The sequence below is a fragment of the Biomphalaria glabrata genome, chromosome 9 (assembly GCF_947242115.1).
Source record: "Biomphalaria glabrata chromosome 9, xgBioGlab47.1, whole genome shotgun sequence".
Lineage (NCBI taxonomy): Eukaryota > Metazoa > Mollusca > Gastropoda > Planorbidae > Biomphalaria > Biomphalaria glabrata.
The window spans coordinates 39723810-39867988 of record NC_074719.1 but is presented as its reverse complement, the minus strand read 5'-3'; the positions used below and the strand labels follow the sequence as shown (position 1 = coordinate 39867988).

General features: G+C 36.9%; 5 protein-coding genes and 4 non-coding genes across 15 annotated transcripts; 2 read left to right on the top strand and 7 right to left on the bottom strand.

The window, feature by feature from the left end:
• Nucleotides 1-9220: 9220 nt before the first annotated feature.
• Nucleotides 9221-25475, bottom strand: LOC106054153 (uncharacterized). Of its 3 annotated transcripts, none has more exons than XM_013209908.2 (6): nucleotides 25314-25475; nucleotides 20085-20144; nucleotides 19191-19254; nucleotides 17642-17811; nucleotides 14880-15116; nucleotides 9221-14013 (listed from the first exon to the last, which is right to left on the bottom strand). In XM_013209908.2, exons 3-6 carry the CDS (start codon nucleotides 19245-19247, stop codon nucleotides 13068-13070), a joined length of 1410 nt encoding a protein of 469 aa, XP_013065362.2. In that variant the 5' UTR covers nucleotides 19248-19254; nucleotides 20085-20144; nucleotides 25314-25475; the 3' UTR covers nucleotides 9221-13067. The 3 variants fall into 3 exon arrangements, with proteins under 3 accessions (XP_013065362.2, XP_013065364.2, XP_013065363.2); XM_013209910.2 differs by having other exon boundaries at nucleotides 17642-17806; nucleotides 25314-25454; XM_013209909.2 differs by lacking the exon at nucleotides 20085-20144 and having other exon boundaries at nucleotides 25314-25439.
• Nucleotides 25476-25481: 6 nt separating this feature from the next.
• On the top strand, nucleotides 25482-42345 carry LOC106054156 (dermatopontin-like). 2 transcript variants are annotated; one of them, XM_056041971.1, is made up of 4 exons: nucleotides 25500-25612; nucleotides 35582-35671; nucleotides 39367-39630; nucleotides 41582-42345. In XM_056041971.1, exons 3-4 carry the CDS (start codon nucleotides 39402-39404, stop codon nucleotides 41872-41874), a joined length of 522 nt encoding a protein of 173 aa, XP_055897946.1. In that variant the 5' UTR covers nucleotides 25500-25612; nucleotides 35582-35671; nucleotides 39367-39401; the 3' UTR covers nucleotides 41875-42345. The 2 variants fall into 2 exon arrangements, with proteins under 2 accessions (XP_055897945.1, XP_055897946.1); XM_056041970.1 differs by lacking the exon at nucleotides 35582-35671 and having other exon boundaries at nucleotides 25482-25612.
• Nucleotides 29679-29749, bottom strand: Trnag-gcc (transfer RNA glycine (anticodon GCC)). The gene has a single exon. It is a non-coding gene; the product is annotated as a tRNA-Gly (tRNA).
• Trnag-gcc (transfer RNA glycine (anticodon GCC)) lies at nucleotides 33274-33344 on the bottom strand. Its single transcript has one exon. It is a non-coding gene; the product is annotated as a tRNA-Gly (tRNA).
• Trnag-gcc (transfer RNA glycine (anticodon GCC)) lies at nucleotides 33920-33990 on the bottom strand. The gene has a single exon. It is a non-coding gene; the product is annotated as a tRNA-Gly (tRNA).
• Nucleotides 42346-42849: 504 nt separating the features above from the next.
• On the bottom strand, nucleotides 42850-42920 carry Trnag-gcc (transfer RNA glycine (anticodon GCC)). The gene has a single exon. It is a non-coding gene; the product is annotated as a tRNA-Gly (tRNA).
• Nucleotides 42921-76047: 33127 nt separating this feature from the next.
• Nucleotides 76048-131857, top strand: LOC106064799 (dermatopontin-like). Of its 3 annotated transcripts, XM_056042404.1 has the most exons (6): nucleotides 76054-76169; nucleotides 85457-85595; nucleotides 85890-86017; nucleotides 87095-87233; nucleotides 95732-95883; nucleotides 105283-105340. In XM_056042404.1, the coding sequence occupies exons 1-5, from the start codon at nucleotides 76118-76120 to the stop codon at nucleotides 95874-95876; spliced, it is 603 nt and encodes a 200-aa protein (XP_055898379.1). In that variant the 5' UTR covers nucleotides 76054-76117; the 3' UTR covers nucleotides 95877-95883; nucleotides 105283-105340. The 3 variants fall into 3 exon arrangements, with proteins under 3 accessions (XP_055898380.1, XP_055898379.1, XP_055898378.1); XM_056042405.1 differs by lacking the exons at nucleotides 87095-87233; nucleotides 95732-95883; nucleotides 105283-105340 and adding exons at nucleotides 129857-130109; nucleotides 131173-131857 and having other exon boundaries at nucleotides 76048-76169; XM_056042403.1 differs by lacking the exon at nucleotides 105283-105340 and having other exon boundaries at nucleotides 95732-96084.
• Nucleotides 109738-116816, bottom strand: LOC129928344 (galactose-3-O-sulfotransferase 2-like). Of its 2 annotated transcripts, none has more exons than XM_056042400.1 (3): nucleotides 116701-116816; nucleotides 116257-116297; nucleotides 109738-112029 (listed from the first exon to the last, which is right to left on the bottom strand). In XM_056042400.1, the coding sequence occupies exons 2-3, from the start codon at nucleotides 116283-116285 to the stop codon at nucleotides 110865-110867; spliced, it is 1194 nt and encodes a 397-aa protein (XP_055898375.1). In that variant the 5' UTR covers nucleotides 116286-116297; nucleotides 116701-116816; the 3' UTR covers nucleotides 109738-110864. The 2 variants fall into 2 exon arrangements, with proteins under 2 accessions (XP_055898375.1, XP_055898376.1); XM_056042401.1 differs by lacking the exon at nucleotides 116701-116816 and adding an exon at nucleotides 116398-116647.
• LOC106054157 (dermatopontin-like) lies at nucleotides 121653-125417 on the bottom strand. Its single transcript, XM_056042406.1, has 3 exons — nucleotides 125314-125417; nucleotides 124447-124709; nucleotides 121653-122144 (listed from the first exon to the last, which is right to left on the bottom strand). The coding sequence occupies exons 2-3, from the start codon at nucleotides 124673-124675 to the stop codon at nucleotides 121852-121854; spliced, it is 522 nt and encodes a 173-aa protein (XP_055898381.1). The 5' UTR covers nucleotides 124676-124709; nucleotides 125314-125417; the 3' UTR covers nucleotides 121653-121851.
• Nucleotides 131858-144179: the final 12322 nt, after the last annotated feature.

Here is a 144179-nt window from a genome sequence, read left to right as displayed (position 1 = left end):
ATCTAACTAAATCTACCAATAATGTACAAGTCCTTTCTCTTATTCAATCTCTAACAGAATTAATTACCAATAATTAATTGACTAATTGAGTTTTTTTGTTTATGAATTCATGTTTTATTAGGTACACTAAATAATTGTTTAAAGTATTAACTTTATCAGAGAATGCGTGAGGGAGAAACAGCGTTAACAATTATTATTTAAAAGGAACTAAACCTAACAAATTTAGCCATATCTGTGAATACTGAAGCATTGGTTTCCCTTGCTGCTATTAGACAAAATAATGAGTTACCAGTAATTAATTGTCTAATGTCTTGTCTATGTCAATGAATAATTGTACGAAGTTTCAGCTTGATCCCAGAATAGGTGTGGGAGAAATAGCGTGTAGACACTTTGTACCAGACAGTAAGAGGGAGTGGATATAAAGCTTTGTAAAAAGATCCCCAGCTAAATAGTCTCATAGAATAAGGGAAATAGCTTCTACATTATTGATATTTATAACTGTAAGTGCTGAGTTTTTTTGTTTTTATTTTACCCTTTGATAAGCTTTGTTTCTTAAAAAGTTTTTTCTTTTCTTTATTTTTTGCTTGTTCGCACACGTTATTTCTCCCACACCCAATTTTGGGTCAAGCAGAAATTTTGCACAATTGTTTCTTTTCCTGACATAACAAGAATTCATTTAAAAAAATTGGTTAATTAACTATTAGTAATTAATTATTTTGTGTATGGTATCTCATGCAAGGGAAAGAAATCGTTCTAGACAGATGTGATGGTATAAGTTGAATTAGTCCCCCTGAGGACTCTAGCCCTGAATGAGGATTTCTTTTAAGCATAAAAAAAATAACGATCATTTAAAGTTAAACATTCACCAAAAATTACCACTTCTTACCCCCCTCCCCCTTCCCTTTTGTTTTTTCACAATTAGTCCAGACAAGTGATAGAATCATAGCTTAAGCTATACATAAAAACAATTAATAAAAATATTTCTGTCGCACAGATCTATATGTCTAATTCAAAGATGCTGCCTGGTCGTGCGGTTTGTGCGCTGGACTGTCGTTCGGATTTATCTACGGTCGAGGGTTCAAACCCTGCCCGCTCCCATCCCCTGTCGTCCTGCGGGAGGTTTGGACTAGGAAGTAAATTATCTTCAACTCTGAAGGAACATCCGAAACATGTAAAACAAACAAACAATTACATGACTGATCCAAACAAATGGACCTCATTCACCAATCGTAAACAAACAATATCTAGATACATGATTCTATATATCTTCTATACAAATTATGTAATCCATAAAGTATGTCACGTGATACGTATTTTTCATTGTTTTATCAATATTATAACGTGGCTAAATGCTTTTGTTTTTACGATTGGTGAATGAGGTCCATTGATACAATTACACTTAATATAAGCTTTTATTATTCATTTAAAAAAAAATAAATTTTCTTGTTTTTTTGGATGTGATTATCATGTGGGGATGGCCTGGGCATTGGCTTGTTTCGTAAACGAAATCGACCAAACAGCTTCTTTAATACATTTAGATCTAAAGCGTTGCCTCTATGCATTTCTTTTTTTTTCTTTTTTTTTTTGTTATAAATGTTATATTTTCAAAATGTTATTGTCAAGATCTTAGTGACTGTAGGCTTGCAACGTCGTAAATTCGCCTTGTATATATGGATTTTAGCCAAGTTTTTGTTAAATGAAGATTCGGATATTCTCTTTATTTTTCTTAATTTGGTATTGTCTGTTTTATAAAGCAACGACAGAACACACTCTTGTATAGCTCTCTGAAATTTCTATTTAAAGCCACGTAAATGAGAAAGTTGGCAGCACTGTTGATGCTAAGAACAATGATAGCCATCCAATGAAAGATAATCCCGAGTACATTGCCTAGTCTTTGAGAGTTTAATATCATGTCCGAGATAAAATTGAAGGAGCCAGTAATAGAATAAACAACGCAGACAGACAAAAGAATTTTGGTGGTTCTTTTAGATTTAACCTCCTTTATTTTGCCAAATGTCCAATTTTTCTTATTATTCCTTTTGAAGTGAGACATTGTCATTTGTCCATTACTGTCTTGACTTTCTTCAGCTGAACGTACTTCGCAGCTTTCGCCTTTTATTTGGTTATTATTATTGTGACTGAAACGTTTGTTACTGTTTTGAATGTGGTCACGTGTCCTTGGCGTCTGCTGCATCAGTGATTGTGAAAGCTTCGCACGCTTTTTATCATGAATTTGTATTTTTATTGAAATTAAAATGCAGCCAAGGATGACGAACCCGACACACACGGGGCCACAGAATGTAGTGTAGATTTCGGATATTAGAGTGAACACTTCGGAGTCATGGGTGAATGTGTCTGACTTTAGGATGTATCCCACGGATACGTTGTAGGTGATGTCAAAAGAGTAGGTGTACGTCGTCATCGGGAGGTAGAAGAAGTACGCGGGCAGCCCTAGCGGGAACATCAGCGTTACCGCGGCCTTGACCCTGGCAGACGTGATGACGCTGGAGAAGTGAAGCGGGAAAAAGACCGCGGTGAAACGCTCGACGATGATTAGCGGCGGCAGGATCATGGAGGCCACTTTACCGACAGTCTCCAGCAGTACGAAAAGATGGAATGTGACGTAGAGCAACATGGCGACGTCCTCGGCGTAGAAATAACCATACTGAGCATAAACGTCGAGATATATTTTCAGGGAGATGTTATTGATTCCAAGGAGGTAAGTAGAGTCTGCTACAGCAAGGGCGAAGGTCAAAATGTTGGAACTTTTCTGAAGTCCACTTTTATACAGAATTAGAATGCTGACGGAGTTTCCGAAGAGCCCCAAAATGGACACGATGGGCAACAATACCAGGTAGGTTAGGAATTTCAGCAGAGCGTAGATTGGGTCGCGATTCTCGCTTTCTGGATCCCCGAAGAAGCTGACATCTGCCCAAGTCTTAAGCGACTGGTTATGACTCACGAATTGGTAAAACATTTCTTCTGGAGGATAAACATAAAACACAAATAAGTACTTAATTTTTAAAAATCTTCAAAATACATGTTATGGCTATAAATCTTTATGTTTTGTTGTTTTACCGGGGACACACACCTCTGTTATTATCATCTTAAGAAAATAAATCCCAAACACTTACTAGACACTTCGCCCACTCTTATTAAAACCTTATCCTCTTTGAATGTCCCTTCCTAATCCACCTTAGGCAGACCCTACTACCACCACTACAGCTCAACATAACCAACACTTTGTACCGCAGTGATGAGCTACTGAAAAGAACAGCTCACTATTTTCCTTGGCACTGTCTGCAAAAGAGCTCACCACGGTGTGGTGTCGCTTGGGGAAATTTTTTTTTCTTATATCAGCATTTCAGCAGAGCGTGATAAAGTTGCCTACTAACCTTTCGAACCGGGGGATTTTGGGATCTAGAGTTCGAATCCAGGTGACGAATGGATTTCGAAATTCGTGTTTTTCAGGACACCGCAGAGTTCACCAAATGGACTCATTCACCAATCGTAAACAAACAATGAGTCACGTGCTTCTCTTTCTCTTCTAAACCAATGGACCTCATTCACCAATCGTAAACAAACAACATTTAGCCACGTGGTGCTCTATCTCTTCTATATAATTTACGATCTCATGTTTAATTCATGATGGTTGTCACGTGACAGTTTTTTTCCGTTGTTTTATCAATAAGATCACGTGACTAAATGTTGTTTGTTTACGATTGGTGAATGAGGTCCATTGCGATCTAATTTTTATCAACAATAGTAATCACGTGACAACTTCTTTCGTTGTTTTATCAATAGTATCACTTGACCGTTGTTTTAGTGAATGAGGTCCATTGGGCAACTGACATTAGCTAGGGAAAGCAAAAGTCGTTTTGCTGGCCAACATGACATCCTCGATAATCGCGGGCTGTTGAAACAAAATAAGATTTACATCATCCGCCCCACTTATAGCAAGGTGTAAGAATGAGGGTACTACTTCATTTTGTACAGCATTACTTTTCTAATTTCAATCCACATTTTCTTGGTGTTCCCATGTGATCTTTCTTCAATTTTATTTTTGTTTTAATGTTTATAATAAATTATTATAATTATTTCAGGGAAAAAAATTCTATACTACTGTGATCATACGCCATAGCGGTGCACAAGTGATCAGTAAGTGATCAGTAAAAAGGATACTAAATAAAATACAATAATATTGAAACGCATAGCGTATACATGTAAAATAAAGTAAAGTTCCCTTTTCAGACCTTGTGGTCTACAGGGCAGATGACCCCCGATTCGGAAGCCAAGCGCTTTACCACTCAGCCACCGCACCTCCTATCGTATGCATTTAGTCAAAAGCCAAAACACATTCTATTTTTATCGCTATTTAAAAAAGAAAAAAAAAAGTAGTTTAATCATAGGCAGAGCACATAAAAGATGTTGCTAAATACTTTGATATAAATATTTTCATTGGCAAATGGTTGGAAGTGGAGTTTCGTAATTGAAAGATTGTAGCATAAATTTACGACTCATCTATAACTTTTTAATTAAAACCATATGTATTTGTATATTTTAAATTAAAATTATCAAATAAAATTCCATTCTGACATTGTGTAAAAAAATTTTAAAACATCAAAGCTTGACGAAATACTAGAACTTTTTCTGTTCACAAAAATATGATCTATAAATGTATGTATGTATATATATATATAGAAAACATCAACAACAACATATCCTTACAGTAGGGCTTGTTGCTCAATACGGAATTTTAAATAAACTTCTTTAAGTTAAGTGGGTCTACAGTCATTAAGCAATTATCTCTGAAAGATATTTTAAAAGTCTATTTGTTAATCAAGAAAATTCGTTTTTTTTTAAATGTTATGTAATTATGTCGACGATTTTGTTTGACTTGATATAAGAACAGTGATTTCATTTCAACTTTCATGTCATTAAAACACATTTTGAGTGTTTACAAACACTGTGTAATCGCAAATCAATTGCGAGCAATCAAATCTCTGGTTGTTATAAAACCTGGCTTTTATTGATTGTGAAGGATTTTCAATTGGTGACACGTGACACAATTCAGCAGTGCTTCTGATTTAACACTTTGCTCTCTCTCTCTCCTTTTCTTTTTCTCTTTCTGTGTGTGTAAAATTTAGAAAAATCTATTCATATTTCTGGTTGAAATTACTCGAGCAATCATATAATTATTTTTGTATTTTATAGTTAAAGGCCTAAAATGTATTCAGCTCAAAACATCAAAGTGTGCTTAGAAATGTTTACATCTAAAATGTTTACCTCCATTATAACCAGGAATACTAAAAGATTTCTTTTCTCAGGATCGCTAAATTACTTATTTATAGCAAAGCAAAAAAAAAAAAAACGCGGTTTTGAAAAAGTATGACTATTTATTGCCAAGTGAAAAAGAAAATTATTCTCATCAAGTGTCATTTTTTTTAAAATTAACCTTATTGTATATTGTCTGGCAAAAAACGGAAGAACGTCTCTATATTATTAAGAGACGAAAGCTGAGCTGGTTTGGTCATATTGTAAGACGTGACTAAATATCAGAACTCATTACTTCAAGGTACTGTGGAGAAAGCAGGAGGAAAGAGTTGTCCAAATAACAAAACTGGATGGATTACGTAAAAGAATGGACTGGCGTCTATCTCTTGACCGGGAAAAGTGGAGGGATTTGGTTACACCACACACCTCGAAGCACCAAGCACGTTTTTACAAGCAACGGCACAAATCCAAGCAGTCATTCAGGAGAAGTGGTTTAAGTCCTGGGAGGAATCCGACAGAGAACGTAGTGTCTGGCAGCACATGCGTCACCCAGATCGCGACGATCCGTGGTGGCGGTTAAGGAGGTCAGAGCAGACAATTATTGCGCAGTGTAGGACGGAACACTGTCCTATTGGGGCATATTTTGCCCGGTTCCTCCCGATGGCGTCACCGTGGAGAGAGCTTGGAAACAGTGTCGTACGTCTTGTACGAGTGTCCCCAGCTCCGAGGGCTAAGTGGGGACGTGTCTGAGCAGTCTGTCGACTTGTATGGTAGCTGCTAGGCATTACGCCGAACGGCCCAATTTCTTGCCAGAGCACTACGGAAGGATTGAGTCCTTCCTGTTCTGATTTTTCAATAGGAGTTCATCTAAGTTTACGCGAATTGTCGCAGCATCCTTATGATGAAAATCAAGGGACAGATGAGACGACTTGATAGTGTAATAGACCTAAAATTAAATGACTCGCCAAATATAACGGACATTGAACGCAGCACGAAAGCTGACGTGTTTGGAACAGGGTTAACATGGAATTGTTGGGGCGAGGTGGCTGAGTTGTTAGGCGCTTGGCTTCCGAACCTGTTGTCCTGGAATCGAATCTCGGTGAACATTGGGATTTGAATTTCGGTATTTTTAGGGCACACCTGAGTCCACCCAACTCTAATGGTACCTGGGTACCTGGCTTCAGTTGGGGAAAGTAAGGGCGGTTGGTCGTTGTGCTGGCCACATGCCACCCTGCTTGTTAACCGTTGGTCAAAGAAACAGATGACGTTATCATTATCTGCACTATGGATTGCAAGGTCTGAAAGGGGAACTAAACTTGACTTTACTTAACATGGAAACATAGAATAAATCAACAGTTACCTTACCTTCATAAGATTAATGTCATAGCTAGGGAAAGAAGACAAAAAGCTTGATCTCCTTATTATGTGTTAAACAGTGTTGAACATAGATGCTGTTCTTCTGTCGTGTAATACGAGTTACTGGACATCTTGTTTTGTTTATTGTTAATTAAAGAACTCAAGCCTATCTCAAAAGAGATCCTGTAATACAACTAGACAAGAGCACCCAGACATAACAGCAACCATTTCATTGTATTTTCGTTTAACGGAAGCTTTGATCTTTTAAACCATTTGCACACATTCGTTCTGTGAAGTCAGTTGTTTCAGATTCCGCTGTCAACAACATTTAGCACAAGGTGAAGATGTAATGATGTCGATATAATACATAGGAAGAGGTAAATGATCAGTTTAGGTTTGTCAAATGTTTTACATGTTTCGGATGTTCCTTCAGAGTTAAAGATAATCTACTTCCTAGTCCAAACCTACCGTAGGGCGACGGGGGATGGCAATGGACAGGGTATGAACCCGGGACGATAGAGTCGACAGAACGACAGTCCAGCGCGTATTTCACACGACCAGGCAGCCGTCGTGGTTTAAATACCAATCATTGTGTATCCCGTTCATCCGAACACCATTTATCCCGAACATCTAATATCCGGACTTTCTTTTTTAGCGGCCCCCGAAAGGGAAAAGACGCTATTAGTTTTGTGTGAAATGTCTGTCAGTCTGTCCCGTTTAGATCTCGTAAACTAGAAAAGATAGTGAAAATCTGACATCACAATATTTTAGACCATTCAAAGTTCTGATGCAACGGCTACTTTTTTTTATGAAAGCGAAAAATCTAATTTTTTAAATCACTTATGCAATCCGTTTTTTAAAGAGAAAAAGCTAATTAGTTAGACCTAATTTAAAACGAATAGTAATCTTGTAAACTGCATATTTTATTTTGTTTTAGACAATCGCGGAGTGAACACAAATAAGAGATTGAGCCTTTTTCAAAACAATTACAGCAATTATAAGACTCTAATGGGTACCTGACATTAGTTGGGGAAAAGTAAAGGCGGTTGGTCGTTGTGCTGGCTAATTGACACCCTCGCTAACCGTAGGCCACAAAAACAGATGAACCTTATATCATCTGCACTATAGATCACAAGGTCCGAAAGGAGAACTAGTTAGGCCAGGTTCACATCTAACTTTGCATTCACTTTAATAAGAGATTGAGCCTTTTTCAAAACAATTACAGCAATTATAAGACTCTAATGGGTACCCGACATTAGTTGGGGAAAAGTAAAGGCGGTTGGTCGTTGTGCTGGCTAATTGACACCCTCGTTAACCGTAGGCCACAAAAACAGATGAACCTTACATCATCTGCCCTATAGATCACAAGGTCCGAAAGGGGAACTAGTTAGGCCAGGTTCACATCTAACTTTGCATTCACTTTAATAAGAGATTGAGCCTTTTTCAAAACAATTACAGCAATTATAAGACTCTAATGGGTACCCGACATTAGTTGGGGAAAAGTAAAGGCGGTTGGTCGTTGTGCTGGCTAATTGACACCCTCGTTAACCGTAGGCCACAAAAACAGATGAACCTTACATCATCTGCCCTATAGATCACAAGGTCCGAAAGGGGAACTAGTTAGGCTAGGTTCACATCTAACTTTGCATTCACTTTCACTTATCCTTTAATCTTCTGGACGGTTGGGGCACTACACAAGATCTGTCAACCCTCTTCCTCCATTCTTATCTCTCATTTGTCTTTGATATAATTTCATTCGGATGTTCTTTCTGAAAATATTGAAGCCTGCCTGGGTGGACCACTTCGGGGGCCGATTTTGAGTTTGTGTTTCCACACAAACTGTCTTTGTAACCTTGTTTTTAAAGTGGTGTTGCCGATGTGCATGGAAAGATCAGCAATGGTAACTCTTTGTTCCCCTTTGTATTCTACTAAACTACGCTTACGTACGGCGCAATACTCCCATTTTATTTTCTTGATATCGTTAGTGAAACTAACCGTTTATAATATTCCTCATTCGGTCATCCGTACAAACCACGTTCTTAGTTTATCCGGTTAATAGCCGTTCTACTTACTGTATTATTTTATGTACGTTCGTGTTTCGTGTTTAACAATAAAGTGGAAAAAAAATACTTAGACAAAAAAAAAAAGCTTGCATTAAATATTATTTCTATGAAATGTGTGAAATACTTATTGAAGAACGTACGCGTTGCACAGCTAGGAATTCGCCATCATTTGGGAGCCCGTGGGCTTAACCTCTTTAAGGGCCCATGCATTTTGATTTTCGGCATCATGACATGAGATAATGGCGTAATATGTAATATTTAATGTAGAAAAAATTAATAATTTCGAACACTCATTCGGGGTCCCCCTCAAGTGGGGGCCGGGGAAATTTTCAAATTCTCTCTCCCCCCCCCCCCCATCATAGCTACGCCACTGAACGTGCGTATTTAATGTAATAACGCAATATAATTCCCTGCAACAAAATCAAGTCCATTACATAGTTTCTCACTCAAAACATAACATTGCATAGGCCATAGACACAGATTACAAGAGCACTCAAGGAAATGAATCAAAGTTAGAACTCTGAAAAGGTTGTGCATGGTTGTAAACCATAATATTTAATCAGGACTCGGAGTTGGCAACAAAACTGACATTGACATTATTCATTATATAATACAAAAAGTAACTTCATGGATTTAGTTACAGTCATGACGAGAAGGATGTGTGACAAAGCAATCGGCTTCCGAATCGGGTGTCCCGGGTTCGAATCCTGGGAATTTTAATTTCTGGATCTTTGGGCGCCTCTGTGTCCACCCAGCTCAAACGGATACCTGACATTAGTTGGGGAAAAGTAGGCTCGTTAACTGTGGGCTACAGAAACAGATGACCTTTACATCATCTGCCCTATAGACAGTATGTTTTGATAGGGAAACTTTGCATAGCAAAGTTGCACTTGTGACAGGTTACAGTTACTACAAGTTACAGTTACTACAAGTTCCAGTTACTACATTATAGTCACAGTTTCCATTAAAGTGCAAACAGGCAATCGTTAATATTGTATGTAAAGTTAATAAAAAGAAAATAATTGTATGTAATATTGTTATGAAAATTATATACTGTAGCGGTTGTCATTCATGTGTTTACATGTGCTTGTAACTCGTCCGTAAGAATCTGTTCACGAAATGTTAGAGGTGTGTAGTCATTCAGTGTATTACAGCCATACTAAGCAGACATGGTCTTCCACTCTATTATTATGCTCATTACAAATATATAGTATGCAATTATAATATGTAAAATTAATTTGATTTACAACAGAAATAATATCTTCCGATAAAAAATCTTGTATCAGAAAGTAAATATATTTGTATCTTCACTACGTCAACGCATTATCAATCCCAGGGGACAAATATGTTTCATACAACCATGCAATACTTAAGATGAACATAATTACATAACATCAAACAAATATAGTCATTAGAATATAGCCGTTACAATCATAACAGTAAAATAGATACTAGTGCGCTAATTGTTTAGGTCTAAACAATCTAATTTTCTAAACAAATAGTCAAATTGAAAGACTGGTGTCACTTATGTATAATATAATTGTTGATCTCCCTCCCCATTCCTCTCTCCACACACACACACACATACACAGGGGCGGACTGGCTATATGGGCAAACGGGCAAATGCCCGGTGGGCCGGTACAAAATGGGCCGGTCTGGTCGCGACCTAAGAAAAAAAAATCAATGCAAAAAAAAAGTCACAGCAGCAAGACACAAAGGCCCGAACACGTTTATTCTTATTACAATTAATTTTGTTTGAAATTCAACAATAATATAACAAAGAAATACACTTTACGCTGTACGTATTATCATTTGCAAAACGTTAGACCGTACTTTCTGCAATGCACGAGCGGCATGGACTGCTTTGATGTCTTCGAGGTTGTGTTTGGCCTAATCATTTTGCTGGTCGGCATAGGCCTTTGATGGCACTCCCATTTTGTTTTTTGCTCCTTTCCTCCCCCGTCTTTTAATGGTTCCAATGAAATTTAACCAAAAAGAGGGACGAGAGAGGTTAAGTTAGAAAACATTGATATAAGGCGCGACAATTAGCTCTCTAACAATACTTCATAGAAATTAACTTTAACACATACACACAGCCGCGAAATTGCAAACCACCCAACTTATTCACAGCTCAATATGGGTATAAAGCTCTACTTTCTGCGATTTGAAAAGAAAAAGTAAGTTTCTTTTTGTTTATTTTTAATAACATAGATCTAAAAATACTACACTTAAGGCTTAAAAAAATATTATTTAATTAAAAAATAGATCTAAATCAATTTTTATACTATTATAATAAATCGCAAACTTATGCTTAGTATGAAGTCATTAATGATGAAAATTATTACAATAATTTATATAGCGCTGTCACATCCGATATTTAGTGAAAGGAGATTTATATTTTAAATAATGGGTCATGGTATATTCATGTACAAATCGCGTTTTTGAGAATGTAATAGGAGGAAGCAAGAGCTTTTCAAATTAAGTAAGTGCCTCTCTAACCGTTCTGCTTTCTCTTATCTTTTAATGGAATGGGTTGCCTGAGTCAGCCAGGAAAACTAATGATTTAGCATATTTTAAGTCACAGATCAACATGCATGACTAGATTGACACATGAAATGCGTAAGACGTAACAATCTTATTTTTGAAAGAAACGTCTGTAATCTATAATACCAAAAAGCTTCAAACCCATTAGGCTGCTATAGTATTGTTTATAGTTTTCAGACTACATACATGTATAAATAGAATACATTATGTAATCCTACGAATGCATACATCCATGTTTCGATGCGTTATCAAACTTTATATATTTTGTAGAGAATTAGGTATTAACCTAAAATGTAACACATGGGCGTAGCCGGGATGGAAGGGTCCTCAAACCATCACTTGCCTCAGACCTCATTGAAAGGGAAACTTTACTTACTGCCCAGTGCAGAAAACTATAGTTTGCAAACTTCATGAGCGTAGCCAAAAGGGGTTTTGTGGTTTCCCTTCCCCCTCCAATACAAAAACTAAAGAATTTTACCATTTTCTACCAGTCGCTGGGCTCCAGTGAATAGCAGATTTGGTTTTTGAATTTTTTAAGCGGAAGAGTAGCAGGCTAATTGCACAGTAGATACCTCAGAATATGCATTTTTAAAGCTTAAAATAACGGAAATAATGCTTGGTTCCGGGGCTTCGCCCCGGATCCCACAGAGGAGAGCTCTCAGCGCTCCCCCGGACTCCCTAGCTGCCCTTTGGCGGTGTGTACTGTCATTCCACTGATGATAGGAAGAGAGTATTCGAGGGTAGAAAAAAATTTTTGAAAGAATTTTAGATCAGAATGTAATGAAGATTAATTACATATACACACACACAAATATATATATATATATATATATATAAATTTCGGAGTGGGGTAAAACTCCCCCTCCCCCCAGAAAATATATGACATGCCATTTGTGGGCCGGTTTATATGGTAATGCCCGGGCCGATTTTGATACCCAGTCCGCCCCTGCACATACACATATACTTACTTACATACATACATACATACATACATACATACATACATACATACATACATACCTGGGGCGGACTGGGTGTCAAAATCATCCAGGGGATTTCTATAAAATCAGGCACACAAATTCTGTATCATGTGATGGACATCCATTTCTAGGTGTACCGATCCTCAAAATCATTGTTACGTTTGATAATATATCGATATGCATTCATACAGTGAATTCTATATCTTTATAAGCAATATAGCGTCTTTTTGAAATCAGCAATTATGTAGGCCCTAAAAGGAAGAAGCCTACTAGTAGCACTGTCTACATTCTACATTTTATTTTCGGAGAATGTGTTAGAATAAAATAGTATTACACTGTAATGTTTGTGAAAGATTTTTAGTTTAAACATGACGCTCAGAGGGCCTTTTATACAAATAATAATAAGAATATAATTAGAATATTATAAAACCTTTAACAATTTGATATGTGCCATAGTGGCTTCGATCAGGCCATTTCGGTGGCCCTACCGGCCCACTGGGCATTTGCCCAGATGCCCATATAGCCAGTACGCCCCTGATACATACATACATACAAACATGTATATGTGGCTGAACGGTAAAGCGCTTGGCTTCCGAACCGTGGTCCCGGGCTCGAATCCTAATGAAGACTTGGATTTTTAATTTCGGGATCTATGTGCACCATTGAGTCCACCCAGCTCTAATGGGTACTTGACACTAGTTGGGGAAAAGTAAAGGCGGTTGGTCGTAGTTCTGGCCACATGAAACCCTCGTTAACCGTAGGCCACAGAGATGGATCAACTGCTCTATAGATCGCAAGGTCTGAAAGATGATTATTTTTTTAATGTAATTTTCGGAAGCTTCACTCAGTTCTAGAATTGTAATCCTTGCTTCGATAAACTATACAACGTTCGTCGTACTAATGGGATTACTGCGTCCTTAAATCTTAGCGATGAAGTGTCCAGTATACTCCCAGAGGCCGAATAAAATCGTTGATGGTGGACCAAGGCCAGGCTCTCATTGACCAACACGTCTGTGGCCGATGGTCGATGTACTATGGTGGTATGAACGTCAGGGAACAAGACCATCTCTGGTCTAACTATTGACTTCTGCCTGGCATCGCCGAACGTCTGATTCATACGTACTAGATTTGTGAAGACGGTAAGAGAACACCTTTGAAACATCGTTTCGTCTCTATCGCTGATGAAATAGTGTTGTTTGATTTCTGAGAACTCTTCCCTGGTTGGCATTTCTTGGAAAAATGTGCTTTCTACTATATATGTCCCTATTTGTTCGTGGCTTGTAGAACAATTGTTTTTTAGATCGTAATCTTGATTTATTTCATGGATTAGGTCTCCCCAGGTGTCGTGATGATTGGGAATAATAAACTCATCAGTGTCTTGGATCACAACATACTTTGATATTCCCTTGTTACGATAGACGCAGTCATTGATAGCCAATACCTGACCATTATAATGTATTTCTGATGCTGGAAGCGGCCATTGAATGACGGTCATTAGCCCCCTCTTCTGGTAATGTCTTAGTACGATGTCTGTTGCGCTTGAAATGCTCATGTTATAGACGAAGAAATGCTCAGCTCCGAGAACTCTGTTGAACTCAACATTCTGAATGATTTGTCGGTAATTAGTGAAGTTGAACAACGCAGCGTAACAGACTGTGAAGTTTCTCTGTGAGGGCAAGGAATAGAGGACCTCAAGGCTATTCGTAGGTAAAGTGTTTTCGCTGGTGAAGGTCAGGGACACGAAATTAGGTTTACTTGTGGGATTTATTTCACACTCAAAGCTGACAACTCGAAGTCTGGAAAAACAAAGAAAAAAAATACTTTTCGTTAAAAATGACAGAACCACATGTTTTATTGAGCGTTTATTTTTCTCATAATAATGAATATAAAAGTTGAAAAAAATGGATTATTGATTTACCCCGCCCATTCTCTTCAACCCCCCACCCGAAAAAAAATCCATGTTAAGCGAATGTATAAATCTACTGGACTTCATACATTCTAATGCTAGTCATTTAGATCTAGATTTAGATCTAGGCTCCTGAACATTAATTTATTAAACTCTTTAATGTATAGGACCTACATGCGAAAATATCTGACGACGTATAGTTCGTTCCAGAAACCAAAGTATTTTCTATTTATGGTTTGAAAAATTATAACCGTCAAACCAGAGTTTTCCCCAGCGTGGCCAGTGAGCTAGTAATTCTTTTCCAACGATATACAATAACTATCAAATTTCTAGGAAATCGTCGATAATCGCGTCCTCCCGACCAGCCAGAAGGTTCAACGATCCACCCCGAAAGTGTGAGTTGAATAGAGTTATTGTAACATACAGAGCTACATTCCAGCATAAATTAATGTAAATATCTGCGTAATGGTTGGATGCATGATGAGAGGTGTAAACCGCTTGGTGGCCTATCAATGGGGATCGAGTTCAACACCCAACTCGCGCAGGGTTTACTGAGAACCCGAAGAAAGCAAGGACACCTTCTCCCAGAAGCCCCCTCCCCTCCGGAGAGCCACATAAGAGATTGGATCATTAAGCCCTGCGCTCGCTATAATCATGAAAGATGCGCTCCACAGAAGCAGTTTGGAAAAACCAAGAACAACTCATCTGTCAACACTATTTTAAGACCAACATCACGTCTTCAGAAATGACTTGCACCTGTTTCCATGGTAATCCACTAAGAGTTGCCGAGTGCCGTATATCCTGTAAGTCTCGTTGGCCTCTATTAGGTAACACATGACTGGATCATTCAACTCAGTGTCCTGCAGGCCGAATATTCGGACTAGATTTTTGTTGCTGATCTTGTCGTAAAAGGCTGAGAAGAGCCACAGGTCGTGAATATTTAGTCGCTGAAAACGTACATCCCCAGGCGGTTTGACTAGGTCATCGGATGACCTGAATTCAAGGAATACAAGAAATAAGATCAATAAGACTTGACTAAACGCTAACAGCACATAATAAATATGAAATCTTTTTTTTTGAAGTAACGTCTATATTATACAATATAATATAATATAAATAAAGCAATGTGTACGGATAAATACGTGCTTATTTTGCAACGTCTAATATCATTTTAAAAATATAAAGTTATCGTAAAGTTAGATTCTACCATCTCCCTATTTACCACTCTTTCTTCCCTTCTCTCTCACTCTCTCAATCTGATTTTTCTTAATCTCAGTCTCTTTTTAGAAAGCTTTAACTTATATCAACTCACTCTGTCTGTCTGGTACAAATCTAGTACATAGTATTTCTCCCACTTCCCATTCTCGGATCAAGTTGAAACTTTTCGCAATTATTCATTGACCATGACAAAACATGAATCAGTAAAAAACAAGGTTACAAAGACAGTTTGTGTGGAAACACAAACTCAAAATCGGCCCCCGAAGTGGTCCACCCAGACAGGCTTCAATATTTTCAGAAAGAACATCCAAATGAAATTATATCAAAGACAAATGAGAGATAAGAATGGAGAAAGAAGGTTGACAGACCTTGTGTAGTGCCCCAACGGTCCAGCAGATCAAAGGGTAGGTGCAAGTGAATGCAAAGTTAGATGTGAACCTGGCCTATCTAGTTCCCCTTTCAGACCTTGTGGTCTATAGGGCAGATGATGTAAAGTTCATCTGTTTTTGTGGCCTACGGTTAACGAGGGTGTCATGTAGCCAGCACAACTACCAACCGCCTTTACTTTCCCCAACCAATGTCAGGTACCCATTAGAGCTGGGTGGACTCAGGGGCGCCCAAGGATTCCAAAGTTGAAAATCCCAGTCTTCACCAGGATTCGAAACCGGGACCCCCGGTTCGGAAGCCAAGCGCGTTACCGCTCAGCTACCGCGCCTCTTCTGGACTAACTGAAGTCTTATAATTATTTTGAAAAGGCTCAATCTCTTCTCTTATTCGAATGCTCAAAGAGAATAAGTGTGGTTGCATTTTTTAAAAAGTTCACGAAAATGAAATTTAGAAGATTATTATTCGTTTTAATTCAGGTCAAACTTATAATGCATACTAATTAGCTTTTTCTCTTTAAAAAACTGCTTGCATAACTGATTTTAAAAATTAGATTTTTCGCTTTCAGAAAAAAAAAACAGTTGCCGTTGCATCAGAACTTTGAATGGTCTAAAATATTGTGATGTCGGATTTTCAATATCTTTTCTAGTTTACGAGATCTAAACGGGACAGACGGACAGACATTTCGCACAAAACTAATAGCGTCTTTTCCCTTTCGAGGGCCGCTAAAAATATTAACCAATTAGTTGATCAATTAGCCGTAATTAATTTTGTTTTATTTAGAGACGGAACAGCTTACTAAGCTACCAATAATGTACAACTTATTTCCCTTATTCGATATAAATAAAATTAATTACCAATAATTAATTGACTATTTGAGTATTTTGGTTAATGATTCATGTTTTGTTAGGTACAATTTTTTTTAGTGATACCACGTCTGTTCCAGACATTTTTAGACAGTCTGCCATAGGATGCACTAGCTAGCTAGGGATCTATCGAGCAGTCATCCTCCCTACATTGCTCTATGCCTCAGAAACGTGGACAGTGTACAGAAAACATGCAAAGAAACTGAATCACTTCCACATGACATGTCTAAGGAAAATACTGAATGTCAAATGGCAAGACAAAATACCAGATACTGAAGTCCTTCGAAGAGTGGGTCTGCAAACGACACTAGCTCCAGATGGAATAACCTGCCCAGTGTGCAGCCGAACATTCCGGGCTCTCATGGGTCTCACCAGCCACATGAAGAGGCATAAAACCCCAGTGCAAAGCCCTCAGCCCCCTGGATGACAAAGTGGTCATCGTCGAACCACGATGGACGAACTATATAGGTACAAAAAATAGTTGTTTAAGGTATCAACTTGATCAGAGAATGTTTGAGGGAGAAATAGCGTTGACAATTGTATTAATTAATAGTCTAATTGTTTTTTTTACTTTTCTTTTATTAACAAAATTTAATAAAATACTCTGAAAGACACAAAGATAAAGGCACATTCCTCGTCCCATATGCTAGGACAAATTTGTACAAATACTCCTTCTTCCCTAGTGCTATTAGAACATGGAATGGGTTGCCTGAGCTAGCCAGGAAAACCAGTGACTTGGCAGAATTTAAGTCATTGGTTAATATGCATGACTAAATGCATGACGCGTAGGACGTAATCATCTTCTTTTTTGAAGTAACGTCTGTATTATATAAGATAAGCTTTGTACAAAGTATTGTAAAAATATGTTTTTCTGTTTTGTCTGTCATTTCTTCTCTCTCTCTCTCTCTCTCTGTTTCTTTCTCTCTTTCTCCCTCTTTCTCTCTTTACTTTTCTCTCTCACCCTCTTACTCTCTCTCTATTTCTCTCTTACTCTCTCTCTCTCTCTTTCTCTTTCCTTGTTTCTCTCTCGTTGTTTGCTGTTATACTTACCGATGTATTGTCCTGCTAAGGTTCACCAGAACCTGATGACTTTGCTCAGAAACAACAACTTTCCCTATCTCTGGCCAAAACTGTCGTGAAACCATCGAACCGAAGGACGAAAAGTTGTACAACGTGAGTGCCAATGTTCCTAGCAAGAAGCTCACGGCAATGCACCTAGACTATCAAAATAGGGATAAAACTATAATCAATTGTATGCCACCAATTAATATGGCTATCTTTATTCACGAGACAGCTGGGGGTCACTCACAAAGGCCGCGGGATACACATTTGATACCAAAAGAAAAACCGCTGCCGAGGATAGAGGCAGACGGCGAAAAGAAAATCTTACTCGACCACAGGCGAACAATGGTTTTGCTTACCATGAATGTGGCGAAATATGTGGGTCACAGCTGGGGCTGCGTATCCACGGGAAATATTGCATTCTTCATGAATCTTCTGGATGGGGATGGAATAAGTTACTTGGAGACCCAGTCCAGAAAATCCGCTACACCGTTCCACAAATGGGACCGACATCAGTGTCCTGTTAGCTGGAGTGGCGGTCCCTGCTCGGAACAGTGGTGGTTAGAGTACATGAATATGACGCAAACTCTCAATGGTTACTGAGGCCCTCAGCCACTTATAACGAGTGGAAACCAGGAACGAGGCGCTGTGTATAGTGTGTTAGGCACTTAGTTTATGTTATTAGTTAGAGACGCACCATAGAAGACGTATATTGAACGGGACTAGTGACGCTTGGGATATTTTGGGTTAGAGACTGGAAAATCAGTTAGCGATAGGATTCTCTTGGGTACAGACGTGTTTTATTTGACAGAGACTTTGACTGTGGCCTTTTTCTTTGATTAAACATTATATTCATTGTTCATCAGTGTTGGCCACATCTTTTCACTAGTTAAAATGTTGTTAGTCTACTGCACTGGAATACACCCGAACAAGAAACTCAAACACTTGCTGAGTAATTTGTCATATAGTTGAAAGCACTACAGATTAAACATCCATCACATGTGCTGTATTTATTTATTCCGAGCATGCTACAATCGATCACTTCTTAATCACCACAGTTTTCCCAGCCGTAAAAATGCGAAAAAAAAAAACAAAAAAAGAAGAAGAAAAAAACGTAAAAGTTTCTAACCAGTTTAAATTCGAATATTTTTTTTATCTCTTTTGGGAGGCCCCTTTCTTGTGGACGACACAGGGCTGTAATCCCCGCCTGCCCTCGCTTCAATCCGGCCGTGAGTTCATGATTAGCAGACAAAAGAAACTAACTAGATAGCGAACAGGCAATCGAATTATTTACGTATGCCATAAATCAGATAACATTTAAAGTAAAGTATTTAACTCTTTCTCTCCTAACTGACGATGCCAACGTTGATTCCATCAGAATGTGGTAAATAGTTACGGAGAGAAAGAGTTAATGAACTCATTTTTATACTATTCCAAAAGTTGATAGCTGACAACATTTTTGTAAATAGAAAATAATGTTTTAATGTAAAGAAGTCATTGCTAATTAATGTGAATATTTAATGATCAACGTACAAACCTTCTTAAATTGTTTCAACACTAAACCAATCTGAGTTTTTCTTTTTCCAGGCTTCATTTCTTATCTAAGAAACAGAAACACGTATTTTAATTAATATGAGCGGTACAGATTAAAGATAACAAGCTTCTTGCTAGATCTATGCAAATATTTATTTGACTTTTATAATTGTTAATAGTGGCTAAGGAATTTGATTTTTTATTTAGATTTCCATTCTTTCCGGCGTCCACATGAGCGAGTCCTGAGTTAATAAGGGTTTCTGTGTGTAAACTTCAGTCCATACCTCCTCACGTCGTGCTTTCTGTGCAGCGAAGGTATCTATAACATCGTCTAGATATTCTAGATCAATACTTTCAAGCAGTTTTCACTTCACGTGAATAGCAAGATTACATGGCAGTGGCGTGATATTTAATATTTAATGTGAAATAAAATAGGACATTCATATCGCCCCCTTCCCCCCCCCCCCAATCAATTGTTGCCAGGAAGGACTTTCGAATTGTACCCCTTTCCACCACCCTATCTACGTCACTGCGGCGTGAGGCGGGGGGGGGGGGGTGCCGGCAGGTAACATTCGAGCCTGGGATTGTCGAGATGACAGTCCAAAGCGAATACCACACGACCAGGCAGCCATCCTACAACAACAAAAAAAAAAAAAACTACAAGTAGGTTATTTCAGATGCATAGGTCTATTAAAGCCTCGGCTTTTATCTCATTATCTGCGAGATTAACCCTAGTAGTTCCAAGGCTAAAGCAGGCTAAATCAAATACATGTAGGTCTGGCGCATATATATAGGCCTATATATATATATATATATCTTATTTATCTTACATGATACAGACGTTACTTCAAAAAAGAAGATGATTACGTCCTACGCGTCATTCATATAGTCTACTTACTTCATTCACGTTTTCTTCTTCTAGATATATTCCGATTGATGCCATATAACGTGTCCTGGCCTATAAGATAAGATAAAACAAAAAAAAATGTATTCATAGCTTTTAATGGCGCTGATAGTGTTTACACAGATCTTACTATGGCATTGAATAGACAGTTTTTGCTTGAACTGCGTCATCTCTGTAACACACAGCGTCGTTTTACGCTATTTAAAACTACTCGTCACATAGGGCTAGGTCTGGAGATCTGCCCACGGGCCATATCGCTAATCTTTCCACACCGGTGTCAGAGAAAAAAATGTGTTTGTGTCTGGTGTATTTGTTTTGCGATTGATGGATACAGGATGACACGTTGAGAGCGGGGATACTCAAAAGCATAAAAAGCTAACTTTTTAGATAACCTATAGGGTTAGGTCTACTGTCAAGAAAATACTATTTGAGATCTCTTCCATGTAAACCAGGGGTGGGCAAATTACGGCCCGCGGGCCACAGGTGTACCCACAGTATATACAGATTAAAAAGCAAATATATTAAAAATAATATCTATATAACTTATTGAAACTGTCTCATTATAAAAAGTTTCAAGTAAACGAAGATTATGCTAATTGGTTAACTTCAATTCACTCAATACAAGACAATCTCTGATCAGTATTTATTCAATGCTATGAAGAACTGTGTTGAATGTTGGGTATGCTTGAAACAAGTTGGCAAGTGTAACAACTGATGGAACTCGATCTTTGATAGGGAAAAATAGTTTGTTTTTTGTTTTAATATACAAAATATATCCCAACCATAAACTCTTAACAGGAAAGTTTGCTCAAAGCTGCATAAAATTTCAATTTATCATCGGCAGTAATATAGTAATAATGAACTTTACGAGAGCTAGGGGTGTTAATCATAGGTATTTCCTATTTATTAACAAAATGATCCAATGTATCCGCTATCTTAGCATGGGCAAGGCAAATGAGAACAATAAAAAATCTCAGTCACAAGGATAAAAACTAGTAAGCTAGTTCTACAGTTCTGGAACATTATGCACGAGTGTAAAGAGTAAAATACTGCACATTAAGTGCAACTGTATATTAGTCAGAATATTTTAATGTAAAATGAAAACAGCAATTTGAAAAAAAAATCTGTAATTTGTTTCAAAAATTGCTAACTCTTCTTGTAATTCCTTAACGTGGAGTGTGGAAAAAAAAAACGTGAATATAATACATTGTAAATATGAATTAAAGACATTCTATACAGTTAGCTAGAGTATCTCTCTAAGTTGTATATACATATGCGGCCCGCCATTCCCAATCTTTTTTAAATGCGGCCCTCGATACAAAAAGGTTGCCCACTCCTGATGTAAACATTAGTTCCATAGTATGTGGACAACCACTGGGAATATATCATTCTTGAGATAAGAGCTTTAACGCTAATTTAAGGCATTGCAAGAAATAGACTTGCATTGCCAAATGAAATTATCGCACAGATAGTCTACACTATAAAATACAGATTTAATAGGCGTATCAGCCTTTTTTAAATTTAACCAGAGGTGGTGATCATGGGCGTTTACTGTGGGTTCACCAAATAAAAAGAATAGACGTCTTAAGTTAGTGTATTCACTACCTTATATTCTTCTCCCAAGTGATGGTGGGACAGCCTTGAACCTGTCATTCATTCTATGTAATTCAAAAGACAGAGGAATGGAGAAATATGTTCGACAAATCACGTGTGGTGCCCAACATTTCAACAGTCTAAGGGATAGGTCAACGCTTCTTCTCCCCCCACAACTATCTTATAAATTACAGACGCTTCTTATAAAGAGACGATTATTATTTCCTACGCTGCGAAGTCATCTGTTTTCCTGACTGATTCAGGCAACCTTTCCATGTTCTCGTGGCATCAGGGAAAAAGGAGCACTTTAACAAATTAGTCTTAGCATGCGGGATAAAATAATTGCTTTTATCTTGGTGTCTTTGTGGGTATTTTATTAAGTTTTATTTTTGTATTTGTTAATTATTGTACAGGGTTTTATGTAACTGCAACTCTACCTTGTAATCTTCTGTCTTGAATTGTCTCTAAATTTAGTGATTTTTAGCGGCCCCCGAAAGGGGAAAAGACGCTATTAGTTTTGTGCGAAATGTCTGTCCGTCTGACCGTCTGTCCGTCCGTCCCGTTTAGATCTCGTAAACTAGAAAAGATATTGAAAATCCGACATCACAATATTTTAGACCATTCAAAGTTCTGATGCAACGGCTACTTTTTTTTTTTCTGAAAGCGAAAAATCTAATTTTTAAAATCAGTTAAGCAAGCAGAAAGAAAGAAGGGTTTCTCAACCTTCGGCGAAAAAAAACAAAAAAAAAAAACATGCCACGTTGAGGCCTTTCTCTTGCAAGCTTGGGGTCTGGGGGAGCGCTGTAAGCCTCCCCAGTGGGGTTCGGGGCAAAGTCCTGACGCTAAAAGCGTTTTCTTGCATTCTTCAATGTAGAAACGCATTCGCCTGACATCTACAGCTCATTATTTATCAATGAAGTTCGGGGCGAAGCCCCGATGCCAAAAGCGTTTTCTTGCATTCTTCACTGAAGAAACGCATTCTCCTGACCTAAAGCTCATTATTCATCCTATTAAAATAGGATCTTTGGAATAATGTTTTACTTGAAAAATATTCTAATATGAATTCATTGGCAAATAAAACAAATTTTATTTGCAAATAAAACCGATTTGTTCCTTGAAAATAATAATAATAATAATAATCTTTATTGTCCGTACGGAAATTTGTCTTACAATTTGTGCATTACACCAAACAAAAAACATTATAACTATAAGAAACCAAAGTGTACATTCACACCAGACTAACTCATAATTTACATGTGACAAAGTTTATATCAGATTGTTCTTATTTAATGATTTGATTGCCAGGGGAACAAAAGAGTGTTTGTGTCTGTTTGCCTTTGCCATCGTTGTCTTGTATCTCTTTTGTGATGGTAAAATATAAGATATCTCACATATTTAGATTAAGGCTATGAGGATCGCCGGCGAAAAAAAAACAATTATTCGATAAAAAATATTTTAAAAGAAATGCTCATTTGTAAGTGATACATTTTGTTCAAAAGGCATGTTTGTAACTTTGTTTTGCTACAGAACTAGAATTTAAAACTCTAAACAAAAAAGTGGGAGGAGAAATTAAATGGACCAATGAGATTCTACTCTAATTTTTTTGTGTGCATTTTTAGGATTCGAGAATAAATTGTGAGTTATAGTCCCAAATTTATTTAACTAGAGAAATATCAGTTTGAGTAAAGGTTGGAAAAAGGCGAATAGGAAAAGAATATTTGGGTTTAGAAGTTATCTCAATCGTTACTCTTATTCTGAAAAATTTCATATGAATTCTAGCTTTTCCAAAGCAAAGTCTTTCTTAAAATGATTATGATAAATTCATGTGACATTACATAAACTCTGTCGCCATATTTGACTATTCTGTTTTAAAACGACATGTTTTCGTCTGGAAAGGGGAGAGGGTGGTAGAGTGAAAACGTTAACCCTAGCGCCTTTATAATTTATGCTAACGATTGCATTTAGCATTAAAGAATAGGGGGTGGGGCGACTCGATATAAGAATTTAATTTATAGCATATTAGTGACAGATTTTTTTTTTTATTTTGTAATTTTTAAACTATTATACAAAAAGAAAATGTATTGGTTTGTCCGATGGGGGGAAGGGGATTGCATGTATCGCCCCTCCCACCTGGTGCAACCCTTTTTCATTTTATATTTACTAATCATAAATTTTGAGATTAAGGTGTAGTGCGACATAATATACAAATGGGTTCACATATCAATACGTAGCTTAAATTATATAGATATTCAACTAATTTTGTTCACAAACTATGATTTCTCCATAAAATTAGGACCGCCCCCAACTCAGAGTGGGGAGGGCAGTACATGCAATCGCCCCCCCCCCTTACCCCACCGAATCGGCAAAGTTACCAGAAGGGGAGCGACATAATATAAAATGTATTATGTTAATTAAACTAACTTTGTTCACAAACTATGATTTTCCATAAAAGTAGGACCGCCCCCCCCCCAACTCAAAAGTGTTTAGGTGGGAAGGGCAGTAGACGTATTCGCCCCCCCCCCCCCCCCCCATTCGGCCAACAGGGGAACGACATAATATAAAGATCGGTTAAATATCAAGAACAAGTTTTAATCATATACTTATATATATTTAATTGATTCTGTTAGCAAGCAGTGATTTCTACAAATAAATTGGACCGCCCCCCCCCACTCGAAAGTTTATATATACCCTGCTCGCTCTTATCCCCCGTCGTCCTGCGGGAGGTTTGGACTAGGAAGTAAATTATCTTCAACTCTGAAGGAACATCCGAAACATGTCAAACATTTTACAAAACAACATTTTTTTAACGAATGGAGAGTAACTCGAATGTAAACTAATATGATTAGTCTAAGTGTCATTTAGGGTTTTTGATCAAAATTTATAACATTCAGATTCCCTAATTTTTTTATTTTTTTTTTGCAAATAGATACAAACATCATAAGTAATAAGGCCAGAGACTTGGTTACAGCAGCGATAGGACTCCACGATGGCCAGCTTAAGATAGGAAAAAAAAAACGCAAGCTAAAAATCTATGGCCATATTTCAAGGTCTTCGGGGCTCGCTAAGACCTTCCTTCAGGGAACAGTATCAGGAAAAAGAAGAAGAGACAGACAGAGAAAGCGATGAAAGACAATTTAAAAGAATGGACGGGCCTGCCATTGAAAGAGGCTCTAAGGCAAAAAGGCAGAGAGGAATGGAGAAAGATGGTCGACAGATCTTGCTTGTTTCCCCAACGGTACAACAGACTAATGGATAGGTAAAGGCAAACGGTTAGACGAACAGTGCATTAGACATTACTAAAGGGCATAGGCGTTCAACGAGATGGGTTCAGAACACTGTGACAGCATTAGTGTTGATCCAATACTGATCGATAGAGATCTAGCAGCTTGACTTTTTTTTTTAACGTGTTTCCGAAGTTCCTTCAGAATTGAAGATTATTTCATCCTTCATGGAACAGCACCAGGAAAAAGAAAAAGAGGAAGACAGAAAAAAGCGATGGAAAGACAATATGAAAGAATGGACGGGCCTGCCATTGAAGGAGATTCTAACTAAGGCAAGCAGGGAGCAGCAATCTTAGCTTAGTATTTATAACTGATAACATACGAAAAAAAAAAAAAATAGACAACTCACCATGTTTTAAAGGCTGGTTAATATACATTATTAGTTTGATCTATCCGTGCATCCAGCTTCTACCTAATTGTTATTGTCATTTCACCGACATTTTTGACTCGTGTGTATGGCCGGCGGAACACAGCGAGACACTGTGCAAATAAAACCTGTTTCTTTTTTTTTACGTGCGTCCTCTGCGGCCCTGTGCTACCTTCAGTGTCGTCGTGTTCAGCTCTAAAAGATAGGTACTTATCTCGAGGGCTTATCTAGTGTCTTATGATCATGTACAATTAAAATGGACCCCGCCCCGGGGTTACTATGTGAGTAGTGTAGTTCTGGTAGTGTTTTTTTTTTTTAAATAGTATTTTTTAAAAATATATATTAAGGTGGTAATGACTCATAATAATACTAGGTTTTTTTTTTTTTTTTTTTTTTTTTTTCCTACAAATTGTGTCCTTTTTTGTATTTAAAAAAATATATATATAAAGATGGTGATGACTCAGAATAATATTATGTAATATTTTTTTTTACAAATTGTGTCCTTTTTTGTATTTTTAAAAAAATATATATTAAGATGGTGATGACTCAGAATAATATTATGTAATTTTTTTTTTTTACAAATTGTGTCCTTTTTTGTATTTTTTAAAAAATAAATTTAGGGCCTAAACATTTGCGCAACTAGATAATTTCTAAGAAAAAAAAACACTATTTATATGACCTTTAAACGGCATTTACACTGTTTTGATTGTTACATATATAGTATTGAACAAAGACGCAGTCGGCGAAAAGAAAATCTTAATCGACCACCGGCAGACAATGGTTATGCTTGCCCTGGATGTGTGGCAAAGTATGTAGATCACAGCTGGTGCTGCGTAGCCACGGGAAATACTGCACTACTCATTGATCTTTGGACTCGAAGACAAGCCTTATAATTATTATTGAACAAAGAAACATCGAAATAGTTAACTTTTTTTTGGGATGATCCTTCAAAGTTGAAGATAATCTACTTCGTAGTCCAAACCTGACGGGGAATGGCAGCGGGCAGGGTATGAACCCGGGACCATCGAGACAACCGAACGCGTGCATACCACAGGACCAGGCAACCATCCAATATGAAAAGTTCTATACGTCTCTCACGTGAAGGAGCCGCGGTGGCTGAGTGGTAAAGCGCGAACCGAGGGTCGTGGTTTCGAATCCTTGTGAAAACTGGGATCTTTTTTATTTCAATATCTCTAGGGCGCCTCTGAGTCCACCCAGCTCTAATGGGTACCTGATAGAAGTTGGGGGAAAAGTAAAGACGTTAGGACGTTGTGCTGGCCACATGACACCCTTGTTAACTGTGGGCCACAGAAACAGATGACCTTTACATCATCTGCCCTATAGACCACACGGTCTGAAAGGGGAAATTTACTTTTTACTTACATCCTAGCCAAACCTCCCTCAGGGAAGGCAGATATCTGGATTCGAACCCGGGACCGTCATGACGACACTCCAGTTTTGCACATTACACGACCAAGCAGCCATCCTACAAACAAACATCTAACAAACTGCTACTGTGCACAAACATTCCAGAACTGGCAATATGTACTCTTGCTTGACTTGCATTTGTAGATCGTTGCTTTTAAAGGAAAAAAAAAACAACAGCATTAAAACATACGATTGAATAAGTTCAGTAACCTTTCAAAACTGGTTAGGGCCCCTTTTTTCTTCTTCGCCACGTTGAAACCAGTTTTTCACATTTCATAAACACACACATATGTATGTGCAGTGTAGTTAGCATCTTTATGACACCATTCATAAACTGTCTACATTCATTGTCATGGGTGACTACCCCTTCGTGTAGTAGGCCTAATCCATGAGGTTCTTTTATTTTTTTACTGTTGTCAGTTGGCCAATACATCTCTTTCTGTCTCTCTCCCCTTCTCTGTCTGTCTGTCTGTCTGTCTGTCTCTCTCTCTCTATATATATATATAGTGGGTACCGTCACCTTTTTCAATCTGGAGTATGAAATATTACTTTTCTTGAATTTTAACGTTTATAATTAATTTATAAGTAGTTAATCCCCAATCCATCACTGAGTACCGGCACCTACTTTATATATATGTATATATATATATATATATATATATATATATATATATATATATATATATATATATATATATATATATATATATATATATGTATATATATATCATGGGAGTAGCCAGGATTTTTTTCGGGAAGGGTTTTGGGGGGCGGGGGGAATTCCCCCTCCCGACCCCCCCCCCCGCGGAAAATAATTATATATATATATATATATATATATATATATATATATATATGTGCGTGTGTGTGTGTGTACATAATTAATCTTTATTACATTCTGACCCTTTCGGAAGACGTTTATTGTTTATTGCAGACTCCCCGCCCTTGCTAGCAAGGGGGACTGGGGGAGTTCGCAGCGCTCCCCCAGCGCGGGGCGAAGCCCCGCCGCCGGGCACTATTTCTGGTATTGAAAGCCAACAAAATACATATTCTGAGGTATCTACAGTGCATTATCTTGCTATTAAAAAATTTTATTTCAAAAACCTAATGTGCTATTCTTACTGACTTAGACCCTCTCGCGCCGTTCGGCCATTTTCCGGCAAGCTGTTTCCGCAACTCTTATTTTGCGTAATTCATTTTGTGTGAGAACATGTCCCTCAAAACCTCATGCGACGCTCTGTCACAACCTTACTAAGGATTCGACTCCCAGTTCGGCATATGATTTCTTTGATTTAGACCCGATCTCTATGACTGACTCCTAAAATCTGTCTTAGCCATCTTTGTTGAGATACATTTAATAATTTTCAATTTCGGCAGAAGACTGTTCACACTTTATTAATGGAGCCCAAGCCACTGGTAGAAATTTGTAACCTTTCTTGACTACGCTCTTGGAATTACATGTCTGTATTTCGCTTTAGATTTTATATCGAAAAGGAAAGTTTTTTCGTCAAATCATCTGTTGAGGGGTTTTAAACTAAGAAATCTCTGGAGTTTTTTTGTTTTGTTTTTAATTCAAAACCCCATTTAGCTACGATCATAGAATTTGGTGACTATAGTTTGCTTTAAAATAATATTGAAGAAAGAGGTTTTCAACTCTAAACGCTCTGTAGGGGAATTTTAAACTCAAAACCATCTGGAGGGGTTTTAAACTTTAAAGAAAAAGCCATCTGGAGGAGGGGGATTTACACTCAAAACCCCTTTGGCTACGCTCAGATTTTACAGTGTGTAATTTCCTTTTTTTTTTATATTGAAGAGGTACTTTTTAGCTACAAACCCCAACTGGAAAAGGGGGGGGGGGTTGAAACTCAAAACCCCTTTGGCTACGCTCATAGAATTTTGAGTGTGTAATTTGCTTTTTTTTATTTTGAAGATGGGGTTTATCGTAAATTTTGGAGGGGGTTTTAAAATCAAAATCTTCCTCAACTGTGCTGTTGGAATTTGGGGATTGTTGTTTGCATTTTTTTTGTTTTGTTTTATAGAAGAGGGGGATTTAACTGCAAAAACCTCTGGTAGGGGGTTTAAAATTCAAAACCCCCTGTAGGGGGTTTTAAACTCAAAGGCCCCTGGTAGAGGGATTTGTATCTCAAAACCCCCTGATAGGGGTTTTTTAAATCTCAAAACCCACTGTTAGGGGGATTTAAACTCAAAACCCCCTGGTAGAGGGTTTTTAACTCAAAACTGCCTCGGCTGTACTGTGGTAAGTGATGATTTAGTATTAAAATTTCACCTAAAATAAACAAAATGAAAGCAAAAATCAGTCACTTAATTCTGTCCCCCCCCCTGCCCCCCCCCCCCCCCCCGGGGGGGGATTTAATTTCGGGGGGGGGGGTTGAACCCCAAGAACCCCCCCCCTGGCTACGCCCATGATATATATATATATCGCCCTAATTATGTGTCTCTATAGTATATGTACAGACCCACACGGTCACACACCTAGGTTGTTTTTTTTCGTAGTAAAAAAAAAACAAGTAAAATAAAGAAAAAAAACTGTAAAAAATATCTTTCAATAATCTAGGAGTTAATTACGATTAATCATCATTCATTAATAGACTAATTGTGTCAGGGCGCGAATGCGTGCAATGTCATTTTGAACTATAATTATATATTCTTTCATTGGTTGAATGGTTACATCACAAGGTCTTGGCGGTATATTGTTGACAAGATTTCCGTCAGCTTTGAAAATAACAAAGACGGAAGTCGTCTGGAATTCCAAGGACGCGAGAGAAGCTTGGAGAGTTTAAAAAAAAAAAGGCGGGAAAAGGGATGGTAAGAGGGATTTAACCGTTAAGATGCGTGTGGTAGTTTTTTTCTTTTTTTGGAGCGGCTTGACTCTGTCTAATAAAGTAATAAAAAATTTCGTGCATCGACCGGGAATCGAACCCGGGTCACCCGCGTGGCAGGCGAGTATTCTACCACTAGACCACCGATGCTTACAGTTTGTATCAATTTATGCCTATAATTTATTTGCCGCATAAATATTGTCGGTCTTCAATACCTAGCGGTCAGATCATCATTAACTTATTAGGCGTTGACCTGTTAATCTAAATACTTTATTTTAAGGGGGTGGGAAGGGTCAGAGGTACACACCTAACCTGTCAACATGAGTCCCTGTCATTAGCAATGAAGAGAATCTCTTTCATTGACATTCCCCCTCCTCCCCCCCCTTTTTTCTTTGATGTTGTATTCCTTTCTCAGTAGGCCTACTGTTCCCAGCAGGGATGTTTTTGTGAGCCAATTTGACCTCGTGAAATGGCCATACAGTTTTAGCTTGCGTTTTTAGACGTTGGTTAGCAGGTCATTCTTAGGGCTAAATGGACATTGTGTATGACTATGGATAGCCTAAATCTTCATTTTCTTACACTGTTCACGGTACAATTAAAGTATCTTTTTATAATAATTAATTATAACTTTTGGACAGAGTCATTGGTGATGAAGTCACTAATCTAATCTGCAATTTTACTGTGATCAGTCTTTAAAACCATAAAAAAAAGAGGAACTACCTCAATTCCAAGTCATGGCTCAAGCCGACATACTGAACACTCTAGTGAGGTACTTATGACTATAGCAGATTGTACAGTTATGTATGTTTTTTTTTTTTAAACTTACTTTAAAGCGGCGACCTATAAAGGGGACTAATTAAGCGTATACCAATACTTCAGTCAAGCACAATTTCTTTTCTTTGTACGAGATACCAAACAAACAGAATTGATATAAGCTTGGTAAAAAACACTACATGCCGCGAGGGTTGTGGCCGCCTGCGTGCGAAATTAAAAATGACGCCCCCCCCCCTCCCCTTTTCTTCTATAGAAACAAAAAATCATTAAGACAGAGCTGGACACTGTACTTAAAGCGCTCTTTGATTGAAATCCATTTTTGTACCATTTCTTTTTCTTGTCCTATTCGTATCGTTGTCGTATCCCCATTCCCTCTAAGATGTTTTATTTTCATTTTTAACTTTTCATTTTTTTTAAAAGAATGTAATCAAAAAGAAAAGAAACTTAGTTTTAATTACAACACAATTTTCTTTTTTTTTAATTTATATTTTTTAACACTATGTATAGAATCCAAATTTAGGTAATGACATTTCACTAAAATGAGTCAGTTTCACAGACCTATATACAATAGGTCTATGGTCAGTTTTTTTTTTCTTCCCGAAATAGTGTTGCCTACAAAAATTTTAAGCGTTGTAAGTTTCTTAATGGAGATAGAAATTGAAGATGCGGCAGGTTTTTGCTCAAGTCGGCAAGTGGTTTGATTCCGCGCGGGACTCGGCTCAAAGCGTATTCTAACTTTTTACTTTTATTTTAAAAAAGGGCTAATATTGATGTGTTTTCTTTCAGAACGCACTATTCATCCTAATAAAAAGAAAGTCGAGGGCCATATTAAATATAATAATAAAGAGACAGCCCTAGCCAAAAGTATTATGCAAGGAACATTCTAGGTAGGCATACATATTGCGTACGTACGTCTGTAATGGGCGTGATCTTTTAAACAATATTCTTCGTGTTAAGTAAGACGTCTCTGTCGCAGACGTTTATTTCACACAAAAGTTGTCACTATAATGAAGTGTAATAGAATGAAGAAATTCGACCATTCTGAGACAAAAAAATCCAGAAGAATCACACTAGCGGAGACGTTTTAAAATGTTTCCTTCAAAACGTTTTAACCCATATTGTTGCCTACGCCCCCTCGCAAAAAGCGGTTTACAATTAACAAGGTCTTATTAAAATATAAAACGACGTCTCCTTCTTAAGATATTTATATTTTTAAACATTTAATTTTACTAATATTCAGATACATTACACTGAAAATAAAACAATTTTTCTTTCGCAACCCCTCTCCTTGTTTTTAGTTGTTCGTCACTACAAACAACTAGTACAAGTGAACCCATGTAGGCGTTTTACATTTTCAATAAATAAACTTTAAATAGCTTGAACAAACTTCTTGTGTGAACTGTCATTACAATATTCACAAGTTTAATTTGAGATAAAGATCTGATATTAATGAAATAAACTGATGTTTAAACGAAATCATCACAAAACAACGTCTTTCACATTTGCATTACGCATTACGCTTATTTCATACTCAATGTATAACCAACAATCTCTACTTGCCGTTGTCAAGGAAACACACACACTCTATAAACCCCTTTTTGTAAGGAAGTTTCGCCCCTCCTCCCCTCGGGGGACCCAATAATGCAAAACAATAATAGTAACAATAATCGAATACGAAATAGTTCACAATTTTTACAAATAAAACACTAAAAAGAAATTTTAATACCGTTATATATAATTAAATATTTAGTAGTTCTAATGTTCAATATTTATTAAACAGATTCCGTTTTTAACTGATTTTACTACGAAAGGAAGAGAATTAAAAATCTATTTTAAACTAGAACACAAATGAACTTAATTATGTAAGTCTACATCTACACTATTCGGCCAAAAATATTCTACTCTGAACTAACAGCCTTTTCCAATAAAAGTGACAATGTTTTAAAATTGACTTTCTAATTACAAGATCTACTTACTGGGCGGGCTATTCGACTCGAAACAAATATTACAAACTACCCGCGAAACTCTAAGGCAATGAAAGAGTCGGCGCCTATGAAAAAAAAAATCAAGTGTTCACATAATTGTATTGTCAGAACTGCCATTATGTAAATGAAACTTAATTTTACATGCGTGTTTAGCTCGTCCCATCACTTTTTAATTGTCAACGCTAGGAGAATGGATTTCTGAAGCCGGGAATCTGGAGGAGCTTACTGCCTCTCACAATCTCAAAAAATATTTTTTTTCTTGTGTAGAAATCACTGGAACATTGTGTTTAAACACTTGTTTTTTTTAGATCCGAAAAACAACAACAACAACAATCGACACTTTGTTTCATTACATTCCAAACATAGTCCAAACATAGTCCAAACATAGTCCAAACATAGTCCAAACACAGTCCAAACACAGTCCAAACATAGTCCAAACATAGTCCAAACATAGTCCAAACACAGTCCAAACATAGTCCAAACATAGTCCAAACATATTTGTAAAGTGTTAGGCGCTTCCGCGGTGTCTAATGCAAATAAAACCAAAATGGAGGTAACACTCAACTGAATATGTAATCCAATAACACCGGCGAAAGGACGATGATAGTTAGTCGACACTGGCGCTGAATGTCGAACAAGTTTAATAACAATGCAGGGAGCCGTCAGATGTCAGCTAACTCTAGCCCTTGTTTAAACTGCTACTTGGTTCTACGTTGTCCTGTAGGTAAGTCTGTTGACGTCGACTTCTATTTCGTTCTGTCTCTAAGACCCTATCCTTGTTTTACAAATCACCTCATTTATAGCAGAAAAATGATCATCCTGGATGAGGTTCTATGTAGATTCTAACAAATCTCACTCGTGAGAGGAAAATTGTTTCTTCACTTTGGGGTATACAGATGACATAAAAAAATAATATGCATCGACCGGGAATCGAACCCGGGTCACCCGCGTGGCAGGCGAGTATTCTACCACTAGACCACCGATGCCTACAAACGATAATGGAGAAGCTAAATCTTTAAAACAAAATATTTATGTCTATAAATTATAAAATGTTTGTCAAATGACGGCGGATGGGAGCGGACAGCGTTTGAATCCGGGGCCATCGATAATTTTCCGCTTAACATTCTCAGTACAAACACCTGGCGGTCAAATCATGACTAACTTATTAGGCGTTGACCTTTTTATGTAAATAATAATTCATTTTAGGGGGGGGGGGGAGTCATCTGTCGTCATAACTAGAATCTCTTTCAATGACATGAACACCCCCCCCCCCCATTATTTGATGTTGTCTTTCTTTCTATGTAGACCTACTAGTTTTTTTTGCGAGCCATGTTGACCTCGTGATATGGCCATTTAGTTTGCGTTTTTAAAACATTGGTTAGCGGTTCATTATTGAGGCTCAATGCCATGGGCATTGTGTATAACTATGCATACATGTTAAGTTTCTTACATTGTAATGGTACGATTAAAGAAGATTGACTGTGTCGTGGGCGATAAAGTCACTAAGCTAATCATCAAACTTACTTTGAACATTAAAAAAAATAAATAAATAACAAAAAATTGCATCGACCGGGAATCGAACCCGGGTCACCCGCGTGGCAGGCGAGTATTTTACCACTAGACCACCGATGCTTACAGACCTTCTCGGTAAGTTAAATATTGAATTACTTTTTTAAATTTATACCTGTCATTAATTCACCGCTTAATTTTTGTCAGTCTTCAGACACCTGGTGGTCATTAGCTTATTAGTTTTTTTTTTAAGGGGTGGGGGTAGTTAGGGTCAGGGCTACTACACATCTCATATGTCGAACCGAGTCCCTGTCATTATCCTTGAATGGAATCTCTCGCAATGACATGACCTACTATTCTTTGATGTCTTCCCATGGCTTTCTCTGTCAGCCTCATCTTTTCCCTGGTAGGTCTATTGTTCCCTGCAAGGAGGTTTTGTGAGGAATGCCGATCTCGTGATACCTCGTTGACTATGGATACATCTAAATTTTTTTTCAACTGTTATATGGTACAGTTAAAGTAGCTTATAACTTTGGACTGAGTCGTTGGTGATGAAGTCACTTATCCAATCTGCAATTTTACCGTAATCGGTGTGTAAAAGTTGTTTTTTTGTCTTATGTTGTTTGTTTGAGGATTAGTTCTTGGGGCATTTTTTTTTTTACAAATGTAGGAACAAATATTTTTTTTTCAAATAGTAATTTAAAGACTTAAAGTAATTTGCTTTACAGATTTCTACGGTATATGTAGGCCTATTGTCCGTGCGGGATGGAAGTGCCAAATAGTAAAGCGTTTGGTTTCTGAAACAAGTTTGAATCCCGGTGAATATTTTAAAGCTCCTGATTTCTAGGTCGCCCCTGAGTACACCCAACTATTATGGATACCTGACATTACTAAAGCGGTCGGCTGTTGTGCTGGCCACAAGACAACCCTCGTTAACGGTCGGCCATAGAAACAGATGAGCTTAACAGCATCTGCCCCAATAGATGGACAGGCCTGAAAGTGTTATCTTTACTTTCTTCTACTTGTTGTCAGGAGACTTATTGCAGCAAATGGTTTAACATTGAGACATCTGGAGATCTCTTACAAAAGACGCCGGAAACACATTTGAGATCCAAAGGGAAGGCAGACTGTGAAAAGATAACTTTACCCTTAAAACGCGTGTGGTAATTTAGCTTTTAAACTCTAAACATCAGAATTGTAATTCCATTTTGTATGCACTCATTGTAAAACAGCCCAGCACTTAAGGGTCAAGTTGACAACAAACGTTGGCTTAGCGTCGGGTGTAGCAATATATCTAGTCCTAGATCACAGTTAAGTTAAAAAGTAAAGTTCCCATTTCAGACTTTGTGATCTATGGGGCAGATGATGTAAAGATAATCTGTTTCTGTGTCCAACGGTTAACGAGGCTGTCATGTGACCAGCAAAACGACCAAAGTACTTTAATTTTTCCCCAACTATTGTCAGGTACCCATTAGAATTGCGGGGAATCAGAGGTGCCCTAAAGATCCCGAAAGTAACAATCCCAGGATTTGAATCGCTTTACCACTCAGCCACAACTGCAATACTGCACTTTTCATTTTATTTTCGTACTTGATGATTGTATCACACTTGTGCCGATAATTTAATGAGTTGTTTGTACAGAAAAATACATGTTTTTATACAAATGGGCAGCAGTAATGTTAAATTAATCCATTTTTGTGCTCTATACCAACAGCTTGTAGCAAGTGAGAAAATGAATAAGAAAAGGGGGGAGGGGAAATGGCAGATTTCGTCAGTCTGATCTACGTTTCACTTTATTATTGAGGTTAGTACTAAAGTACACTCCTACTTTGCCCACCATTATGTCATTTTCCCGTTGTTATAAAATGCAACTAGGTGTAAAACTTTTTAAATATAATGACACAAACAAAGGAAAAATGACAGACAGAAAGCATGGATACAACGTACTTCGCCTTGCTTTTTTATGTGAATTTTTAATTTGAATTTTAGTTTTATAAATCTTTACTCCAATCTACCTACACTTTAAATGTTTGATATATTTCAATGTGTGAGGCTGACATAATAATATGCTGATCCTCTCAGACCAAAATTTTATAAAAATTTCCTCCTATTAGTTTGCATTTTTGTCATTGGGTCAAACGCAGTACTATCGCACATGAAAGGGTAACCAGCTTAAGCGAGTTTTTCTAGAAATTTGACAGTTATGCATATCTTTGGGGGAAAAAAGCCCTACCTGATTGGCCACACTGTGATACTGGTTTGACCGTTACACTTTTTCAAAATAAAATAATCTTACAATTAAATTTGAATTACGTCTTTTAAACAAACAACCATCCACCACTTCTTATGCAGGAATAACCGCACTCGACTCACATTTTTGTTTCTATTTTGTATAGGGTACAGTAACAAAAATTGTCGAATAAGGTCATTTTGGGCACCGTAGAAATGATAAGCCGTACTGTTAATAAGAACTTAATTGTGTAAAATTCATTGGAGAACAATTTTGCAATAATGAAGCAGTACAGAAAAAAAAATAGAATGAAACATTATAGACTACTTGAGTTTAATAAAGGTGGAATTTTTTAAAATGTTAATTGTTACATAGTGAATGCTATTAAAAAAACGCATCAAAATAAATAAATATCAATCCTCCTGCGGTTCAGATGTTTAGAACAAAGAAAGAAACAAAGAACTAGAACAAAGAAAGAAACGAAGAACTAGAACAAAGATGCAGATGTAAAGGTCCTGTATGGCCGAAGTTGCCTTGTGTCCATCACAACAGCCAAACGCCTTTATTCCACCCACTTGTTGCTAGGGACGCGCTAAGCATCCTGAAGTTCAAAGTTCCGGTATTCGCAAGGATTCGAATTCTTGATCTCTTCAATTGGAAGCAAAGATCTTGAACACTTTGCCACTATACCCGTGAAATAGAAGAAAAAACTACAACAAGAGACCAAGAGCTGGTTATAACAACAAAGGCATTAGTAGTAAAAAAATAGGAAATTGAAGACAATGTAATTAAATGTACATTTAGCTGCTAGAGTGCTATTCAATTAGAATAGAATTTACGGACTTTGGCTACTTCCTGGATACGACAACCTGTTGACTTGTATTTTTATAAAAGTATAAATGTATAGAGCAGACTGTTAGTCGTGATAAAGGTACTTCATTCTTAGCCACCGTGAGTTTCTTTGTTCTATTTCTTTGTTTATTTCTTTGTTTTGGTTATTTGTATATTTCTTTGTTTATTTCTTTGTTTTAGTTATTTGTTTTGTTGTTTTTGTTTTATTGTTTTGTTCTTTTCTTTATTTTATTTCTTTGTTTTTTTCTTTGTTTATTTCTTTATTTCTTTGTTCTATTTCTTTGAGTGATTTTCAAATGTACAAGAACAATACAAACAAATTCGATTCAAAACCATAACTCCGCTGTAGTCTTTCATCATCAGTTTAAATTGTGTCATGGGATACGAGCCAGAGGTAAAAGGGAGTTAAAAATGTACATCTGATTGGATCTTCTATAGATATACAGGTCGTTTCATACAGCCAGACGGAGGCAAGCTTCCACAAGCTTCCAAAAGCCTAGAGTTCCAAGAGTCTTAGACTCAACTCTAGGAACTAGCTTCAAATACCTATCCAGACGATTATCAACATCTCTTGAAAGTAATGCGTCATTGGATATCGTGCTTACCAGATAGGTAAAGCTGCGTGGCGTCCATTGACTGCGATCTTCGGGGCTGAGTAAACTTTATCGGATGATTTCTGAAACATGACTTCTGTATTTTCAGAGGTTTGTTGTTAAACAAAGAATTGGCAGCGAGCGCATAATCGTTGCCGGCAAGCTGGCGCTCACATTCAGTGTGACAGACGTCGATGGCGGAAATGGAATGGTTTTGTCTACTGTAGAGGCGCACTTTAGGTGACTGCTAGTGAACGCACTATTCTGACGACATCAATTCAAAACGACACTATATCTTATCTTATATAATACAGACGTTACTTCGAAAAAGAAGACTAAAGATTAGATATAGATAAACAGACAGTTGAGACTAAGCTTTTATAGAAGTAACACTGGACTGAAACTATCCTGCTCCCGTTAGGGATAAAACCTTCAAATTCTATATACACCTTTTGATTTACTTTAATATAAGTGTCGTGATCTGTGCGTTTGTGTTACTACGAACTCAGAAGTAATACTACGCGTACAGAAACACGCAACCTATCTTCTGAGCCAGGGCCGGCCCTAGCTATTGCTGGGTCCTATGCGAAATGGATTGCGCGGGGCTTAGTCTGGGTATTATTTTAGAAAATACTTTCGTCTTTGCAATAAATTTTTATTAAATGAATGCTCACAATGCTGTTTTTATTTATTGGCACCCCAAAAATGACAATACTGTCCATTTTTCATGAGATTTTAATAATTTCATGAGATTTTAAGACTTTTTCGTACATTTTGCATTTTAGGAGATTTCCTTAAAATCAGAAGGCCGTGGAAACCCTGTTATTTTATAAAAGTTATAATGGTTTAATTTATAATTTACACTTACAATTAGCGCTGGGCCCATGAAGGCGCGGGGCCCACTGTGACCGCATAGGTTGCAGTGGCTTAAGACCGGCCCTGTTCTGAGCAGTACAAATTCTACAGACCCAGATTAATCACCTTCTACGCTACGCTGGATGTTTCAAATGATGTAAATCACTGCTAGTGCTCCGTAGCCACGCGAATCATTGCACTCCTCTTCCGCAGAAGACTTAACTCTTTTACTCCGTAATTATGTACCACATTCTGGTGGAATCAACGTTGGTATCGTTAGTTAGGAGAGAAAGAGTTAAGACAAGCCTGATAAGTACAGCAGCTAATCGCATTATCACATACCTACAGACTATTAATTGCTTTCCAGTAGCACGACTTCTATGTTTCTAGCTTGTCATTTCCATGCTGAGTTGAAAGAAGATTTATATATTTTTTTTTTGTAAGCGTAGCAAATCATTTGATGAATGTCAGGGGTTCATTTCTTAGCTTAGGCTCCTTAGGGGTATGAATACTCAATTCCAATTAATTAATACTTGCAACACGAATACTTGTTACACAAATAAGAACAATCAATACTTATTATACTTCAACTCTAACTCCAGGTTTCAATGAATACCAACAACTCTTTAATATCAACTAAAGCACACAATTATATAACTCTCAAGAAAGAATACAAACACCAGTCCAGGAAGTAAACGTCCAACCTTCCAGGACCGGGAGCAAGACCTCACTAACTTAACACACTCTCTCTTGCATTCAACGAAGACTTAACCCTTCAGTTCACAACACGTGCAAGACTGTTCACATTCACAACGTGGGAATACATATACAAGGGGATATAACTATCATATCAAAATATCAAACTAACATTCACTCTCACCATACCTCTATGTTTCTAGCTTGTCATTTCCATGCTGAGTTGTAGAAAATTCCTTTGTTTGAAATAATGTATAGCTTTTATATTTTCAGTTCCCCGGAATCATTTTTGCTAGACGCAAATCAAAATGGCTTCAGTTCTGGTCAAACTTGTCACCTTGGTTGCCATGGTGATGGTCAGTGAGAGTGGGCCGACCTTCCCTTGGGTCAACGAGTATGACGGACAGATGGATTTCAAATGTCCTGACAAGCAGATCATAATGTATCTGTCCAGTATCCATGACGACCAGCGAGAAGATAGAATTTGGGAAATGTTATGTCGCACTGCTGAGTTTGGAGACTATTGCGTCCAGTCAGGTAATTCTAATGGAGTGCTTTAAACAAAAGTTGGCAATCAAACGATTGAGTTGACATGTTTCAAACATTTAGACTTCTTACAATCTTTATATATAATACTCTTCTTCCCTCAAGAGTTTGGACGAGAAGAAGAAGTAAAGCAAAGATCACTCTCTTATTTCTGCAATTTTATTTTTTTTTTTGAGTTTTCAAAAGATTGTAATAATTTCCGGACATTTCCATGACTTTTTCGTATATGTTGTTATAAGATAAAATGGTTTAATTTAATAATTTACACCCAGAATTAGCGCGGGTCCTTTGAAAGTGCGGGGCTGTCATGTATCAGTTTTAGAACCCCTGTAATATTTGGTGACTAGTAGTCACTGAACTATTCCGTGCTAACTGCACGAGATTTTTCTCCTGGTTGGGGAATGACCACGAGGTGGAGATCTCAGTTGATCTTGGACTCTTATAGAGAGAGGAGCGTTGCTATCTCCTCGAGTAGAAAGTATAAGTAGAAAGTGATTATTATATAAGTTATTTCCTTGGATATGTATAATGTGTGATGGCTGAACTCGACAATATCTTTTGTGATCTATATTTTATATGTAATAAAATTCATGTCTGCTACAAGAGCGTTTATTAATAATTCGGAATGTTTGCGGTTGGAGAGTTCAGTGTGTTCTCACGCACCTGCAAATCTAGTGCGTGTGAGAAAGTATTTAATTAAAGAACGTAATAGTAATACCAGAAGAGGTATCTACAACACTCAGAGACATTCGCGTCATCACGCCTATAACAAGAACCAGGCTGTGACAGTGGCATACTGGGGTCACATAGGGGCCAAAGGCCGGCCCTGCAAAATAACGGCGTATGCTACGCCGTGGGTCGACTAGTAGGTCAATAAAAAGGCTCCATTCATCTCGTACCTTCGTGGAAACATGTGCGAACAGGGATCTCGAAAACAGCCCTAAAGATTTTCCTAGAAATTTACAGAAGGAAAATCAAACAAATGGCTAGGAACTAGAGTTTACTAGACAATCTATTTCTCCAACAGACTATTAGTCCTAGGGTATTTCCTCATGAAGACCCTATTTACTTAAGAGCTAAATAAATAAATTATTATTCAGGAACATTTTGCTGACTGTCTTCTAAGTCTAGATCTGAAGGGCTATCATTAAAAAAAAAATAATTTTAGATTAGTACATCAGCTTAACAAGGATTTTTTTCTAAAAGGGGGGGGGGCGGTAAAATGTTTTAATTTTTTGAAATATCTAATAGTCGTTATTTATCAATTGCAAAATAATCCGTCTATTATAAGTTGTATAAAGGAGGTATTGGTCAGACAGCAAATATAAACATGTCAACATTTCCCACGCCTTTCCTCAAGGGACCGTTTAAAAAATGGCAAGTTCCGTGGGGTTAGTGGGTGTGATTCAATGAAGGAAGATCGCCGTCATCCCCGGGGTGCTCGGCCTTTAACCACGTTTATAAAACATTCCTGGACACGGATATAAAAAAAGGCTGTAACATTTTTGCTATACATGTGATATGCTTATTTATATCAGAGAAAAATCTGGTTTGACAGATCAAAATTTAATCATCTTGAAATTAAAGTCATCTGGCGATCTATATCTTGAACATAATTGAGTGGAAATGGACACATATTTTCAGTAAAGAGTTAAGGAAAGAGACGTCCAGGAATATTTTGGCCACTGTCTACAGTAGAAATCAGAAGAGATCAATATATCTTTAAAACTAGATCCAGAATTCAAAATCTATCTATGTTTCAAACTCTCGATCTATATCACCAGTTTTCTATAATATATCTTTAACTAGATCCAGTATTTTAATCTAGATTAATATTTCTCCGTCTTTCCCCCCTCTTTCCACTTTCTCTCTCTCACTCTTTCTCAATTTTTTTGTTGAAAATCGCTCAATTTTTATATATATATATATTTAATTTCATCAGATTATGTGAATAACTTTGATCAGACCTTTAACTACACATGTCCAGGGAACAAAGTTCTGACAGGCATCTCCAGTTATCATTACGACAGCTACGAGGACCGACGCTTCCGTTTTACCTGCTGCAGAGCCTCTAAAAGATGGTTGTCCGAATGTTACACGACCGACTTCGTGAACGAGTGGGACCTGAAGCTGACCCTTTTTGTTCCAGAAGGCCAGGCCATTAAGTCCATATATTCCATAAACGATGATACCAGAAGTGATCGTCGCTTTAAATTTGTGCTGTGCAACTTGTAATATGGTTTTAAAATTGAGACGCCACATCTGGACATCGCTTTAGTTTTGCTAGCTTTGACTATGAATATATCGTTTGGCGGAAGTGACATCCAGTCTCATCGGTGTATAACATTAACATAAGCATTTAAGAGAAATAATTTTCTCGATTATATTACACACATAGACATAAATCTATATAGACTGGAAAAAGGAAATAACTTCATGTAACTTGAAAACACGTATATCTATTATTGTCGGATTTCCGAATTCTGAAAAGTTGCATGATCTTCAGTCTTAGAGATTAAACAAGACTACACTGCTGTATAATAAAGTACACACAATTGCAAGTCACAAATTTTCGTTTCATAAAACTCTTTTATCGGCCAGTTTCTATTTATTTATGTCTATGATTACACATGAAAATATATTTTATTTTAGACAAATATTGAAATGGAAAAAAAAAGGACAAAAAAACAACAATGATAATTAAAGGCTTTTTTTCTTTGTATTTTAGCATAAAAGAAATATTACTATTTGGCTTTGCATGTTAAGGTAAAAAAATAAGGGTTGCCCCAGCTGCGGCCTACTTATTTTGCCACATCCCAAGCAGTCATAACCGGCGGTGGTCGCTTTAGATTCTCTTTTCGGTGTCTACGTTTGTCCTCGGCAGTGGATTTCGGTCCCAAATAGCCTTTATAAGTGGATCATTAGCTGTCTGGTTCTGAAGCCTCCTGCTGCTGGCTACATGACTCACTTGTTAACAGTCAACCAGAGAAACAGATTACGTAAATAACTTTGAACAGACCTCTAACTACACATGTCCATGAAACAAAGTTCTGACAGGCACCTCTAGTTACTATTACGACAGCTACGAGGACCGACGCTTCCTTTTTACCTTGTTGCAGAGCCTATAAAAGATGGTTGTCCGAATGCTCTATCTGCAAGGTCAAAAAGGGAACCTTTTTTTTTTTATTTTAGAATTATAAAAAAAAAATTTGCATCGACCGGGAATGGAACCCGGGTCACCCGCGTGGCAGGCGAGTATTCTACCACTAGACCACCGATGCTTATTGTGCTAATATTCAAGATAAAACTTAGAGATTTTTTGTATACTTTCAATTAATTTACCACTTAATTTTGTCGGTCATCAAATACCTTGCGTTCCGATTAGGATATTGACCCGTTGACCTGATCACAAGTGTAATTAAAATCTTCCTCACTTTTTTTTATTGGAGGAGGCCGGGAAGGGGTGTCTGACTTGGGTTGTAGAATCACATAACTTTTTGTCATAGGCGTACCAGTTCCGAAAGTTCAAAATTGTAGGCCTATTTATTTTATTTTTTAATGATACAAGAATTTACGGCCAAAAAGTATGTGTACGTTAAGATAAGATAAGATAAGATAATGTTATTGATCCAATCAAAGGGAAATTCGGTTTGACTACAATTGACAACATCAGCGTAACTACTGTACAATAACAGTAGGCCTATAGATGAAAAATTCGAACAACATTCACAAACGAAACACATACACATTCATTACCAGCGCATTATGAATTAGACTTCTATGTACTTCTCGATGACAGATGACGACAGCTGATCTTGTAACACTCTGACCGATAGTGTGATAAAGGAGTTTTAAAATCTTTCTGTTTTAGTTCTAATGGAAAGGAGACGACCACTTCGTTCAGATCTTATGTAACAGTGGTTTAATGGGTGCAGGTTGTCTTTAAGAATCGAAAGTGTTTTGGAAAGATATCTCTCATGAAAAGCTCTTCAAGAGATGGTAGCTGTGTTCGAGTGATATGCTATGCTTTTTTAATTAGTCTATTTTGACTAAGTCTTTGTGCCAGTGAAGTATTACCATACCAGCAAGTGATGGCAAATTTAATTAGACTGCTGATGGTTGCTGTATAAAAAAGTTTAATAATTGTTTTGTCGATGTTAAATTTTCTTAGCTCTCTGAGATAGAAGAGTCGCTGGTGACTTTTGTGTACAGGATTTGACAATGTTTACTCCATTTCAGTTTGTTGTTAATAGTTGTTCCTAGATATTTATATTCTTGTACTTGTTCTATGGTTTGATTGTTTATCTGAATTTCTGCAATATGGTCTTTATGCTTCCTAAAGTTAATAATCATTTCTTTAGTTTTCTGAACATTTAAATTAGAAAGTTATCTATACACCATTGGTAAATGGTGTAATTGTTGAATGGTACATATTTTCGTCATCTGCACTAAAGCAAATGATTGTTGTGTCGTCAGTAAATTTTATGATGGGAGTGTCAGCTGATACGCTCTAAATGTCATTTGTGTATAAGGTATACAATACTGGTGACAGCACGCACCCCTGCGGCGCTTCAGAGCTAAGCTCTCTCGTGCCTAACACAGGCCCGTTCATTTTACATATTGTGGGCGTTTGATAAGAAAGTTTAGAATCCAAGCTTGTGTGTTTTTGCTAACGTTCAATTCAAATAGTTTTGTATCATGCGATGTGGTTGGATGGTGTTGAATGCGGATGAAAAATCTCCGAATAATACTCTGGCGTAGTGTCTCTGAGTATCAAGATGATGGTTTTAGACAATTCAGCATGAATAGTTTTGCATCTTCTGTACTTCTTGACGGTTTGTAAAGGAGGGGGGGGGGGGTGTAACAATGCGGGTCGTTCCAACTGAAATCAGAGAACATAACGCTGGGGCGCCCTTAGCAGTGCGGGGAACCCTGGGCGAATGTCATATGCGGGGCCCTGAGCCGTAAGGGTAGACAATATATAGATATATCGTACCATGTCACGCTAACGGGCCTCCGACGCTGTAAGCCTTATTTTGTTACAACACATTCTACCGTATCTTCTGGCCTTTATCTACATAATCTGGAACTCCTTTCCACCCTAACGTCTGGATCTGATACGTCCCCAAAACACTACGTAGCCTAAAATGCATCTGCTCTTTGTGGCGAACATCAAGTGTGCAGTCAAGCCTAAAGGGAAAGAATGCCATCAGGTACATAAGCTAATTTAGATGAATCTGAGGCTCTGGTCGTGAGCCTCGACGTTCTGAATTCGTCGAAGACGTTCTTTCATGTTTGGGTCGAATTTGTCAAGCATGTCAACCATTCTCAACAAAGTATAAAAAAAACCTGACCGTTGCATAAAGTGTTTATAATCTCCTATGAAATGCGTTTTTTTTTTACTTTGTTTTTTTTTGTGGTTGTTGATGTTGTTGTATTTTGGCAAGGTACTGTACTATTGGTAGAATTCTTGCTAAGACTGCGCGCGAATGCATTTTTCCTTTTCTATTTTGTTCTAGCAATTAGTTATCCATAGCGCTACCATTGGGTGCGGTGGCCGAGTGGTTAAGCGCTTGAAGTCCTGGGTTCAAATCTAGATTCAGACTGGTTTGAAAGGTTAACTTCTCAGAGTTTAATCCATTCACGCTAACACATAATTATAAGTATGGATGGCTGCCCGGTCGTGCGGTATGCGAGGCGGACTGTTGTTCGGTCGTCTCAATCGTCCCGGGTTCATATCCTGCCCTCTGCTATCCCCCGTCGTCCTGCAGGAGGTTTGGACTAGGAAGTAGATTATCTTCAACTCCGAAGGAACATCCGAAACATTTTTAAAAAATTTTAGATTTTAATGCACAAAAACCACGTGCTGCTGAACTTAATGGCCAAGATGTTTCCAGTCGCAGCAGCTTTCGTTTGCTAGTATAGTACATCAAATGGTAAAATACAACCTAGGTCACAGCTAGGTCACAGTAACAAACAAGGAAACCTTCTCACACACACCCTCGTCCATTTGTTTCTAAGGCGGACTAAAGTAACAGTTTACTGTATACGTACCAATTCATTTTACACTGTAATGCGACATAACAGTTCTATATGACTTTTTATCTAAGAAATAAGCGATTTTGATTTGTTGATTCCGGTTACGTGTTGTTTTTTTATGCCAAGGTAAACTGTTCAACAGTGCTAGCCACCTTAGAATAGACAGATCATAAGAGGCTGTCTTTACCGAAAGTAAAGGTATTTAGAAACCTAAAATGTCATGTTAAAAGCTTACATCAGGGTCTAGAGTAGATATATCTAAATTAATTACATGATTGATTCTTAATAATTGATACTTTACTAGTCGACCCACGGCATAGCATACGCCTCTATTTTGCAGGGCCGGTCTTAGACCAGTGAGACCTTAGTGACCGCAGTGGGACCCGCACTTTCATAGGACCCGCGCTAATTCTAGGTGTAAATTATTTAATTATCTTGATTTAACAGGAGCTCCTGGAAATCTCCTGAAATTGCAAAATATACGAAAAAGTCATAGAAATCTCCTGAAACTATTAAAATCTTTTGAAAACTCATATAAATCTGCTGAAATATATAGACAAAAATTGTTATTTTGTGTGTTATTCAATATGGAAAACTCCAACCCAACGCGCGATTTAAAAAAAACGGCATTATGCAATACCCGTAATTGTAGAATCTGGTTTATAAAGCTTCTCGCACCTCAAACTAATGAAGAATTACTTGAGGTCAACAATTCTCGTAGATAGATTGAAACATTTTATAAATTTTTCTATTGAGCGTGATCTAGGTAGGAAACAGAAATTTTATGATATAGGCCTACTGTTTGACTTCTCTACACGCAAGGGTCGTAAAGTAATTCCGTACGTAGTAAAGAATGAATAAAATGTAAAGACGAATTTATTTTCTAATACAAACTCTTAATTGTCACTTATTATCCGTATTCCTACCCAAACGTGGCCCCGCGAAATCCGTTTCGCATAGGGCCCCACAATTGTTAAGTCTGGTCCTGCTATTTAGTGAAGGGTGAATACAGAGTACAAAGCTTGTTCTCCCCCCACCTCTTTTTTTACGTGGGATAATTCTATTCCGACTTACAGAAATAAAAGAGTGATCTTTCCATGATTTTTTAAAATTTTACTTGATCTCTATTGTTTAAACTATTAAACTGTGAATAGTTTAGTTTGCGATTTTCTCGCTGGACTGTCGTTCGGACTTATCGATGGTCCCATGCTCGATCCGATCACCCGTCGTCCTGAGGGAGGTTTGGAGTTGGAAGTAAATCCCCTTCAGCTCTGCAGGAACATTCGAAACATATAAAACAAACAAACAGAATTTAAAAAAGGTGGGATTTAAACGTATATCATTTATCCCTCTAAGAGATTTTTCTCAATCGTGAATTTTCAACAAGAAACAGGAATGTACGTATTTAATGTATTTACCTTCATCTGCCATGTAGACATTATAGGTGGACCTTCTAAGAACAATTTTTTTAACTTACTATTATAACTAAACGTAATGTATTTCATTGTATTCTGACTGCATAAAATATTTCGATTCTCACTAAGATATGAGCATTGGAGTGTACATATATAGTCACCAAAATAACTATAATAACATTTTTTTTGTTTCTTTGTCGCTCCAAAGGATCATGTTTAAAAACATTAATTTTAAATGTTATATTTTTAATAAATGAAATATATTCCATTGCATCGTAGCTACATCATATTCTCTTCCGATTCTCACAGCCAGACAGTATCGGCTTGGCCTACGGATTAAAAGAATATGTAGTTCCCAGCATACACTTTGTCTAGATTAAGCCCTTGTCTGTTTCTTTGTTGCTCCATTGGAACATGTGGAGAAATTCGCTTCTGTACTTGGAGTTAAGTTTGAAGTAGACTAGAAAGTTTGTCGTACAGCAGATGGTGCAGAAGGTATACGATACTTCCCAAAAGACAGTGTCCAGATTTTTGTTCACCCCCATTTTCATTCCTGGAAGGATGTGATGGAGAGCGATGGCCAGAAATCTGGGAACGTTGCACGCGCTAAGAATGATGGCCATGAAAAGAACAACTTTAGCCATTCGCCTTTCCTTGGCGGAAAGAAGAGCCCCAGCGTCTTCTGAAGATGCCCCGCCTTTGTTTTCTTGCAACGTACTCCTAGGTTTGTTTTGGTATCTGACGGGATCCATGTGTTGGCGTATCTTGGAGGAAGCTTTAAGGGAATAGATCATCCACACTGTACATATTAAAAGTATGACTTGTGACAACACGGAAAGGCTGATGCCAGCGATCATGTCAGAGAGTATCTCCCATTCAGCAGCGGAGTCACTGTAGAGCACTGTCAGCACATATTTCTCGGACATGGTGCCATTCCTTGCCACAGTGGTCCCTGGTGATATGCTGACCCATTGTATGTTGGCGAAGATGAAGATGGGCAGGTGGACGCAGACGTGGAAGATACTTATCCCCAAGATGATCATCAAGCAACGAGCCTTCGTAAACTTCTGGCGAACAGTGAAAGGGGACACTACGCAGAAACACCTTTCCAATGAGATCACCGTGGTTATCCAGCAAGAGATAAGATACGCCACATAGCGAGACCAGCTAAAGACGTAGGCTCCAAAGAGCCAAGGGTCAACTGGACTTTCAGGGTAGACGATCTTAACCAGGTAAGAGCAGCAAGATGCGAGTTGCATGAGGGTCACGGCAAAGTCTGTTAACGACAAGGCGAAGAGACCTATGCTCATACTATCCTTCAACCCAAGCTTGAAAAAAATTATCACGTTCACGCAGTTGGTCACCACCCCAGCCACTGACACAAGTCCGTGGACTGTGATGGTCAGTGAGATGTACAAATAGTCCATGGTCTCATCAGATATATACCAACTGCTGGTTTCCTTGACCTGGTCGCTTTCTTCCCCATTGCTCATGATCGTGAAGTTATCAGACAGAGTCATTTTAAAACTGAGAAACTTGATAACTTTAAACAAATATGAATATAGATTCAGAGCAATAAGACAATATATAGAGAATAGTTTTACTTTTGCCTTGACCAAGAAGGCCGTAAAAACAGTTTTTAAGGATTAATATGTTAGTCTAGAGCGCAAGTTAATAGATTATTACCCCCTCGTTCATTATGGTAGGAAAAATGTGTAGAAATGCTCCTTCTTTCCGAGTGCTATTAGAACATGGAATGGGTTGCCTGAGCCAACCAGGAAAACCGATGACGTGGCAGAATTAAGGTCATTGGTTAACATACATGACTATATGCATGAAGCGTAGGAAGTAATCATCTTTTTTGAAGTAACGTCTGTATCTTATAAGATAAGATAAAATAAGATCTTTAGCTTAAGCACCAAAATCAACATATCTGTTTTTACATGTTAAAAAGATGAAGGCGAAAACATGGCGCCTTGAAAACCAATTTCTTCTGGTAGATTGGGCACTTGAGCCTCGTCAAGACAAAGGGAAATTATTACGATTTAATACACTCTCTGCCTTGCGGCATCAGGAGTCATCCTTGAGGAAGCATCAGAAGGTGCGCCCCTTAGACTTCAGCTCTCCTTAGTACACACGCTGCAACTGCGTTGATGCAAAAAAAGCAATTCGTAGATGGACAGCAAAACTCAAGACAGAAACCATAAACCATGATTTCTTTGTTCAAGGCTGATAATCCATCCTGGAAAGACATTATCTGGACGTGGCCATCGTCACTTGAGACAAAATAAAATTGAATACTAAAGAATTACTTTATTTCTCAAACTTATCCTTGCACCTTTTTTAACTTTACAGTAATTCCTCTAGAGCTTTTTCTATTCTGCAATAAATAATTCAATCTAATCTATGTCTACTTCTATATAGTAAAAGGGAAAGAATCCAGACTAAAAAGACTTCCAATTCAACCGAAAAGTACTAAAATACGGGTGAATTTGCATTTCAGTTAAAAGAAAAAAAAACAATCTTTACAATACTAAATAAAAAATTCTGAACTTAAAATTCTGAATATGAAATATCTAATATGAAATATTATATTACATTCGAAAATTCAAATTCCGGTGATCATATTTTTGTCTCAAATTCTGAATATCAGATTCTGATTGGCATATTTCAAAATCAGAGCAGCAATGTATATCATCTGTATTTGTTTTTTTTTAATTACCTTGAAAAGCTTGATATATATTAGTTCTTAAAATCTATCCCTAAAAACAAAAACAAAAAAAAAAAAACAACCTTACATACAGAAACAAAGTCCTGTTTGAGCTTGGACGACTGTTCAAAGGTTGTTACTACATAATTAGCGTGATGCTAGTGTGAACACACCAAGACGACATAACACTTGACACCTTAAATTAAGTCAGTGGAGTCTGGCAACTGTTAATTATCAGTAAATTTGTGTGTGGAAACATCTCAGCCATGTAGATCTTTCAAAATTAGCACTGATGTGAATTATTAACATTCGGTCTTATTAATTACCGTAACCCTAACAGGCCTGGAGAGTGAATTAATATCTATTCAATATTCTATTCAATATTCTGATTTAACCCTGCCACTTAGTCTTATTTGTGAAACTTTTTTTTTTATGTGTCATACTTCCCTTGCGCTCAGTTATATAATTTCAAATGGAAATTATCATTTGTTGAAGTTAATTATACTATTTTAATTGCACCCTTCCTTCCTTTGTAGTGACTGAAAAAGAAATATAATGGTCTACAGTTACAGATGAAGGAAATCAATCACTATATAACTAATACCTTTTCTAGTTATAAACAAGTAACAATTAGTTTTAGAAAAATGTGTAATTTGAAGGGGAAACTCCGATGGTTTTTCAAATTTGAGTTTTGACATACATGAATTCTGAGTAAAAAGTTTTAATTGTAAACATTTTACATTTTTTTTATTCAAATGCTTAGAAAAATTTAGATTTAATATATTAGAAATAAATTCTTGATATCTGCAAGCGAATCTAGATCTAACCAATCGTATCACTTCATTCTTACAATGGCTGTACGCTCAGTGACAGTCTAGTCATAGCTATAAATGGTACAGTTCTATATGTATATACTAGCAATATGACCCGCGGTCTGCGGGCCTTAGTTTGGATATTACTGATGTACTCTACTGGATTGAATTTAGATCTATGTCAAACTTTATATATATATATATATATAAAACAAACTGGTTAGTGCAAGACTTGCCTAGGCCACGTGAAATTAGGTGCTAGATGACCCTTCCACTGTTTGTGAATCGCGTGATCTGATAATTGTGGTATTGCTGTTCATTATTAGTGTTATAATTTACATTACCAAATTCATTATGACAACTTTTAATTTTTTTCATCTTTATTATTATGTATACTATTATAATTTGTAATTCTGACTGCCTCTATGTGCCAAAACTAATAAAAATCTCCTAAAAAAAATAATAAAAAATAGCTAAAATAGAAAATTGGGGTGTCACTCAATATGGAAAACGTCATTCCTACTCGCGATAAAAAAAAAACGGCATTATTCAATACCCATAACTCTGGCATCTAGTAAAAACAGAATTCTCAAACTAATCAAGAATTACATGTAATCAACAATTCATAAGATAGATTTAAACATTTGGTAATTCTTGCTGTTGAGCGTGATCTATGTAGGAAACAAAATTTTGATTCTGTAGTGTATGACTTCGCTATTCGCAAGGTTCGTTAAGTATAGTTAATTTGATCGTGATTTTGTAAAGACGAATTTATTTTCTAAAACAAAATCTTAATTTTCACTTTTTATCCTTATCCCTACCCAGACAGGGCCCCGCGCAATTCATTTCGCATAGGGCACCGCAATTGTCACATAGAAACCCGGTGAAAATATGACCGTTTTGGATGCGCAGAAAAATTACGTCCGAAAAACATCAATTACTAAGTTATTATTGAAAATAAAATAAATTGAAAAGCATATATAACAAATTGTTAAAAACCATCGGATTTTTTCTTTAATAATCTGATGACTATTCTTAAAAGCGATTATTTTACCCTGGATAGGTAATGGATGATAGATTTAAGAAAAAGAACATTTTCATACCACCCCATTTATCACTCCGCACGAAAAAAAAATCCTGGTTTCAGTGAATGTATAAATACACTGAGTGTATATATAAATCCAGACCACCGACTATATATATATATTATATCTAGACTAGACATGGAGATCTTTTAACACAACAAAAATTTAAAACTTTAAAAAAACAAGGCGTTGTTGTGTAAAGTAGGTTAAGAAGTAAATTTTTTTTCTACCCTAACCTATGTAACATATAATTTAATGTTTAGTTCTAGATCTAGTAATTGAACATCGAAAAAAAGAGCTCTCTCGTCTCATAATTATTATTTTGCAATTTTTAGATACATAATCAAGAAAGATCTAGGTAATCAATCTATTTAAATGTACATAAGATGACCAAAATCAATAGATGTGAATTATTTCGATCTAGGAATTCTGTAGTATTATCTTAATGGAAACAAATCGGAAATGGCTTTATTTCATGAATTTGCGTGAATATATAGTTCTGTGATTAATACATAACACTCTATATATATATATAGGTCTGTGAGTCGATAAATCCCGGATAAGAATACGTTTCCGTTTTCCAGTCTAGATATTAGATATATAGGTCTGTGATCCAGACCGAATAGACGGTGTGCACAATGTTCCTGGACGTCTAATTATTTTTTCTTTTCATTTCGTCAATATGAGCTTTTCAAAAAAAAATATTTTTTTATTTTAACACACAGGTATTCATATTGAAAGGTGGTTGACGTAACAGAGGTGCCCCTAGGAAACGCTTTAATTAAAGACCAACTTAGGCACCAACTTGCTTTAAATGACATAGAAGAAAACAAGACAGCTGGTGATCACAAAAGCAGGAGATACACAAAAACACTGCCGAGGACAGACGAGAATGGCGAAAAGAAAATTTAATAGACCACTGGCGGAAAATGGTTTGTCTGCGTTGGATATGACAAAATATATAGGTCGAAGCTTGGGCTGCGTAGCAATGGAAAACTCTGCATTTCTCGTTGTCTTTCGGACTCGAAGACATGCCTTGTTTTATTGTATTTATAGCTTTTAATATGCGTGATTAGTTTAGCATAGATAATATAGGTAGTTTTGATTTGTTTTGGCTTTTGTTTTAATGTTTTAATAATTGTCATTTTATCTGGGTGAATAGAAATGTTCCAATTTGATTACCATTTTTGAAATTTTTCTAATTCTATTTGTCAAATTTTTAGTATCTCGTGTTGTTTTTTTGTCTTAAGTGTATTATGGAATAATCTGCAATTATTCTAACTTTTGTTCATGAACTGATGCAATTACGTTGGTCTTTTTCGTAAATTAGAAAAAGTAGTGGGCCTAAGGCTGTTCCTGAAGTCCACTTTAGTTTATTGCTATTGGGGTTGATTTGGAGTCATTTATTATTACAGATATGGTGTAACAAGAAATGACTTGATGAGTTCGTTTTTATATCTTTTGTAAGGAGAGAATGAGCCAGCGTAAGACAGACAGGTAAAGGCAAATAAAAGTGTGAGATCGAAGATTGCTTTATTTTATTACATTTGGGTGCACTCGGAGACTTTCTAAATAACCCAAAGTTTAAAATCTCAATCATCACCGGGATTGGAACCTAAAATTCCTCGGTTAGGAAGCCGAACGCTTTAACCTTTACTGAACCTTGCCTCGGTTTGGAAGCCGAACGCTTTAACCCTTACTGAACCTTGCCTCGGTTTGGAAGCCTAACGCTTTAACCCTTACTGAACCTTGCCTCGGTTTGGAAGCCTAACGCTTTAACCCTTACTGAACCTTGCCTCGGTTTGGAAGCCTAACGCTTTAACCCTTACTGAACCTTGCCTCGGTTTGGAAGCCGAACGCTTTAACCCTTACTGAACCTTGCCTCGGTTTGGAAGCCTAACGCTTTAACCCTTACTGAACCTTGCCTCAGTTTGGAAGCCAAACGCTTTAACCCTAACTTTATCTTGCATAATAGAGCCTATCGTTCATGAAAGAAATTGAATTTAGATCATAGAGTGAGTTTCGATGATAAATTTTAGCACTAGATCAAAATATTCTTTATAATAGTTTATACCTATTAATTACTAACTATATGTTACCCCCATTCTTTTCTTTTTTTTTTTACATTGGCCTTTCTCTTTGCCTTGTCGCGCTGTCTTTGTCCTTATCTCTCACCATTTCCCCCCCCCCCCTCTCTCTCTTTCATACTATTCTCTCTTTTTCCATGTCTTCCCAACCCTCTTTCTATCCTTCTCTAGTCCAACTTTTATCTATACAGGCCGTTCTCTGTCTCCCTAGCTCTCCTTCTCTGTGTACCCCCGCCTTTCTAGCTCCTTTCTAGCTATAGTTTTCTAGCTCCTTTCTGGCTCCTTTCTGGCTAGTTTTCTAGCTCCTTTCTGGCTCCTTTCTAGCTAGTTTTCTAGCCCCTTTCTTATCTAGTTTTCTAGCTAGTTTTCTAATTAATTTTCTAGCTCCTTTCTAGCTCCTTTCTCTCACTTTCTCTCTACATTTATTCATTTCTCGTTCTATAATCGTATTCTACATCAATTATGTCTAAAAGTGCAAGGTAGGGCAATTTGGTTGCTTTTATAGCGTGACTACTAAACGATTACTGCCCTTTATCTGAAATACGATTTTGCGCAGTATGGACATTTCATAATTTCATATGTAACATTTGAAAACCAAAATCTATACTATTACATTTGTTACAAATACAGGTTAAAAGAGAAAAAAAAGGACAGTGTCGATATACATATAACATAGATATCATCAATTTTTTCAATTTTTAACAGAGTAGCCGAAGAATGGTCAGACATTGTCTAGATCTAGATCTATTAAAAGATCCTATTACAGACGCTACCTCAAAAATGAAGATGATTACATTCCCACGCGAGTCCTTAAGTCAATCTAGTCTACAGTTGTTGAAGAATGTAGAAGACTGAAAGCTGAGCTGAAAGCTGAGCAGGTTTGTCAGACATGACTCACTGTCAAAAGTCATCCTTCAAGGTACAGTGGAGGAGCATGAAAATGGGCTGTCCGATGAAAAGCTGTATGGACAATGTAAAATAATAATAACAATAATGCAACAATAATAATAATAATCAACATAGGGAAGGGGTGGGCAAATTACGGTCGACGGGCCATATGCGGCCCGCCGAGGTGCTTTATGCGGCCCGCCGACACCTACAGAAATCAGATGTGCCCACAGTATATAGATATAAAAATGCAAATATTAAAAAAAAATATCTATATAAATCATTGAAACTGTCTCATTATAAAAAGTTTTATAAAAAGTAAACGAAGATTATGCTTATTGGCTATACATCAATACACTCAATTTAAGACACAATGTCTTGAGTGTTGGGTAGGCTTGAAACAAGATGGCAAATGTAACAACTGATGGAGCTCGATTTTTGACTGAGAACCATAAACTTGAAACAGGAAAGTTTGCACAAAGCTGCATATAATTCATTCCTTAGCTGTACTACACACAATGAATCAAAACTTACTAACGCTAGGGGAGTTAACCACGGGTAGCTCTGATTTATGAAAAAATAATCCAATATAACGCTAGATTAGATTGGCAAGGCAAAGGAGAAGAATATAAAACCTCAAGGGTGAAATTGCTCTGTTACTTGAAGGACATTGACTGTGACTTTTTATTACCAATATTTCTAATGAAGAGTGGAAGACAAAATTTCAAGTTTTTTATAACATTGCTATTGCAATTGATTGCTTGCATATGAAATGCAAATGCATGATAAATCTTTACAAACAAGGCTTTCTCTTTTCTACAGGCAAGCAAAAAAAAAAAAGTTTTTTTGTCATTTTCCTTTGTTGAAAGGTGAAATGATTAACACTTATTAAGAGAAGCCGATTCAGCTCCAGAGGACATAACTCAAACCCCCCGGAGCTTAATGGGTGCCAGAAGCTGTATTTCCACACTTAAAAAACCTTTGCTGCTGTTCACACTATTTGGGTACACATGCATCAGTTCTTCTTTTTCGTTCTCATTTTACATGTTGAAGGGTTCAGATCAGTAATCCTATATCTGAGATGAACCGCGTAGTGGTTCCCAGATCAGGTAGTTCTCCGAATAGTCTTTGGAGAGTCTTGTTCGGGTCCCTTGATTTAGTATGCACTATTGAAGGACATGGTCAGCATTCTCTGGTGATGCTCCACAAGGGAAGGCTTCGCTCCTCCCGACATTTAACTTCCGGAACATAAATTGTCTCATTCAGTGAGCAAGCATTTTTTGTGGAAACTAAACAAGTATAATCACTGGTCAATGTTGACTGACTGTAATTTGACAGACATCACACACAGGGGTAACAACTAGTAAGATAGTTTCACAGTTAAGAAACATTATCCGAGTGTAAGAAGTAAAATACTGCACATTAAGTACAACTGTAGGTATATATTTGTGGGGATATTGTGATATAAAAAGACAACAGCAATTTTAAAAAATCGTAATACAGTGTATATATGAATTAAAAGACATTCTACACAGCAAGCTTATCTTTCTAAGATATATATATATATATATATATATATATATATATGCGGCCCGCTATTACCAAACTTTTTCAATGCGGCCCTCGATAAAAAAATGTTGCCCACCCCTGACCTAGGGGATAATAACAACTGACCTCACAGATACCTTCAAGGCCCTTAACATTCCTAGGAACATCCTCGTTGCCTCTCAGAGAGCGGTACTGCTGCAGACCTGCAACATCACCGGAAAATTCCTCTGTGGAAACTTTTAATGTTATTACACTGAATTTTGTTTCTCTTTAGCGAAACTCGACCCTGGCAGCGCCAGAGAATGACTACTCGTTCGTTTCTAACATAATAATAATAATAATCTTTAATGTCCGTAAGGAAATTTGTCTTATAATTTGTGCACCACACCAAAAAAACACATTGTAAATAAAAAAGAAACCAAAGTGTACATTCACACCAGACTCACTCATAATTTAAATGTGCAAGTTTATATCAGATAGTTTCTATTTAATGATTTGATTGCCAGGGGAACAAAAGAGATTTTGTGTCTGTTTGTCTTTGCTATCAATGGTTACATATGACCTGATATTTTGCGTTAACAAACCCCCTGGTCAGCGTTGAGATTTTTATATGGCTACTCGGACCAAAAAGAAAAAGGTTAGGCAGCATCGTTACGGAGAAATTATAAGCAAACCGTCTCTCTCTTCACAGTGTATCATTCAATACACCGATATCCTGAAAAGTGAAAAGGTACTAGCATAATATTTAGAGATCCTTGTAAACCAACAAAAGTACTTCCTGCCAGTTTTATTATTTGGCATTTAGTTCAACGATTAGTATTACAACAGCTCTCCAAGGAAATGAGATAAATTATCTGGTCTTAGCCACATTATAAGCGTCACACAGACCTCAGTTTCGACTACAACTAAATGTTCAGTGTGCTGTTTCATTTACGACTTTGACAGAGTTAGTAAAATCCAAAGCTTAGCAAAATGTTCTCTGTCTTGATTTCTTTGGTTTCTTTATTCATTGTCGGTGGTAAGTTACAGTTTTGAAATTATTTGATGATAAACATTTGAGTTCTACAATGTGATGGAGTGCAGTGGCGTCACTTGTGTCGGTGTCACCTACCTAGTGACGCCACTGAGTCTGTATGGTGATGAACATACATGCTCGAACTTTTTTTAAAAGTTCCGGCTGTTTGGAACGCCCGCGCTCCCGCTTTGCAACTGGACACAGAGTATGAAGGGGTTTCAGAGAAGAAGGCAAGTGGAGGAAATATATTTCAAACATATAAAGGAAACTTTCGCATGAGTTTTGCGGGACATGTCCTCCTAACAAAATGAATTACGCATACTAAGAGTTGCGATGACGTGGAGGACTATACTAGGAAAGCGCCAACAGGGACATCCTCATATAACTTGGTGCCACACTTTTGTAGATGACCTCATAGCACACTAGGCGTTGCCAGTGACAGATCTTTGTGGAGACAGCTTGTCGTTCAGCCAAACGGCGCGGGAGGATCTAAGTCTAAGTAAGTAAAGGACATTGTCATTGTTATTTAATGAACAACTTCATCCTGTTTTTAAGTGCTTTTAATGGTATGTGTGTTAGGGTGAGTAATTATGTGTTTATACGTACGTGTGCCACTGTGCCAGCGAAGTGCTTAGGAAAATAGAAGTTCTTATACTTATCTATTGTTAGTTTTACTTCAAAAGATATGAAGGGATCCGATATTGCTTGTATGGGAGAAATTACGAGAACAAACCTTTTACCAGACAGACAAAGTGAATTAATATAAGATTTGTAAAAAAGAAGGAAAAAAGAACCTGGAAACGTACCTCCAGTATAAGATTATATAGGAAGCAAGCTTTGTATAATAACAGTATAGTTTTATGATTTTATGCTGGACTGTTAGTGCACGTTTTAATAAACAGACCAGTAAAGTAAGACACGCAATACAGTTTTCAAACCTTTATAACGTACTGTACAAGAGTAGGCCTCTCAAAAGAAACCACCAAAAATAGAAGTACTTAAAATAAGCAACAAACAAATTGGAGACGTAGAACCGGATTCTCAGACCAAAGAACAAGTAGATAGTTTAATAAACCTTGAGAGTGTAGTCAGTGTATCAGGTGGAACAGATGAAGGCATTAAACGTCGTATATATCTAGCGCGTCAGACATTTACACAGCTAAAACCTGCCTGTAAATCTCCCCACATCTCTAACATAAGAATCTTTGACTCTAATGTCAAGGCTGTCCTACTGTATGGTTCTGAAACACGGAGAACAACTGAAGCAGCAACAAGAAAAAGTACAGACCTTCATCTACAGATATCTGAGAAATATCTGAAAAATATACTGGTACGACAAAATAGAAAACACCAAACTGTGGGAGATGTTAAAAACTGTGTATGGTTATATTCACGGTAGCGCTCAATTTAGATTTTGACTGTACATCGGGTGTTGAAAGGTGGGCGGGCAGTGGCTATCACAAAAGGATGAGAACCCGGTCAACTGGTTCATGTGAATGGGTGTAGGGGTGCTAGAGATTTTAAAGTTAGTTGATGACGGAACAAACAACAATAGCGCAGTGGCGTACGGGACACTGCCCCATAGGTGCGTATTTTGCCCGGTTCCGGCCAAATTTTAATGCCCGTTGCCGACACTGTGGGGAATCAAAAGAGACGGTGGCGCACGTCTTGCAAAAGTGTCCGCAGCTCCACGAGCTGCGGGAAGACACATCCAGTGGTTTAATATGTTTGTATGGAAGCTATGAGGCACTAGGCCAAACAACAGAGTTCCTTACCAGGGCACTACGGGAGACCTAGGTCTCCCTGCCTTGTTACCAATTGTAGTTCATCTCTCAGATGACGAAGATCAAAAGAGTTAGTCAAAGTTGGAGATAGAATTATTCAGAGTGGGAAATATTGTCCTATCGGAGATCGCTAGTTTAAAATGTGCAATTTAATTAACTATTTTGTTTTAGATTGGTATGATGATCCATACAAATTATGTTGTAAATATTTTCAACAGCTATCAACGACATTCACAACAAACCAGAGCAACAAGTGACTTGTGACAGACGCCCCTGATTTGAGGAATAAGTGTCAAACCATTTGATCTATATTTGATCTATATTTGATATATATTTGATCTATATTTGATCGATCTATATTTGATCGATCTATATGTCACAGATTCCTTATTATATTCTTATTATTATTATTATACTTATAACTCGATAGAATCTACCTTAGGTCTCGATATGTCTAGGTGTACCTGGTTCAGTTCTAGTTTACAAAATAAAACAATGAAACCACTAGATCAGCGGTTCTCAACCTTTTAAGCTCGGCTACCCCTTTTTACAATCTCCCACTCTGCCGCGACCCCCCCCCCCCAGACACACACACCAATAGAAGAATAGACAATAACAATCCTTATTATTGATGGTCTTAGGCGACCCCTGGCAAATCGTCAATCGACCCCCAAGGGGGTCGCGATCCACAGGTTGAGAACCCCTGCACTAAATCAAAAACACAAACTTTAATCAGCTTTACTGCATATCACACACGTAGTCTGTCTGTCTGACAAACAAAACACACTTCCGGTCATTCGCGCAGATTGTAAAAATAGATTATACATACATACACACATTCATCCGTGACACTATATTTAATCGATCTATATTTGATCTATATTTGATCAACATTACTTTCATTTCTCTATTGCTCCACAGAGTGCCTCCACATTTCGAAGAGGAGCGATACGTGCTTAAATATAGAGCAGTGCTTAGAGGTTCTCAAAGGATTCGACACGGTGGATTTTCTGAACATTGTGTCTTTGACTAAAGAGGAAAAGTACACTCAACTTTGTCAGTACGTAGTAGACTTAAATATTTAGAGTCAAATAACCGGTTGCTCTAATCCTGTGTTTAGTTACTATATCTTATTTTTTTTTGTCTACTCCGTCTGAAGTGTTCCCATGATTCCCTGAAACATTGTTTCATTAGCTATTAAGAGAAAAAAAAATCGCTCTTTAAGTTGTATAAAGAAGGTATGGTCTTTAATGCTTTTCTTGTTACTCTTTCTGGCAACTTTAAAGTATTTTATTACGTGACAATACACTGTGTAATTTTTCCATCGTTGAAGTAGATCTTATGTTTACCTACAGATCTTTTGTGACTTTACAAGTCTGTTATGATCATTATAAAGACGATTGCAAGGATCCAGTGTATTCGACTAAAGTGAGGCATTATATCCAAGCTTTGGAGTACTTGTGTTCGGGTGAAGGAAACGAAGGTAAATATGGGGTTTAAACCGAGATCAATCGTTATAGAAAGCCTTAACACAGGCCTGTACAACATGACAACGAACTATTGGTCTCAACAGCCTACTAATCGCAACGTCGCGGGTCAGTGCTGAGGCCAAATAAAACGATTGGTCTCGCCTGAACATCATAATAGAAGTGTTCAATGTCAAAGGTTTGAAACTGCTCTTTGTTTTGTTTGTAAAATGTTTGAGAAGTGTCGGATGTTCCTTCAGAGTTGAAAATAATCTACCTCCTGTCACGGTGTTCAAATTTATATCTGCTCTCGTCTCTTGTTCTTGTGTTTGTTAATTTGGCTCTCTAGGGGTTTCACTTATACGAACAAATATTACTTGATTCTTAAATTCTTCAATACTTAATTACAATTACTTAATACTTGCTTAGTTACTCAAATAAGAACAGTTACCAATAGATACACATCAACTCCAACTCTAGATTTCCAAGAATATAACAATGATATTTTAATATTCAATATAGATCAATAATGCACAATAAATATTAATAAACAAACACCAGTCCAGGAAGAGACTATCCAACCTTCCTGGACCGGGAGCAAGACCTTACTGACTAACACATTCTCTCGCACATTCAACGAAGACTTAATCACTCAGTTCACAACACGTGCAACACTTCGCATTCATAACAAGGGATATAACAACCATATCAAAATATCAAACTATCATTCATTCTCGCCATACCTCCCCCTGACACCTCCTACTTCAAACCTTCCGCAGAACGACGTGGGATGGAAACGGGCAGGGTATGAACCCGGGGATCATCGAGGGAAGCAGTGTTCTGGAGAAAAGCTCCAGTAATAACTGAATTAAGTTTTGTATTGTTGAGCGTGTATATCAGGAGCGGTGGCCTAGCGGTAAAGCGTATGGCTTCCGAACCGGGGTACCGAGTTAGAATCCTTGTGAAAACGGGTTTTTCATTTCGGGAATTTTGGGCGCCTCTGAGTCAACCCAGCTCTAATGGGTACCTGACATTAATTGGGAAAAGTAAAGGTGGTTGGTAATTGTGATGGCCACATGACACCCTTGTTTACCGTGGGCTACAGAAATGGATGACCTATAGATCGCAAGGTTGGAAAGGGGAAGAAAAGGAGCATTTTTAAAAAGGATCCAGGAGGTGAATGTCACAATCTGAGAAATTGAAACTTAAAATTTGGCCTCCTTCAGTCGTAGAACGACTCTGGTTCATCTCGAACACTTTTCATATGGCTGTGGAGCCCTATTTTGGAGAGACACTCCGGTCCACATACATTGCAGGTCAAGGTGGCTTTCGCTTTGGTGGTAGAGGAGCCGTCCATTTTCCGTGTGGCACGCTTTTCTTCAAGAGTTGAGGCCCATGTTTTCTCGCTGTCCATAGCTTTCTTGGTCACCGTCTCTCTCCAACTAGTACAGTCTAAGGCTATGTCTTCCCAATGGTCAGTATCAATGAAATCAGTGAAAATCAGTGAACATCGATAATGACTAATGACATTGATATACATATATAGACATATATATTTGTATCCGAAGCTTTTTAAAAACATATTTTTTATTCTTTCATTGTTTTTAACATTTACATATTTATTTATCCCTGGCATTTATTATTTTCACCCTGTCTTTAAAATTCACATTTCCCACCTCGTCATTAAACCTAGTAAATTTGTTTTGTTTTGTAATAGAATAGTTAAAGCTACTTAATAACAGTAACCTTTGAACTTTGACCTGTTTGACAGCCATGACAGCGATGTCCATCTCTCCATGTTCCACTGAAGAAATTGTTCAACTCTTAACGTTAGAAGCCATTTCAGTCTGTATAAGAAACTATTTCGAGGGAGAGCTGTTAATGGCAATAAATGGACCAATGGACTTGTGCTTGTATTGATATTATCCTTTTTTTTTATATAAAATGTCGTTTTTTGTTTTGTACTGAAAGCATTCTTCCTGTACTAGTTGTTTTTATATTTACTGTTGTTTTTTTTATTACGTAAACAATTTTACCATTTAGACCTTGCGAACTATTGGGCATATCACGTTGAGGTCATCTGTTTCTTTGGCCAACTGTTAACGTGCAGGGTGTCATGTGGCAAGCATAACGATCAACCGCCTTTACTTTCTCCAACTTAAGTAAGGCACCCGTTAGATTAACTCATGAGAATGGGGCCCCTAAAAATCCCAAAATTTAAATTCCCAACAATAATACAATTTGGCGGAAGAGAACAATAATCTTTGCGTAAACTTTTTCAGTTTTTGTAAAATCAAAATACTAAATGCTGAGTATATCAAAAGTTATGTTTGTACATTTACATAACAGTTTATGAAGTATGTCCACTTTAGTCGAACATTAACATTTCAAATAGGAAATATTATTTTAACACGTCGATATTGGTGCTAGACGTTTTATGATAGATGTGCATTAGTTAATAATTTAAATAAGAGTATTCGTTTGAAATTATTTATTGTAGGTGAAGTGGCTAACATGACGGGTAGCTTGGTCGAGAAGCTAAGTAGCTTGGCTACCTACGAAGAGGGCTCGAGGCTCGACACCCGCCTCGAGCAGAGTTGTGTTTACCAGATAACCCCTCCACCCCCCACGGAAGACCTTCTCCCAGTCACCCCCTCAACTCCCCCCCCCCACTGGTACCAAAAATGAGATGGACCATGCTATACGCATGAAAGTAGCGCTATATAAAAGATATAATTTATTTTAATATTTGTTAGTTTATGTAATTAGCCTTTTAGTACATCGCGTGATTAATACGTATAAGGTGTTAAAGCTCCACCACGTAAGACCTTCTCCCAGTCACCTTCCCCCCCCCCCCAACTGGTCCACAAATGAGATGGACTATGCTATACGCATGAAAGTAGCGCTATATAAAAGCTATAATTTATTTATTGATAGTTACCAAATAAAGATTTTAATATTTGTTAGTTTATGTAATTAGCCGTATAGTGATTAATACGTATAAGCTGTTAAAGCTCCTATTGTACCATTAACTTTGTTTTTATTTACAGCCTTCTAAGAACTTCAACAAACTGCAACATGGATGCTGTAAGAGGCAACTGCGTCTCCAATTTCGCAGGCGTCATGGGAAAACTCTGGGATATGAATTTCAACTCTGTCTCCGAACTGCTGGGTGGCTGTGACCGTAACTCCTAGCAAGCCAGTAAGTCTGCAGAAAGGATGTGAAAATGACATATTTAATAGATGTCTGAGTCTCGACTCAGAAGTGATAGCTTTTGGCAACGTTTGTTTCTTACACATTGTTTTTAATGCAGATCTTCATTGACTCCTTGACATATTTTCATTTAGATCTTCATTTGTTAAATGAAGGTTTAATGTAATCCATTGAAGTCAAAATCTTTCAAAATCAACAATAAATTTTGTTTTAAAAAATAGAAAAGGCTGGTGTTTTAACTACAGAAGAGAATATATATCTATATATCTATATCTCTCTTTGGAGGCGCGGTGGCTGAGCGGTAAAACTCTTGGCTTCTGAACCTGGTGAAGACTGGGATTTTTATTTTGGGATCATTGGGCGCCTCTGAGTCCACCCAGCTCTAATGGGTACCTGATATTAGTCGTGGAAAAGTAAAGGCGTAGGCCACAGAACCAGATGACCTTGACATCATCTGCCCTATAGACCACAAGGTCTGAAAGGGTAACTTTAATATCTCTCTCTCTCTCTCTCTCTGTATATATATATATATATATATATATATATATATATATATATATATATATATATATATATATATATATATATATATATATATATATATATATATATATATATATATATATATATATATATATATATATATATATATATATATATATATATATATATATATATATATATATATATACTAGACATATGTTACCCACGACCCGTGGGTCTTTATTTGTGCATTAATTTCGATATAGTCACTGAGAGTGTTTTGTAAACAATTAAACGAAATAATAATGTAATAAGTAAAGCGAATGTGTCAATGTAAAAATAGTGTGAATGAAGCTATCAAATTAAAATAGCTAATAGGCTTAAATCCATTTTTTTCAAATTAAAACATTTGCTTGTAGGCCTACATATATTTGACTAAAATTTGAGATGAATAGACTTAATTTTGTATGTTCATGTGTTAAAGTATAAAGTAGATCTTCAGGTCATCATCATCATCATCAAACTCCATTAGAGTAAGGGCTTGAGAGACCTAAATCCTCTCTTGTAAAAGCCCTGGACAGAAACCCTGCTGTCTTGCGTAGTGCGTAAATGTCGCCATACAGGTCGAGAATTTTGCATTTCCCAGACCTGTCGAGACGGAGATCAGCAAGTCTGGGGCAATCAAACAGAATATGAGGCACGGTTTCCTCTTCTTCCCCGCAGCGGGGGCACCGTGAATCAAAATTTGGCCATAGCCGCGAGAAATATGAGCCAACAGGACAGTGGCCTGTCCTGCACTGTGCTATAATAGCTTGCTCAGGCCTGGACAGCCTCCACCACGGGGAAGTGCGGTCAGGGCGCCTCATGCGCTCCCAGACTCCAAGGGCTTTTTGGGACTTGTCCCAGCACTCAAACCACTTTTCCATTTCTGTTTTTTGTATTATAGCCAGGGCTTGATGAAAGCTTACAGCCTGATCAGTGGGTGGAATTTGCCCTCCCTGGTGGGCCAAAGAGTCTGCGATTGTGTTGCCAGTCACACCTATGTGACTCGGTACCCACTGCATTATTACAGGGGTGCCATAGCGTTGTTTGATGTTATGTGAAGCAATGATGACAGTGTTGATATTGGGGGGCCATGGTCCGGGGCTTTGCAAAGCCTGTAGTACAGATTTTGAGTCAGTGACCACAACAATCTGTGTTGCCCTCAAATGTCCCTCGCCGAGTTGTGAGTCAATGACTTTTAAGGCTTCACAGACTGCCATGGTCTCCGCATCAAAACTGCAAACACTACCACATGGTCCAAAGATTTTGACTGTGTAAGAGCCAAGAAAGTCAATGTAGGCTCCATAGCCTGCTCTTCCAGAATCTATTGATGCCGACCCATCAGTGTATGCAAAAATAGCACTGGGCTTGAAGGTGTTAATGGTCTCCAGAGCTAGGATTTGAAGGTCGTTAGATGAACGGCTTTGCTTAGTGGCATTAGGGTCTACTAATTTCAAGCGTATGTCTGGGGTTGTTGGGCGACACCAAGGGGGAAGGGGATGAAAGCGTTGAATGTTTTGTCGGTTGGTGGAGAGGCCAGCTTCATCAGATAGTCTAGTGGCATGATGCATAAAAGACTGCATCTGGATACGTCTTCTGCATCTCCAACCATCCACTAGTTTTCTAGCTGGGAGGTATTCATCGAGCCTTTTATACCGCTCATAGGAGGTCAGTACTGACCTTTCCCTCCTAAGGGTTAGTGGACCTATATTAGCCATTATTTCAGCCGCATTTATTGAACTTGTCCTAAAGGTTCCACAGACAAATCTTAGTGCTTGGGACTGTATTTTATCAAGTTGTTCAAGAGCAGTCCTAGAGCCACAAATTTGCACAGGTAGGCTATAGTCTATCTGTGATCGGACTGCTCCTAAATACAGGGATCGGAGCATGTCTGCTCGGGCTCCCCACTTCGTGGATGCCAGCTTCCGCACAATGCAAAGTTTCCCTGAGGCCTTTCTTACAACATCCTGGATGTGCTCACATATTTTTAGTTTGCGATCTAAAGTTACACCAAGGTACTTGGGTAGCTTTTCCATGCTGAGAGCCACTCCGTTGAGGGAGAGCTGGAAAGGTTGCCCGAGAATGCCAGTCCCGAGCGTGAACAGAGAATAGACCGTCTTGGAGGTGTTTATTTCTAGCCTCCATTTTTGTGTGTATGAGCAGAGCGTATTGAGGTCTTCTTGTAGCACTTTTTGTATAGAGGTTGCGCTCCTTCCGGATTTCCAAAGTACAATATCATCAGCATATAGCAGCTTTTGGCATTTTAGCTGAGCCGATAGGTCATTTATGAAGACCGTAAAAAGGGCGCATGACAGGACGGAGGCCTGGGGGAGGCCGTGCTCGAGGGTCATTTCCCCTGAGACTTCTCCGTACATCCTTGTTCTTATTGTACGCTCTTGTAGGAAGTCTCTAATTCAGTAATATATCCGTCCCCGCACCCCCACGGCTCTTATCTTATGAAGCAAACCAGGCCGCCATACTTTATCATATGCCTGTTTTAAGTCAATGAAGACTGCGTATGTGCTTTCGGTCTTTTGGAATCCATCTGCTACGCTCTGCACAAAGATGTTGACTTGGTCTATAGCGGACATTCCAGCCCTGAAACCAGCCTGTTCTGGAGCTATAAGACGGGCACTCTCAAGGTACCAAACCAGACGCTCATTTACCATTTTTTCAGCCATCTTTCCCACACAAGATGTGAGTGAGATGGGCCTGTAGCCCTCAGCAGTGGAAGCATCTTTTCCCTTTTTTGGTATAGGAATAATGGTGGCACGTTTCCAGGGTCATCTGCCCAGGTTCTATTTACAAATGCCAAGAGCACGGCCCTTCCTTTCCCCCCTACATGCTTAAGCATTTCGGGGGTATACCATCCGGCCCGGGAGCCTTTTTAAGCTGGCATTTCCTTATGGCAGCATTAAGCTCGCATATCGAGAATGGGGAGTTCATCGTTCCCTCAGCACTTTCGGTCTGTGGTTCCTTTCGGTCTTTTTTTTCATCAGCTTTGCGAGCTTTATCAATGGCTTTGGACATTGGGGACTTCTTGGCAGCCTTGTTGATCTTAGCAAAATATTTGTTCAACAAGGTGGCAATTTTCTTTTTCGATGAAATGGTTACCCCACTCGGTGAAGATAATGGGGTTGCTGTTTTCGTACGCCCAGCATTTTCGAGATTTCTCAGAAGACTCCAAGCCTTAGAGCTATCCCTTAGGTTTAACCTTGCACAGGTGTTGGTCCAACGTTCTCGTTTTTCCCTGTTAACAGACGTTTTGACTAGTAGGCTGAGTCTGTTGTATTTCTGCCTGAGTGTTGGATTGTTTGGGTTCTTTTGGACCTTTTTGTATGCCCTTCTCCGAGCCATAACAAGTTTGTTGATTTCAGCCGTCCAAAAGTTTTTGAATTTTTTACAAGGGTAAGTTCGGGGAATAAACTTTTTAGCCATGCCCAGGATAGCTGTTGTTATTTGACGGTACACAAGGTCGACAGAGCTAGACTCTACATGGATTTTTTCAAGGGCATTGTCGACAGCTGTCTCGTATCCTTTCCAATTAGCATTACTATACATTACTTTCGTGGTTCTCTAGTGGTCTTGGTGTTCATTTTAGAAAGAGTGGCAGTCAGTAATATTGGAAAGTGGTCACTACCAATATCGCCTAGTACTTGATAAGTTATGACAGATTCCAAATTAGCAGAGACTAAAGAAAGATCTGGTCGTGATAGTGAACCATTGCTAGCATGCAGAAGAGTAGGAGGAGAGTGTTTATTTTGCAAAAGAAAAAGGTTAGTAGAATTGCACAGGTCATGAACTTTTTTACCAGACTGATCAGTGTCATCATAGCCCCAGGAAGGTGAATGGGCATTAAGATCTCCAGCTATGATAGTGTCTACAGTTATTGTTTCTCTGACATCTAAAGCCAGTTCTTGTTTTGGTGGATTATAAACATTGATGCACTTGAAGCGTCTATTATTTTTCCAAATTTCTAATACCAAAGTGTCTGTCATCCCCTGACTCAAGTCTGTGGACACTTTCTTGGCAACCAGAGCATTAGCCACCAATGTAACCATACCTCGGCTATCCCCACAGGAGCAGCGGAAAACAGAGTACCCGGGTATTGAGACACTTCTTTTTTCACCTATCAGACATTCTTGTAGTAAGGCAACATCCACACACTCTTTGTGGAGAAGGTTAGTTATTTCAAGTGTCTTTGGAATAAGTCCTCGGACGTTACATTGAAGGACTTTGAAAGTTTTAGCATCAGATTTGGAAATTTGATGATCATGTTGCTTTATCTTTCCAGCTAAATTAGTGTGGGGGATACTTATTTTCCCAGTATGAGGTGCTGGTGTTGGGTTAATTTTTTCTGAGACTTTTGTTTTTTTAATTGTAGTGTTTGTTTGGGGGAAAAAGGATGTTATCAAGGTTTGTGTGTTGGGAAGAACGGTAGCTCTTTTTTCACAACGTGGCCCATTCTCCCTATGTACCAACGTTGCGAGGCGATTAGTAGCACATTTTTCGATGCCAGGCCTAATGCCCTTTACCTGGCCAGCGGAGCCTGTTAGGGTCTGCTCAGACCCGCTTTTCTTTGTAAATCTACTCGACATTGTTGTATGGGTTCCTCCAGGGGGAGGAGATTTGGGTTGCCCCTTAGAGCGAGCAGTGAAGAACAGTCCAGACATGAACATTGAACTATGAATCGATGGAAAGATCAGTTAATTCAACCACTCGCTTTTATGGGCAGGGTTTAATCCACGAAAGTGGAGTGAGGCAGGAGACCTTTTTTAAAGCCACCAGTTTAGGGCCCGCAAATTTTGATGGCTTGACCCTCCACTAGTCTCCAGGGCGGCGGCTGATCAGTTCAGCATTAGCTAAAGCCCAGACAAACACAAATCCCTACACCAGACGAGCGTGCAGGGGTTATGTCGATCAGATCCTAGCATTACCCAGACCTCACCAGCAGAACTCTGCACCAGGAGAGCATGAGAGCCTGCTAGGGAAGTTGGGGCTCCCTCAACGTTAGCCTTTTTCAGACCACCCTGAGAGCAAAGGGTGGACTTACTCCAGTTACCAGGGGACACAACGAGGAGGTCGGCGGGCACTGTCTCCCGACCTTCAGGTAGACATAGATCTAAATCTACACTAATCTAGAGTTAAAAATTGGCTTTTATAGAGTTTATTCTGTGTTGCGCATGCGTGACGTTTTTTCATGAATGAATACACGGCTACGCAACTTTAGCGAACAGCGAACGAATGTATTAAAATGGCTTTAAAAAAACAAATTTGAATGTTAAATTGATTAAAATATCAAATGAATGGACAATAATTAGTATGTTTATGTGTTAAAGCACAAAACTATCTTTGCGAAAACAAGTTTTATCATCTTAGAGTTCAATAAGAGTTTTATACCTAGACCTAGGAATAGACTCAGTAGAGAGATGTGTTAATGTGTAACCAATTGGTAATGTCTAATGAAAGAATGTTAGCCAGAAAATCTGTAGTCACAGATATCAGGAAGTTATTTATGTAAAAAATGCTTTTGAAACACAAAATTGAAGGTTAATTTTATTATATAATGAAATCAATGGATCTTCTTTTGTATTTTCGTGTGTCAAAGTAAAAAACTATCTGCGCAAAGTGTATTTCTTAAAATTAGATCTAGGTCTAAATCCTCTCGATCTTTTCTCATGTCAACATTGTTAACCATGGCCTAGATCCATAAAAATACTATAGCTGTAATAGAGTCGGACAACTTTTTTTTTTTTTTGAGGGTCTTAAGTTTGTTTTAGGGCTACAATACATACACTACGGTCTAAGTTAGTACCCAAGGAACATTCCTGCCTAGTTTTATCAAGATTGGTCAAGCGGTTTTGATGTCTATAAGTAACATACATACATAGGCCTACATACATACATACATACATACATACATACATACATACACCTCACATTCTACTTTATAATATATACTAGACATATGTTACCCGCGACCCTCGGGTCTTTATTTGCGCATTACTTTCGATATAGTCACTGAGAGTGTTTTGTAAACAATTAAACGAAATAATAGAGTAATAAGTAAAGTCTATGTGTCAATGTAAAAATGCTGTGAATGAAGCTATCAAATCAAAATAGCTAATAGGCTTAAATCTATTTTTTTTTCAAATTAAAACATTTGCTTGTAGGCCTACATATATTTGATAAAAATTTGAGATGAATAGACTAAATTTTGTATGTTCATGTGTATAAAGTATAAAGTAGATATTGAGGTAGACATAGATCTAAATCTACACTAATCTAGAGTTAAAAATTGGCTTTTATAGAGTTCATTCTGTGCTGAGCATGCGTGAACTTTTTTTCATGAATGAATATAGGCCTATCTCAACACGGCTACGCAGCTTTAACGAACAGCGAAAGAATGTATTTAAAATGCTTTAGAAAAACAAATTTGAATGTTAATTTGATTAAAATATGAAATGAATGAACAATAATTAGTATGTTTATGTGTTAAAGCATAAAACTATCTTTGCGAAAAGAAGTTTTATCATCTTAGAGTTCAATAAGAGTTTTAGACCTAGGCCTAGGAATAGACTCAGTAGAGAGATGTGTTAATGTGTAACCATTTAGTAATAGTAATGTCTAATGAAAGAATGTTCGCCAGGAAATCTGTAGTCACAGATATCAGGTACTAATTTATGTAAAAAATGCTTTTGAATAATCTAGTGGATTGGATTTAGATGTATGTTAAACGTAGCTAATGATCCTTTCACGTTATTTCTCTTTCGCTACGAAAATAAAATTAGTTTTGCGAAAATGGGTTTACCCGAAGTCGATACATTCTTATCTATTAAAAACGATAGCTTTGTTAAATGAATGGGACTATAAAGTGAACAATTAAACGAAATAATATTTAGTACGCGATTCATGAATGAATATAGATCTAGGCCTATCTCAATTCGGCTTCGCAGCTTTCGTAATAGAATGTAGCTTTAGAAAACCAAATTTGAAGGTTTATTTGATCAAAATATGAAGTGAATGGACTTTAATTAATATGTTTATGTGTGAAAGTATAAAACTATCTGTGCGAAGAGACGTTTTATCATCTTAGTGTTGAATTAGAGTTTTAGATCTAGGGATGGGATTATAAAGTAAACAATTAAACGAATTAATATTTAGTACGCGATTCATTACGGTATTGTCTAATGAAAGAATGTTCGTCAGGAAACCTGTAGTCACAGATATCAGGAACTAATTTATGTAAAAAATGCTTTTGAAACACAAAATTGAAGGTTAATTTTATTATATAATGAAATCAATGGATCTTCTTTTGTATTTTCATATGTCAAAGTAAAAAACTATCTGCGCAAAGTGTATTTCTTAAAATTAGATCTAGGTCTAAATCCTTTCTATCTTTTCTCATGTCAACATTGTAGACATGGCCTAGATCCATAAAATACTATAGCTTTGATAGAGTCGGACAACTTTATTTTTTTTTCAGGGTCTTAAGTTTGTTTTAGGGCTACAATACATACACTACGGTCTAAGTTAGTACCCAAGGAACATTCCTGCCTAGTTTTATCAAGATTGGTCAAGCGGTTTTGATATCTTTAAGTAACATACATACATACATACATACATACATACATACATACATACATACATACATACATACATACATACATACATACATACATACATACATACATACATACATACACCACACATTCTACTTTATAATATAGATATATATATATATTGTTACAAATGACAGTGATAGGTAGAGGTCAACGTATGACCCCGGCGAGATAACACAGCAGCGGTTGTTCTCTGAAATGTACATGTATCAACAAAGACAGGATGTGACGTGTCATGACGTGTTATTCCAGAAGGTACTAGCAATGTACAGTGACAGATAGAGGTCACAACTTGTGACCCCGGCAAGATGACACTGCAGCCGATGTTTTCTGGAATCTACATGTATAAACAAAGACAGGATGTGACGTTTCCTCACGTGTTATTCTAGAGGATACTAGCCGTGTTTGTGCAACTTTGGACAAGCGATTAGGGACTTTATATAAGCCAGAGAGTTAATGTGAAAGTCAGTCGTATGGAGTCGTGATTGAGCCGTTACAGTCGATACAGACGATGTAAGACGTGTGAGGCTCTGAGGAAGAGAAATGTGTACGACTCGATGCAAGTTAACTAGGGTAGAGTTAACTGGAGTGGACTACTGTCGTTAAAGTCTATACAGCGAACTACAGTGGACTTTAGCCGTACAGTCGATACAGTCGATGTAAGACGTGTGCGGCTCTGATGTGATAGACTTGAGTACGACTTGGTTCAGCTTTGGGAGACCTGGAGCGACACTGGGAAGTGTGTCGTTGGTCTGTTCTGTGGAATACGGCTCGATGCAAGTTGAGAAGAGATGAATCGCAACGAAGTGAAGAGATGAATTGCAACGAATTATAGCTAACTGTAAACTGACAGATATTGTACAGTCTTCTACGCTACATGTTACAGTAATGAATTGTTAGAGGTAATAGTCATTAAAGTTATATGAAACTGAAAGTTTAGTCGTCAAGTTCTTTGCTGTGTTTTTATTTGTGTGCCAACTAATACATCTAGCCAGAAGATTCAGAAATACGTAACAATTGGTGTCAGAAGTGGGATCTTTCTGGCTAGAATGTGTTCCATCAAACTTCTTATTGAACTTGACTTGAAAGAACTTAGACAAGAGCTTCGAGAAAGAGGTCTACAGCTTAACGGAAATAAGGAAACGCTAACAGCACGTCTCAGACAAGCCCTGTTGGAGGAAGATGAGAATCCGGACACTTGCCAATTTGAAATCAAACCTGATATGACGGAGCTCCTGAGAACTTTGCAATACAAAATGAACTCGGTGAACGAGAGCATTAAAGAGATAGAATCAGAAATCAAAACCCGATGTTCTTCATTATATATATATAATGATGACGTCACCATTTGATTGTAAATTAGCGAGACCAACCAATAAATATTTAGAGCTTGACTTAACGAAAAAAACGAACAATTAAAAATCCGACATCATGATATTTTAGACTATTCAAAATTCTGATGCAAAAGCTACTTTTTTCTTTTCTAAAAACGAAACATTTAATTTGTAAAATCATCCTTTAGCGGTTTTTCATAAAAATGCAATATTTTTACAACTATTCACTACTAATAGTAACAAACACTGGAGGCTATTAAGTAAGAGAGATAACCATTTAACATATCTTTAACACATTTATGAAGTTACAAATTCGGAACAATTGATATTGATAAATAAACTATAGTGACGTAGTGTCAAAGAATATAAGTGTAATATTAGTCAATTATACGATTTCAAACAATCATTTGACATAATTTATTTTTTATAAAACAATATCCGGAACAACTTTATAGTTAATGAAATATATGTCAGTATAGAGATTTTTTATATTGCATTTATGTGCTATTTATATTAAAAAACCGGAACAATACATGTGTTTTGTGCAACGTTTAAGCATGGAAATAAAATTTCATGTAAGTTAGAAAAGCAAACAAATATTCGTTGGGATTGATTTGTTTTTCACAAGACATCCGGAACAATTCATTATAGATACTTAAATCAGATTTTTAATAGACTTAAATGTTATTTTTTAAAAATCTAACAGTGACGGACAGACCGACTAATAGATAAAACGCACAAAAATAAGCTATTTTTATTCTGTTGGGGGCACTAAACAAAAAATAAAACAAATCTTATTTTAAAAAAAAAATTTAAGGAATTTCTTTTCCACTACATCCTGTTGCGACGTTACGCTACTGCACAAACGTCGCTGCATAAAAAGTCCATTTTAAAAAATGTACGTGATATTTACATACAAAGTGCATTATTAGCCTTTATAAACAAACATTATTGTTTTCTTTTAATTTTATCAGCTAGTTGACCAGAAAAAAAACACCTTTAACTGATATTTATATTTGTTGTAAACATTTCGTGTACATTTTATATATATTTGATTTGGTGATACTGAAAATACACAAAAATTGTTCCTCTTTGTTAGCATATTGTAACATTGCCTCCCTTACATTTACGTAATTGTTTTACAATTGGTGTATTTTATGAAAAAATAGTTTGCATAATTAATTTTATAAATTAAACGGTTAGCTTTTAGAAAACCAAAAGTAGCCGTTGCACCTAAACTTTCCAAGCAGCATTGAATGGTGAAATACTATTTTTCATATCTCTTCTAGTTTTCTAGATCTGAGTGTGACAGACGGACAGACGGACTTTTGCACAAACCTGATAGCGGCTTTTTACCCTTACGGGGGCCGCTAAAAATGAAGAACACAAGGCAATTTTCTTTGTTATCAGAATGATGTCTCTTTGTTTAGCCAGTTAATTAAAAAGAACACTTATCCTGTTTAAAACACCTGTTACACATTCTCGGCCAGGGTTGGGCAAATTACGAACCGCGGGCCACATGCGGCCGGCCATAGTGTTTTATGTAACCCGCAGACACCTGCAGAAATCATGTGTAGCGAAATATTATACATATACAAAATGCAATATACTTTTTAAAAAAATAATATTAAATATGTAGATCAATTAATGAAACTTCTGATTCTAATCACTTATGATAAAGAGGTTAAAGAAACATTGTCTGTACATGTTATGCCATAATAGTATAAAGTAAACGAAGATAATTCTTATGGCAATATTTTCGATACTCAAAGGCACAAACTCAGGCCAGTATTTATTCAATGCTACGAAGAACTGTGTTGAAAGTGTTTGGTTGCATGGGACAGATAGCAAGTGTAACAACTAATGGAGCCCATGCTTGAAGTGATAAAAGTGTGTTTTTTTTTATAAAAAAAAGAACAAATATCCCAACCATAAACTCTTAACGTGACAGTTTGCGCAAACCTGCATTAAATATTGAACATATAATCAGCCCAGCTATCATACTGCTCATACCTATCAGAGCTAGGGGCCTTAACACCAGGCAGTTGCAAGAAACAAATCATACCTATGTTCAGTACTACAGTAGTATCCACTGGCTTAGCATAGGCAAGGTAGAGAAAAGAATATGGAATCTTAAGAAATAAATTGTTGTGTTCTTGGATATTGACTGCGTTTTTTTTTTACTAATACTTCAAATGAAAAGTGGAAGAGAGACTTCATGTTTTTCATTGAATTTATTACAATGGATTGCTGGCACAAGAAATTATGTGCATGTTTCATCTTTTCAAACAAAGCGTTTTCATTTCTTCATGCAAAAATTTGGAACCACCTTTTAATAAACTCAGTTCAGAATTTAGTGCGGAAGCTGACTCAGCTCCAGAGGACATACTTCGAGGCTATTTATGACCTAAAAGAGAAGTTCCAGTCAGTTCTTCCTTGGTATTTTATGGGTGCCAAAAGCTGTATTTGTACACGTAAAAATAACTTTAATAATTAACTTTCACATTATTTAGGTCCATATATATATATATATACGGTTTCCAATCCTTTTATAAATGCGGCCCTCGATAGAAAGAGGTTGCCCACCCCTGTTCTAGGCCTAACTCATATAACATTATGATTGGGTGTACTCGATTTCATTTCAGCACTGTCTCAATAAACTTCAGTTTAAAAAAAAATCCTTTGAAAACAAAGCTACACAATGCATGCTATACAATTCCGAAAAGAAATTACTTTAAAAAAATAAACTGGGACCCCACATTCAAACATTTGAGATCTACTTCTCCCTCAATGTACAGATTTTCAATGCTATTGTTTCATTAATTATATGTTTGCTTGAGCTAATTGTATACGTGTCAGTTGGTGCTTGCGTCAGACGTGAAAAGAACGTTCCAAAACCAGTCCCTTGAAGACGTTGTGTTTTCAGAACAGAAAATGCTTCACCCTCTGCTTCTGTGTTGTCTTGGTTCACTCCTGGCTGTTTCAGGTAATTCCTTTGTATGACACTCGCTTTTGAATATACAATTTCTTTAATATTATTGTAGCTATGTTTCTGCACCGGTGTTTACAAATCTCATCAGTAATGTACTTAAAACTAGGCTGAGACATGACTTTCTTAAAAGATAAGCTTCCTTTTATTCTAACTGAGAAGGAGAGATCATCAGATTCTGTTATTCCTGAGCAAGAGAAAAAAGCGCCCTGCGCTCCTACCAGTAAATATTATGTTAGGAGGCTGTCACAGTGGACCTGGTGCTGCAGTGGGATTTTTTTATATTTAAGTCTTTGAATCATCTGTTATGACAATAGAAATGTATTGGTAAAAGATAAAAGTTAAAATTATGTAAAACTTTTGTAACAGCCAAAAAGCTTGCTGAAGAAGTCACTCAATTTTATCACAGCATATATTATTAGTTATTTCTTTCATGCCATTTATTCATTTCTTGTTCTATTCTGTCTGTCCCTAATCGTATTCTACATCAATTATGTCTAACAGTGCAAGGTAGGTCAATTTCGTTGCTTTTATAGCGTGACTACTAAACGATTACTGCCCTTTATCTGCAACACGATTTTGCGCAGTATGGACATTTCATAATTTCATATGTAACATTTGAAAACCAAAATCTAAACTCTGACATTTGTTACAAATACAGGTTAAACGAAAAAAAGACATACACACCGTGCATGTAGCATAGATGTTATCAAATTTTTCAATTTTTAACAGAGTAGTCGAAGAATGGTCACACATCGTATACATCTAGATCTGTTAAAAAATCCTATTACAGACGCTACTTCAAAAATGAAGACTATTACATTACCAAGCGTGTCCTTAAGTCAATCTAGTCTACAGTTGTTGAAGAATGTAGAAGACTGAAAGCTGAGCAGGTTTGTCAGACAGGACTCACTGTTAAAAGTCATCTTTAAAGGTACAGTGGAGGAGCATGAAAAAAAGGGTTGTCCGATGAAAAGATGTGTGGACAATGTAAAATAATAATAATAATAATAATAATAATAATAATCATAATAATAATAATACAATAATAATAATAATCAACCGAGGGGATAATATCAACTGACCTCACAAACACCTTCAAGGCCCTTAACATTCATAGGAACATCCTCGTTGCCTCTCAGAGGGCAGTACTGCTGCAGACCTGCGACATCACCAGAAAATTCCTCAGTAAAAACTTTTAGTGGGACTACACTAAATTTTGTTTCTCTCTAGCGAAACTCGACCCTGGCAGCGCCAGAGAATGACTACTCGTTCGTTTCTAACATAATAATAATAATAATCTTTAATGTCCGTAAGGAAATTTGTCTTATAATTTGTGCACCACACCAAACAACACATTCACACCAGACTCACTCATAATTTACAGGTGCAAGTTTATATATATTTTGAGCGGCCCTCGTAAGGGGAAACAGCCGCTATTAGGTTTGTGCAAAATGTCCATCTGTCCGTCTGTCCGTCTGTCCGTCTGTCACACTCAGATCTCAAAAACTAGAAGAGATATGAAAAATATTATTTCATCATTAAATGCGTCTTGAAAAGTTTAGGTGCAACGGCTACTTTTGGTTTTCTTAAAGTAAACCGTTTAATTTATAAAATTAATTATGCAATCGATTTTTTCATAAAAATACACTAATTCTAAAACAATTACGTAAATGTAAGGGAGGCAATGTTACAATATGCTAACAAAGATGGACTATTTTTGTGTATATTCAGTATCACTAAGTCAAATATATTTTAAAAATGTACAGGAAATGTTTACAACAAATATAAATAATAGTTAAAAATGTTTTTTTCTGGTCAACTAGCTGCTAAAATTAAAGAAAACATTTCTATTTTTTTATTAAGGCTAATAATGCACTTTGAATGTAAATATCACGCACACTTTTTTAAATGGACTTTTTATGCAGCGATTTTCATGCAGTAGCGTAACGTCGCAACATGAACAAGTGCTAAACCCATTCCTTAATTTTTAAAAAAAAATCAGATTTTATTTATTTTTTGTTTACTGCCCCCATCCGAATAAAAGAAGATTATTTTTGTGCGTTTTGTCTGTTGGTCGGTCTGTCCGTCACGATTAGATAAAAAAAAAACTAGAACTCTAAAAGCTATTAAAAATCTGATTTACCCTTTAATGTTCCTCCCGTAACATCTCAATAATTTTAAGTATCTAAAATTGATTGTTCCGGTTTTTTTGTGTGCAAAACTAATCAACGCCAACAAATGTTTGTTTGCTCTACTAAGTTATATTACATTCAATTTCCATGCTTGCAAAAACACAATATCAATAATATGTTGTTCCGTTTTTTATGTAAATAGCATATTAATGCTAAATCAAAATCTCTATACTGACTTATATTTCATTAAGTGTAAAAATGTTCCGGATATTTTTTTATAAAACATGAATTATGCCTAATGATAGTTTGAAATCGCATAATTTACTAATATTACACTTATATTATTTGACAATGCGTCACTATAATTTGGTTATCAATATTAAATTGTTCCGTATTTTCATCTTTAAACAAATTTAAAAAATATCGACAATAGGTTGTTCAGGGCTTTTAAAAAAAGTAATTTACTAGAAATGATTACTGAAAATTACTTTTTAGACATTAAATTTTCTTGCTAAAACATAACAAAGAAGTTTTGTAATCGATAAAGAAAGTTCCGGATTTTGTTTCTTACAAATCGTCGCCAGAAATTTCCGAATTTATTTAAAAATCTACTAACGCCAAATAATTGTTTGAACTCCCTCTTCTAATTAATAAACAAATAATCTTCTCATTTACGAAATAATTTTTTTTTTTCGGATTTTTATGAAAAATATTTAAACTCACTACTCTTTTACAGTACATTTAACTTTCTACCTAAAACATAAAAAAATCTAATTGTCGTTAATATTATGTTCCGATTTTTAAGGAAAACAGAACCCAAACACCAAATTAAGGTATGAAAATCTCTCCACATGGCTGTAGTACATCTAATTTTTATACGAGATTATCCAAAAAATTTAATTAACGGTATTACATTTATCTGAAATTCTCTTTTTCTTTTACTATTTATACAAACATCCGGAACAAACTATTATATAAACTTTTCAATTGTGTTCATACCTATAAATTATTGCGATGTTTTGAAACGTAAAATAAAGGTTAATCAATTTTTAATAACTTTTAGTTGTTGTTTTTTTATATCAAGATGACGGACAGACCGACTGACAGACAAAACGCAAAAACAATGCGGCTTTGATCCTCTTTAAATAAATTCTATTAGAACTCAGTGCACCAATTTCTATGAACCCTCGTTAAATATCTCGTGTAAATAAAGACATTTTTTTATGGTACTGGTACTAGCCTATTGTGAGGTAATGGAATTTTTTTTTCTTTGACGTCATATGAATGGACTCTTTAAATGTAATGCTAAAAGAACGCACTCTGTGCGCCAATATCTATTAACCCTCGAAAAATTGCTCGTATTGATGAAAATATATTTTAGTCTAACTAAGCCGTGTGACATAGTGTTTTTTTTTCCTTTGACGTCATATGGAATGAATTCTTTAAATGAAATGCTAAAAGAACGCACTCGGTTTACCAATGTCTATGAACACTCGATAAATGGCTCGTATTGATGAAGGTGATTTTTATTCTAATTAGGCCGTGTGACGTAGTGATTTTTTTTTCCTTTGACGTCATATGGAACGAATTCTTTAAAAGAAATGCTTAAAGAACGCACTTGGTGCACCAAAGTCTATGAACACTCGATAAATGGCTCGTATTGATGAAGGTGATTTTTATTCTAGCTAGGCCGTGTGACGTAGTGTTTTGTTTTCCTTTGACGTCATATGGAATGAATTCTTTAAATGAAATGCTAAAAGAACGCACTTGATGCACCAATGACTATGAACACTCGATAAATGGCTCATATTGATGAAGGAGATTTTTATTCTAGCTAAGCCGTGTGACGTTTTTTTTTTTTTTTTCCTTTGACGTCTTATGGAATGAATTGTTTAAATGAAATGCTTAAAAAACGCACTCGGTGCACCAAAATCTATGAACACTCGATAAATGGCTCGTATTGATGAAGGCGATTTTTAGTCTAGCTAGGCTGTGTGACGTAGTTTTTTTCCCCTCTGACGTTATATGGAATTAATTCTTCAAATGAAATGAAAAAAGAACTCGGTATAGTAATGTTTATTAAGCCTCCTTATGTGACTCAGGTTTAAAAAAGGAATGATATCTTGATTTAGATCTAATCTATTTTTTTTTAAAACTAGATCTAGATTTTTATTTCTGTATATCTAGATCTGGATTTATATTCTAATTAAAATTATTTTAGAGTCTAGATCTAGAATTTCTAGATCTAGTGTAGACTAAAATAGACTAGATTAAGATGTAGAATTTCAATTTCTAAACTTAAAGTGTAAAAAAAAGTGTAGATTTTCATTTCCAAATGTTTTGATCAATATTGCAATGTTAAAATATACTAAAACTAATCTACTATTTTTTATTTAATTTAAATTTACGGCAAATGAATCTTTGAAACATTATTACTTTTGACCATCAAAATTAAATCACCTCTTGAATATTATTTGCGAATATGCAGATCCGACAGGGATCCGACTTCGACGGGGGCCGCCTCTGAGTTTGTGTAACACAAACTGTCTTTGTAATCTTGTTTATTGACTTATTTGATTGCCAGGGGAACAAAAGAGTATTTGTGTTTGTCTTTGCTATCAATGTCTTGTATCTCTTTTGTGATGAACGATAAGCAGAGACTTGGTTACATATGAACTGGCCAGCGTTGAGATTTTTATATGGCTACTAGGACCAAAAAGAAAAAGGTTAGGCAGCACCGTTACGGAGCAATTATAAGCAAACCGTCTCTCTCTTCACAGTGTATCATTCAATACACCGATATCCTGAAAAGTTAAAAGGTACTAGCATAATATTTAGAGATCCTTGTAAACCAACAAAAGTACTTCCTGCCAGTTTTATTATTTGGCGTTTAGTTCAACGATTAGTATTACAACAGCCCTCCAAAGAAATGAGATCAATAATCTGGTCTTAGCCACATTATAAGCGTCACACTGCCCTCAGTTTGGACTATAACTAAATGTTCAGTGTGCTGTTTCATTTACGACTTTGACAGAGTTAGTAAAATCCAAAGCTTAGCCAAATGTTGTCTGTCTTGATTTCTTTGGTTTCTTTATTCATTGTCAGTGGTAAGTTAAAGTTTTGAAATTATTTGAGGATTAACAATTGAGTCATACTGTGTGATTGAGTGCAGTAGCGTCACTACTGCTGGTGTCACCTACCTAGTGACGCCACTGAGTCTGTATGATGATGAACATACATGCTCAATTTTTTTTTTATAAATTCCGGCTGTTTGGAACGCCCGCTCTCCCGCTTTGCAATTGGACACAGAGTATGAAGGGGTTTCAGAGAAAGAGGCAAGTGGAGGAAATATATTTAAAACATATAAAGGAAACTTTCGTATGAGGTTTGCGTGACATGTTCTCCTAACAAAATGAATTACGCATACCAAGAATTGCGATGACGTGGAGAACTATACTAGGAAAGCGCAAACAGGGACATCCTCGTATAACTTGGTGGCACACTTTTATAGATGACCTCATAGCACACTAGGCGTTGCCAGTGACAGATCTTTGTGGAGACAGCTTGTCGTTCAGCCGAATGGTTCGGGAAGATCTAAGTCTAAGTAAGTAAAGGACATTGTCATTCATTGAACAATTTCATCCTGTTTTCAAGTATGTATGTGGGTTAGGGTGAGTAATTATGTGTTTATACGACGTGTGCCACTGTGCCAGCGAAGTGCTTAGGAAAATAGAAGGTCTTATACTTATCTATTGTTATTTCTTCTTCAAGGCGGTTCTACTGTATGGTTCTGAAAAATGGAGAAAAACTGAAGCAGCAAGAAAAAAAGTACAGACCTTCATCTACAGATATCTGAGAAATATCTAAAAAATATACTGGTACGACAAAATAAAAAACACCAAACTGTGGGAGATGAGTGGAAAGAAAAATATAGAGGTGCAGAACATAGAGAGGAAGTGGAGATGGATTGGTCACACCCTTAGAAAAGATATAAACAACAGAGCTAGGCAAGCCTTAGAGTGGTACCCCCAGGGAACAAGACGTAGAGGAAGACCAAAAATAACGTGGCGACGCAGTGCACTAGATGAAGCTAAGAGGACAAGAAAGAGCTGGGAAACAAGAGACCGTGGAAAGTGGAGAGTTTTTACTGAGGCCCTATGTTCCATGAGGAATGCAAAGGAAAGATATGATGATGATATAAAACAAGGAAACTCCAATGTTTTGTGCTCAATGGTTTTCAATGATTTCATTTATACTGATTATTGGGAAGACATAGCCTTAGACCGCACTAGTTGGAGAGAGAAAGCTATGGACAGTGGAAAAAGCATGTGCTTCAGGTCTGGAAGAAAAGAGTGTCATACGAAAAATGACCGGATCCTCTACCACCTATACCAAATAAAAAATCCCAGTCTACACCAGGATTTGAACCCGGGAGCATCCGATTCGGAAGTCTAGCGCCTCTTTGATGTCCTATTTAGTGTCACTGAATTGATATTGAGTAAAACAGTACGTGTCAGTACCGAAGATGGGTTTAGCACCGGGTGAAACCAGGGTTTTACCTAAGTGACTAAATGTCTGATTCTACATTAACAACAAAAATTTGTCGTGCATGCGTTGTCTACTTCTAATTTAATGTTGTCAAATAGGTTCTTGTATTCTGATTTTTAAACAAAGCAAAAAATTGCACGATTTGGGAGGAGCTTGCATAAAAAAGGTCACCGAGTGACATCTACCTTAGCGTGGCTGTTAAAAAACTGTGTATGGGTAGCGCTCAATTTAGATTCTGACTGTACCTCGGGTGTTGAAAGGTGGGCGGGCAGTGGCTATCACAAAAGGATGAGAACCTGGTCAACTGGTCCATGTGAATGGGTGTAGGAGTGCTGAGGTTTTAAAGTTATTCGATGACAAAGATCATAAGAGTTAGTCAAAGCTGGAGATAGAATTAGTCAGAGTGGAAAATATTGTCCTATCGGAGATCGCTAGTTTGAAATGTGCAATGTAATTAACTATTTTGTTTTGGATTGGTTGGATAATCCATACAAATTATGTTGTAAACATTTTCAATAGCTATCAACGACATTCACAGCAAACCAGAGCAACAAGGGGACTTGTGACAGACGCCCTGATTTGAGGAATAAGTGTCAAATCATGTGATCTATATTTGATCTATATTTGAAAAATGTAGAACAACTGAAGCAGCAACAAAAAAAGTACAGACCTTCATCTACAGCTATCTGAGAAATATCTGAAAAATATACTGGTACGACAAAATAGAAAACATCAAACTGTGGGAGATGAGTGGAAAGAAAAATATAGAGGTGCAGATCTTAGAGAGGAAGTGGAGATGGATTGGTCACACCCTTAGAAAAGATATAAACAACAGAGCTAGGCAAGCCTTAGAGTGGTACCCCCAGGGAACAAGACGTAGAGGAAGACCAAAAATAACGTGGCGACGCAGTGTACTAGATGAAGCTGAGAGGACAGGAAAGAGCTGGGAAGCAAGAGATCGTGGAGAGTGGCGAGTTTTTACAGAGGCCCTATGTTCCATGAGGAACGCAAAGGAAAGATGATGATGATGATATAAAACAAGGAAGCTCCAATGTTTTGTGTTTACTGATTTTCACTTATTTCATTGCTACTGATTATTGGGAAGACATAGCCTTAGACCGCACTAGTTGGAGAGAGAAAGCTATGGACAGTGGAAAAAACATGTGCCTCAGGTCTGGAAGAAAAGAGCGTCATACGAAAAATGACCAGATCCTCTACCACCTATACCAAATAAAAAATCCCAGTCTACACCAGGATTTACACCTGGGAGCATCCGATTCGGAAGTCTAGCGCCTCTTTGATGTCCTATTTTGTGTCACTGAATTGATACTCAGTAAAACAGTACAGTGTCAGTACCGAAGATGGGCTTAGCACCGGGTGAAACCAGGTTTGGAACCAGGGTTTTACCTGAGTGACTAAATGTTTGATTATATATGTACAACAAAAATTCGTCGTGCAATGCGTCGTCTACTTCTAATTTAATGTTGTTAAATAGGTTCTTGTATTCTGATTTTTAAACAAAGCAAAACATTGGACGATTTGGGAGGAGCTTGCATAAAAAAAAAAAGGTTAACGAGTTTAAAAACTGTGTTTGGTTATATTCAAGGTAGCGCTCAATTTAGATTCTGACTGTAACTCGAGCGTTGAAAGGTGGGCGGACATTGGCTATCACAATAGGATGAGAAACTGGTCAACAGGTCCATGTGAATGGGTGTAGGGGTGCTAGAGGTTTTAAAGTTAGTTGATGACGAAGATCAAAAGAGTTAGTCAAAGTTGGAGATAGAATTAGTCAGAGTGGGAAATATTGTCCTATCGGAGATCGCTAGTTTGAAATGTGCAATGTAATTAACTATTTTGTTTTAGATTGGTATGATGATCCATACAAATTATGTTGTAAATATTTTCAATAGCTATCAACGACATTCACAACAAACCAGAGCAACAAGTGACTTGTGACAGACGCCCCTGATTTGAGAAATAAGTGTCTTACCATTTGATCTATATTTGATCTATATTTGATCTATATTTGATCTATATTTGATATATATTTGATCTATATTTAATCGATCTATATTTGATCGATCTATATGTCACATATTCCTTATTATATAACTCTATCTACTTATAGCTCGATATAATCTACCTTAGGTCTCGATACGTCTAGGTGTCCATGGTTCAGTTCTAGTTAACGAAATAAAACAATGCACCACTAGATCAGCGGTTCTCAACATTTTAATCTCCCACTCAGCCGCGACCCCCCCCCCCCAGACACACACAGCAATAGAAGAATAGACAATAACAATCCTTATTTTGATAGTCTTAGGCGACCCCTAGCAAATCGTCAGTCGACCCCCAAGGGGGTCGCGACCCACAGGTTGAGAACCCCTGCACTAGATCAAACACATAAACTTTAATCAGCTTTACTGCATATCACACACGCTGGTCTCTCTGTCTGACAACAAAACACACTTCCGGTCATTCGCGCAGATTGTAAAAATAGATTATACATACATACACATTCATCCGTGACAATATATTTAATCGATCTATATTTGATCTATATTTGATCAACACTACTTTCATTTCTCTATTGCTCCACAGAGTGCCTCCACATTTCGAAGAGGATCATTGGGTGCTTTGATTTAGAGCAGTGCTTAGAGGTTCTCAACGTATTCGACATGGTGGATTTTCTGAGCATTGTGTCTTTGACTGAAGAGAAAAACTACATTCTACTTTGTCAGTACGTAATAGACTTAAATATTTAGAGTCAAATAACAGGATGCTCTAATCCTGTGTTTAGTTACTGTATGTTATTTTTTTTGTCTACTCCGTCTGGAGTGTTCCCATGATTCCCTGAAAAAGGGATTCATTAGCTATTAAGAGAAAAAAAAAACGCTCTTTAAGTTGTATAAAGAAGGTATGGTCTTTAATGCTTTTCTTGTTACGCTTTCTGGCAACTTTAAAATACTTTATTACGTGACAATACACTGTATACTTTTTCCATCGTTGAAGTAGATCTTATGTTTACCTACAGATCCGTTGTGACTTTACAAGTCTGTTATGAAAAATATCAAGACGATTGCTATGATCCATGGTATTCGACTATAGTGAGGCATTATATCCAGGCTTCGGAGTACTTGTGTTCGGATGAAGGAAAAGAAGGTAAATAGGGGGTTTAAACCGAGATCAATCGTTATAGAAAGCCTTAACACAGGTTCAGCACGACGTGGCGACGAGCTACTGGTCTCCACTGCCTACTAGTCGCAACGTCGCGGGTCAGTGCTGAGGCCTACTAAAACGATTGGGCTCGCCTGAACATCATAATAGAAGTGTTCAATGTCAAAAGGTTTGAAACTGCTCTTTGTTTTGATTGTAAAATGTTTGACAGGTTTCGGGTGTTCCTTTAGAGCAGAGTATAATCTACATCCTAGTTCAAACCTTCCGCAGAACGACGGGGGATGGCAGCGGGCAGGGTTTGAACCCGGGATCATCGATAAAAGCTGTGTTCTGGAGAGAAGCTCCAGTAATAACTGAATTAATTTTTGTATTGTTGAGCGTGTATATCAGGAGCGGTGGCCTAGCGGTAAAGCGTATGGCTTCCGAACCGGGGTACCGAGTTAGAATCCTTGTGAAAACTGGAGTTTTTCAATTTGGGAATTATGGGAGCCTCTGAGTCAACCCAGCTCTAATGGGTACCTGACATTAATTGGGAAAAGTAAAGGTGGTTGGTAATTGTGATGTCCACATGACACCCTTGTTTACCGTGGGCTACAGTAATGGATGACCTATAGATCGCAAGGTTGGAAAGGGGAAGGAAAGGAGCAATTTTAAAAAGGATCCAGGAGGTGAATGTCACGATCTGAGAAATTGAAACTTAAAATTTGGCCTCCTTCAGTCGTAGAACGACTCTGGTTCATCTCGCTCACTTTTTCATAGGGCTGTGGTGCCCTATTTCGGAGAGACACTTCCGTCCACAAATATTGCATGTTCGCTTTGGTGGCAGAGGAGCTGGCCATTATATATACTTGTATATTTGTATCCGACGACTATTTTAAAAAAAGTATTTTTTATGCTTTCCTTGTTTTTAACATTTATACATTTTTGTATCCTTCGAATTTATTATTTCCAACCTGTCTTTAAAATTCACATTTCCCACCTCGTTATTAAACCTAGTAATTTTCTTTTGTTTTGTAATAGAATAGTTAAAGCTACTTAATAAAAGTAACCTTTGTCTGACAGCCCTGACAGCGATATCCCTTACTCCATGCTCCACTGAAGATATGGTTCAACTCTCAACGTTAGATGCCATTTCAGACTGTATAAGCAACAAATCCAAAGAGCTGTCGACGGCAGGAAGTAAATCAATAAACTTTTGCTTGTAAGGATGTTATCTTTTTAGCGGCCCCCGAAAGGGGAAAAGACGCTATTAGTTTTGTGCGAAATGTCTGTCCGTCTGACCGTCTGTCCGTCTGTCCGTCCGTCCCGTTTAGATCTCGTAAACTACAAAAGATATTGAAAATCCGACATCACAATATTTTAGACCAATCAAAGTTCTGATGCAACGACTACTTTTTTTTTTCTTAAAGCGAAAAATCTAATTTTTAAATCAGTTATGCAAGCAGTTTTTTAAAAAGAAAAAGCTAATTAGTATGCAGTAAGTTAGACCTAATTTAAATTGAATAGTAATCTTATAAACTCCATTTTTCTAAAAAAAATTTTTAATGCCCAATTTTTTTTTATATATTTTTTTTTGAGGATTCGAATAAGAGATTGATTAAGTAGCTAACACTTGAGGATTAATTCTGTGGATTACTTGTTTTTCTGTGTTGTTTTTTTTGTGATTCTGAGGATTTTTGTGTGTTACTGTTTAGAGTGGACGGCGCGAGGGTTGTGTAGTAAAGTACTGTGTAGTTTGTAGTGTAGTTATCGCCTCTTTTCTGTCTCTGTACTTGTGATAAACGTTTGTAAAAATGTCAGTTAAGACATTTTTTATTGAAAAAAAGGACCTGGATGGTGGACTTGTCCACGCTCCAGGTACCTTGCTTTTAAAGCTGTCAGGCCAGGGGGCTGTTAAGGCCACTATGGCGAGCCTAACAGAGTGCCTGAAACTAACACCGGACGAAGTGGGTTCTCTCTATCGCTTTGAGAACCCCTTTGTCTGGTTCCTGGTCCCAACATCCGCCCGAGTGAGAACCCGTATACTAGGGAAATCATTTGGGAATGAGAAGGACTTCAAGGTAGATGTCTGTACCTTAGAAGACGAAAAAATCAGGGTTACCCTTCACTGGGTAGCACCAACCATAAACAAATCAAAGATAGGAGAAATCTTTGGAGTCTTTGCAGAAGAAGGCTCCAAGATAGAGCCAATCAAGCTAGGCAACTCAGATAAGTGGGCGGCTTGGATAAAACTCCGCAAACAGACTGAACTCCCCCATTATATTCAATTACGATACGAGGACCATCCCGGGACGTAGACAACAGTGCTGGCATTGCGGACAGGATCAGCACTGGTCAAACCAGTGTCCAAATAGGGCGAACCCCAGACGGGACCAAAACCCCACAGAAGGTGCAAAGGAGATAGGAGGGAAAATCTCCTATGCCATGGCCCTTAAAGGGGAGGGAGAGAAAAAGCAATCCGAGATTGATCAACAGCTAAAAAAAGATGGCTTCACAATGGTTGAAAGCAGCAAAGGAGGGGGGAAAAACAAATAGAAGCTATGGGAGCTACTCAAAGTGGTCTCCCCCCACCTAACAGCCCTGAAAACAAATCTAAGCAAAGTAAAAAAAATTAAAACATCCGGAGGGGCAAGTTCAGCACCCACCACCCCAACCAAAATAACAAGAAAGAGGGCCCTCTCTCTCTCTTCCTCATCAGAGGATCTAAACGAGGATCCCCGGGTAGAGGAGGAGAAAAGAGAGGAAGAACAGTTCAAGCTCGAGCTGAACTTTCCAGACTCCCCGTCAGTGCTAGTCATAGATGAGGGCGAGGACCCTAACACACATTCAAACGCATAAACAACAAAGCAACTCTTAAAGATAAACTGCATACACACACAATAGAATAACAAACACACAAACCAATCCCACACACTCATGGCAGACATAAAAATTCTGACACTCAACATCAGAGGGCTTAACAATAAACACACATACATAGCACACCTCACAAGGAAATACAAGCCAGATTTTATCTTTCTGCAAGAGACCAACACACAGTTAGAGTACAAGGCCAAAAAAGCAGTCTCTCTTATGGGCCTCCGGGAGGGTTATTTTAGTTTAGGTAGAAAGCCACGAGGGACAGCCATTTTACAAACATCCAATAGGTTTTCAATCACACACTCATATCAAGACAATAGCGGGAGGATAGTAATAATTAGGACAAGCTCACAAAAACACACATACACGTTAGTCAACATTTATGCACCCGCTCAAAAAAAAAAGAGAAACACGAGTGTTTTGGAATGCTAAGTGACATTCTACACACTCAGTACGCAGGAGAAAATTTGATAGTAGGGGGTGATTTAAATTACATTGATTCCCAATTAGACAAGCAAAACACAAACACAGAGGGTCCTACTCCTCATGTAACAATTAAAACGCATGACTATTTGGGGGGAGTCATCAAGGCTTTCCGGTTAGTAGATGCCTATAGAGAAGTAGAGGTCACGGGCCGGGTCACCACGTTCAGGGACAAGGCACACCAAATAGAAACACGGATAGATAGAGTGTATGTGCCAAGGGCGTGCGAAACAAAAAGTGTAACACATCTCGTAGAGACGTTACAATATACAGACCACAAAGGAGTCTTAGTGGAACTGCTGAACCCAAAACTAAAAATGAAAAAACAAAAATCACCGATCTGGAAACTTAACAACGACCTCCTAAATGACCCGCTCTATTTAAAAACAATCGCAAACCTCCTCAAAAATATAATACATGACTCAGACACACCCCATTTCAAAGTCACACAAATATGGACGCTAATTAAAAACTCCATTAAGCAGCAAAGCCAAATACTGGCCATACTAGTCAACTCAAAAAGGAAAAAAGAAGAGGAAAGACTTAAAAATTTACTAACACACGAAGAAGACGAAGCAGCCAAAACACATATACTAACACAACTAGAAGAACTATTTAACTATCAATACAAAGGAGCGGAATTGAGGTGCAAAAGTAACAAAATAACCGAAGGGCCTAACAAACTTTTTTTATCAGCAGAACAAAACATTCAAATTGACAGAACTATTGACAACATTATTGATAGTAAAGGAGAAACTATACACGACCTGGACAAAATAACAGACACATTTACGAAACACTTTACTAATTTGTATGACAAGGAACAGACGGATGACAACGCACAAAAAGTATTTATACAAAACTGCAAAGAAATACCAATGACAGAACAGATAGAGACAGACGCTCCCTTCACGCTAGACGAACTGAGGGCTGCTTTAGATACAACACAAAACAACAAATCCCCTGGCCCAGACGGTCTGACGTTTGAATTTTACAAAGCCTTTTTTCCCCAAATAGGATCCCTACTATTAAATCTATACAGCAACATGTTAGTGACAGAACAGTTACCTAGAGATTTCAACTTAGCATACATCACACTTCTACCAAAAAAAAACAAGAAAACAACACCTCACCTAGCGACTTTCGACCGATCTCACTTCTAAACACCGACTACAAACTCCTGACGAAAATGATTTTTCTAAGACTAAAACCCCTCATACCACACTTAATAGGTCAGGACCAATATTGTAGCAACCAAGACAAAAACATCGACGAACTTAACCATTTTTTAAGAGACATTATATATTACTGTAAAGACAAAGACTTGAAAGCAGCCCTCTTTTCTATTGACCAGGAAAAGGCCTTTGACAGAATAGACCATGACTACCTTTTCAAAATACTAGACAAGACGAAGACAGATGGAAGAATGAAGAAATACATAAAGCTAGTTTACAATGATGCCACAAGCAAACTCATAATTAACCAAACCCTTAGTGGCAGTATCCCTATTAAAAGATCTGTTATACAAGGGTGTCCCCTTTCTCCTTTTTTATACACCCTTTGCAATAGAACCCCTTTTAGAAACCATCAGGCTAGATAATGGAATCACGGGGATAAGAATCCCAGGCCCCACGCCCGTAGTTAAAGTTAAAGCATACGCTGATGACACCACCCTTTTTCCCTCCTCAGAAAAAGACATAGCCGCAATCATAGATAAGTTTATTCAATTTGGGAGGGCAAGCGGGTCAAAAATCAACATAAATAAATCTTGTATTATGGGATTGGGAAGGTGGGAAATCCCCTCAAACATCCCCTTTAACCTTAAAATAGAGAAGGAAATTAAAATATGCGGCATCACGTGGACAAGCAACCCAACATATTACCACACACAGCAGTGGGAAAATATTTTAAAGAAAACCAAAAACACACTTAAAAGATTTGATTATGCAGCAACTACTATATTTGGTAGAGCAATACTAGTAAACAACCTGGTCATTCCGAAGATAGTTTATTTAGCAAACATCACAGAGCCCCCACCAACTTTTATACCAAGCATTAACACAATCATTAGGAATTTTACATTTAAAAGCACTATCAGAAACATTAAACACACAACACTTATACATAACAAAGAGGATGGGGGGATAAACTTACAGGACATCAGAACCAAAATACAAGCACTTAGATTAAAATACATAGGACAAGTAGCCAAGAACCCAAACAATTTTCCATTAACAATATACTACTACGCCTTAAGGTTAAATAAAATAATTCCAATAAAAAATGACACCCCACACCACTTTGGTACAAACACACATCCATTTTATAGATCCATATCAAGAATACTCCCCGGCAATGAACATCTAATACACAGTAAATTAAAAGACACATATACAACACTTAAGAAACAGTTACAAGAAAGATTATTCAATAGGATCAAATGGAGTAGAGAGTTAGGTGTAATAGATTTCAGAGACACTTTTATAAATCTACACAGCAAACACATTACACCCAAAGCCAGAGAAATAACATACAGACTAATCTTCGGGATGACCCCTGTAGGAAGTAAGAAAAGAAATGTACACACATGTGTTTTCTGTCACACAGATAGTGGTAACAATGAAAGCCATATGTTTTTAAAATGTAAAATATTTGATAATGTTAGATGCACTATGAAAGTCCTACTAGAGGCAAACTGTAACACCAATGTTAATCTTAACCTAGCTATTGTTTTAAATAAATTGCCTAAAATCAAAAGTAAGATGATTCATACATTTAATCTAATAATAGTGAGTGAATACAGAAGTCTTGTGTGGCACAGTAGAATTAAAGTTGTTAATAACAATGTATCTTATCCTTATAATCTAGAGTTAATATTTAGAAAAATAATTGAACATAGAATTGATAACTATACTGGTTAGATAGAAATTGTAATTATTGTATAATTTATTGTCCTTGACTAAATTGTCAGACCTCAGAGATAAAAATCTAAATACTGTAATCAATCTGTAAAGTTACTCTATTGGTATTATGTCAATTAGTTTAAGTGGTTATGCGAGTGTGTGAGAGTGTGTATGTACCTGGGTTAAAGAGAGTTTGGGCTGAGAGATGCGGGATAGGAATCAAATTGAACTTTATTTATCTATCGAAAACTACTAAAGAACTGTCTTCTAAAGGGAAGTCAACACTTTTGAAGAATTATTTCTCCCTCGCGGTTACGTCCTCTTTGATCACATGATCGGAGAGCATGTCACAAGTCAACACCAAGTGTGTCTGTACAACACTCACAGAACACGGCAAGCCCGTGGAAACGTAACAAGAACACTATGACAATGTCTATATCTTAGCGGCAGCCTCATACTGGACATACTGGGAAACAAAGGAACAAGAAAACAAGACGCAACTGAATGGAGCCTGCGAAGAGACTAGAAACAAAAATAACCAAAAACCAATAATCCTAAAGAATATAGACAAGGTCAGACTATTGAAAGTCAAGAATCTTTTATGAATAATGTAATATTTTAAGACAAATTAATTATTTTTTATTTATTTATTAATTTTTTTTAATTATTATTTTTTTAACCCTCGTAATGAGAGAAAAAAGAATCCTTAATCGACACCCCTATCTTGAAATAATTTACACATGACCCTAACAGAACCCTGAACAATTGTGATACAGCAGTACCTTTGCTTGGTTAACTATCCCAGAATGACTCTAACAGACCCAAGGGCCACCTTGATGATGCTAGAGGAGCCCTCTTACATCTCAAGGAGACCTTTAAAAATTGTCGTGAGAGGGATTATCCTGTTCCCTGATCAGTCTTTTTTAAATACATAAGGCATACAGGGCAGCTGTATAAAACCCTATATTAGCTTGCCTTGCCTAATGACTTGCTACTACCTGGGAACATAGCATTGCTTCAAAGTCAATTTCCTAAAAGATTGTTGAATGTTGCTGTGCAGCTTTGTTAATGAACTCATTTATGTTGAAGATTGTTACTGTTAAAACAATAATACTGAGTCTACTTATCAAGGAAGTTCTTTTTCTCTGTATTACTTTATAGAAAAGATGTTCTGTTGTGTAAAATTAAATATTATTATATGTCTAAAATACTATTTGACGAGACAGAATGGAGGCTTAGGATGAAATCAGTCACTTTTTCCTCTACGTACTACCACCAAGTTCAATACATTATGTCCCCTTTAGCCCTAATGTGACCACCACAACTGCCAAGTGCTTGAAAGGAAACAGAAACTAATTGGATACAAGTACACTACAGAGATCTTTTTGCTTCGTTTAATTTTTTTTTTTTTTGAAATGTCTACAAGATAAGATAACTTTAATTCAGTTTGTCTACAATTGACAACCTTTGCGTTGTCAAATTAGTAGATATTTAATGAATTGTAATTTCTTGACCACTCATGTTTTATTTTTATTTTTTTTAAAATGACTACAAATTAGTAGATATTTAATGAATTGTAATTTCTTGACCACTCATCTTTTATTTTTATTTTATGAAAATGACTACAAATTAGTAGATATTAAATGAATTGTAATTTCTTGACCACTCATGTTTTATTTTTATTTTTTAAAAAATGACTACAAATTAGTAGATATTAAATGAATTGTAATTTCTTGACCACCCATGTTTTATTTTTATTTTTTTGAAAATAACTACAAATTAGTAGATATTAAATGAATTGTAATTTCTTGACCACTCATGTTTTATTTATATTTTTTTTGAAAATGACTACAAATTAGTAGATATTAAATGAATTGTAATTTCTTGACCACTCATGTTTTATTTATATTTTTTTTGAAAATGACTACAAATTAGTAGATATTAAATGAATTGTAATTTCTTGGGAAAAAAAAAAGAGATTGAGCCTTTTCAAAACAATTAGATCAATTATAAGACATCAGTTAGGTAAGGGGAGGCGCGGTGGCTGAGCGGTAAAGCGCTTGGCTTCCGAACCGGGGTCCCTGGTTCGAATCCTGGTGAAGACTGGGATTTTCAACTTTGGAATCTTTGGGCGCCTCTGAGTCCACTCAGCTCTAATGGGTACCTGACATTAGTTGGGGAAAAGTATAGGCGGTTGGTCGTTGTGCTGGCTACATGGCAGCCTCGCTAACCGTAGGCCACAAAAACAGATGAACCTTACATCATCTGCCCTATAGACCACAAGGTCTAAAAGGGGAACTAGTTAGGCCAGGTTCACATCTAACTTTACATTCACTTACACCTATGCTTTGATCTGCGGGACTGTTGGGGCACTACACAAGATCTGTTAACCTTCTTTCTCCATTCTTATCTCTCATTTGTCTTTGATATAATTTTATTTGGATGTTCTTTCTGAAAATATTGAAGCCTGCCTGGGTGGACCTCTTCGGGGGCCGATTTTGAGTTTGTGTTTCCACACAAACTGTCTTTTGTAACCTTGTTTTTTCATAAAATGACGTTTTTTGTTTTGTACTGAAAGCATTCTTCCTGTACAAGTTGTTTTTATATTAACTGTTGTTTTTTTTTGTTGTTTTTTTCGTAAACAATTTCCCATTTAGACCTTTGCGAACTATTGGGCATATCGCGTTGAGGTCATCTGTTAACGAGCAGGGTGTCGACCAACCGCCTTTACTTTCTCCAGCTTAAGTAAGGTACCCGTTAGAGTTAGATGGCCTCAGAAGAATGGGGCCACTAAAAATCCCGAAATTTAAATTCCCAACAATAATACAATTTGGCGGAAGAGAACAATAATCTTTGCGTAAACCTTTTCAGTTAATGTAAAATCAAAATACTAAATGTTGAGTATGTCAAAAGTTATGTTAGTATATTTACATAACAGTTTATGAAGTATGTCCACTTTAGTCGAACATTAACATTTCAAACAAGAAATATTATTTAAACACTTCTATATTGGTGCTATACGTTTTATGATAGATGTGCATTAGTTAATAATTTCAATAAGAGTATTCGTTTGAAATTATTTATTGTAGGTGAAGTGCCTAACATGACGGGAAGCTTGGTCTAGAAGCTAAGTAGCTTGGCTACCTATGAAGGGGGCTCGAGGTTCGACACCAGCCTCGAGCAGAGTTGTGTTTACCAGATACCCCCCTCCACCCACCACGGAAGACCTTCTCCCAGTCACCCCCCCCCCCCAATAGGTCCACAAATGAGATGGACCATGCTATACGCATGAAAGTAGCGCTATATAAAAGCTATAATTTATTTATTCATAGTTACCAAATAAAGATTTTAATATATCTTAGTTAATGTAATTAGCCGTATAGTACATTGCGTGATTAATACGTATAAGGTGTTAAAGCTCCTATTGTACCATTACCTTTTCTTTTATTTACAGCTATCTAAAAACTTCAACAAACTGCTCCATGGAGGCTGTAAGAAATAACTGCGGCTCCGATTTCGCAGGCGTCATGGAAAAACTCTTGGATATGAATTTCAACTCTTCCTCCAAACTGCTGGATGGCTGTAACCGTAACGCCTAACAAGCCAGTAAGTCTGCAGAAGGGATGTGAAAGGGACATATTTAACAGATGTCTGAGTCTCGATTCAGAAGTGATAGCTTTTGGCTACGTTTGTTTCTTGCACATTTTTTTAAAATGCAGATCTTCATTGGCTCCTTGACATATTTTCATTTAGATCTTCATTTGTTAAATGAAGGTTTAATGTAATCCATTGAAGTCAATCTTTCAAAATCATCAATAAATTTTGTTTTTAAAAAATAAAAAAGGCTGGTGTTTTAACTACAGAAGTGAATATATATCTATATATCTATATCTCTCTCTGGAGGCGCGGTGGCTGAGCGGTAAAGCGCTTGGCTTCTGAACCAGGAGTTCAGGGTTCAAATACTGGTGAAGACTGGGATTTTCATTTCGGGATCCTTGGGCGCCTCTGAGTCCACCCAGCTCTAATGGGTACCTGATATTTGTTGTGGATAAGTAAAGGCGTTTGGTCGTTGTTAACCGTAGGCCACAGAATCAGATGACCTTTACATCATCTGCCCTATAGACCACAAGGTCTTTACTTTACTTTACTTTAGTATCTTTCTCTCTCTTTATATGTAATATCAGGTGACCGAGCCTCGCTCGGATGAATAATTTGTGAAGGAAGGATATATACCCGAAGTCATTTTGGGAATATTGTTGTAATTACGAAAATGAACGATCGGGTAAAGACTCAATCCGAAGAGTTGATTTTTCGTTCTGTCAGTTCTCAATGTAATTGTACATGGCGATTTGAATAGAAAGTCCCCCCAACAGTAGGCCTATAGAAAACCACAGCTCACGTCTTAACGTTTTACATTGCTTCTTTCGCGTAAAGCTATTGGGCTATTGTTGTAATTACGAAAATGAACGATCAGATAAAGACTACTAATCTGAAGAGTTGCTTTAGTGTTCTGTTAGTTCTAAATGTAATTGCACACGCGATTAAATATAAAGTCCTCCTATAGTCTAGACCAGTGGTCTCAACCTTTTTTGGCCTACCGCCCCCTTTTCTAATTTTTTCTTTAAAAAAAAATCCGCCAGCGCCCCCCTCTAAGAAAAACAGTTATAGAGAAGCGTGAGAAGGCAAATTTGAACACAATATCATCTATCTATTAATTGTTATGCTGTCAATAACACTTATCCCGCTTGGGAGACGACCGTATGCCAAAGGCGATTGTTGTGAACTCCTTGGCCTATGACTGACGAGCTTTGAGGAGGACTGAGTTACAGAGGTGCCCCCCTCCCCGGTGAACGCTATAAAGATTTATTCATTTCGCTCTCACTGGCATAGAGGAAAGTACCTGGCAGCATTCTCTGGCAGCAGATAGCCTCTGAGAGAAACAGTTCGAGAGCTCTTACAAAAACTGCGGGACTAACATTTGATACTCAAAGAAAAGCCATTATTGAAGACAGGCGCAAAAGACGGAAAGAAAACTTAAATAGAACACCAGTATACAAAGGCTTTGTCTGCATAAAATTCAGGGAAAATATGTAGGTCGCAGTTGGGTTTGCGTAGTTATTTGAAACTCTGGACTAAGCCGTAAAAAAAAAAACAGCCAATATTATCATTATGCAAAAACTTATGTCAAATAATTTGCAATGATTACACACAAAAATTAATTGTAAAGACTTTCTTTCAAATCCTAAGAATAGTCTCCGTTTAAATTTTTGACTATTAGGGCCTACTGTTTTTAGGTTTAATTGTAAATATAGTTATTTTTTTAATATAAATATTATTATTGCTGAATTCACTACAAAATGAAATTAAGCTAACCTTGTGCTTCCTGCAGTCTGACAATATTAGAAATTTCAAGCTTTAAGTTAGCCAAGGCAAGGCGATGGTCTTCTCTAGTCGCTACATCCTGTCTATTTCTTTGCTTATTCATTAACTTTGTTATACACTAAATCTAGGTTAACCATGTATGTTGATGGAATAGCTAAAATATAATTCCAATTTCGACCAAAGTTTGGAATTTTACTGAAACATTTAAATGCAGCCACATCTCTGTTGTGCCTCTAGGGGCATAGCTAGGAATTTCCATCGTTTGGGGGCCAGGGGGCTTGACATCTTTGGAGGCCGATGCATTTTGCGTAATATTTAATTTAATTAATTAAAAAAGCGCTAATTTGCTCCCCCCCCCCCCTTAAATGGGGGCCCGGTGGATTTTCAAATTTCCCCCCTCCCCCCCCCCCCCCCCCCCCCACAAACAAGTGATGTGAGATTGTAAAACTCTTTGCAATAGATTTAAAAACTCGATAAAAGAGAAAATTATATCATCAATGACAGTCAATTTCTTTCCTAGCAGTCGGAGGTTCGTTTCATTCATTTGTGTGAGATGCCTAGCATGTCAAACAATTTTTTAGCCTGCTTTAAGTCATCGCCAACCGTTGAATCTTCCTGTTTCTCAAAAAAAAAATAAAAAAATTTAAGAGCTTAAAAAAACGAGCCATAACAATTAACAAACCCCTTTCGAAATTCCAGCGAACTTTAGTTTACAACAAGAGTCTAACACCTTTTTCATCATTTGTTTCATAAACTGTTGAAAGATGCGCTTATTTGCGGCATAGGTTTGTATTTTATTTACAGTTTTATAATTAGATTCATATAGAAATGAAATTGCGGGCTAAGCTTTTCTTGTGTATCATAACTCACAATGTGAATAGTAAATAGATTTGTTCTTTATTCTATATTACCTATAAAGTCATTGTAGCGTCCAACCACTGATGGTTTCCTATATGTCCTCAGAAGCTACATAACTAGATAATTTTGAAATAATATTTCATCTCTAACAGAAAAAAAAAGTATTTTTGTGTTACATATGTTTTAAAATAAATTTAGTTTTAATCAATTTTTCAACATTATAAGAATTTTCAAAAAGCTATGCATTTTTCTAAGAGGCCACTAAAGCATATCCTGCTTTGCCGTTTTTTGTTTTTAATATTGTTTTAATTGTAGATTTTTATAATTGTTCGTGAATATTCTTAAATTATATCTGGATATCGCTATATATTCGTGAAGCCGACTTGGTTTCATAACCTCATCTGAAAATGCGATCAAAGTAGAACATACTGTTTTTCTAGTGGAAATTCACTAAATCTCAAGGAAATATTACATGACATACCAGTGAGATTTCGTAACAACATTTTATCAACGTTTTTTGTTTTTAAAAAGTTAAATTATTCTATTAAATATTACCAGAATTGTTTTTTTTTTTTTTTTGCAATTAACATTTACATATCAATATATTGACATATGTAGATAAAATAAACTATAATCTAAAAGGCGTATTACCTAGTTTGTTTATCAAATCTTCAACATTTATACGCGCCAGATCCAAGGACATTAATACTCTCCGATCACAGCAAAAGAGTAAGAATTTAAAAATAGAAAATGGGATTCCCGAACTCCTTTTCTAACGCTGTTTCTGTTCTTAAATTAGAAGCAAGTTATTTATAATTTGTCTATATTTAGTTTCCCAGCTTAAAAGTTGAAGAATTTTTTAATTTGTTTTGTTTCAGAGCACCTTAAATTTCTTCTTTCCGCCTTTATGTCCAGCGCCCCCTTACCGCCCCATTTTGTGCTCAGCGCCCCCCTACCGCCCCTTTGGCTCTCAGCGCCCCCCAAAATCTCGAAAACGCCCCCTAGGGGGCGATATCGCCCCCGTTGAAGACCACTGGTCTAGACCAACCACATCTCACATCCGTCTTATAGTTTTACAATCCATCTTTTGCGTAAAACTATTGTAGGCCTACTATTATTGGCTTGAAAGAAAGTCTTTGCAGTGTTACTTCTTAGATGGTTACGTTCAGACATTTAATTATGGAATTAGTATACATTCATTATGGCTTTAGTACGAAACATCAAGTGACGCAAATCTCTACGTTATAGGGTAAAATAGGCACTTTGTGACAAAGTAAAATGGCAATTTTTTTCTTATTACACTTAAATCATTGCATTAGTTTTCTAAAGAAACGTTTCCGTGGGGCACCTCTGTTACGCCGAAAAAATATTCTTCGTCCCCCATACGAGATACATGCCCTGCCCAGCCTGACTGTCGGACTATAAGAAGTTCATAACCGCTTTTGTCATCCATCCATCCATCCCAGTGGTGCTACAGCCCGTGGAGGGATATGGACTGCTTTTACAGATCTCTCCATTCAGATCTCTCCAGGGCCTTGCGTCAACACGCCCTAATTCCAAGCTTTTTACCGAGGTTTATAATTAAATCAAAAGAGGCTGCATCGTACGCAAACTCGTTGACCGCTAGATGGATATCATGTTTAGTGTGAGCAAGTAAGGCGCAGAGAAGCTGTGTTATGAACATTTCCTTTGTTTTGGTACAGGACAGAAGACACCGAAGCATGAACACATGGTAATAATTCACCAGCAAAATAATAATAATAATAAGGCTTGTCTTCGAGTCCGAAAATTAATGAGGATTGCAGATGTGACCTACATATTTTGCCACATACAGGGCAAGCATAACCATTGTCCGCGGTGATCGATTAAGATTTTCTTTTAGCGTCTGCGTCTGTCCTCGGCAGCAGATTTTATTTTGGTCTCAAATGTGTATCCGCGTCCTTTGGTATAGATGGAATTCTTTAAGTCCGACAGTTACGCTGGACATAGCAGTATCCTGTATGGGAGACGAATCTCAGACGAACGTATGCCAAAGGCAGTCTTTTTTGGTGAGCTAAAAAGGGGTCGACGTAACACCGTAACGCTTAAAAGACCAGTTTAGGCGCCAACTTGCCTTAGCTGACATAGAAGATAGCACAGAACGAGACAGCTGGAGGTCACCAGCAAAATAAACAACAATGTAAAAGGTATCTACACCACTCTACGCAATTAAAGAGTAAACAATTTATTAAGCACTTAAAACACAATAACTAATCATACATCGGCACATTTAATTTCATACTTCTCTTTCATAGTTCAAATAATAAATCAATCCACAATAAGATGGTGCGCAAATGTTTAATTAGGTCTATTGATCCTTTAGAACTCGTTCTTGTTTGCAAAGAAATATTTTAGTGTACTGCGGTAAGCCTAGTGACGTAAGCAGCGTTTTTCCCGTTTACGTCATGGAAAATTTTCATTCATAAAACATTCTAGCCAAAATTAATTTTTCGATAATGAGGCATTTTCAAACCGATATAACGGTCGACCTCGAGTTTTCCCGATGTGGCCAATGAGTTGAGAATTTTTTTCTCACTATTATGCACATACCGTGAACTTTTAAAGAAAATCGTTAGAGCCGTTTTCGAAATAAAATTTATATATATATAAATATATATACATACATACATACATACAAGAATTGCTCGCTTAACCCTCAAAGTGCATACAAAATGGAATTACAATTCTGATGTTTAGAGGCTAAACTACCACACGCGTTTTAAGGGTTAAGAGTATAGGATATATATATATATATATATAGTGGTGCCATATATGTATATATATGTATATTGTGAGACACTAAGTTTGTATTATTAGTTTGTAAAGAGACATGCTATATCGACGGACTTTGAACGCGACTTAAGTGACGTCATGACTTAGCTGAGTTAGAGATTACTTATGTAAATAAAGTCAGTTGGTGCTAGGATTTCATAGGGATACCTTGGTTTATAGACAGAGACTTGACTGTGGCCTTTTCAGTAGAAAACCATCATCTGTGTTTTACAACGGTTTAGACTTAGCGTCTTGCGTGTTAATTTGTTTCTCGCTGTCCATAGCTTTCTTAATCACCGTCTGTCTCCAACTAGTGCGGTCTAGGGCAATGTATTCCCAATGGTCAGTATCAATGTTTACTGTTTTTAAATCGCGTTTTATTACATGCGTATGAATCCCTATAATTAAATTCCGAAATGATAGAGCGCCCTTCACATGACTTGCATTTCTTTACTTTCCAATTTCTCATTCACCATATACATTGAGAACACTCTTGTGACAATTTAAAAAAGCATATCGGAGTCCAGATAGTAATCAGAACAGTACCAAACTAGTTTGCTTAAACATTGTTGCGACAGTTCGTGCACAAAAGCTTAAGTCAATGCGAAGGTTGAGCTTGTTTCTGTTTCACCGTATTATGAATTCTCATGACAGTCTTTGCAAGAGGACAGCAAATGTCATCTTTGGCATCAAGTTTTTTTTCTATATTTAGACTTGATTACTAACAGGCTGGAAAACACGTGTTGCAAAACTATATTATTACGTAATGAACAGACAACTTGGGATTTGACTGCAATCACTTAACCCAAATTTGTGTAACTAACATTGAATAAAAATCATTTATCGCTGCATCGCTTACTAATTTCTGTGATTTATTCCGAACATCTTCAAATTTGACTAATAATAAATTTTATTTCGCATGCGAGTAAGTACTTTTACAAAAAATATTATTTTATTCGTTTGTAGGCCCAATGCTATTTTTCCTCATGCTGACTGGATAAGATTGGCAACATGTTTTTTTATTCACTAATTTAAAGTTTCATTTTAAAATAATCGAAAATTTTCATACATATCGAAGAGTGTTGCATTTGATCCCCGGAGGAAGTGTTTCATTGAAGCTTGTAATTCTTGTAGTTTTTAATTTTCGTCTATGAATCATACAATAAATTTAGGCGGCACTTTGATACCAAACGTTGAAATTCACAAATACAAGCAGACTTGGAACACCATTTATGTAGACGCCACAAATATTTTTAAAGAGATTTTATACTTTTCCAAAAATGAACCAAAAACATTTCTTGTGTCCTCTTGTAGTCGATCCAAGAGGTTTGCAAAATAGATTCTCGTCTTTAAATTAGAATTTTTTTCCTGTTCCCAACAATGTCGGAAAAGTTCGAATGTTTGTTATCAAGATGACGGTACCGTTATTTTGGCTTCATACATTTAGCTTATAGAGCTTAGTTACAAATCAAGTCCTGGCGTTTTTCAGTTCCTGCTTGAGGTAAAACAATAGTGAAAAAAAAATCATTGTAATTTCTTTTCTCAACGTTCTGTAACGATTAGAATGTTTGAAATCTTTCCGATTCAATTATCTATCTTTGAATAGCAATACTAGGAGTTAATTCGAATTATATAGACAAATAAATCCATATTTTAGATGGTTGTAACTGACTACTAGTTAACTCCTGCCTTAGAATGTAGCACTAGAATGTATTTTTTTTTAAAAATATTTTCATTACACTAGCATGTAGTGTTTATTATCAGATTGAAATAAATATTTAAGCAATGTCAATGCTGTTATTGCTACAATAAAAACATATATGTATACAGGGGCGTAGCTAAGGATTTATGGCCCCGGGGGATTGACTTATTTGGGGTCCCTTGCATTTTGACATTCGACATCATGACATGGGATAATGTACTTAATAAGTATATAACCCTACATTCAAATTGCTACAGTATATCAGTAAAATTAACAAGAAATAATCATTAAGAATCTTTAAATGAATAATGCACAAATGGTAAATCTCAATTCATATCGCTTCACGTCTTGCTTTCTGTGCAGCAAAGGCATCTATAACATCATCTAGCCTACATTTATAGTGTCTAGTATTTGTGACTTCACTGAAATTAAAGCCATGCTTAGCATTTCTTGCGCCATTGTGCTCATGAGATAGTTTTTGATGAACTTGAGCTTTGAGAATGGTCTCTCACGTGACGCAATGGAAGTGGCCTGAGTTAGCAGTTTTGATTGGATGGTGCCAGCTTCCTAAATTGGTGATTGTGGCACTGGTTTGTTGATGAAAAGTGCTCGTGCATCATTGGCATGATTGAACAAGCGATTTTCCCTGTATCTCATCATACAAACTGGAAAAAGTAATACAGTTTTTCATCAGCGTGTCATCATCCATAGACTCCAAGAGGTGTCTTGGTTCAAGAAACCCAAAGGTGTCCACATGGTTTTCCAGCCTTTAGAATCTGTCCTTCATCTACATATGAAGTCTGTCAAGCAATTCTGTCACATCACAGTCCTACAGTCCTACATCAGAACGCAACTCTCCATCAAGTCTTTTTTTTCTTCTGATTGTTTTAATTACAGGAAATTCACATAGCATTCACTGCCTTCTTTTGCTCTTTCGATGGATTGGGTGATCAGTTTCGTTAGTTTCTCTTCATTTTGCAGAAAGCATGAAATGGTTTTAATTTCTTCAGCAGACTCCCGTATTTGCAGTCCGGACTTTTGTAGTTTCTTCTGAACTGTATTGATTTAGCGCAGGAGATTTGATCAGAATTCCAGATAAGAAAAAAATTATAATTTTCCACCGCATGAAGAAGAATTTGTGCATTTTTTCTTGTATCCCTTGGTTCACTTTTTGATTCATAAAATTTCTCCAACAGCTTGATGATTTTGTCGAATTCATGTACTGTTCCAAAAAAAGGTGACAGTTGCTGGATCTATCTCAGCAGAATTAAGAGCTGCCAGGTTTGGAAGACCATTACTTGACTCATCATCACTTACATCAGATGTTTTCTCTGACTGTGGTATAAGGTATTCCCCTGGAGTCTCTTCAGCACTACTTCTCTCATCAAGAGACATTTTCACTTCTTCGACTGCAGTAACTTTGTATGAATCATCTGAATAGTGATACTTTTCTTAGAAACATTATAACTATAAGAAACCAAAGTGTACATTCACACCAGACTCACTCATAATTTACATGTGACAAAGTTTGTACCAGATTGTTCTTATTTAATGATTTGATTGCCAGGGGAACAAAAGAGTGTTTGTGTCTGTTTGTCTTTGCTATCGGTGTCTTGTATCTCTTTTGTGATGGTAAAATCACAAAATCCTGACACAAAGGGTGATTCTTTATTTCGAGGATCTTGTATGCTTTTTTATAGATGTTTGTCTCAAACAACTGCCCAAATGGGGTTTGTTTTTTGCCAATGATTTTGCCAGCAGCATTTAGGATTCTATAAAGTTTATTTTTATTTTTAATGCTCAGATTGCCATACCAGGCAGTGATATTGAAACTTAAAATATTGCAGATCAGGCTTCTTCTTTAATGATAAGAATGATGAAATAAACTACCCTATATACCAAGTTACTTCCTGAGAGTAACACGGCAATAGTCACCGATATGGAAGTTACTCCTTGAAATTGAGAGTAACCCCGCACGGAAAGTGTTAATAATCTGTGTGGAATACATACAGCATGGTCACTAACTTATATAACAATGTGAAAAGCAGGGACGTAATATTTATTTTTTTTTTAAACAAATTTCGGACACTCATTTGGGGGATCCCCTCATGTGGGGGCCCGGGGGATCTTCAAATTCTCACCCTCCTCCCCCACCCTAGCTACGCCACTGTATATATATATATATATATATATATATATATTTGGTTTAATTCTTGATTGCATTATTCTTTTTTTTGTGTGTATATTTCCAGGTAAATCTGCACTGAGATATGCTAAATAAGGAATTAATATAATCCGTTGAAGTCAGCCTATAAAAATCAACAATAAATTTTGTCTTTAAAAATACAAAATGGCTGGTGTTATTAAATACAGAAGGGAATTAATTATATATTAAACAGGGCCGGATTTAAAGGAGGACAGGCGGGTCTGCTAGTTATTTTCCCTAACCTTTTTCTTTCGCATTTTTACGGTAAAAATGTCGTGATTAAAAAGTGTGTGCTTGTAGCACGGCTGAAATAAGTAAATACGGCTACTAACGGTGCGTCTTCCACAAACTAACAAAAAATACCTTTTTTTAATACTAAAATTTACATATTTTATTAAATATTTTTAAAACGAACATGAGATTCAACAGTACAGAACTGTATTTCTTTCTTCTAAAATTTAGCATGCTTTTAGATATTAATATTTTCCTTCATTAAGTGGATCTTTATTAAAGCTTTCAAAAAAAAAAAATTGTGGGGTCCCCAAAAAATCCTGCTCCGGGGCCTCACATAGGCCTACTTAATCCGGCCCTGTATATAAATAAATAAATAGATAAATAAATATATATATATATATATATATAGTTTGAGAGAGAAGAAGATAATATAGAATGATATATAGTAAGTGGAATAGTGATAGTGATACAGAGACATTGGCCAGGGATATAGAGAGACACTGAAGTGGTACGGAGTCAGTGACTGGGATACAAATAATGGCACAGAGAAAAGTAGAACTTTTACAAAAACCACTACAATTTCATAATTTAATAATGAAATATATTTTATTTGTGATAAACAAATACGGATTTTTAAACACGCTATTCGGTTTCGCAAAGCTTTGACAACCTTAATTAACAAAATGATGACGTTACCATTTAATTGTAAAGTAGCAAGACAAACCAATAAATATTTAGAGCTTCACCTATCGATAAACACAAAAAAAAAATATGTCAATCTTGTTAGGACAGGGGTGGGCAGCCTACAACAGAAAAAGGCTGCATTAAACATTTGTGGGAATGGGGGGCCGCAAATATGTATATGAACTATGTAATTACAACTCAGAAAAATACGCTAGCTAACTGTGTATATCTTTTAATTCACATTTATACTGTGTTATACATTTACATTTCATTATTTTTTACACTCCTCCCCATTGAGGAGTTACAACAAGAGCCACTTCTGAAACTAATTTTACGAAAAAAAAAAATTTGATTTGTTCTTTTTACACCACAACATTATACCAAAATGTAAAGTTGTAATTAATGTGAAGTATTTAACTGTTTGCACTTGGGCATAATGTTCCTGAACTGTAGAACTAGCTTACTATTTGTTCTCCCTCGTGACGGCTTTAAAATTACAGTCTGTCAGCATCGACCTGTGTTTACACTTCTTTATTTTCAAAAAAAAAAAAAAACAATGCTCGTTCACTGATGTTTGTGGATCCAAATAATGTGAAAGTTTAACAGCAAAGTTTTTTTCAATGTGGAAATACAGCCTCTGGCACCCATAAAACTCCCGCGGAAAAACTGACTGGAACTTCTCTTTTAGGTCTTAATTTGCTTGAAGGTATGTCCTCTACAACTGAGCTGAGGGTATTGAAAACTGGTTACTAGCTCTTGGCGTCTTAAAATTTGCTTTCGATTTCACAATGAAGTTTTGTACTTTTCAACCATTTTACTTTTTAACAAAGGAAAATGACAAAACATGTTTTCAATTGCTTGCCCGGAGAAATGGGGTAGCTTTGTTTGAAAAGATTTAACATGTACACACATTTCATGTGGAAACAACCCACTGCAAGACTCCCGATGTAAAAAGTGAAGTCTTTCTTCCACTCTTCATTAGAAATATTAGTCACAGTCAATGTCATGTTTCCAAATCCTTATGTACTTCTAGGAACAACCTGTGTTTACGTCTCTTAACTCCGATAGGTTTCATTACTACTTTCATTATGTCAGTAATATATTCGATATGCGAAAAAATTCCCGTTAAGAGTTTATGGTTGGGATATTGTTCTATATTTCTCAGTTAAATCACGAGGTCCATCAGTTGTTACACGCACTCTTGTTCCAAGCCAACTCAACACTTTCAACACAGTTCTTCATAACATTGAATTAAGTTTGGCTTGAGTTTGTGTCTTTGACTGAATGTTTTGAAATAGTGCCAATAAGAATAATCTTCGTCTACTTCAAACTTTTTAGAATGACATGCAGAGACAATGTTTCTTTAGCCTCTTCCTAATAAGTGATAAGAATCAGAACTTTCTAAATTATTTACTTTTAAATATATTAGCATTTTTTTATATATGTATAACCTGTGGGCACACTTGATTTCTTAGGTATTCCGCGGGCCGCATTAAGGACTCCGGCGGGCCGCATGTGGCCCGCGGGTCGTAATTTTCCCACCCTTGTGTTAGGATGTTGAAAGTACATCCATGCGCCTTACCGAAATGAAATGGTAGACTTTTACTACAGTTTTGAATATCGTAAACAATCTAAATAGTTACAGATAGCTATAAAAATGTTACCAAGCATGCCTGCAACAAGACATTTCTTCAACTTCTGAAAACTTGATAATAGTTGTGTGATGGGATTTTTTTTTGTGTGTGACTTTATGGTCATTTCTTTTTCTCCTACTTTCTCTAACTCGACTCTCTCTTCTTTTTTCTCTTCTCGTTCTCTCTTCTCTTTCTTTCTAAATCTCACTCTTTTCTCTTTCCTACCTTTTCTTTTCTCTCTTTCTCTAAAATCTCTTTCTCCTCTCTGTTTTGATAAATTCTCTTTCTCCGCTCTCTTTCTCTGAATTCTCATTTTTCTCTCTCTCTTTCTCTGAATTCTAATTTTTCTCTCTCTCTTTCTCTGAATTCTCATTTTTCTCTCTCTCTTTGAATTCTCATTTTTCTCTCTCTCTCTTTCTCTAAATTCTCTTTCTCCTCTCTCTCTCTCTCTCTCTCTCTCGACACAACAACAAACACCAACAACAAACACCAACAACAAACACCAACAACAAACACCAACAACAAACACCAACAACAAACACCAACAACAAACACCAACAACAAACACCAACAACAAACACCAACAACAAACACCAACAACAAACACCAACAACAAACACCAACAACAAACACCAACAACAAACACCAACAACAAACACCAACAACAAACACCAACAACAAACACCAACAACAAACACCAACAACAAACACCAACAAACAAACACCAACAACAAACACCAACAACAAACAACAACAAACAACAACAACAACAACCTTCTTATTGCACGTGTCCGTTCTTATCGCCTTTCAGTGGGTCAAGGAACTTTTCTTCCGGAAGTGATTCATCTCGTTGTAAGACAAACACACACACACACACACGCACACACGCATCCTGATAAATAATTAAACCGATGAGCTTTGACCTGTTTCTGTTCACATTAAATAAAGCATTCAGGTTTAAAGCTAGTCACTGTCTCAAACTTATTTATTAAACTCATGTTTCATTTCATATACAACACGCAACGAGAAAACCGTACAAGTTGCTCCTTCCATAGTGCCGAGATCGGATCGGGTTTTCTGAATCAGCGATGAAAACTTTGAATTTAAAAGGGTTTTAAGTCGCTAATTAACTTGCAAGAGCAGATTAAATGAAAAATACGCGTTCGATGTAAAAAAAAAAAGTAAAGTTCCCTTTTCAGACCATGCGGTCTATAGGGTACATTATGTTAAGGTCATCTGTGTCTTTGGCCAACGGTTAACGAGCAGGGTGTCATGTGACCAGCACAACGACCAATCGATTTTACTTTCCCCAACTCATGTCAGGTACCCATTAGAATTGGGTGGACTCGGAGACGCCTTCAAAATTTCGAAATTCAAAATCCTAGTCTTCAACGAGATTCGAACCCAGGACCTCAAGTTTGGAAGCCAAGCGCTTAACCACTCAGCCAACGCCCCCCCCCCCACGCATACGATGTAGACCAAATTATCTTATTTTTTAAAAGAGCATCTTGTATTCTTAAGATAGAATAGTTATACCGACAGGCTAATGTGATTCTATTTGACGTAGAAGACAATGGAGGAGAAATTAAGCTTGGTAACATGAATGACCAGATGAAATTATGTTCTGTACTTAGTATCAAGTGTACCACACGATACGCTTACAATCCTACTTGTACCCAATAACTGGCTCCTGGTATCCAAAAATAAATTGTTCGACTTTCCTGGTACAACGATGTCATTTCTATTTGAGTGCTAGATTGGGACGATGTCTTGATGTTACGATGAAATTGTGTTGATCAGACAATGCGTTTCTGAAGTTACAATTCCGCATGGATTTTTACTTCCAATAATGGGTGAACACTCAAATAATATCGTTAGGCCCGGAGATTCAAATGTAAACTATTAATTCAAACAATAAAGATCCTTCAACAATAAATACAAAGCTTTTATTCTGGAACTAGGAATCACTTTAATGAAATATACACACAGTACATGTACAATTCAATTTAATGAAACAAATTTACTGTCTTTGTTTCCGCTCTCAACTGACCATCACCGTTCTTTAAAATACTATTTATCCTCTACCTGTTACCATATCTGGAAGCAATTAACCTCGCTCCTGTTATGGTCATGGAATTAACTTTCCGCTTCTGTGCCAAGAAAGCACGCTTTTTTTTCCCCCAAAAAATCGTCACCAGGCTTCAGAAATATAAAAATAAATTTAATGTAACAGCTGCTGTATGCTACGTGACATCTGGTAGGAGAAACGTTCCATTCAGGAGCCAAGGGATATTCACTAGTTGACCCCCACTTTTCATTCATACCTAAATAGCTTTCATTTTATGAGGGTGTAGATGATATTATTTTAACGATGTTAACGCTTTATCTTCATAATTATTTTCCACATTCTGAGAGAATTGTTCAATGGTGCCATACAGGATGAAACAGGGTGGAGGACACGCACTAACCATGAGATATATCAATTATATGAAGACCCACCAATAGTGACCGAAATAAATAAAAATGAACAGACTACGTTGGGCAGGTCACATTAAAAGAATGTCAGATAACAGAGTAGCGGAAATTATATACAGGCAAAAACCAAAAGGCAGACGACCCAGTGGCAGACCCCGAATGCGATGGATTGATGATGTAGAAGCAGATCTGCAACAGCTTGGAGTTAGGGCGTGGAGACGAAAGGCCCAGGAGAGATCTGAAAGGATGTGTTGAAGCAGGCCAGAGCCCTCCATGGGCTGTAGCACCACTGGGATGGATTGATAGATGGATGAGAGAATTGTTCATTTTTGACATTTCTGCAGTCTGCCCTGTTATGATTAAACTTCTATCACATTTTTGTTTGTAATCAAAAAACGTTACGTTTGATATATAATTAAAGGTGAATGCATGCTCTTTTGTTATATAACACAAATTGAAGTTAATAAAAACGAAAAAATCAATTGAATTTAATGGAGTCAAAGGAACGATAGTATCGCTATGGAGAGAAAGAGTTAAAGAAATATAGTTATAACTATTAAGAAAAAGCGTTACTTGATAAAACAGACCAACGTAAATTCTACTAATATAGTAGAGTTCTTACGGAATGGGTCGAGTTTAAAGTTCTCTTCGTTCCTTGAACCTCGAACAGAAGATCTAAACTGTCCAATTCTCCCATCGTCATTAGTCTACATCTCTCTTGCGTAACTACAAAACTTTGATGCCAAACTGACTCATTGACCCAAACATCATTCCCTGTAGCACATCCCAGTTGAACAAGGTTCAGGACGCGTTTGAAGTGGTCAAGTTCTGCCTTGAAAGACTCGTCTTGGGAGTTTAATTTTTCCTCAAAAATTTTCAAAAAATGATCATACACGATATAATCCAGAACACTAAATCTTCTATGAGACTGAATGTACTCCTCATCAAAAGTTAACTTTTCCTTTTTTTTGTTGACATTGTTTGGTATGTAGATTATATCCTCCATTTCCCAACAGAGCGCTCGCCTGAGTAATAATAAGCTCTCCTCAAAGTATTCCATAATCATGACAAGCAGGAAATCTTTTTCCAGACCAAGCAAATATTGCTTTAAAGTTTCATTGTTACGAAGATGCTCTTCTCTGAAGCCAAGATCTTCCGCTTGCTTGTTTCTGGTATAGGTGAAGTGGTTTTCTTCTTTGGTGAAATTGTAAGGGCTTGACAGGAACGAATAAATTGACATGGAATTGTTCAAATCTGGGAAATCTTTGACAAGACTGATGTCGATGCGGTAATAGAAAAAGGATGAAAGAAACTGCTGAAAAGGTTCCCGCAGGATGGATATGTACACCGTGTTTTCTGGCATAATAGAGCGAAAGGCGGTCTTGTTATACACACAATGGTAGAAGAGGAGGTTGTACTCTTGACGACCATCTGTCAGCGGGCAGATCATTTCTTTCACAAAATGTTCATTGGGCTTTGTGATGTAGTTGTAATAGGGATGGCCTTTCAGGAAGTTCGGCAGAGCTGCGGTCAGATTGTTGGCTAGTCCGAAGTTGAGAAGAATGTTAGAAACGGTGGAGCTTCCGGTTTTGTGAGTCTTTATGAATGCGATATTTCTGACGGGAAGACATTTAGCTTTGTTAAGAGTCATTTCTCTGTTGTGCATTGATAAATGTCCTACAGGATGAGACCACGTAGGGATCAATGAATCGACCTTAATTCTCGAATAAATCAAAGTGGATAGTATCAGGAGAAGGATGAAGAATCTGTAAACATAAAAAAATAATAATCAAAACAGGTTAGTCATTAAGACTAAGACTAAGACTAAGACTTGTTTATTGAATCCTATGGAAATATGTTGTGATTACAAGGACTCTTTTCTCATTTAAAGACAACACAACAGAAACATACACATAAATAAAACAGACACAACATAAAGAGTTCATTAAGCGACTACACACAGGAATCTTGGTCCTTTTCATTTTTACCTGATCAAAGGGTGGCGTTGATATAGTCTGACCGAGTAAGGTACGAACGAGTTTTCGTACCGCTTTGTTCTTGTCTTGATTAACAGTAGTCGCCCACTTCGCGACGACTTGACGTTGTTATGATGGAGCGGGTGGCTGTTGTCTTCCACGACTTTTTCGATTTTTCTTTGACACTTTTGTTAAAAAAATTCATTTAAACATGGTAATGTTGTAAGTGTGATTTTCGATGCCCTTTTTATGATGTTTTCTAGACGGCGCAACGGTTTAGATGGAGCGTTGTTTTGCCATTAAGTTATTTCGTATGTTAGCAGATTTTGCATAGTCGCGCCGTAAAAAGTATCTAGGATCTTCTTATTTTGTTTAAATCTATTGAGTTTGTATAGAAAAAAATATCACTGGGCTGTTTTCTATGTCAGAGTTCCCAAGTGGTTGTGCAACAAAATCTTGTCATCAATGATGACACCTAGATATTTATATGCCTTCATTTGTTCTGCAGTTCGTCTGTCGTTAGTTTTTTGTTTCTAAAATCTATTATAAGTTCTTTAGGTTTTGTGACATTCAGTTCTAGAAAGTTGTCAGTGCACCAGTTTGTAAACTCTTCTATCGAGCTTCGATACTGAGTTTCGTCTTCTGAAATAAGAACGACTATGGCAGTATTATTAGCGAATTTAATGAGTTTAACTGAGTCATAGATGCTTCTTATGTCATTAGTGAAAAGAGTGTACAATACAGGAGAAAGTACACAACCTTGTGGAGCACTCGTACATAGTACTCGAGTTAACGGTTTGGTGTTGTTGACTTTAACATACTGGGACTGTTGGGTTAAAAAGTTTAGAACCCATGCTTGTACGTAAGGGCTGACATTTAAGCTACTCAGTTTCTTCATCATTAGACTACTCAACCGGCGGTGTAGCGTACGCCGCTATTTTGCAGGGCCGCACTTTTATAGGACCCGCGCTAATTCAAGGTGTATACATTATTAAATTAAACATTTTATAACTTAAAACAGATTTCCCGCACCCTCCTGTCGATTTACCAGGAGCTCCTAGAAATCTCCCGAAATTTCAAAATATACAAAAAAAGTTCTTAAAATATACGGAAATATATAAACGAAAAATGTCATTTTGGGGTATCATTCAATATGGAAAACGCCAGTCCTACGCGCGATAAATAAAAACGGCACTATGCATTAGCCGTAATTGTGTAATCTGGTGAAAGAAGCTTCTCGCGCCTCAAACTAATGAAGAGTTATTTGAGATCAACTATTCTCAAAGATATATTGAAACAGTTGGTAATTCTTGAGCGTGATCTATGTAGGAAACAGAATTATTATGATATACTGTATGACTTTGCTATACGCAAGGATCGTAAAGTAATTCTGTACGTTGTAAAGAATGAATAAAATGCATAAACGAATTTATTTTCTAATACAAACTCTTAAATTTCACAAATTATCAACTTCCCTACCTAAACTTGGCCCCGCGATGTCCGTTTCGCATAGGGCCCCACAATGGTTAAGTCCGGCTCTGCTATTTAGTGACGGGTGAATATACATAGAAGATTACTTGTTCTCTTTCCATGACTTCTTGGTCACAATGGTCAAGTCCGGCGCTGCTATTTAGTGTTTGTAAAATGTTTGTAAAATGTTTTACATGTTCCGGATGTTCCTTCAGAGTTGAAGATAGTTTACTTCTTAGTCCAAACCTCCCGCATGACATGGGGGATGAGAGCGGGCAGGGTTTGACAGTCCAGCGCGCAGCCATCTGTTGAGACATGTGAATACTACTTTATCCCCCCCCCCCTCTTGTTTTGTAGTGGTGTTACTAACCGCAGAAATAAGAGAGTGATCTTTCCTTTACTTCTTGCTCGTCCAAACTGTTGAGGGAAGAAGAGAATTATATATATAGATGTGGCTGTATGGTATTGAAAGCCGAAAGGAAATCTACGAAGAACACTTGTGCATATGTTTTGTGTGTATCGAGATGCTTATAAAGCTGGTCCCAGAGCAATAGAATTGCATCCTCCGTTACTCTGGCTGCTTCATATGCAAATTTGTGATGGTCTAGGCTTTTATTGACTTTAGCTACAAGTTGTTGATGCTTACATTTTTCAAAACATTTCATAACTATAGGTGTTAGTGCTACTGGGCGGAAATCATTTAAGCAATCTATTTTTGGTTTCTTCGGCACTGGTATCATTTCTGAAGTTTGCCAGATGTGTGGAATTACGCACAATTGTAACGAGTGGTTAAAGATGTGAGAGAACATGAAAGAGATTTGTTCCGCACATAGCTTGATCAACGTGCCACTAATTTTATCTGGCCCAGAAGCTTTTGTTACGTCTACTCTTCTAAACAATAAGGTCACCTCATCTTCAGTTACAAAATTGATTTAGGGTTTTTGTTTTTCTTTGGTCAGAGTGTTAAAAATTTCTCTGTGTAGATCAACAAAATCTTCTTTGTCGAAACGAGAATAAAAATGATTTAGTTCGTTGTCGAATTTCTCCTAATCATCCACTGAAAATCGTTCTTGTCTATAATCCTTCCCAGCATGCTTTTGTGTTGTTACTTCTAAAGAAATTCTCAATTTTTTTCTTTGTATGTTTTTTTCCCTTCATTATTGATTTTTTTCAGCATTTATAAATTCAGCATTTTTTAGCATTTATAAACTCTTCGTTGCTAGCCTTATATTTTGTTTTCTTTTCAATAATAAGGTGTTTGATTTTTTTTTGGTCATCTAGGGTTTATTGTTTACATAGACTTGTATTGTTTTTGTTGTAATTATTAACTCCTCTCAGATTAATAAATACGAGTAAACAATATCTGTTAGTTCGCTTTATGTCTAATAAGCCATGCCATAATATTCACTAGAATGATAGTTAATGACATGTTAGTCAATAACGAGTTAGTCATTAGCAAGCAAGCTAGCCATTATCCCGGCCATCATGTGTATACCAGGCCTGGTCTGGCGGAGCGGTTATCACTTGCAGGAGAAGAGATAAAGGCGAGAAATTGGCTCTGAACCAGTACGTTTCAAGCAGGAGGGTCTCTATAGCCTTGGCTGGCCACTCACCTACGAGAAGTAAAACTCTAAATTCAACCCTCTGCTGCTTTGCAGCTATACCCAAACATGGGGAACGCTTCGGGAGTCGACCCTGAAGTAAACACAAGAGCCGGCGACCCTCAAGCAGCTTGCAGCAAACAAAGCTACATCCTGTCAGAACCTGCACGCTGATCCCAAATATTTGAACCATGAGTGAAGGCTAGGAGTTGGACTGGTTCTCAGAGACGCGTGCCATTGAAAGCATTTTATAGGTAATGAGGGGCTTAAAACCACTTCCGGCGTTAATCAACCTTGCGGAGTCTAAAGTCCAAACACAGTACGACAACATACTCACAAGTACAAATTTCCCTCCAAATGTTCGTAAAAGAAAATGGAAGGAATGCACAAAGAACGAGGCGCAATACCAAAACAATTTCTGTTTTTAAAGTTTAACTCTTTCTCTCCTAACTGACGATACCAGCGTTGATTCCATCAGAATGTGGTAAATAATTACGGAGAGAAAGAGTTAATCAAAGTTGTATATAATATCGCTGAAAAGATTTTTGGCTGTAACATTTCTAGACTAGAATATCAATCAGCTACATCAATGTTTCTCTAGAAATATGCATTTAGTACTGGCTGTAGTCGAGACATCTTTAAAATACAATTTAAAAACATGACCAGCTAAATTCTGTCTCTAAAGGGGACTTGAACCCAGACGTTTTGACAAGTATCCAAGCTTCCTATCACTTAAGCTTGTCCAGAGTATAAAAACATTTTTTAAATCATATAAGAATGATCCGTACCTACTAGACTTAAACACTTTGAATAAGTTACATCAAATTCCTGGGATTTCTTTTACAGAAAGAAACGATAGTTGTGTATTGTAATATACTGGTAGTTTGTAGAGAATGTGAATATGTATATAAAACAAAACAGACACAAAAAATAACAATTTACTTACTTTAATGCTTTTTTTTGTCGTTTGAACATTCTGTTTAGAATCTGAAACAAAATTGGAGTTGAAACAAAGATTTCAAAGATAGTTTTTTTTATTACTTGTCTACTAAAATTAAGATAATTAACGAAAGAAAAAAAAAATCACCAATTAGCTGCCAAAAATTTAGAGTATAGCATCCATCCTTATTTCCAAGTTGTTTTGCTAAGAAATTTTTTCAAAAAGAATTTACATATTCTTATATTCCATTTGATCCATTCCAAATTAGTAACAAAAAAAAAAAAAAGATAAATAGTTCGATAGAATACAAATCTACTCTTTATGTAGTCACACCATCCAATACAACGTCCGCTATTCCATTCCTCCACAACTCCTTTAAAAAGTTAATAGAATTTAAAAAAAAAAGAATATTCATTTAAATGTTTGCAAAAGATTCTTAATCAAACTCACTCGGCTCTTGAAGAAATAGACCCGCCCTATTGTTGTGAAGTGTTTTAAATCGAAAGATGAAAAGAAAACCGACGTGGCTTAGAACTATATGACACCAAACTTGTCACATCTGTGAGCTATTTTGTAACACCAAAAAAATGCGAAATAAAAAGTCTAGTTTTAAAGCCTGCGTATCATTTACAATATTGACATTTGTTTGTCTTTATGTAATGTAACAACGCTACAGCTGCGGAATAAGCCGTTAAAAAATAGGTAAAGTTTTAATTCAGGATTAACAGAAAGAGGCGAAAGGTGTGTGTGTGTTCCTTGGAGTGTTGGACAGTAGCTGCAAATCAGCTTGATTGATTTTAGAATTTCTATGAAGTCTCAAATTACTAAAATCAACATCCTTTCGTATGGGTTTGTGTGTGCAGGGGGATAGGAGGTCTTCACTAGTAGACATGTTGAGATCCCATGGACTCGAGTAAAAAATATATATCTATGTTGTAAGATACCTGCTTACACCTGAAATTGAAAGAAGAAAAACAATTGATGCACTGAATGTAGTGGCGGGAGAGTCTGGGGTGAAATGAACTAAATTTATGACATACAGCCCTTAAAACGGTGGAAATCGTATCACTGTGTAAGAATTATGTTAAACGCATTTTAATGTAGTATTTTAATAAAGTGTTGGGTATTTAAACCTAAGAAATTAAAACCTGTATCGTAGATAGGCAGGGGAAGGGGCAGAGGCGTATTGAGCAAAACGTGCGCCCGGGGCAATGTAACCTTATTTTCTCCCCCTTCCCATTTTTCATAAACATCACATAGAGAAATAGGCTGCGTGTGGTGCCCCTTTAGGGTGGTGCCCAGAGCATCGTGCCTCCCTTGCCCCCTCACTACGCCTCTGGGAAGGCCCCCCCCCACGGGCCGCTACTTGAAGGCAGGGCCCTAAATGAATGTCCGAAATTATTTTTTTTTTCTTACATTAAATATTAAGCCAACGCATTGTTACCTTGCCACTCATGTTGCTATGTAAATTAGTTTTCAGCGGACGACGTTTTATTTTTTCTGCATCAGATGTGGCAAAATATGCAGCTTGAAACTGATACTTAATATTCAGAAGCAGGGACAATGTCTTTGAATGTGGTATATGCTCGTTGCGTTTTATATTACATTACGTTTGTTATTGTCATTATTATAATCAAAAGTAAACCGTTCAACATCAGGTGCATTTCATATTTGAAAGACTTTTTTTTTAATCAAATCAATTCAATTTTTTAGAAATACAATAACTTTATATTATTTGTATTTTTATACGCTTTGCAACGATTCAAGACTGCAAGGAGTCTTACGTTGAGTTTTACATTGATCAATTTCGTCTTTTAAAGTCAAGCTAATGATTTCTTTATAAGATGGTATACGTAATGTTTGGGTTGATCTATTTATTCAACTCTTTACTGAGAGCTAAGAAAAGTCGAGTGGGTGGATTCTTCGCTGGGCCTTGTTCAAGACGAAAGCCAAATTTAATGATAGTTAAGCTCCCCTTTCAGACCTTGTGATCTATTGGGCGGATGATGTTATGGTCATCTGTTTCTTTGGCCTACGGATAACGAGCAGGGTGTCATATGGCCAACAAAACGACCAACCGTCTTTACTTTCTCCAACTAAAGTCAGGTACCCAAAGAAGCTGGGTGGACTCAGGAGCGCCCTATAAATCCCGATCTTCAAAAACCCAGTCTTTAACGAGATTTGAACCCGGGACCCCAGATTTGAAATCTAAGCGCTTAACCACTCTACCATCGCGCCACACCCCCCCCCCAATTTAATGATAAGGTGATTATAATGAACCAGGCTGCCTTTTGTATTCCATGGCGTGAACAAAACCGAATGACGGACTTGGACTTTGCCGATGACTACTCGGGGCTACAAATAAATGTATACAAGAAATGACGGAGTGCCTAGATAGAGAGGCACCCAAAATTGGCCTCCGCATAAACTTGGAAAATACTAAAATTTTGCGAGTGGGATATAAGGCAAAGGGTGCCCCTGTCAGACTTGGTGACTCAAAGCTTGAAAATTGGGTCTAAAACAAGGAAATCCTATGCCGAACTGGGAGTCGAACACTTAGTGAGGTTGTGACAGAGCGTCGCATGAGGTTTGAGGGACATGTTCTCTGCATGCCAAGAGTTGCGACGACATGGAGACCAATACGAGGAAAGCGCAAAAAAGGACGTCCTCGTATAACTAATAGACGCTACCCCTTCATGGAGGACGTCAGAGCAGTGGACACCAGTGTGTGAGGAGGCTGCAGACATTGCCAGTGACAGATCTTTGTGGAGACAGCTTGCAACCCAATGTGCCGAACGGCGCGGGAGGACTAAAGTAACTAAGTAAGTAAGATTATAATTTGAAAAAATTATATTGGTCAAACCAGATTTTTTTGCTGTGTGGCCAATTAATTAATTATATTTTTTTTTTTCAAAAGATATACGAAAACTGTTAAATTTCTAGGAAAATCGTTAAAGATGTTTTCAGTTTACACGAAGAGTTTGCAAGTTATTAAAAGTAACTGTTAAACCCAATACATGCCAAGTTAGGCCCCCAAAAAACGTTATCTTGAATTGTCTGTCCATTAGTCAAGCTCTCTGCAAAATTATGGTGTAAACTCATCTTCTTGTCCAGTTGTTGTGTTCCGTCTGTCCATTAGTCAAGCTCGCTGCAAAATTATGGTGTAAACTCATCTTCTTGTCCAGTTGTTGTGTTCCATCTGTCCATTAGTCACGCTCGCTGCACAATATTGTGTAAACTCATCTTCTTGTCCAGTTGTTGTGTTCTGTCTGTCCATTAGTCACGCTCGCTGCACAATATTGTGTAAACTCATCTTCTTGTCCAGTTGTTGTGTTGGAAATAAACGGAAGTTAAACTCACCTTCGTCTATACCTCAGTCTGTTGGGGCAAAACACAAGATTTGTCAACAGTATATCTCCATGCTTCTCTGTCTTTTGCCTTGAATAGAACCTCTTTCAATGGCAGGCCCGTCCATTCTTTTATGTTGTCTTCTTTTTTCCTGTTACTGTTCCTGAAGGAAAATTTTTGCGAGCCCTGAAGATCTTGAAATATGGCCATAGAGTTTTAGTTTGCGTTTTTTACTATAGTTAGTAGTTCATCGTGAGGTCCAATCGCTTTAGTAACCCCGTCTCTATCTCTACGTTTGTAAAGCGGTTTTTAAATATCAAATAGCAGATGCCATACTCAACAGAAGCAGAAAGAAGGGTGAAAAAGCAAGGGTGACCTTCATTTTTGTTTACACTGATGTGTGATTCCCTGACTTTGACAATAGATTTCGTGTATAAAGTAAAGTTTCCCCTTTCAGACATTTCTATCTATGGGGCAGATAATGTTAAGATGATGTCATCTGTTTCTTTGGCCAACGGTTAACGAGCAGGGTGTTATGTGGCAAGCACAACGACCAACCGCCTTTACTTTCCCCAACTAAGTCAGGTACCCATTACAGTTGGGTGGACTCAAGGGGCCCTAAAAATCCCGAAATTCAAAATCTCAGTCTTCATCGGGATTCGAACCCAGGACCTCAGGTTCGGAAGCCAAGCGCTTAACCACTCGACCACCGCACCCCCAGATTTCGTGTTTAGTTATAACATATGACTAGGGCGGTTGCCAGGGCCGTTCCTACAGATTGCGGGGCCCTATGCGAAACGGATTGCGCGGGGCCTAGTCTGGGTAGGGTTAAGGATAATAATTGAACATTAAGATTTTTTGTTAGAAAATAAATTCGTCTTCTCATTTTATTCGGACTTTACTAAGTGCAAAATCAAGATCCAATTAACTTTACGAGCCATCAACAATAGAAGGTAGATTTCCAACATAAAGCCGATAAACATTCAGATCTGCCTTTTAGATTTTTACTATCGACTAGCAAAAGATCGCTTTTGATTTTTTTAAAAGATCAAGATAGATTTAGATCTATATTTACATGCCACTGACTATTACAGTAAATTAAGTATTGGAACGTACTGTTTTGGTTAAAATTCGCCCTATTATTTTTATTAAATGAAAGTTGACAATGCCTTTTTTTTATCGCTAGTAGGATTGGCTTTTTTTCATATTGAATGACAAACCAAAAGTACAATTCTGTCTATTTTCAGAACATGTTTTGAGTTTCAGGATATTTTAATAATTTCAGGAGATTTTAATGACTTTTTTTGTATACTTAGCAATTTCAGGAGAAAATCAGGAGACTGCGGAAACTCTGTTATAAGTTAAAATGGTTTTATTTAATAATTTACAACTAGAGTTAGCGCGGGGTCTATAAAATTGCGGGGCCCACTGCGGCCGCATAGGTCGCTGTGTCCTAAGACCGGCAATGGCGGTTGCCATACTATTTTTGAATGTTTAACTTTTGTTTTTTTTTTGTGTTCATACGGCCTGTGAGTTGACGGGCTGTTTAATATGAACATGTATTTGACTTTTTTGTTGTAAATAAACTATTTGTGTATATGTTTACCTGCGACTTTGTTAAATCTTGTTTTGCATACATTAGTTTAATTGTATACCTAGAAGTTATACTTAATAGCCTAGGAAATACAAGTAGGGGCCAATTACCACTGAACGAACGTGCCAGCACACCTTTAACACTGATCTGTTGATTTAAAATACCTAATTTTAGCTATAAGTCTAATTGAATCTGATTAGCTATACCTTACGCCAAACAGCAGAGTTCCTTACCAGGGAGGGCACTACGGGAGACCTAGGTCTCCCTGCCTTGTCACCAATTGGAGTTCATCTCAGATTAGAATTATACCCACTAATAGGTAATATCCATAGATCAAAATTTTGTTATGTAACATGGAATGCTCTTTTATAATCAATGGCGACTTTGTTAATTATTATGAGACAAACATTTTTTAAGCTTAGCAGTAAAATAAGAACAAAGCAACGTTTTTTTTCAGGTATTTAATTCAAAACTCAATACAGCTATTATGATACATATTTGCAATATGACGTCATCGAATATTTAAGATTTTAACTGTGTTGATGTGCGATATAAGAACGGTGTTGGGTATTTTGAATTACTTTTTGCCTTTTACTTTCGCCATACATAATTAAGTGTTGTAAATCTAAAGGAATGTCCAAATGTAGCGTTACGACTTTCTACAGTTTGCACACTCCGAATTTAAAGCGTCTATCTTTTTTGTTGTCATCATTAATAGAGTAAATGGTCTTGATGGCGTAGCATTCTTTGACGAACATGGTCAGTTTGAGGTTCCAGTCGTTCACGAAGTCTGTCATGCGACAACCTGAGACAGGGGTGCTGCTGGCTCTGCAGCAGGTGAATTTGAAGCGTCGGTCCTCCTTGCTATTCTCGTGGTAACTATGGATACCAGCAAGAACTCTGTTTCCTGGACAGGTGTAGTTGAAGGTCTGGTCGAATTCATTCACGTAGTCTGGTGCAGGCAAAGAAGAAAAAAAAAAACATAAACAAAAACTTAAAAAAAAAACCAGCGCAAAACAAAGCTCATAGGAAGTGTAATGGACCTCATTCACCAATCGTAAACAAACAACATTTAGCCACGTGGTGCTCTATCTCTTCTATATAATTTACGATCTCATGTTTAATTCATGATGGTTGTCACGTGACAGTTTTTTCCATTGTTTTATCAATAAGATCACGTGACTAAATGTTGTTTGTTTACGATTAGTGAATGAGGTCCATTGTATCAATTAGTTTGGACCAGTCATGTAATATAATTTATAATAGATCAAGACTAACAATAATAAATCTGTGAGATTAGAAATACTTTTACCTATTCTTTTTGTTTAGCACTATTTCATGCTTTTAATTTTCTCAATGCGCTATGATCCTATCACTTCTCTTTACCACTTGGCAAAATGGGGGGGGGGAGAAAGAAAGTGATATTTGGGTAATTTTTTGCCATATTCGCTTTGTAAAAGCTTAATCCTTCTCAAGCCGACACCATAACCACTAAGTGATTAATAATTTTTTTTACGATTGATTGTTGTGTTGTCAGATGCAAGAAATAAGTGTGCAAAATTTCAGCTTGATCCGAGATTTGGTGCTGGAGAAATTACTTGTACTAACTTTATACCAGACAGTTAGACAGAGTGACTTGATAAAAGATTTGTAAAAAAAAAAAAGCGCTTTGTTTCAGATCTGGAGAGTGGGAGACAGAAATGAAAGAAAAGAAATGGAGTGAGTTAGAGAGAGAGAGGGGGGGACACGTAAAGAAAGTAAGAAATGAAAATAAAAAAGAAATAGAATGATATGAAGAGGTTAAAAAAAATGAAAGAGAGAGAGAGGGAAGTAAAGAGAGATATGTGAGAGAGCATAAAAACAAACGTTGCAAAAAAAAAAAAAAAAAAAAAGACAGAAAGTAAGAGAATTTTTTTCGAATAGCGCTGAGCGACAATGATTTCCTACCGTTTACCAGTCTTAATTTCATTATTTAACAAATTATAATTGGTCTAAGACTCTAAGAATGTCATCCAAGTATACAAATGCATTCAAATTTTTTTAAAAACATTATAATCATCCCGCTTCTAAGAGAAAACAATGAGAGCAATTTAGCAAAAAAAAAAAGTTGGCAGACCAACCATGTAGCTAGTAAACTAGGCAGCGCATTTCATATGTATCCCTTCATCATCACCTAATCCCTTAGTCTATTAGTCAGCTGGGGCATAGCACAAGATCAGTTGGCCGTCTTTCTCCATTCCTATGTCTTTTATCTGGGATAGATCTGGCTTCCGACACTTATGACTTCACGCCACGAGAAGCGATCGAATGCTTGTTGTTTTTTTAGCCCTTAAATGTCAATATTGCATATCATGATGGAGCTCTTAATAATGTATTGTAAAACTTTGAGTGGACCCCCCTGAGAGCGCTTTCCTGCACACTGCTTTCCATAAGGAAATCGTTTAGGAATGCGACATACGGACTACATGTCCTCTACCCATTGACATGACAACGTAAACAACAGAAATACCTATGCCCTATCGAATGTACCACTTGTGCTGCTTTCTATTTCATTTAGCTCTATTGAAGCTACCCGAGTTTCTAACCTAGTCTATGAGTAGCTCTGGTCAAACTTGGTCATTAATATCGAAGTCAACTTTATTTCTTTTGATATAACTCACTAGCCTCCATAATTTTCTAAACGTACATACTTCTGTCAATCACTCTAGCATTCCAACTGACATGTACACCCTTGTTTTAACCTACACACATCCGGTCATTCGCTCAAACATTCCAACTGACATGTACAAAATTGTCTAAACCTACACACTTCCGGTCATTCGCTCAAACATTCCAACTGACATGTACAAAATTGTCTAAACCTACACACTTCCGTTCGGTCGCTCATACATTGCAAATGACATGTACAAAATTGTCTAAGCCTACACACTTCCGGTCATTCGATCAAACATTTCAACTGACATGTACAAACAATGATATATTATATACATATGCGTATATTCCTCCTTAACACCACTGCAGACATGAGAAAGATGGTCTTAGTTTAGATTGTAGTTTTACTCCCAATTTACTAAGCAATTCTTCTTAATACAAAGATAGAAATAGGAATTAGAAAAACTGCAATAAAAACAATTTTATTTCTCGATGTGTAAAAATGTTCTATTTATTTTAAAAACAGATTTTTCTTTTATACTAAGAAATTTAAAATGAAATATTAGAGGACATTTTAAAATTATTATCTCCCTTAAAATTACCTGATTGTTGACAATTATCTACGAGATCAGCACTGCGGCAGTACATCTCCCAAATTCTATCTCCGCGGCCGTTGTCATGGTCACTGGACAAATACATCATGATCTGTTTGTTGGGACACAGGAAGTTCATGGGTTCGTCATATTCATTGATCCATGGAAATTGGGGCACGCACTCAGTGACTATCACCATGGCAACCAAGGTGAAAAGACTGACCAGAGCTGAAGCCATTTTGGCTACTTGTCTGAGCAGACTATCAAAGACACTGAAATCAAACACACAAACTTTTCATTTATTATGTTTGTATTGGATGAGTCTTTTGGATGAAACCATGAAGATGAATAACGACAGACGAGAAGAGTTACCGGCTAAGACAATGAAGAATGTTGGATAGCGACAGACGAGAAGAGTTACCGGCTAAGACAATGAAGAATGTTATAAAATGGTTTAATCAAATAATTTATACACCTAAAATTAGCGCGGGTCCTATAAAAGTGCTGGACCCACTGCGGTCGCATAGGTTGCATAGGTTGCAGTGGCCCTGCAAAATAGTGTCGTATGCTACGCCGCCGGTCGACTAGTTTTTACAATATTTTTTCTAATCTGGTATCTTCTCTAAGTCTACAATACTTTTTAATTAAGCTTTAAAAAATACAATGCTACCCAAAAAATCACTATTAAAGCCTTCCCTCCCCTCCACACCAAAAAAAAAAGTCCGCATATTTTCTTACTATTTCAAAGGATAGAAACACGAAACACATTTAGTACTATTTCTTTCCTTTCTATTCTTCCACAACTTTTTTAGTGTATGAAAAAAAAATCGTCAATTTTTATTTCAGAAATCTAGAAACGTAGAAAAAAAAACTTACGTTGAGGCTGTAACTAAATCAAAAAATTCAACTCACTATAAACAGTCCGCTATATACCTTAAAAAACCTCGTTGTCATAATTAAACAATTTATCAGGGAATTCCAAATGAACAGCACATGTGCTTGCACTACTAAACTGTCATTAAACTTTATTTCCTTTTTATTAATGACATTCTCTAGCAGCCAGCATTCTTTTCTTTTAGTCACCATTTAATGTGGGAAAAAAAAAACTATGTTTCGTGTAGCCTGTCTGTCCGTCCGTCTGTGAAGTAGTGATCTAAAAAATAAAATTAGGAAAGTTATTGTTATCAGATTTCATGAAATTCCGCAGCTTAAAACTATAGGTCAACTGAAAGCAAACTATTTTGTTTGTATAAGTTTATATAAGATTTTTTTTTAAATACACAATATTATATGATTGGCAGTTATATGTGTTATGGCTTACAATATTTTAACCACTGTGTTAATTCAACAATCTATATGGCAATTGACTACTACTCTCTTTTTACAAAAGCTTATATCAGCTCTGTCTGTCTATCTGTCTGTCTATTGGGTAGAAAGTGTGTACAAGATCTTTATTCAACACCATTCTTGGATAAGTTGAAACTTTGCACTATTATTCAATGGGATAGACAAGACGTGAAGCAATAAAAAAAAAGTATCAATAAGTGAATTAATTACTGGTAATTAATTATTTTGTTTGGTATCTTGAACAAGGGAAATTATTGTACTTCACGAAGGTGAAATAGGTTAAATTAGACCCCTTGATGACTCTTGAGCCCTGATTGAACATTTTTAAAAAATGCATTGGAAAAAAAAATATCGTGTAAATATTCTCAATGATACCCCTTCTTGTCTCCCCCTTTCACAACTGGTCCAGACAACTGATAGGATCATAGCGCATTCAGTAAGCTAAAAGCTAAACAAAAACAATTGGCGAAAATATTTATAATCGTCCTGATTTCATATAACGTAGGAGTATTTAGCATGCATCACATAACCAATCCAAACTAAATGATACAACATACACATAGGTTTCCTTCTTTCTTAAGAAATTAGTACCTATGTCTTTTTGGTTTTACAATATTCACCTCATACTAAATTGCAACTATTTTATTTTTTACTTATTTATTTTAAAATGCTTTTTTTTTTAAACTCTTTATTATTTTGCTCAAATAATACAAGATAAATTAAAAAAAAAACAACTTTTTTTTTCAGTTTTAAATTAATATTTTATTAATTTGTACACTTATAATTTTCAACATAAAAGAATGGACGGGCCTGCCATTGCAAAAGAGGTCGTATCCAAGGCAAAAGACAAAGAGGGATGGAGAAAAACGGTCGACAAACCCTGTGTGGTGCCCCAACGGTCCAACAGAATAAGGGATAGCTGAGGTCAAGTTGATTTTCATCGTTCTACGAGAGAGGCTTGCTGGATTGCAATACGGACTTGAGAGGACAACAAATAACTGAAAAACCCCTAGAACCATACTTATCTAAGGGGAAGAACTAGACTTGTAAAAAGTAAATCTCTCATAATGTAAAGCTTATTTCCCCTTTTCGATATCACATAATGATCAATTACAAATAATAAATTGACTAAAGGGTTAGTTTTTAAATTGATTCATGTTTTGTTAGGTATAATAAAATAAATGTGTCAGGGTTCAACTTGATCCGAGAATAGGTGTTGGAGAAATAACGTGCACAATTATCTAAGCGGGCGCAACTCGAAAATTTAGTCACATCTCTGAATACCAAAGGATTAATTTCCTTTGTTGGTATCAAACCGAATAATTAATAATCAGCAATTAATTCACCAATTATATATTTTTTATTTCTTCGCCAATGAATAATTGTACTCGACTTGATCTAATAATGGCGTGGGAGAAATAACGTATTTTATTTTAGCTTATTGCCAGTTATACAGACAGTGATTTCATAATACGTTGTGTCCAAACAACGAAAGTACAGTCAGAGGTCTCTCCCTTTTCTTGAAGGGTCCACCCACGGTTCATCTGTTTACTAAAAAAATATTCTCATCACGATTACCGGAAGCTATGAATTACAAATTATCTACAGTGGCCATGTTGGCTGAGTGGTAAACAGTGTGGCTTTCGAACTGAGCAGTCTATGGTTCAAATATCATCGGAAACTGGAATTTGTTTTTTTTATTTCAGGAATTTTGGTACGTTCCTGAGTGCACCCACCTAGGCGGTCACACCGCTGGCAGTTCAGGCTGACTCAGACACACGCTTTAATTCACTTAACATGTAAGGCTTTTAGTTTTGGCTTCGAATGGTGGGAAATTTAAAAAATGAGAACCAAAAGTTGACACGAAGATCGACTAACTGGAAGATGCGGGCATTAATCCAGTCAAGGGAGAATACACCCGCAAAGTCGAGGGACACTTGTATTAAATAAAATTGATCTTGATGAGAATCTAAGGGGCTAGAAGTGATCAGCTTAATGAACCTTGTACACAGCGTGCTGATTCCCATTGCTTAGGGAGTTTTAGTTTAACTGGGTGAAAAGTCATGTACTAAACACAAGTCCTTCTTTTTTTTTTTAAATCATTATATGCTACTTTAGAATAACTATAATACATGCTATCCCCTCGGAATCTTAATTAATGTAAAACAATAAAAGATAGCACAAGAGGATATAAAGAAATAGAAAATGTATGCTACATTAATTTGACCACAATAATGGCGAATAAAATATGCTGTACATATAAGGACTCTCATTAAGACAATGTGCAGGCACATTATGGCACTTTAATTGTTTGCACAAATTTGGTATTCAACTGGAACACTATGATGTGCGGTGACAACCTGTAGGCATGTTATAAGGTAAACTTTATGGCAAGGGCTCTAGTTCTTCCTAGCTCAAGTTCCACGTAAGTCCACGTGTGTGTGTATCTGTGATTACAATAGTGAAGCAAGTCCAATGAAACCCTTAGTACTATTTTAAAACTAGAAATAAGAAAAAAAAAGACAACAACTAGCATTTAATGTTACTTTCTCCAGATACTTATATTTTAGTTGTGTCTACTGTAGTATAACAGATTTTCTTTGACGGTGTATCCGGTGTAAAGAGTAAAGAAAGTGTTTATTTGCTTTTTAATTTTAAGTTATTAGATAATTGTGTGCATAGTTTAATGGTGCAAAATGACTTTCAAGGCTCTTCTGTCTGAAGCTTTTTTTTAAGCGATCCCCGAAAGGGGAATAGCCACTATTAGTTTTATGCAGTCTGTCCGTCCGTCCGTCCTTCCGTCCCGTTTGGATCACAAAAACTAAAAAAAAAATGAAAATCGGACATCATGATATTTTAGAATTTTTAGATGATTCAATGTTCTGATGTAGCGGCTACTTTTTTTCGTTTCCGAAAGTGAATCATTAATTTGTTAAACAATCTGATAGCCAGTAGTTATCTGTAGCATTTACTCTGTAAGTGTTTTTTTTCTTTGTATTCGTTATGTGTTTAGTATTCAACTTTTACAACCATATGTGTCTAAAGATGAAGTAATAGTATTAGGGAGAAGGTGGCTGCTTAAAGACAACGTACTGAAAGTTGCTCTAGGTTGAAAAAAACAACCCAAACAAGTTTTATTATAAAAATGTTTATCGATTTCATACATAAAAGATTTTTTTTTCTAAAAAATAAAACACCAAAGCTTATCTAAAGTTATTTCAAGTGTGAAGAGTTCGCTTCCCTTACTTGTATAAGGCTGGTTGATTTTACTAATTTTAAGAGGGGAAGCGTGGTCGAGAGGCCAAGTGCGCTTGAACATGGCTTGGCTTGGCTACCCGACTCGGGCAGAGTTGCGTTTACTGAGCGCCTAAGGGCAGCACGGAAAACCAACTCCTAGATACCCCCTCCCCCCACTGTACAAATGAGATTGGACCAAAAGCGCTCTGAGCATGCTATAAGCATGAAAGTAATAAAAGCTATAATAATAATTACTAAATTTAAAAAATGACCATGAACAGTCATCAAATTAGCTTACCAAAAAAACTCTCTTTTGCAAAAATTCTGGCACATCCGTTAATTTGTTAAAGATGGAATAACAATAAATTAATATTGTAACACAATATCACACATACAATAAAATGTCATGATTAGTCGAAACTCCACATATAATATTTAATCATTTTATATAAGAAATGATCATTTCTTGAGTTAGATAACTTAATTGCTAATACAAAGAAAATAATAATGAAATCTTCTTTATCCATACTTTCAGTAAAATTAAGTTCTCCTTTCAGACCTGACGATCTATAGGGAAGATAATATAAGTGTTATCTCTTTCTGTTGCCTCAGGGTATCTAGGGTGTAATGTGGCTAGCTTAACTACCAACCTTCTTTACTTCCCCAACTAATGTCAGGTACCTATTAGAGCTGGTTGGACTCAGAGGCGCCCTAAATATCCCTTAAATTAAAATCCAAGTTTTCATGAGGATTTAAACACGGGAGCCCCGGTTCAGAAGCCAGGCGCTTTACCACTCAGCCACTCAGTTGTTAAAACTTGATTTGTGTTTTCCAGAATCTGCACAGCGTAGTGGTCAAGATGCTTTCAGCTGTGGTCAATCTCATCGTCTTGGTTCTGTTGGTTGCGGTCAGTGAGTGTGTGGGCAGTTTTCCCTGGATCAATGAGTATGAAGGACCGATGGATTTCAAATGCCCTGTGAACCAAACGTTCATGTATTTGTCCAGCCTCCACGAGAATAGATACGAAGACAGAATCTGGGAGATTTACTGTCGCAGTACAGATTTAGGGGACCTCTGTGTTCAGTCCGGTAAGTCAGTGGATTAGACATGAAGGAAACTCTGTTGTCATACGTAGAATGGGTAACTTTAAAAAAAAAATGTTCGTCCATCGTTGTTTATGAGAGACACTTATGTCATCCAAGGGGCTCGGGAGAGGAGAGATTTGTAAGGCCTATATGTACTTTCTCATATAATTGGCGTGGTTTAACTGAATGTCTTGCTACATACTATGCGTGATAATGTAACTGTGCCTATAGCCTTTTTGTGCAGTAGACTCTGGCACCAGTGTTTTGCAATAAAAGCTCTCTCTCTTTCGATCAATCAGACAATTAATCTATCTATCTATCTATCTATCTATCTATCTATCTATCTATCTATCTATCTATCTATCTATCTATCTATCTATCTATCTATCTATCTATCTATCCGCCAGTGCAACCAAGTCATTCTTATCGGGGGAAGTGGACTCGGTTGAAGACCCGACCATAGAGTCACCAAGTAACGTTGTTGGTACTGATACTGATAGTACTGATAGTACCAATCAAACCTGCCGATACAACCTAAGAGAAAGAAAATCAAAACCATACTACAGGGTTTAACAGACTGATGTATTTGATAAAAAGTTGTCTATTAACCAGTATTGCAGATGTGTTTAGATGTTTATGTTTTATTCATCTTTGTATTTTGTTTTGACTCCCTGTGGTTGTGTTATATGTATACAATTTAAACGTGGGGGGAATGCCGTGAATTTATTTCTTATTTGATTGTCGCCCCTAGTAATTGTTTACATTTGTTAGACTGTGTACTGACCATATTTCGTGTTGTGACCTCCACTATGTGTGTAGTTGTTTGTCATTCAGTGTAATAAAGCTTTGAATGTAACATAGTTTTGTTATTCTTGAAGTACGACACTATCTATATGACCTAGTTTGCATTTTGTGATCTTGCGTAGAATCGGACTTATAAACGTTTTTGAAACTAGTATATGAAATTTAACATGGTAAATGAAAGAAAACTACAAATCTAAGAACATTTTAGACACATCGATGCGGACATAGGATTTACTTATAGATTCTGGTTTTCTTTCTTTAGGATACGTGAATGAATTTGACGCGACCATCGACTACACCTGTCCAGGAAACAAAATCTTGACTGGCATCTCCAGTTACCATGACAACAGCAAGGAAGACCGACGCTTCAAGTTCACCTGCTGCAGAGGCACCAAGTATTTACTGCGTGACTGTCGCAGCACCGACTTCGTGAACGACTGGGACAACAAGCTGACCCTGTTCGTGCCAGAAGGTCAGGCCATCAGGTCAGTCTACGCCATCAACGACGAAGGACGAAGAGATCGCCGCTTTAAATTCGTGCTGTGCAGTTTGTAAACATTTTAGTTTAAAGATTAGTGACTACACTTCTGGATATTAGTGTAGACTTGTATGTTTCTGTAACATATCGTATCTTGTGGAAAAAAAAAGTTTATTCATTCCAATATAAAATCTATATGTCAATATTTATAGATAAATATTTATGCCGCATATGTGAAAGTAATAACAAAACTATGTATTGGAAAGGTTAAGTGCATAAATAAAGAACGAAATAAAGAATATGTTATGTTATCATTGAAGATACATTATAAGTACGATTAACCTCAACAGTAATATGAATATAAAATAATTTTCTTTTTATTTATGTCCCTCCTTCATGAAGGATGGGCGGAAAGCTGATCTCAAAAATGACCCAAACGATTTTTCTAGAAATTTAACAGTTGATGTATATCGCTGAGAAAAGTGTTTACTAGCTCGTTGGCCACATGTTTGACAGTTGAAATTGTTTAAAGTGAAAATAAATGTAAATTTGGCTAGATACTAAATCTAGGTCTAGATCCTACATCAGTTTTGAAACTCTAACACTCATTAATGTTGAATAGAACAATTATTGCTCAATAAATTGTATAATGGAGGTATTGTCTTTAAAAAAATATTTTTAATGTTTTTCTCGTATCTTGTTAATGACTTATTGATTTTTTTTCTTTCTTTACATACAGTCATGACAGACGTTATTAAATTACAATCAAACAACTTTACGTCGAGGCGTAGTGGCTGAGTGGTAAAGCACTCGCCTTCAAAACCGATGGATTCTGGGTTTGAATCATGATTAAAAAAAACTGGGATTTTAAATTTTAGAATCGGACTGGCGCCTAAGAGTTTACCCAGCTTGAATGGGTTCCTGACATTCATTTTTTTGTGGAAAAGAATAAGAGATTGGTTGTTGTGCTAGCCACAAGACACCCTTGCGAAATATGAGCCAAAGATACAGATGTCCTATCACTGGCGGATCCAGAACTTTGGAGTGGGGGGGGGGCGATTTTTTTTCCAAACCCTAACCCTAACGCCCAGTAAACCCTAACCCTATGCATAAACGTGCGTACAGCATATATATATATATATTCGACATATGAGAATAAAATAAGAATGTTTCTCAATCTTCGGCGAAAAAAACAGAAAAAAAAACAGTCTTTCTCTTGCAAGCTAGGGGGTCTGGGAGAGAGCTGTAAGCTTCTTCAGTGGGGTTCGGGGCGAAGCCCCGACGCCCAAAAGCGTTTTCTTGCATTTTTCTCTGCAGAAACGCATTCTTCTGACATCAACAGCTCATTATTTATCAGTGGGGTTCGGGGAGAAGCCCCGACGCCAAAAGCGTTTTCTTGCATTTTTCACGGCTGAAACGCATTCTCCTGACATCTACAGCTCATTACTTATTAGTGGTGTTCGGGGCGAAGCCCCTACGCCAAAAACGTTTTCTCGCATTTCTCACTGCAGAAACGCATTCTCCTGACATCTACAGCTTATTATTCATCAGTGAGGTTCGGGTCGAGGCCTCGACGCTAAAAGCGTTTTCTGGCATTCTTCACTGCAGTAACGCATTCTCCTGCCCTACAGCTTATTATTCATTCTATTATAAAGTGCCTTTTGAATAATGAGAAAAATATTCTAATATGAATTTATAGTCCCTTAATACATTGCAAATAAAACCGATTTGTTCTTTGAAAAGATTAGATACCCCACATATTTAGATTAAGGTTTTGAGGATCGCCGCCGAAAAAAAAATTCGATTAATAATATTCAATGAAATTCTAGCATACATTGTGAGTTATAGTCCTAAATTTATTTAACTAGAAAAATATGAGATAGAGTAAAGGTTGGAAAAAGTCGACTAGGAAAAGATTATCTGGTTTTTGAACTCATCTCAACCGTGACTGTTATATTGAAAAATTTCGTTTGAATTATAACTTTTCCAAAGCAAAGTCTTTCTTAAAGGGCGTGTCATTGTGTTGTTTTATATGTTATGAATGTGGCTGTGGTTATCAATGTAGGCGTGGTGGTGACATTGGGTTCTTGTTACAAATCACAGAATATTGAAATGACGCTGGGTGTAGCAGACACAATAAGTTTAATATAACACCACATAGTGAATACACCATACAATTCGACCCAGGAATGGTCAGTATTAATCCAACAGTAATATACGAATATCACAACTTAGTACTTATTCTATAACCAAATACTTTAAACATCTAACTCTACTGCTTATATCTTAAGTGACTCAATACAAGTGCTTGCTACAAGATCTCTATCTATGAAAACTATTAATTCTCGCTCCTTTTTATAATTTCTGCTATTGATTGCATTTTGCATTAAAGAATAGGGGTTGGGCGACTCGATATAAGAATTTAATTTATAGCATATATAAATTATATTAGTGACAGATTTTTTTAATTTTGTAATTTCTTACTATAATACAAAAAGAAAAAGTATTGGTTTGTCCGATGGGGGGAAGGGGATTGCATGTATCGCACTTCCACCTGTTTATATTATATAGATATTCGACTAATTTTGTTCACATACTATGATTTCTCCATAAAAGTAGCACCCCCCCCCCACACTCAAGGGGTTTAGATGGGAAGGGCGGTGGAGGTATTCGCTCTTCCCCTTCCAATCGGCCAACAGGTGAACGAAATTATATAAGACCGGTTAAAATACCAATAACAATTTTTAATCATATAGATATTTAATTGATTCTGTTAGCAAGCTGTGATTTCTACAAATAAATAGGACCGCCCCCCACTCGAAAGTTTATGGTGGGGGGGGGGCGGATTGATGCAATCGCCCCCTCCCGACCCTACCAAATCGGCCAAAATACTAGAAAGGGGGGGGGGCGAAATAATATAAAAATAGGTTGAAATATAAATAATTAGTATATATTATTAACATAAGTAATAAATTCGCATACAAATTGTGTGAATTCTATACTATAATTCGTCCGCCCCCCTCCTTCGGGGGGGGGGGGGGTCGGTCGAGTGGGGGGGGGGCGATCGCCCCTACCGCCCCCCCCCTGGACCCGCCAGTGTGTTCTATACATAATCTGCACTAGATTTATAGATCGAAAAGTCTGAAATGAAAATTATTTTTTTGAACATATTTAAAAGTGTTGTAGGCAGACGTGCTGGCTGATTTCAAGAAGGTCTCAAAACTCATAGACAAATCTATTGCAGAAGACTGGCGCAGACGACTAACAGAGAATATGAAAAATATATATTTGGTTGATTTTTTCCGAGGCAATAAAAGGAAATTTCCCCTTTTAGACCTTGCGATCTAGAAGACAGATGATGTTAAGGTCATCTGTTTGTTTGGCCAATGGTTAACGAGCAGGGTGTCACGTGGCCAGCACAACGACCAAAAGTCTTTACTTTCTCAAACTAAAGTCAGGAACTCATTAGGGCTTATTGTGTACTTTTTAAAACATCCGTTTTTTTGTTGGGTCGAAATGAAGAATTCAAACTCGTAGATCTATATGGTCAATTTAAACGCAAAGGTTATAATTATAAAAATATCTTGGTTGTCCTAGATGCAATATTAGAGATAAAAGATGACATTTTCATATTTATTCGTCCCCAGCAAGTGGGAAAAATGAATGATAGAGGAGTCAGTGAATCAATCAGTGAAAGGAGAGTCTGTGAATCAATCAGTGAAAGGAGAGTATGTGAATCAATCAGTGATAGGGGAGTCTGTGAATCAATCAGTGATAGGGGAGTCTGTGAATCAATCAATGATGGGGGAGTCAGTGAATCAATCAGTGAAAGGAGAGTCTGTGAATCAATCAGTGAAAGGAGAGTCAGTGAATCAATCAGTGAAAGGAGAGTCTGTGAATCATTCAGTGAAAGGAGAGTCTGTGAATCAATCAGTGATAGGGGAGTCTGTGAATCAATCAGTGATAGGGGAGTCTGTGAATCAATCAGTGATAGGGGAGTCTGTGAATCAATCAGTGATAGGGGAGTCTGTGAATCAATCAGTGATAGGGGAGTCTGTGAATCAATCAGTGATAGGGGAGTCAGTGAATCAATCAGTGATAGGGGAGTCAGTGAATCAATCAGTGATAGGGGAATCACTGAATCAATCAGTGATAGGGGAGTTAGTGAATCAATCAGTCAGGGCTCTTCTAAATATTATATATAATACACATATATAGATATGGATACATAGATATAGCGACCCCCGTAAGGGAAAATGCGTTTATTATTTTGCTGTAGTCTGTATGTCCGTCTGTCACTTCTAGATCTTAAAATGTATGTAAATGTTCTACTCCTCTTTCTTCTTTAACCACAAAATCAAAGATATACTTAAACAAATTAAACTTGTAATATCCCCATGGCACTTTCTCAAAAAAGTATTCTGAAACAATTCAAGATTCAATTAGCGATTACTCTTGAATTGAATTTGACGTCTGCATTCATCGGACCACAATAAACAAAAGTGATCACATAATGCTGGTTAGAAAGAGATCATTTAAAGAAGTAAAAAATGAGTTAAATGACAATTTCATTGCTTGCACAACTGTGGCGTTGGACTAGACTGACCAGATGTGGCAACTCTAGACACATTATAAAACAGACTTAAAGGAAAGGGCTCTAGATCTACCAAACCACAGTTTCCACGTAAGTAGCTGGGCTTTTTTTTGTGTGTGCGTACAGATATGTGTTTAATAAAACGTTTAGAGCTTAAAAACAACAACAAATAATAACAAATAATAAGAATTCAAACTAAAACGTCTGTTAGATTCATACAATTATTGCCATTAACAATTGCTTGACATCGTAAGTAGACATTTTACTTTTACTTTGCAAACGTATTAGCTCAAGATTATACACTATATCAAGTTGAGGACCTTCCTTCAGGAAACAGTACCCGGAAACAGAAGAAGAGGCAGACAGATGAAAATGATAAAAAGACAATATAAACGAATGGGCAGGCCAGATTATGCAAGGCATAAGACAATATGGAGAAAGTATGGAGTATGGAGAAAGACGGTCAACGGATCTTGTATGGTGCCCCAACTGTTCAACAGACTATGGGATAGGAGAAATTGAAGAATGTAGCATTGAAACATATAGCTTGCTGTTATAAAGAGCTACATATAAGTCACTTTATAAGAAGTATGCGCAATTGTTATGGAATAACGAATAATGTAACATAAAAAAGATAATAAATCCTCATATTAAAATGACAATGAATGAAAGTAAAATAATGTTGTAACCCTATTGGCGACGCGATAGGGTTAACTGTGCGATCAGCTAACACGGGTGACACAGGCCAGTATTGCAGTTTAGCTTGTTATATCGAAGGGCTAGGGACAGTACTGGTATGAACTTTGCACATGAATAGGACCCGGGTTATGTTCACCTCATCATAAGCCTGCTTGGACCAGCGACAGAGTGTGTGTAAGGCAGTGCAGTTCTAGACAGGACAGCGAGGAGACCGGGACTGTTAGTCGGCCATGAAGTCGGTCCTGGTGGAGTCCTCAAGTGAAATGTACGAGTCCAGGAAGAGACAGTAGAGTTTAGTACGGCGATGTACAGTGCAGACATTTTTAGTAGTTGATTGTGTTGCCAATCGTCTAGTATTGACTGTTATCGATTTAATCACTCATTATTAAAGTACCAGATTATTAGGAACTCTTGTTGTCAAGTTCTAGATGTGTTGATGTGTTATGTGTTGAGCAGTTATTTACAAATGGTCTAGAGGTAAACGGCACCACTGTGCATTGCATTGCAAACTCTATGCTTAGGTTAGGCTTCTTGTATTTTTAAGTGGTTTTGCATATTTAAATATTACAGTTACTCCATATAATTTGTGAACCATTTAGGTTTTAAGTGAATTTCTACATTTAAAATATGGACTGTCGCAAGTAATTATTTAGTTGCATAGTAAAAAATGTTCTCTATCTAATAGCGCCGTTTTCATCACTAGGTGATGACGTCATTTGCGTTTTTTAAATTGTGTGCAGTAATTGCTCTCCCCTTGTCGCTTCGGCGTAGTTTTTCTTATGACGTCAAATTTTTCCTCTTGGTCGTTTGGTGCATTCACGCCATGTTGCTCGACTGAAGCAGGCTGTATCTTTGGAGTTCTTGAATTCTCCTTGTGTCTTCGGTACTGGATAGCCTTAACGTTGGCCCTGGTGTATATTCTTGAAGGATTATTTTGACCCCTGTTTAGGATGAGTTATATTTCACATTGTAAGGTTAATTTTAATATGTATTCGGTCGTATTCGTATTTTGTAATTAGATTAGAAGATTAGAAGAATCTGTTATTTGTCTTTCTATAGGGTGTCACGTTTCACGAATCAGTTTTCAGGACTAACCTCAGGACGGAGGTTTCAGGACGGAGGTTTTAGGACTGAGGTTTTAGGACTGAGGTTTTAGGACGGAGGTTTTAGGACTGAGGTTTTAGGACTGAGGTTTCAAGTTTTGGGATCCGTGTCTGGGGTACCAGATATCTAGATGCATTCTTGGTTTTACATTGTGACGTTGTGAGTTTTGGTGCAACCCTGAACTTTGGTTATCTCCATTGTTGGTGAACATTCAACTTGGCTAGAAGATACTTTGAACATTTGTCTAAGAAATGAACTGATTCTTTCATAGAATCTTTGTCATGAAATATTGTGTTTGGACTAGGAAGTAAACTATCTTCAACTCTGAAGGAACATCCGAAACATGTAAAACATTTTACAACAAACAAAACCTTTTACTTGACAAAGTCTACTGTAACTTTTTTAAAATTAGAAGATACAGACGTTTCCTTCAAACCAACATGATATAGAAAATAATTGTCTCAGTCTTATTCGTGTGTTTATTTAGTCGAGTATGTTTAATAAATCTACTAAGTCATTGGTTTTCTTGTCTGATTAAGGCAACCCATTAGATGTCGTATTGGCAATAAAAAAAATAGCACTTATACGGATTTTTCTTAACATGTGATTAAGTTTTGTTTTAATCATCTATTGTGGTGTTTCGTTGGGCGGTGCTTTTGAATGATAAAGCCTTACGTCGGTTGCGATAAGGCTGATATTTAATTGGTAGATCTCTTGACGCATAGTTTAGGACTTAATATTTATTTTCAGACAAATAATCAAGGGCGACAATACGGGTAGAATATCAAGGACACCTTAGACACATTAAGAGATACACTTTAATTTTTCTTTTTGTTCTTTAGATTACGTAAATAAGTTTGACGCCACCTTCGTATACACCTGTTCAGGAAACAAAGTCCTGACTGGCATCTCCAGTTTCCATGACAACACCAAGAAAGACCGACGATTCAGATTCACCTGCTGCAGGGCCTCAAAGAATTGATTGCGGGATTGTTACAGCACCGAATTTGTGAACGACTGGGACAACAAGCTGACCTTATTCGTGCCAGAAGGTCAGGCCATCAGGTCAATCTACGCCATAAATGACAATGGCTGAAGCGATCATCGCTTTAAATTTGGTCTCTGCAAATTGTAAAAATGTGTTGTTGTTTTTTTTAACTGGTGTCGCCACTTCTGGACATCTCTGGAGATTTGTAACTGCCTTTAACATATTTCTATGTGGCCAAATATTCGTTTATTTTAATTTAATATTTTATATCTTGTATTTATGAGTCGTTAACACTATTCTAGAAAAATATGTCTCTCCGTTCAGGAGGGAGATTGCAAAAATGTGCAAAGGCAAGTTGAGTGTATCAATAAATAATGAAAGAGAGCATTTGAATTGTTTTTTTTTTAAAGAGATATTATTATTCCGTAGTATAAAATAAATAATGATGCTTTTATTATTTTTTTTTTAAAACCTTGGATAATTTGATACCAAGACATTCAATACATAGTAGGTACACTTGTCAGCTGCATTCATTTCAAATAGATATCTGAAGAGTGTCAAGCTTGGGTCTACTAGGGGATAATGCAATTTAAATGCAGTAATGCTAAGGCCGAAACGTAAAGTAATTTTTAGGTAAGAAATTTAAAAAACGTTAAACAAATGATCAACGCTGGTTATAGTAGCAAACGTTTAATTGAACAAATGATGGACATCAATGAAGAAGTAGTATTATGGCATAATTCACTGTAAACTTTCAAACTTTGTAATGGGTAGTGTTAAACAGGAATAGTTAACAAGCTTCTCACACCTTTCTACGCGGTCACATCCCTAGAACACGCGTGGACGTGGTTCTGCGTGAGCCAATGCCGGACTCACAACAGTAAAACAGCCTGGCTTACTCACACCCCGAAACTTTAATCAATAATGTCCAAAACCAAACTTTGGCTCTCATTGTATAGAATAAAAACCAAGATATATCGATGCCGTTAAAACAAGAAAACTTATGCAGCCACGCGATTACCAGACTATTGAGACTGATTAAAACAATCTGTTCACCTACGTACCAGTTATAACAGGGAAACAGCAGATACTGTCGCACAGAAAGAACCCACAGCCAGCCAATCTTCTTCACCAGAAGAAGTGTATAATAAACTAAGCAATGGCGTCTTACTTACTTACACGAGATTCATGATAGAAATCGAGCAAAAACAATCAACTAGTTTATTTGCTAACATGAAAACCAAGAAAAACATTGTAAATACGTTTTAAAAAGACGATACCTCCTTTATATATTTGCATACAGGGCCGGTCCTACAGTTTGCGGGGCCCTATGCGAAACGGATTGCGCGGGGCCTAATTTGGGTTGTGCTAAGAATAATAAGTGAAAATTAAGATTTTGTATTAGAAAATAAATTCGTCTTTGCATTTTATTCATACTTTACCAAGTACAAAATCTCTGTTAAATTAACGTTACGAGCCATCTACAGTAGAAAGTAGTTATCCAACAAAAAATTCGCATCGCGCGTGGGCAATGAAAGTGCGGGGCCAATGCGGCCGCATTGGTTGCAGTGGCCTAAGACCGGACCTGTTTGCATATATTCGAAGGGTCCTCTTGAAGACCTTGCGATCTATAGGGAAGATGATGTTAAGGTCATCAGTTTCTTTGGCCAACGGTTAACGAGCTAGCCAGCACAGCGACCAACCGCCTTTACTTTCCTCAAACGTAAGTCAGGTTCCTGTTAGAGTTGGGTGGACTAAGGGGCGCCCTAAAAATCCCGAAATCCCAGTCTCCACCGAGATTTGAACCCAGGACTTCAGGTTCGGAAGCCAAGCGCTTAACCACTCAGCCACCGCACCCCCTATCCATACTTGCTGTTGACAAGGGCTTTTCTCTCGGGCTTAAGATGTGTGAAGGGAACTTTCGCGAAAGTTGTCCAACTTAGAAATGGGAAACGAACAGAACTCGAACCTCACTTAGGTTTACGACCTAACCGAACCGAACACGAACTTTGAAACTGATTGGTCGGAACCGAACCGAACTTTTTTTCCTTAATCAAACTGAATCCAGATTTTGCATTATTCTTTAAATAAAAAACCACAACTTAGTTTTCAACGAGATGATTTGACAGTTATATTTAAACACTAAAAAAAATATATATATTTAATATTTGAAAGGTTTTCTTTCTGTCTCGAGCTGGCTGTTTACTTAATATCTTGAATGTGCATCTTTCCTGCATAATTCTGAGTTGTCTCCTTTCGGTATCAACACTAAGGGTGCCGTACCATTCAATATGTGTTGGTTAACGAAGAAGAAAAAAAAGGTAGACTTTGAAAGTAGGAACTATCAGGTAAAACTGGACAGAGTTTACGTTTTTAGTGGAGAATGAAAATAAGCCAATCTATTTGATTTGTATTGAGCTGTTTGTGGCTGTTACTATAGATTGTAACGTTAAACAGCATTATAAAATAAAAAAAAACATAAACAAATATAGCGGCTTTCTTAGTTTGAGCGGCGAAGAAAAGATTTCTAAGTAACGCCTAGAGATTAGTGGATTGGCGAGAATATTTACCAAGGAGGGACAAGAAAATGAATAGGCGGTAAGAGCGTGCTACAGAGTTGCTATATTTTAAGCTGTGAAATGAAATCTTTTTTCGACGATGAATTTCCCCCCCCCCCCCAAAAAGGTTATAATCAGTAAAAGAAGAAATGTGTCATAACACCCTTTATTCATTTGAGAATCATTAAAAATCTCAATTCACAACTAAGCGATAGAGGGACAGTGTTTTAAATCTTTTCTATTTCTATATCTAATACCGCTCAAGTCTTGCTACTTATTCGAGGTACCAAAAAGCAATTTTAAAATTACAAAAGTGAAACCTGCTATGAGGCGCGTGCATGTCACCACCACTGGCAAAGACCTGTACAAAGAAATTTTAGAGAGAATGTTTCTGTTCATTGGGAGACATTAGTGGGAGTGGCTACTGATACCGCCAGAATTATGTCTGGATGACATAGCGAACTGGCAGCAAGAGTTATTAGAAAAATTGTCAAGTCAAACGGAACTGTTGCAAGTGTAACATTAGAATCATGTAATGATGTGTTTAGTACTGTAAATTTTATAATATTTCAAGAGCTGCTCCACAAAGCTTCTAATAACTTTCTGACAGAATTAGAGTCCAAATTTGAAGACAATTTATTTTACAGTGAAGTGCGCTGGTTAAGCAAGGGGAAAGGTTCTAAAACCTTTTTTTAATATAAGACATGAAACAGACATTTTTATGACGGAGAAAGGAAAGCAAGTGCCTCAATTTAACGACCTCTGACGGTTGAGAGATTCGGCTTTTTAAAGTGACATTACATCATATCTAAAAGAGCAAACAACTAACTTCAAGAAAACAAAAAATTATTTCGCATATAATCCCTGGTGTTCTTGTGAATTCGCGTAGAATTAAATAGGCCACACAGAAAACTCTAGTTTTTAAAGTAAAAATAAAAATAAATGTAAATTTGGCTAGGTCAAGATACTGCATCGGTTTTGAAAGGACTATCACGTTCTTGTAAGGAATACTACGATCGGAAATGCCCGAAAACAAGACTTCATTGATTCAAGAGTACAATAAGGTAATGTTGAAGATAAACACAAACGCTCAATAAGTTACATAAAGGAGGTAATTTTTGTTTTAAAAAAAGGATTTCTAATGTTTTTCTTTGTTTCTTCAAATTTAAATTTTTGGATCTTTAGGTCCACTCAGCTCTATTAGGTTCCTGACACTAACAGAGAACATAAGCAAGCAACAGAAAAAAATTCTTTAAAAGACAAAAGTTTATCTAAGGGAAACAACCGTTACTTACTTCAATTTATCTAAAAATAAAAGAGTTATGTCCATTTCTGTGGTCCTGGGTTCGAATCTCGGTTAAGACTGGGATTTTGAATTTCGGGTTTTTTAATGCGCCCATGAGTCTACCCAACTCTAATGGGTACCTGGTTTTAGTTGGGGGATTGCAATGTCCGTTGATCGTTGTCCTGGCCACATGACACACTGCTTATTAACCGTTGCTTTCAGAAACACAAATGACCTTAACATCATCTGTCCTATACATCACCTGGTCTGATAGGGGAACTTTTTTTTTTTTCCTTTCCTAGTATATTTCTGCTATATAAAACAAAATAAATTAATTAGTACTAAATCATTAACAAATTGAGACAGAAAAAAAAGTCGATAAAAGCTTTGTAAAAAGAGTTGCACATTTCAATCCAATGTAAATAACTCATTCTTTTTTAACATTCTCTAACTTTACTTTGCTTCTCAATTCAATAATACCCTCTCTGATGTGTTTCAACGTTACTCCCCCCCCCCCCAATTTTCCTTTCACACTTTCGGCCCTTTACAATGATAACCTCTCACGTGATTAAACCTTCACCACACTCTTTTCAGCTTTGGCATTCTATGTATAGCACCTTTTTAGCTAAATATGATGTTAATTACCACTTCCTACAGTCTTCTTCCGTTGAATCTTTCTACAAGTTGTTTATTTTGCAATGAGACTCACCCTTTTCTTATTAATAACATTGTCATTAACCGCCTCACTTTTATGTTACTGATAATTGTTTAATGAAATGACGTTAAACGCGCCCCTATAATTTCCATTTGCTACCTAAATCTGGTCTATATGTGCTCAGCCTCAAAATGTTTATTTTTTTTTGGCCTGGGTCTTTTTAATGTTTTAATTACATCCTGCTAATGCTAACATAATACTTTGGGCGTACCCCCCCCCCAAACCATTAATTTTTAGGCACTATTAATGAAACGGCCAGCATTTCAAAAACCTCCCCCCCCTTTTTTTTTTTTGGCCGGTGCATGCTTGTATGTAAAAGTAGAAAGTTCCCCTTTCAGACCATGTGGTCTATAGGGCAGATGATGTAAAGGTCATCTGTTTCAGAGGCTAACGGTTAACGAGGGTGTCATGTGGTCAGCACAACGAACAACCGCCTTAACTTTTCCCCAACTAATGTCTGGTACCCAATAGAGCTGGGTGGACTCAGAGGCGCCCAAAGATCCCGAAAATACAAATCGCAGTCTTCATCAGGATTCCAACCCGCGACCCCCGGTTCGGGAAACCAAGCGCTTAACCGCTTAGCCACCGCGCCTCAATGCTAGTATGTATTACGTTTCATTGGAAAGGTCCGCTTTAAATCGCCTATCGTAAAAAACACAATCACTTTTGACCTGTGAACTCTTATATTGATTTTCTCTCTCCTTTTTTTTTTCGCACCAATCCGGCCCCCTCAAAACATTTAAGTTAAGTAACTATTGTAGCTTATTGACACGTCCCTCCCTAATCCACCTCAGGCAGACCCTACTTCCACTACAGCCCAACATAACCAACACCCTGTACGGCAGTGC

What these genes read in the sequence shown, in the direction of transcription:
- LOC106054156 (XM_056041970.1), top strand. Translation starts at nt 39,402, where the DNA reads ATGGCTTCAGTTCTGGTCAAACTTGTCACCTTGGTTGCCATGGTGATG. An exon ending in AGACTATTGCGTCCAGTCAG is followed by an intron (nt 39,631 to 41,581) that starts GTAATTCTAATG and finishes TAATTTCATCAG; the next exon opens with ATTATGTGAATAACTTTGAT.
- LOC106064799 (XM_056042404.1), top strand. Translation starts at nt 76,118, where the DNA reads ATGCTTCACCCTCTGCTTCTGTGTTGTCTTGGTTCACTCCTGGCTGTT. An exon ending in TTCACTCCTGGCTGTTTCAG is followed by an intron (nt 76,170 to 85,456) that starts GTAATTCCTTTG and finishes ATTGCTCCACAG; the next exon opens with AGTGCCTCCACATTTCGAAG. An exon ending in AACTACATTCTACTTTGTCA is followed by an intron (nt 85,596 to 85,889) that starts GTACGTAATAGA and finishes GTTTACCTACAG; the next exon opens with ATCCGTTGTGACTTTACAAG.
- LOC106054157 (XM_056042406.1), bottom strand. Translation starts at nt 124,675, where the DNA reads ATGGCTTCAGCTCTGGTCAGTCTTTTCACCTTGGTTGCCATGGTGATA. An exon ending in AGATAATTGTCAACAATCAG is followed by an intron (nt 122,145 to 124,446) that starts GTAATTTTAAGG and finishes TGCCTGCACCAG; the next exon opens with ACTACGTGAATGAATTCGAC.
- LOC106054153 (XM_013209908.2), bottom strand. Translation starts at nt 19,247, where the DNA reads ATGAAGCCTGGAAAAAGAAAAACTCAGATTGGTTTAGTGTTGAAACAA. An exon ending in CTTAGCAGGACAATACATCG is followed by an intron (nt 15,117 to 17,641) that starts GTAAGTATAACA and finishes CCTTGAATTCAG; the next exon opens with GTCATCCGATGACCTAGTCA. An exon ending in GTGGATTACCATGGAAACAG is followed by an intron (nt 14,014 to 14,879) that starts GTGCAAGTCATT and finishes TTGTTTTTCCAG; the next exon opens with ACTTCGAGTTGTCAGCTTTG.
- LOC129928344 (XM_056042400.1), bottom strand. Translation starts at nt 116,285, where the DNA reads ATGTTCAAACGACAAAAAAAAGCATTAAA. An exon ending in CGACAAAAAAAAGCATTAAA is followed by an intron (nt 112,030 to 116,256) that starts GTAAGTAAATTG and finishes TTATGTTTACAG; the next exon opens with ATTCTTCATCCTTCTCCTGA.